We start from the raw sequence: 123063 nt of genomic DNA, 5'->3' as shown, positions 1-123063 counted from the left end.
CCACATGTTTACATTGCCAAGTTTAGAGAGCACAACTTGGAGACACATAATCTGTAAACTTCAAAGCGGCGTATGACTCAGTGAAACGCAACTAGTTGTGGCAGATTATGCTTGAACATGGTTTTCCAACTGATTAAACTGAGTCGTGCGACTCTTGACGGTTTCACATCTAGTGGGAGAAACTTCAGACGCGTTTGTGAAGTTAGATGGTTTCAAGCACGGGGACGGGCTCTCGAACGTGCTGTTCAACATATCCTTAGAAGGTCGATATTATCGATGTTAATCGTAGACCTGCAGAGGAGGCCTTTACGGCTTGCAGGAGAGAAGCAGCAAAAATTGAACCATGGTAGTAGACGGTGACTAACAGAAAGCGTGGTAGTCCTGAAGGCGTTGGTGCTGCGGTGTTAGTTGGTGGGTTTGTTTACCTTGATACACTAGGAACATGTGATAGCGAAGAGGTGAGCCGAAAGGTGAAAAAAAAGATTGCGGCAGTGAGCAGAATTTATTTTGTTTCGGCAGGATGCTAATCCATCCGGTGGCGCTCTACGCACATGAATCGTGGAAGCATGGACGTCGAAGAATGTTGCGAGGCTCTGTGTGCGCATTAATCTTTAACAATTTGTTCGTGTTATATTTTTTTTTAAAAATGAATCATAAAAAGCGTATTATATTGATTTTTGAGTACAAATTACGTATAATTTGAGCAAGAGAAGCTGGTAGTCGCAAGGTTACAAAGTGCGCCTTGATGAGTAGATGGTTGTGAGTTCGAATCTTAGACACGAATCACAGACTTCACTGCCAACTGTTTAGTGTATAGGAAAAATGCGGAGCTAGCACTACGGTTCTCTAATACCAACGGTCTCTCCCGAGCCGAGACTCGAACCAACGACGATGTGCTTATTATAACTTGGAGTTGAAAAAATATTATATGTAGAATTTTTAGGAAAATATTTCACTTCTGCGATTAAAAAAAACTAAAGTTGAACTTAAAGTAAGTGAATCAAACCAAACCGGCCGAAAATATATTCTGGAAAAGTTCGTGAGTTTCAATCGAAAACCGTCGAATCTGCGGACGAGAAAAATTTTTCTTTACTTTTGAATTGAATATTAAAAACTAATGGTGTTTGGTTAGGATCACCAACTCTAATCAAGCAACACTTCTCTTAATTGTATGTGAGCTTCAAGCTGCAATTGAATTTTTATTCTCAGTTAAGTCTAACAGATTTTAATTAAATGACTTACAAATTTGGTGTACTTCCCACGAAGTGGTACGGCCTGATATGATGGATTCTACACGTTACTTGTGATATTTATCTCCGTACTAATTTTAGAGTTAGAATAACTATTAAGTTAATTTTATCAATTAATCCGTACTTACTTTAGGTTCAATTTCAGATTTAAGAAAGGCACGGGTTGAAATTAAATTTTTAATGAAGAACTATTTGTGATGAAAACTTTTATAGCTTATAGAAATTAACTTTGATTTATAGCAAGATTAATTCAACACGTTTTAATTTAATCCTCGCTGCTCATTGTCTTCTCGTCTGTTCTCGCTCATGACGTGAAGCGTTGCTAACAATGAGGGTTCTCATCGTGACAAATGGGAACTTTTTTCTCTTTTCAGTACAGAAAAAATGTTCTTTATGCTCATAACACCTCCAAATAAAAAGATGAAAGGCAATGCACATTGCCTTTCGGCTTATTTAAAAAACATAACTCATCAATCAAACAACACAGTTTCGTTTTTCAATTTTCACAGTTTTATTGTCGTTTCTCGACATTTCCTTAGCCGAGAGGGGATACATTTTTAATATATATTTTCAGTATATTTATATATGGTTTAATAATAATAGAAATTTTAATTTACAATATTCTCTTAAATTATGTCCATTTTTGTTTTATTTTTTTTCTTTTTGTTTGACGCCTCCTTTCGACTCTAGTTTGAATTTTTTTGTAGTCGCGCATTACTTCAATCGTTCTGATCATTTTCGTATGTATATAAATTAATTCTATTAAATTAATATATTTTGGTTTACTGTCCCCATTCTTGCTTTTGTCTGGATTACCATTGCGGTTGAATAGTTGCTTAGTTAATACGTATCCCTTATGAAATAAATAAAATTTATCGTTTCCAATTTATACAAATATTCTCACTGAGTTCCCACCTGAACATTCTCCCCACGCTCTTCACCCGGTTAGTAGGTTTTCGTTTGATTTAAGTAACAATCCTAAAAGTGTACAGCATTTCAGATGTTTGACATGTTCAACGAGTAAATAGTCGCTCCGTACATGCGTAGAAACTGGAGCTGATTTGCAGTCGAATCTAAGTTTGATAGTCATTTAACAACTTTTGCTGGTTGTGAAGTGAAATGTTATTGGTTAATGTGTGCGAGATACAGAAGAGTGACAAGAAACGTCAAAGGGTTTTACTTGGTGAGAGCAATCCAATAATCATTCTTCTCACTTTCCTTTTCCGCAGTGTTTTCTCAACCGATTCTGCGAAATTATATCTCGTCAAGGTTCAGAAACTAAATTATCTACAATCAATAGGCCATTAGTTATCCGTATATTTTGAATGTTCTCTTCTTTATTACCAATGCATTTGGTTTCAGTTTTTTTTCTGTCAACTCCATAACAAGCATACATTCCTCCCTAGTTGTAATTCTAATGAAATCTTCGATAGAAATTAAGGTTAATAACAATAGAGCTATACATTCAAAGCGAAATGGGCGCCGCATCTGAAAAGTGCTGAAACAAGTTAGACTATGTTAAGTGGCGAATTTTATCTTAAACTTGAAAATAAAGCAAAACTTTGTGTCGTAACAATTTGCGAGAATCAACGGACGGATCCAAAATGCGCACAAATGTTTCCATTACAGAAGTAAGCAGTTTGTAAGGATTCTGATTTGTTAACAAATTGTTGTCAAATTAAATTTATTTGAGAAGCAATTATCAAACCTTCGTTGTTTTGATACACACACGAGAAGTCCAAACCAAACCACAATTTTTTTTAGTAATTAAAATACGCTCCTATTTTAAGCCTTCGATTGTCAAATGTCCAAAGTAAATACTTAATATGGTTCGTCTTCAATGTCATGTTTGATTGAAGTCAAAACGAGTTCCTTTTTTTATATCGTTGTGATATGATCTGTGCTGATACTGTAAATGTTACCGTGCAAGCTGTAACCGTGTGTTGAAAATCTGTCCAACAAAAAGTAATTTCCTGGCGATGCCCTGTCAATAATTTGTTCCATTTTAGAGTGAATCTTATTTCACTTTTCGTTATAATTTTCCTATTGACAACGCGATGACTGTGTTTCGTACAGAGTCCGCAAGTTTTGGTACAGAAAACGTCCACATTTCATCGAAACCCTTCTAGAGCGTATGCGCTGGTCGATAATAAAAGTTCTGTCTCAATTCCCAATAAGCTTTCGTTTAAGTAATTACTGAAATTATTGTTGATTACGTTTAAGTTGTGTTGCTATTTTTCAATTTATTTATGTAAATTAATCGTTAAAGATTTCTTATATTAAAGATATGGTTTTGGCTTGTGTTTTGTTTAAAGATAAATATTTTTACTTTAAAGTTGTTCGTTTTCGTCATTTGTGAAATGCCATTTCGCCCCCGATCGCAGTTCGATAAAGTTCCAGTTGTTGCTAGGATCTTGAGATGTGTCAAGGAGTTACTCGATCGAGATTCAAATTAATGTTTCAAGTGTAAATTAGATTGAATATATTTGAGAAAAAAATCATTTCAATGAGTTCAACTAGAAATCAACCTTTCGAAATTCATCAGAAGTATTTTTTAGATAGAAGCAATTTTGAAACTTGAAATTTAAATTTTTTTTCCTACTAAATTACTTTTTGAAGCATTTTGTTTCTATAATGCATAGAAACCTTCCAAGTGAAGGTCGATAACACAATGAAGTGAAAATCAAAACAAAGGTTTCGTGCATACTTGGTGAAAAGCTATGATGATTTTTTAGAATTAATCGTAGGATAAATCCCGAGGGTAAATACATTAGAGCATTCGTGTGTGATAAATTTAACCCAGTTTTTGCTTCTGACTACTCTGGCATTTCTCTCATACACTCTTCCCTAGAGATTTTATTTTAGTTTTTGGTAGGAGTCTAAGGCAAAAATCATGTGTATCGATTTTTCAATTTTGTTTTCCCCTCTTTTCGATAAATGAGTTAATGAGTGGTTTTGTTCTCTTTTTTTTTTTTTGTTGTTTGCTTTATTTGTTTTTCGTCTCTCATTTTGTTTGATTTGATCTATAGATATAAGTATTATTTACAGTTTTTTTTTCTCTTCTCGGTTAGCTGTCGTAATAGATTTACAAATTTGCTTGCTCATGAGTTTGCTTGCATCTTGTTCGTGAAAAAGTTCTGTTTTTTTTTCCTGTCCTATACCACCAGCTATACTTGATGGCTTTCGATTTTTCTTTTGCTTGAATTCTAGACTTATGAGATTAATGGGAAATAGGTAAGAGAAAATTACATGAAATGCGTGTTAATTTGGCGAAAATTATTTTTGAGTGAACGTATTTCTTTCGTTATATTTGTTTTGTTGGAACTTGAATAAAATGAGTAAGAATGACGTATTTGTAGGAGCATGTGCATTTACAATGTCAAGAGTTTTGTTTCAATAAATTGATTAATAATAATTAAACGTTCCTTGTTTCATAAATATAATGGAAGGCTTGATTATTTGTTTCATTTTTTACAAAGTAGTTGTGACTTTCCTTGTCGTGAAATTTCTGATGCTGCAAGTTAATTTATGAATTGTATCATTACTGCTTTATATATTATTTTTAATAAATTCACAGATTTGAGTTTCATTTTGCCTTAGATGTACGTTTTACTGATAAATACGCGAATCAGAATCTGAAAATTGCTCTCGCTCTTCGTTTTCCTGTGTGTGTGTCTGTGTTGGTTGATGATTTTTTTTGGTTTTTGTTTCTTTCCTTCACTGAATTTTTTTATAGTAATGTTTTACTCTAGTCTCCTATACTGGAACATTTTGCAGTTACGGTCTGTTGTTGGCTTCTTAGAACTAACTAACGCGGTTTGGAGTTTACTTAAAACAAGGATACGGATCTTGTAAACCAGAAAGTAGGTACGCCGATGAAAATCATTTTGAGGTTTTTCGAGGTTATTATTACTGGAATAAAATGGAGAAGGTAGCATATATTTTTGTTAGAATTTCTCCTCTGCTATGTGGTTAAATTCAAAGCAACTGGCAATTATCTCCGAACAAAGCGCAATACATACAGATTAACTCGGCAGAAATAATAGTTTTTAAAATGTTTTGTATTTTATTGAGTAAATAAAGAAGCGAAATTCCAAGCTAGCACAGCGATTTTTCAAATCTTGAAGCAAATTTCTAGCAGTTTACTTGATTAAGATGATTGAACGGAGCAACCGGGAAATTCAAAACATAAAATTCTGAAGTCCTGATTTAACTGTTGCTTATGCATTTTAGCACAGCCTTCATTCAAATTTGTTGAAAATGTTGTGTTTTTTTTCTGACATGTCGATGCTAACTACAATATGCTCTGCTTCAATTCTACTAATAAAAGATTGTTAGAATCGATGCTTACGAGGCAATATTTTAAACCAATTTTTCAAAAAAACCATTAGGAAACAAAAGTTCTAGCGCTCTATATTACAAGTTGATAATTGCCATCGTTTACTTTGAACAAACATTTACGAAAGAGCCAACGTTATCTAACTCTACAGAAAGCAGGAATGGATAGAATGAAAAATGTCTGCAGAATATAATTCATCAACTAATTCGTAATAATTACCGAAAATATAGCAACAAAAAGTGCAGCTAAAAGCCATTGAAGTTTGGGCAAACCAATTTTGCTAATACAATAATGAATAATATAAATATAATAACTATTACCATTTTGAAGAAAAATAAATCAGAACAGCAACAATGGAAATTAGATGAATATGTGGTATAGAAACATGCATACGAATATAACGTACCTATGGTCAACTAAAACACATTTAGTTTATTTGTTTAATCTCATTGCATTGCTCTAGCTCATTTTCGTTCTTGGAATGCCAAAAATAGTTCAACTATCTGATTAAATTACTCTAATCTATTTTTCTGTTGAAAATGGCAACTAAGATCAATTGGTTGTAACACAACTTCAATTCAAGATGAACTAAACAAACTATGGAACCGTAACTAATGGGGATTATTTTTGATTGTACAATATAATTACGATATAGTTACTACATACATAGTTACTATAGTTTGTCAAAATTAGCCTGTCGACGATATTCGCAATAACTGAAGAATGTTACGTGTTCGAAGTTCATGTTCACACATATTTTGATACCGCAAATATAGTATTTCCTCTTTATTATATAGGACCAAAAAATTGATAAAAAGTTAGATGTTAGGGAGCTTTCTACATTGGAAATAGCTAACCATCAAAAATTCCCTTACAGTAGAAAACCGATCTAAATCAGCTATTTTTTCTATATAAATCACAGTAACTAAAACTAGTTTGTCTAATAAAACAGTACGAAACTAAAGGATACGGTTCCGAAACTAAACGACAAAATGTGGAAGGAAAACGATACCGAAGGAGAAAAATAAACATAGTGATGTCAATGAGTTTTACAGCTTAAGTGAATCGAGTGATGCAATTGAGGATCGCCTAGATAGACCCAAACTAGGTGGTCCACTGACCAGTGATGTGGTTCCAAACAGTTTGTACCATCCGATGACTATGTGTGATAAGTTTAGGTTGTCCAGCATTATTTGAGCTACACCCATGAACACTTTTTTGCCCTCCATTCGCCCGTAGTCACCCCACACCGTCACCTGGAAATGCGAAGGAAAAGTTAGCTGACATTGTTCTACAGTTTAGGTTTACTTGCACTTACCTGTAGTATGCAGCCAGCAAATGGTTCTCTAAAAACTAATTGTTGTTGATATAATGGATCTAACGTTTTCCTAGCAGTCGTTGTTTTAGCTTTTTCTATACATTTTTTACCGGAAACTAAATACACTTTAACATAAGGCGCTGGAAGTACTTTTGAGCCAGGACGTGCCTAAAATTATACGGTTCTTGTAATCATCTGATTAAATACGGCTCGACCGGCAACCAACCTGCAATCCTCTCGCTCTTATCACTTCAACTTCTAAGGAACCCTTTTGATAGCACATAGAAAGTTGAATATCACCTAAGGCAGGAGCACCCAGTACCTGGCGTCCAACGAGTTGTCCTGGTCCCAAGCCCTCGATGAAGTCCGATAAAGGTCCCGTATCACCGGCCACCCGAAGCAATGGTGACCACCTTACATTGGCGAAGTATAAAATTGAAAACTGTTAGATAATCCCATCGCTACCACCATAGTTACTGTTGAACAATTAGAAACAACATTTAATCGAAGCGAAACGTGCATGCTTTATGTAGCATAGTGAACCATTCGGGTAGCATAATTATATCATACACATGTCTTAACTTCTACGTGATAACAATGAATATGATGCATCATCGGTGCTGTCTTAGAGTATGATTCAAAATTAACATTGAAATTGAAACACAAGCATTGGTGAAATGCAACATTAGCAAACAACGCAAATTTTGTTTATATACAGATTTCAATTATTCATGTACAATGTTGATTTACGAAATGACGATGAGAATGTAGAAACAAACATGTCTTAATTTTTTCTTGTCCTTTTCAAACGACTTGTTAACGATTTGTAGTTACTGTGGTATGCGATAAATACTATACAGAACTTCAATCAAATTTGGGCGACTTCGTCTAAAAGAATCAATTATGTATTGAATATTTACACTTTACATTGTTGCTTCAACGATGAAAATGAAAATCTAGATGCAGAAAATCTCACCAATTTCATTAAATGTTTGGGTTCTTGCAGAAAATAAACAATAGCGATTTTATATTCTAACAATCAGAAAGAAGGCAAGCATTACAAAAACCCCATGAATTATCATGGTTATCATGAAAGCGAAAAAGCGATGTTTGAAAAATGTATTTTGTGGGACAAAAGTTCATGCGAATCTTAGGTTTTTATTGTGAAAACACTGAAATTGCCGGTTGATTCAATTAAGAACATAACTGATGTATTACGATTTTTTTTAAATCTCAATGTTTGCAGCTCAGCTCATGTCAGTAGATCTCATGTTAGTAGAACATTAGTACGGCGCCAGGGTGGCCAGATCCCCGGATTTCTCGTGGATTTACGTAATTGTTTCACTTCTACGGATGTACAGTATACGGATCAATCCTAGAGATTCTCAGAGTCTCTGGAATCAAACGACACAGTTCGGGCATCTCTGCACCTTGCAGTTCAACCATTTTTGACAGTTCAGGAAGGTATGTTTACAAGGTGTTTGTATTTGAAACGCAGAATCGATTTTTTGTTCTTAAAAGGTTATATACCTTTTTGCTCGAGAAAAAAGAGCAAAGTTTGGAACTTTTCTTAAGCGTGTAGCATCTTTTTTTATTGCATAAATGTAGTAATTTTCTAAGAGTTCAGTTATTCAACGACAACAAAACGTGTTTGTTCATAAGAAATAACAATTATTTGGGGAGCAGTGGTCGTTTACCCGAAACGTTTTTTTTTTTTTTGGAGAGGTTTGCGGTGTTTACGATAGTGATAGTGCAGCCAGTGATGGAATAATCATGATAAAAAAAGCTCACTCACCGCTCAATGCAAAGAAAAATCGCCGGAGAACTTCGCACAAGAAGATCATCAATGATATTTGATCTAAATGTTTATGAAAATACCAAACGAGAATCAGTTTCAGCTGGAATCGTAGAGGATATTTTTTGTCTCCATCTCACATGCGAGCGAAACGCAATCGGGATACGAATCATTCGAGCATCGTATCGCCTTCGTGCTTTTTCTGCTTTGAGCGGGCAGCCTATATCAACGAGCGCACGAACTCATATTGATTTTGGTTTTAATATTTTTCGTTTCTCTCAACCGCTCGGGCGAGAATTTTGTTAGTAGGTAGGGGTAAGCGGGGTAAGGCCGCCCCCTTAAACAATTCTGTTTATAGAAAAAAAGTTACGGCTGCAATTTCATTTTTTACTTCGCTAAGAGGCTCTCCTATTCAATACCCGCATCTAAAAAATCAGAACTGAAATATTTTCGTTTATTTTCCAGCTTCTTTTTCGATTTCAAAAATGAATTGAAAATTTGCAGATCTCTTTCATGCGGGGTAAGCCCGCCCACCAGCGGGGTAAGATCGCCCACCATTTTTTTTGAGGATAACAAATATTTTTAGAACCAAAACGGTTGATTTTATCGGTATAGTGTCTTTGGCAAAGTTGTAGATGGTATTTTTTTTTTTAAATATACACTGTAAAATATCAGAAAAAAAAATTATTTTCTAAATTAATTTTTTTTTTCACTATCCAAGTTCAAATCAATGCTTAGATACCTTTTTGTGTTTTTCACAATAAATAGATTTTTCAGAAATGTGGATTTTCAAGATATTCAATTTATAATATATCTGCCTTTTAGCTAGAAATAAATACTCATTAAACGTGTCTTTGGGATTTTTTCGAAGAATTAGTATATATAGAGTAATAATAATAATTATGAATTTTTTTACTCATATTTTAATTTTTTTTTTTTGATTGTAGAACAAAATTGCTATCTGAAACTTTACTAACGACTCTATACTAATCAAACAAACCGGTCAAATAAAATCTTTATAAAATTCGAGCTATTAATTTTTTTTACTTCACGATCCACCATCAAGTTTAGTTTGTAGATATTTCAGGCAAAAACATGATTAGTTTGAATTGAATTTTCAAACATTTTATTTCTTATTCAATTTTTTGTTTTTTCATTGAAATTTTTTTTTACAGTGTATACTTTTTTCGGAAGGGCAAAAATATTATTTTCAACTTTGCCAAAGACGTCATACCGATCAAACAAACCGTCCTTGGAATAAAATCATTTCTGCTCATTAATACAATTTTTGCACAAGTTCACTTTTTTCAAAAATTAATCTTGTTAAAAAAATATTACTAGAAAAATCGTTTAACATCATTATTTTATGTGGCTTGAAATCGCTTTACTGATCCTGTCAATATTCCCTTTGTAGTGTCGCGGCATTTGGGTCTTGAAGTAAAACAACAAACAGTTGTATACGTGGCGGTTCTACCCCATGTATAGTGGGCGGCCTTACCCCCAGTGGAACATTTTCATATTTCACCGAAAAAGCAGCCAAAATTACAAGATTACTCACGGCTTTCAATATTTCCGAAAGAAGACAGATTCAGGCAACCGATTAAACGTATATTCACAAACAAAACAATAGACTTTCAGACAGAAAAGCCTTAAGTCCCGTTACCGCAAAACACTAGCGCATTGACCGGTTGCCTGCTGAAATGTTGTTTTTGATTATTTCCGTTCGCGAACTATCAAAGCAGAAAGCGGTGCAAAATATTATGTTTTTATATTGTAACATGTCTATTAAGGAAATTTTTCAATTATTATATAACATGGCAGTGAAACTACGGTGGGCGGTTTTACCCCGCTGGGCGGTCTTACCCTGTTTACCCCTAGTAGTTTGGAAGTCTTACAGACTCGAAGTGCATTGCTGGTTATGACCGCAATTGGATGTGAGCTTTTAAGCAATGCACAATTACCGAAACCAAAGTAAACGGTTTGCAATCGCAAAGCTGTAGAAAAGAACGATAACTCATCCCATCGAAATGCCGTGTGTAATTATGATTATGCGCAAAGCAATAAACTGGTATTTATTTACCATTTGGAATTTGACCTTAAATAAAACTCAAATATGGTTATTGGTGCTGTTGTTATAGCATTTGTCTGTGTTTATACACAGAAGGTCGAGATCCGAATCGGAATATAGCACCAAGGCTTTACTTTATTATAGCGTATGAATGCTTTACTATAAAAACACTGATCCTTTTATTTGTTCGATATATAAATAACCCTATCCCAGCAGAGATAAAAGACTTTCCAACTCTTATTACTCATAAACTTAGTTTTAACTGTTTTCTGCGACGACTACAAAGCCCTATATTAGAACCACCCATCAGCCCCTTCACTGCAGTTGTCGTCAATGAAATGTATACAATCAGTAATCTGGTTGAAGAGCGGGTAAAGATCGGGATATTTCGTCGAACAATATCACGAATCATTTCATGATATTTCATCTACGATATTTGCTCTGGGTATATCATTTGCGAATGTAATGTAAAGAGAAAGAGAGAGAGAGAGAACGATCTGATTCTTTTCATATCGTGGCATCGATGAGTTGCGCCGAAACAAGTTCATGATGTTTCATTTTTCTCGCACCTCGAAGTTCAATCGGGATAGTGATGTCCGATTTTTTCAACTAGTCGATTATTACCTAATCGATTATTGTCCCGGCAGCAGGTAATCGACATCGATTAATCGACATAAACTTAATCGATTAATCGAATTAATCATTTGAGTTGGCGCTTTCCAAAATTTGAGAACTTCGAAGCATTTAGGAATTCTTCGTAACGCGACGTGCACTTTGAATTATTAACACATTTCACAAAGGAGTGAAAAGCTTTAAGAATCAATAATGTTTCATCGATGCTGCTTCACAAAAATTTACGCGAATTGTAAACAGTTTGACGGTAAAAATAACGCTATGTATCATATTAACTTTTACAAGCTAAACCTACTTCGCGAAAAAGGTTCAAATCAGAATCGAAATAGAAATTCATTGAAGTTATTTTTAGTTTTATACATAACTAGCTTGGATTTGAAAGAGCTTCCACCTTGGATTTAAAAACGGCGTCTGGAGTCGATTCTAGTCGGCATCATTAAGTTAATTTTAGACTATATTCCGGTCAAATCAGTTCAAATATCTGTTTCATTCGTAATTTTATTTCCGACGTTGGATATTCATTAAATATCTAAATATACTAGATATGAATATAAGCCTCAGGAGGATAAGAGCGAGAAAAATTAGAGATAGTAAATTTAAAAAAAAAGTTTAATTTTAAATTAGATCATTAAGGTAAAATGCTTTTTAAACATCAAATATTTTCTGAGTGTTCTGAATGCCGGACTTTTCTATTTGAAAACAAACTTTCAGATAATTTCAAGATTTTGAGGGTTAGACGCCCTGACAATTTTTCCCTGACTATTAACTTTTTACTTGGTTTTTACTTCACAAATGGAGACCATTTCTTCTATTGCTAGTTGTAAGCAAACTCAGCTCTTCATCGGTTTTTTTCAGTGTTTAGCAAGGTTCATGAAAATTTTTACATGTGCAGTTTTCGTTTGTGGATATTAAAAGTCATTCAGAATACTAGAATGTATGCTATTTTCAAAATTTATGTAGACTTCGGAATTTTCGTGTATTCACGTAAATTTTGTAGCTCACGCGTCACGGTTTCTCTGCTTAGATTGTATTTGAGTCTAAGTTGATGAAACGTTTGAGTCAATGAAATTGAAAAGTAGTATCGTAACTACCTTGTACATTCACGACTTTCGCACATGTGTCGCATGTATGTTTGTGTCGGAAAAAACAGAAGGTCGTATTCAGGATTGAAATATAGTACCTGGGCTTCTCTTGGCTCTTATTGTTCTACTAGTTTTATTGCATAAATTCTTTCACCAATCGGACATTAATCGAGGTCATTTAATCGATTATCTAATAATCGGTGCTTCGCCTAATCGATTAAAAATTATTTGATTATTTCTACAGATAATCGATTAACTCGATTAATCGAGATGCAATCGGACCAGAGTTCGGAAAAAGTGACAGAACTGTGTGAAGGCGAATGATAAGAGCATTCAGAGTACAATATTTCCAGCTATTTCAATCTATTCTATCCCTCATACAGCATGCTCTGACAAAAACCGTGCCGATAGCGGTGTGAATCTCTCGTTCGTTCAAATATCAACTACTTTGCGCTTGCTTGATAGTGATTGATAGTGATTTTCCAATTCCTGTTGCTGGAATAACTTTTAGCCATTGCTTTCTTGTGAAATGGTTTTATAGTCACACTAATTTTAAGAATCATGCTTCATCCTGTAGAGCACCCAATGCTTGCTGTAGCCTGACGAAACTAAATAGGCGCTATAAGTTTGATATCATTCATTACTTTCTTGAACGAATGAATGGCAAAGCATGACTAAAAGTAACATCAGCCGAATCAGTAAAATGTAAAATTTGGGGTAAGGGTAACTAGATTCATCTCAGTATCACTGCAAAGGGTGAGAGTGAGTGTACAGTTAGCTTCATTTCAGGTGTATTCCAAGATTCAATGTGAGATTTCAGAGCTCTGAATCGGACATCACTAGATATATCAGAGTGTGAAACGAGCGACAGAAAGTTCGAAAGCGAAAACGTATCGCATTTGAAAATGATATTTCGCTGACAATTCCAAATCTGGATGCAGCAGATCAACTGAAATAAAAAATACTCATATTTTTTCATTAGTTTAGAAGTGTGCCGGGTATCTGAACGATCGTTTTTATTTTCTTTTTTCCCAAAAAAACATGTTTTGAGCGCTTAAAATTGCAATAAAGTTGTTTTTTCGGTAAAGTTAAACATCTTGTATCAAAAATCGGTCGTTCAACGATCGGCAAATTTAATCACGAATACTTAAAAAAAAGATGAAGACAATCGGTTCAGTGGTTTCACCGCAATCTTTAACACGACAGAGTCATTTTTTGAGAAACACCATTCCGAGATAAACGCGTATAAAGTTTCAAGTTTAGCTTATGCGACCGTGACGAGGCGCGCTTCAATAAACAAAACAATTGTACACTTTAGATGGATTGTACGTTGAAATATGGCGAATAAAAATGTGCTCTTTCACCAAGACCCCTTTGCTGCCCATTCTGCTCACGATACGACCGATAATTTCAGCAATAATCTATTTTGGCTGTGCGACGATTGTGCTAACAATTTCAACGAATGGTTGCAGCACCGAGCTACCGCTAGCCCCCGCACTACTGACTCATCGATGTTGTGCAAGGCTGTCGACAAATTAAACACGGTCGTCACAGATTTATCTTCTCGCATTAAAAAGCACTTTCCGATCGGCGCTGCAGCTCCGGCTAAAAATATTTTTTATTATCAGTGACAACGCGGAGAACAACCGACACCCAAACGGAGTCGTGAAGACAATGTTAAATTTCGCCCCGCTGCGGCGAGTGTTTGTGGTACAAGATTGGTTCAGTGCAAAATAAAAACCGTTGCTGATGAACGGCAGCCATTGTGGCTTTATTTAAGCCGGCTGGATCCGAGCCATACAGTTGATGATGTTGTCATTATGTCGCAAGAATGTCTCGGCATCAGTGAAACGCCAAATGTTGTAAGGCTGGTGAAAAAAGACGCTGAACTTTGTCTCTTTCCGGGTGGTAGTACCAAAAGCGTTAAGGGATACGGCTCTACGAACATCCACATGGCCCACTGGAGTTTTCGTTCGTGAGTTCGAGTTTGACCAAGTACGCCCGGAAAGATTTCGCCAACAGCACCTTGGCCCACTCAAATGCTGTGATATTGTCATGCGATAGTCAACCGACTCTCGCACAAGTTAAGTATCTTCCGTTTTATGCTCCTGACGACGAATACTCAAATTCAGAAAATTCAAATTTTGACTTTACTACCAGATTGCTTGCGGTATGAATTCCAACATCGAGGACTATCTACTAGCTTTTTCTGAGGGCTGCTACGAGCTGATTGCCCTCACGGATACTTGGCTGGATGATCGCACTCAATCATCGCATTTATTCGGCTCGGAGTACGAGGGCTTCCGCTGCGACCGTGGTCCCATTAACAGCCTAAAAAGGACCGGCGGAGGTGTGCTTATTGCTGTCCATCGTCGCTTAAAAGCTAACGTAATCCATGAGAACTCATGGAATGTTCTTGAGCAGGTATGGGTGTCCGTCCAACTATCTGGTCAGAAATTGTTTATTTGTGCCGTTTATTTCCCGCCGGATCGAACACGCGACAAGCAATTGATTGATATGCATATCCAGTCGATGTCAACGATAGTCTCCAGAGCCAAACCGTGTGACGAAATTGTTGTTATCGGGGACTTTAATTTACCTAGTCTGTTTTGGCGCCCCTCTCGGGATGGATTTCTTTATCCCGACCCGAATCAGTTAACATTCCATGCCTGCGCTCTGGATCTTTTAGATGGTTACAGTGTCGCGGGACTGCAGCAAATCAACGGTAATGCAAACGAGAATGGGCGCTGTCTAGATCTTTGTTTCGTCATCATTAAGGATACGGCACCGCTGCTAACTCTCGCACCTGATCCTCTTGTAAAAAACGTTGCTCACCGCCCGGCACTTGTTTTATCACTTGACGATCGATTAGGGAGCCTCCTACTCGGTCAAATTTTAATTTTCGGCGTGCCGACTTCGACGGTTTGTTAAACGCGCTGCTAACAGTTGACTGGATTGGCATTCTAAATCAGACGGATATCGATTCGGCTGTTAACGATTTTTCTTCCGTTTCAAACGGTCTAATAGATGCGTTTGTGCCAAAAACACGAAACCAATCGCATAAATATTGTCCCTGGCAATCACCGGCATTGCGTCGCTTAAAATCGTTAAAAAATTCCGCGTTAAGGAAGTTCTCAGCGACTGGCGTTTTTTTTCTTCGCGATCATTACCGACAGTTGAACTACGAGTACAAAAAACTTCGTCGGCGGTGCTACTTGAACTACAGACGTCATATAGAAGGCAAACTGCGAGCAGATCCGAAGAAATTCTGGAACTTTGTCAACGAACAACGATAGAAGTCAGGCTTACCATCCACGGTAGAATTGGCTGGTGTGAAAGTTGTTGTCGCTATTTGCCGAATGTTCGCTGTAAAATTTTCAAGCGTATTCAGCTACGAAACACTAACAGATGGTGAAATTTCTGATGCTGCTAATAACATCCCTTTCCCTGGGCACTCCATGGCTTCGAACAACATCGACGATAATGCAACCCTTGCCGCTGCTAGGAAATTGAAACACACGTACTCTCCTGGCCCGGATGGAATCCCAGCTACACTGCCAAAAAAATGCATTGCTGGATTGCTCACACCGCTTACCCACTTGTTTCGTTTGTCGCTTGCTACTGGTAGATTTCCTACAACCTGGAAATAGGCCTTCCTATTCCCGGTCCATAAAAAAGACGATCGCTCGAAGATAGATAACTATCGAAGCATTTCTGCATTGTGTGCAATTTCGAAGTTATTTGAGCTAGTCGTTCTTCAACCTATTTTGGCACATTGTCAAAGCACTATTCCGGACGATCAAACGGATTCCTTCCCGAGCGCTCCCGTGCTACAAACCTGCTATGCTTGATTAACTACGCGTTCAACAGTTTTGTTCACCGACATCAAACCGACGTTATTTACGGACCATTCGGCTGCCTAAGACAAAGTAAATCATAAAATCACCGTTGCCAAACTTGATGGATACGGGTTCAGCGGCAACTTGCTTGGCAGGTTAGAATCCTACTTACTGGGTCGAACTCTCAGAGTGAAAATCGGTGACGAAATTTCCGAACCATTTGTTGCTACTTTCGGAATTGCCCAAGGTAGTCATCTCGGCCCATTGGTGTTCCTGTTGTATTTTAATGATGTACATCACTCGTTAAAATGTCCTCGTCTTGCGTTCGCTGACGATTCGAAGCTGTTAAACGAAATCAAAAACGTGGAAGACGCCACTTATCTCCAACAACAACTCAACATATTCGCACGTTGGTGCAAGTTAAACTGCATGGTACTCAAGCCTAATAAATGCTCAGTAATAACGTTTACTAGAAAACACCGTCCGCTACACTTCGATTACAAGTTAGATGGGTCTTCAATACAGCGAGTCGATCACGTCAAGGATCTTGGAGTCTTCCTCGATACCAAACTGACATTTAAGCAACATATATCGTTTATTGTTGCTAAAGCCGCTAGACAACTGGGATTTCAGAAACATACAATGTATAACAACACTATATTGCTCGCTTGTTCGGTTCTCATTGGAATTTTGCTCTACTGTCTGGATTCCTCACTACAATAATGCAATCCACCGCATCGAAAGCAGCCAGCGCCGTTTCGTACGCTATTCTCTTAAAATGCTTCCCTGGCGGCAACCCATGCGCAACACCCGATACGATGATTGCTGCCAGCTTCTACAGCTCGATACTCTTCAGCTTCGCCGAGAAACAGCTCGCGCCATGGTAGTTTCAGATGTTTTGACTTCACGGATTGACTGCCCGGCCATTCTTCGCCTGATCAACCTAAACGCGCCATCCAGAACCCTGCGGAGGTCTTCTGCGTTGCAACTGCCTTTTCGTCGTACCAACTACAGCGCAAACAGTGCCACATTGGTATTCAACGAGCCTTCAACCGGGTGATATCTGCTTTCGACTTTCACTTATCGCATCAAGTTCTACGTTCAAAATTTATATCTCTGTTTCGTAATGTTTTATATGTTAATAACCATTAGGACTAGTCTTAAAATGTCTGTTGGTAGAGCTAATAAATAAAATAATAAATTGGAGATATTGCGCTACACAATCCCCATTCTTCGTGTTCGCTAGACTAAGGTCTAAGTGATTGAAAATGAGCATTCTGACAAGGGATTCCACTCCAGAGCAATTCTCGCTAAAACTAGGTCACTAGGTGCACAAGGTCTTTCAAATTGAATATAAATGCACATAGTTATTAGAAATCATTCTGTGCCGAACACGCATCAGTACTGGACGTGTTTGGTGATCGGTCCGATAGAGTATAAAACAAAAGACGTGTGAACAAGTGTTGGCATTGTTTGCCTGGTCGAGTGAAATAAATCCGGGTTCAAGGTCGTTCCTTTGTGCAACTGTTTCGCATCGTGACTGCCAGCTGGTGCGTAAGCCGATTTGGCTGCTGGCTGGATTGTGCTACAGCAGTGGACGAGACACAAACGAGGAAAAAGAAGAAGCCATCAGTGTCAGCGAGTCGTATCGCTGTGTGGAGTGATCTCACACCTGGCTCGCTGCTGGTGGCTGTTTGGTGCTGCTGTATTGGTGCTGCTGGCTGTAACGGCTGCTACTTCGAACGATCGGACAACCAACCTTACTGGAAGGGAGAAATAAAAAGGTACGTGTTCTTGTCAGCGCTAGTGCGCTAAACATAGCGCGATGGATGTAGATCCCTCGCCTCCCGCGCCACCATCCCCGAACCCCTCTGACCCTGACCCTTCTGTTACCCCCTCCCCCGTTCATTCTTCAGTCCTTCCTCGCCCCAGGCTTTACCCAGACGGAGCCCAGGGCAGCTATACTGTTTATTTTCGGCCAAAGGCAGGACCGAAATCGAAAAAGTTGAACCTCTTGCAGATTTCTAAAGACCTGACGAAGGAGTACAAGGGCGTGACCGAAATTTCCAAGGTCCGGCCTAACAAGCTCCGTGTCGTGGTCGGTAACCTGAAAGAGGCCAACGATATAGCTTGCTCTGAGCTCTTCACACGCGAGTATCGCGTTTACATACCCGCACGAGACGTGGAGATCGACGGTGTCATAACCGATTCGAGTCTGTCCGTCGAGTGTATACTGCAAAGTGCCAAAGGGTGCTTTAAGAACAAAACGTGTCCCGAAGTAAAGGTGCTCGACTGCAAGCAATTGCGGTCAGCATCGATCATCGGTGGCAAAACAGTATACACTCCGTCAGACTCGTTTCGAGTTACGTTCGCCGGGTCTGCACTACCAAGCCACGTCTCGATCCACCGGGTTCGTCTCCCTGTGAGGCTCTACGTGCCCCGCGTCATGAACTGCCTGAATTGTAAGCAGTTAGGCCATACAGCCGCCTACTGCTGCAATAAGGCACGTTGTGGCAAGTGTGGGGAGTCTCATGCGGAAGATTCTTGCAGTGTTAACGCTGAAAAGTGTATTCACTGCGGAGAAAATCTGCATGAGCTCTCGACATGTGCGGTGTACATGCAGCGCAGGGATAAAATAAAACGGTCTCTCAAAGAGCGTTCAAAGCGTTCCTACGCTGACATGCTGAAGAAGACCGTTACCACTTCTCCCGTTACTTCGAACCCCTTCGATCTGTTGCCCTCTGAGGAAACCGATTCTGACGATTCACCAGCGGGAGCATCTTACGCCAATCCTGGGGAGTCTAGAAAGAGGAAAAGTGTTTCCTCTCCTAAACTTCCCAGAAAAGGTCCTAAGATTTCTCAAAGTGAAATGAAGGTTACAAACAAACCAAACAGTGCTGCGGAAAAACCGAAGCAAACTCCTCCTGGGCTGGCAAATTTAAAGTCCCAGAAGGAGTTCCCAGCACTGCCAGGAACATCTAAAACCCCAGTTGCTCCTTTTACACTCCCAGTTGATGAAACAAACTCTGGATTAGTGAAATTTTCTGACATTGTGGACTGGATTTTTGAAACTTTCAATGTACCCGATCCAATTAAAATTTTTCTTACAGCATTCCTCCCAACAGTTAGATCATTTTTGAAGCAGTTGACTGCCCAATGGCCTCTCCTTGCAGCGATTGTATCCTTCGATGCCTAATTCAACTGCGTATATGAAGGATTCTATCTCTGTCTTACAGTGGAATTGTAGAAGTATTTTACCAAAAATTGATTCGTTTAAAGTTTTGATAAATAAAAACAAATGCGATGCATTTTCCCTTTGTGAAACTTGGCTTACTTCAAATATTGATCTCAACTTCCATGATTTTAATATTATTCGCCTTGATCGAGACACCCCATATGGAGGAGTACTTTTAGGGATTAAAAAGTGCTATTCTTTCTATCGTATTAACCTCCCCTCGATTCCAGGCATCGAAGTTGTCGCATGTCAAATGACAATACAAGGTAAAGAGCTTTGTATTGCCTCAATATATATTCCCCCCAGAGCACAGGTTGGGCAACGGCTGCTCTTTGATTTAATAGAACTTCTTCCCTCGCCACGTTTGATTTTGGGAGACTTCAACTCTCATGGCGTGGCTTGGGGTTCCCCATACAATGATAACCGCTCCTCTTTAATCTATAACCTTTGCGATGACTTCGACATGACTATTTTAAACAACGGTGAAATGACACGTATCCCGAAACCTCCAGCGCGCCCAAGCGCTTTGGATCTATCCTTATGTTCGACGTCGCTACGGTTGGATTGCACATGGAAGGTAATCCTAGATCCTCACGGTAGCGACCATCTGCCTATTCTTATTTCAATTACTAACGGGTCAACTCGCATGCGACCAGTTGACATTCCGTATGACCTCACACGAAATGTCGATTGGAAGTTATACGAGGAAATGATTTCAAAAGCGGTCGAGTCGATTCAACATCATTCACCACTTGAAGAATACAACCTCCTCGCGGGCTTGATTCTCGACGCCGCGTTGCAAGCCCAAACGAAGAAATATCCCGGCGTAACGATCAAAGAACGGCCTCCCACTCCGTGGTGGGACCAAGAGTGCTCCGATGTCTACACGCAAAGATCCGACGCGTTTAAGGCCTACCAGACGGGAGGTATACCTGGCGACTATTTACGGTATTCGGAGCTTGATACCAAGCTTAAAAGCTTGGCTAAAGCAAAGAAACGTGGATATTGGCGTCGGTTCGTGAACGAGACGTCGAGGGAGACATCGATGAGCACTCTTTGGAACACAGCCCGAAGAATGCGGAATCGCGTAACGGTCAACGAAAGCGAGGAGTCTTCAAGTAGGTGGATATTTGATTTTGCCAGGAAAGTATGTCCGGACTCTGTTCCTGAGCAAAATATTGTTCGCGATGCGTCTCCGGGCCACGACGCGATAGAATCACCTTTTACGATGGCAGAACTTTCAGTTGCCCTCCTGTCCTGTAACAATAACGCGCCTGGATTAGATAGAATCAAATTCAACTTGTTGAAGAATCTACCCGGCAATGCCAAGAGGCGCTTGTTGAACTTGTTCAATAAGTTCCTGGAGCAAAACATTGTACCGCAGGATTGGAGGCAAGTGAAGGTGATCGCCATCCAAAAACCAGGGAAACCAGCTTCTAATCACAACTCTTATAGGCCGATTGCAATGCTATCCTGTATCCGGAAATTGATGGAAAAAATGATACTCCGTCGTTTAGACCACTGGGTCGAATCAAATGGTCTACTATCAGAAACTCAATTTGGCTTCCGCCGTGCCAAAGGGACGAATGATTGTCTTGCGTTGCTTTCAACAGATATTCAGCTGGCGTATGCTCGTAAAGAACAAATGGCGTCTGCGTTCTTGGACATTAAGGGGGCTTTTGATTCCGTTTCTATTGACATTCTTTCGGGTAAACTTCACCGACAAGGATTTTCTCCAATTTTGAACAATTTTTTGCACAACTTGTTGTCCGAAAAGCACATGCATTTTACGCATGGCGATTTGGCAACTTTTCGCATTAGCTACATGGGTCTTCCCCAGGGCTCATGTTTAAGCCCCCTTCTTTACAACTTTTATGTAAATGACATCGACGAATGTCTGGCAAATTCATGCACGATAAGACAACTTGCAGACGACAGTGTAATCTCTGTTACAGGAGCCAAAGCTGCCGATTTGCAAGGACCATTGCAAGATACCTTGGACAATTTGTCTGCTTGGGCTTTACAGCTAGGTATCGAATTCTCTCCGGAGAAGACTGAGATAGTAGTTTTTTCTAGGAAGCATGAACCTGCTCAGCTTCAAACACAATTAATGGGTAAAACGATTTCTCAGGTTTTGGTACACAAATATCTTGGTGTCTGGTTCGACTCTAAAGGCACCTGGGGTTGTCACGTGAGGTATCTGATGAAAAAATGTCAACAAAGAGTGAATTTTCTTCGTACAATAACCGGACAATGGTGGGGAGCCCATCCAGGAGACCTTATAAGGCTTTACCAAACAACGATATTGCCTGTTATTGAATACGGGTGTTTCTGCTTCCGCTCCGCAGCAAACACACATTTGATCAAACTGGAGCGAATACAATATCGTTGTTTGCGTATCGCCTTAGGTTGCATGCAGTCGACCCATACGATGAGTTTGGAGGTTTTAGCTGGAGTACTACCATTGAAAAACCGCTTCTGGAGCCTGTCTTCTCGTATTCTAATCAAATGTGAGGTCTTGAACCGTCCCGTGATTGAAAATTTTGAAAGGTTAATCGAACTTAATTCTCAAACCCGTTTTATGACATTGTATTTCAATCACATGTCCCAAAATATTAACCCTTCTTCGAATATTCCAAATCGTGTCGACTTATCAAATACTTCTGATTCTACTGTGTTTTTCGATACATCCATGATAGAAGAAACTCGTGGAATCCCGGATCATTTACGCGTGCAGCAGATCCCTGAAATTTTTTCCAATAAATATCGAAACATCAACTGCGACAATATGTACTACACTGACGGATCACTTCTTGATGGGTCCACTGGCTTCGGTATCTTCAATAACAATTTAACCGTCTCCCATAAGCTCGATAATCCTGCTTCTGTTTACGTCGCAGAATTAGCTGCAATTCAGTACACCCTAGGGATTATCGAAAAAATGCCCACGGACCATTATTTCATCTTTACGGACAGTCTCAGTTCCATTGAGGCTCTCCGATCGATGAAAGATGTTAAGCACTCTCCGTATTTCCTGGGGAAAATACGGGAACATCTGAGTGCTTTATCCGAAAAATCTACTCAGATTACCTTAGCGTGGGTCCCTTCTCACTGCTCGATACCGGGTAATGAGAAAGCGGACTCTTTGGCTAAGGTGGGCGCAACAAACGGTGATATTTATGAAAGACCAATTGCCTTTAATGAATTTTTCGCACTTGTACGTCAGAATACGATCATCAGTTGGCAAAATGCTTGGACCAGAGGGGAATTGGGAAGGTGGTTACATTCCATAATCCCCAAAGTATCGACGAACCCGTGGTTCAAGGGGTTGGATGTAGGTCGGGATTTCATTTGCGTGATGTCCCGGCTTATGTCCAATCACTATAGATTTGCCGCGCATCTCCGTCGTGTTGGGCTCGGGGAAAGTGGTATCTGTGCCTGTGGTGAAGGTTATCACGACATAGAGCATGTGGTTTGGTCATGCCCTGTACACCGTGACGCCAGGTCTAAATTAATAGCTTCCCTGCAGGCCGAGGGTAGACAGCCGGCTGTTCCTGTTCGTGATGTCTTGGCGAGCCGTGACCTATCCTACATGTCCCTTATATACGTTTTCCTGAAATCCATCCACGCCCCAGTCTAGTCCCGTTCCCCTCCGTCTACACCCAACAAAACGACAAGAACACGTTTGAACCTTAAGCACAAAACCAGCAACCAGACCCCGCACAATAGAACCAGGACCCAAGGACTACGAGCCTCTGTCCCAACTCACGACATCGTGGCTCAACAGAACGAATCCATACATGCCATTCGACGATTATCAGACGACCATTGAACAACAAAACACTGATTGGAAATCCCATGCTAGTTTTAAGTTAGACTTAATTTCAGCTCGTAGTCGGCAGCGAGGATAAAAAATTTGCTTTAGTTTTTAAGTCATCAGATATAATTGGCGCCGTTAAACATTAAATTGTATTTGTGCCGTGTCAAATAAATGTTATGTGAAGAAAAAAAAAAAAAGTTATTAGAAATAGAGAAAAAATGATGATGCCATTTTTGTTTGATCGAATTTGTTGACCTCTTGGTCACCAAGGGCCGGAACAGTTTTCATAATAGTTGAAATTTTAGCAATTCTTGATGTATTATTTGAGCTATATCTCTAAAATTCGTTAAGTAAAGTACTACAAGTAGCACTCTTCTGTAAAAAAGAATGATAGGGCTTTCCTTTGAAGTGATTAAAATTCAGGCCGCCATCTTGGATTATATCAGAAAAATGCAATTTTGACCGTGTTCGCAACTACCGATTTTCGATATGAGACCAGCATTGGAAAGCTGAGAAAAAATGCTATATGATGCAAGAAAAAAGTTTGGTGAGCATAAGTTTTAACCCATCAATTGAAGCTATTTTCCAAACTGAGTTTCAAAATATTCATCGTACATCGCGCGATCAACGTAGTAACCTGTCTACTGAGACCAAGTGGATGCACATGTTATGTCCATATATGTCAATATATCATAATCGATTGATGCTACAACTAGTACGCCACTACTGTTTTTTTAAGTTTAGTGGAAATAATGAGTACAACACTAGCATGTGTGATACTAACAAAGCGATAGGTTTTTTAATCAAAAACCTAAATTAATCCACCTAGCGGTCAGACTCAGCCTTTCTCATTCAAACTTTTATTTGTAAAAATAGATTTACATGAACGCTTCAATCCAATAAATGTATATTCATTCTTTAGGTTCTAGAATATTGATGTTGCAATCTATACATATAAAAATGCCGTCCGGTCTGTGTGTCTGTCTGATCCATATAGGCTCGGAAACTACCGAACCGATCGACGTGAAAATTCGTATGTAGAGGTTTTTGGTGCCGATAGAGGTTCCTAAGATAGTTTGAGACCCCTCCCTCTTCTGGAAGGGAGGGGTCCCATACAAATGAAACATAAATTTCTGCACAACTCAAGAACAAACCAAGCAAATTAAACCGAATTTGGCATGTGGATGTTTAAAGAGGTAACAAATATGTCCATAATAGTTGAACGCCCCTCCCTTTTTTAGAGAGGAGAAGTTCCATACAAATGAAACACAAATTTCTGCACATCTCTGCACATCGAGAACTAATCAATTAAATGGAACCAAATTTGGCAGGTGAATGTTTTTAGAGGTAACAAATATGTTCCATAATCGACCTCAGGCAACATTTTGGTTTGTACGATGACAACTTCCGGTTTCTGGAAAACAGCCGAAACTGGCCGATATCCACCCAATATAACAATATCCGGATCTAGAATGATACACAGGAGCTAAAATCGACCACAGATACCATTTTGAATTCTAAGATGGCGACTTCCGGTATTGGGTGTTATTCGATCATTTTCGGCTGTTTCACAGGAACATGTGCTTCCAGAAGAGGGAGGGGCCTCTTAAAACATTCAACCAGAATGACGCTCAGAGGCCAGAAATTATCTTGAATACCATTTTTAAAACAAAGATGGCGACTTCCGGTTTGTAAAAAACAGCCTAAAATAACCAAATACCATCCAATATGAGTATCTCTGGAACCAAAATGATGCAATGAGCTAACAATTGACCTCAGGCACCATTTTGAATTGCTAAATGGCAACTTTAGGAAACAGTCGAAAATGACCGAATAATACTCAATATGGATATTTCCGTAATCGAGATGATGCATAGAAACCAAACATTGACCCTGGACACCATTTTGAATTTAAATTCGACCACTTTTAGTTTCTGGAAAACAACCAAAATAACAAAATACCTCCCAATATGGGTATTTCCGGTGTCAGATTGATGCCAGAAAATCTGCTGAAAATGACCGAATACCACTCAATATGAATATATATTCAGAATTAAGGCGATGTACAGAAGCCAAAAGTAGAGGATGTTGTCATTTTGATAAAACCAACCATTTCAAACGATTTGTTATTTGACTTTGATAATATCCTATGGCCGATTCGTCGTGCATTGTCTGACTTTAAACACATCGCAAAGAATCAATGAATTTGGAACATTCAAATAGTACGATAACAAACAATATCGCACGCTTAGCCTTGGGGCTAATAGCGGTCTCGATCAACTAGATTATAGTTGAGAGAATTCGTTATCGATATTGTTTTTGGCACATTTTGCATGTGTAGGATAAGTACAACGATACACCGTGCCCCAGTGCTGAGTCGAGAAAATTTCCAGCTCGAAAAGTTCCTTGACTCGATCGGGAATCGAACCCGACATCACAACCGTGTGGGAGAGCTAGCCGACCGACATCGCTAACCACAGAGCCACGGGGACCACAACAAATAGTACGATACCACATTTAAATTATGTTATGGCCACATATATCGATCAAAGCAGGTATAGTTTTAAATAGTCTTTGAATTTCTATTTTTTTCCATATCTTTTGAGCCACATATCAAATTGTTATGAAATTTGTTATTTGTAAGTTCGAGAGATGACTCGTTCGTATGACACTAGTAATGTTCCGATAAGTCATGTAATCTTTGAGATAGTAGACTTCCGTTGTTTCATTAAAAATTTAATACATAACGGTGCCTTAGTTTAATTATAATCAAATGAAATGAGAACGTATGAGCAGCCAAACTTTGAAACGACGTGTTGACTCATAATTCATCAGTTAACCCTTAACTAGCCCGCTCATCTGTTAATAATATTGATCAAATCGGTTGTGTAGTTTCTGAGATAATGAAGTTTCGTGATTTTCACATTTTGGTACTTTATAGACGAAGTTACAGTCCGATTACAGTAAAATTCAATAGGGTGTTACGAGGCAACTAGACATATTAGTTGACACTAACTTTGTGGAAATCGGGTCAGCCATCTCTGAGAAAAGTGAGTGAGTTCAAGTAGTCTTCAGAATATGTTCCTTTTCATAGCTGGATTTCACATTTTTGAACATAACAGGCAAAGTAATAATCTGATTGCAAAACAAATCAATAGGGTCCTATGGGGCAACTAGACCTTCCATTTGACACTGATTTTATGAAAATCGGGCCAGCCATCTCTGAGAAACATGAGTGAGATTAAGTAGTCTTCAAAACACGTTTCTTGCCATAACTTTTGAACCACAAGTTCAATCTTTATGAAATTCAAAAGTTAAGGGTATTTCAGGTAGCCCCTTCAGTTGAAATCAATTTTGTTCTAATCGGTTGTGTAGTTTTCGAGATAATGATGTTACATGATTTTTACATTTTGATACATAACCTCTAAACTAAAAATCCGATTACAATAAAATTGAATAGGGTCTTAAGGGACACCAAGACCTTTCATTTGCAATTAATTTCATGAAAATCGGTCCAGCCATCTCTGAGAAAAATGAGTGAAAATAGAAATCTGCACATACATACACACGCACACACACACACACATACACACCCACACCCACACCCACACCCACACCCACACCCACACACACCCACACCCACACCCACACCCACACACACACACACACACACACACACACACACACACACATACACACACGCACACAGACACGCACAAACACACACACACACACACTCACACTCACACTCACACACACAGACACACACACACAAAAAATGCTCAGCTCGTCGAGCTGAGTCAAGTGATATATGCCATTCGGCCCTTTGGAGCACTTTTATACTTTCGGTTTTGCAAGTGATTGCAATACCTTTCTAGGAGAAAGGCAAATATATCGGTAATAAAAAACCTATCGCTTTGTTAGTATCATGCTAGTGTTGTACTCATTATTTTCACTAAACTTTGAAAAACAGTAGTGGCGAACTAGTTGTAGCATCAATCGATTATGATATATGGACATATATGGACATAACATGTGCATTCACTTGGTCCCAGTAGACAGGTTACTACGTTGATCGCGCGATGTACGATGAATATTTTGAAACCCAGCTTGGAAAATAGCTTCAATTGATGGGTTAACACTGATGCTCATCAATTTTTTTTTTCTTGCATCTTATAGCATTTTTTCTCAGCTTTCCAATGTGGTCTCATATCGAGAATCGGTAGTTGCGAACACGGTCAAAATTGCATTTTTCTGATATAATCCAAGATAGCGGTCAAATTCAAGATGGCGGTCTAAATTATGATCACTTCAAATGGAAGCCCTATCATTCCTCTTTACAGAAAAGTGCTACTTGTAGTACTCTACATTACGAATTCTAGAGATATAGCTCAAATAATACATCAAGAATTGCTAAAATTTCAACTTTCCTGAAAACTGTTTCGCCCCTTGGTGACAAAGGGGTCAACAAATTCGATCAAACAAAACTGGCATTATCATTTCTTCTCTATTTCTAATAACTATGTGCATTTACATCAAATTCGAAAGACCTTGTGCACCTAGTGGCCTAGTTTCAGCGAGAATTGCTCTCCAATAAAGAGGCAGCATTACAAAATTTACATCGAAATGACAAAGGACTGCTACAATACGTTATTCTAGATTGAGAACATGTTCAAGAATAAAACAGTTTTTTGATATCGTTTTTTCATTAGTAGACCAAAGTCAACCCAAGTAGTACTTTCACTGTTGAGATTACTTCTTCAACCCCTGACGATTGTATTATGTCTTATCGAACTAAAATGTTACATTCCATGTTTCTTAGGCAACCAACTTAATAATAATATGATGTTCATTATTGCGTCAGAATGCATTTGATTGATTCTAATAACTGACTACTTTGATGATATAATCTACAAAATAACATTTAGCTTAAGTGTGAATTTCATAAGAAACACATTAAAAGTGACAGCAGTGCGATTCAGAAATTCATCCTATGACACTACAATTTACAAAACATGCACATTTAACGTACGGTGGTGATCGTAAACCTAAGGCTTAATGGAGATAAATGTTGAACGAAAATGACAAAATGTATTGCAAGGAATTGCACGTTGACCTGGTGCAGGGGTTTCCATCCCAGAGAGAGGAATAACAGTTAGATAGGTAGCTGGAAATCGCCAGCGAAAACGCGGATTACATGATCCTCAGCGGATCGGACACTTACAGATTGTTTATGTTTCGTTTTTTACAGCCCATTTATCAAGACAGTAGAACCAAGATTATACTTAACATTTCGTACACACTAGTTTTGTAACAGACATGGTGCACTACTTTGGTAGTAGAATATTCACTTAGATGCATTAGTCTGGAAGTTACAAAGAAACTCTTGTTCGATTTCTTCAAGCTATTCTCAAAAGTTTGGATTACAGGGAGAAATAGACAGATTGATTGTTCGAGAGATTCGTTTAAGTCAATCTAATATGCGGTACTACAGATTAGCTATTAAGCATGCAGAGAGAGTAAGAGAGATAGTTCATAGTAAACTACGGTGAAGAGATTGTAAATAAAGCAGCAATTTGCACTAAAATATGATACCAATGACATAAAATAATACTAGACCATATCGAGAAGAGACCGCACATTGTTATAAGAGTACAATCATTCATCGATGTACTAAATGATACCACAATAGGCTGACAAAGCTGATTTTTAATTCCGAAGAAAATGCTGACATTAATGAACAAATGAACTTTAGTCAAGTTTGTTCAGAACTAGTTGACATTGACGTTGCATGAGAACTGAATGAACAACCTGCGTCTAAAACAGAGCGCTTTTAATAAAAATATGCAAGTTAAAAAATAAAACTATGAAGATCACTATGGTATGCTATAGTAAAAAGTCAAGCTTAAAGATTGTTTTTAGTTTCGCAAAAGAAACTAGCATTGAATATAATTTTGTAAGAATATATATAACGACTGACCCTAATCTATTTTATTTTCAATTCTTTCCTCAGAAACAAAATGAAAAATGAAAAAGCAATAAGGCAGTTGGTATAGGCTTGAACAGGAAAATTTCTCAGTGACAAAATTGAAACTGTAAATTCAGACAATTGCAGATGAAAATTTCAGCGTATAGTGTCGTAAACTCCTTTCTGTTTAGTTTGCCATAATAATATGATTGCGGCACTAGGAAATAACATGAGCTTACGGCAGTATTTCGCGAAATTCACTGGAAGCGAGATTCACACAGAAAGATTTTGCAACAACACATTTTCAGGAAACTTCAAACTTCGAAACAGAGTTTTGATGAGGTAAGTGGATGCGAAGAGTGAACCACAAGATACAACATACAAAATAGGGAACACACATCGCGTGAGTCGATGAACAGAGGAAACGATAAAAAAATAGAAGGCAACACTGATTTAGAGCACCACGATAGCAGCGGAAACTTACGAGGAGCCCTCGGAGCTAGAGATTGAATGTAAACTTCCGGCGCCATAGGCCGACGACTGTGATGGAATCGGTGTCACCTCGACCGATCGTTGGATCGAGCCGGCTGAAGACCGCTTGCGTTGTGATGTGGACGACGAGGATGATGGCGATATTCCTTGGTCTGTGAGTGATCAGGCGGTGTATTTACAGGTTTGCGAAAGCAATGATACGAATGTTTTTTTTTTTTTATATCTGTTTGTATGGATCATTATATTACCAATTATCGGATCAGAAATTAACCATTGAGTTCACCAATTATCGGAAGTTAATCATTAAGCGTCATTGGATTTTCGCGAAGGAAATTTACTTTGCAAATAATGTTTATTTCAAAACAGCAGTGCTAAGTGTTATTTCATAATGTGCCACAAAAAAATAATTTACTGATTTTCTGAATACATATACTTCAAGATCAAATTAGAGGTTTTTTTAAATAAATACATCGAACATATTTTGTTATTTCACTCGTTTAATTAATGGCTTTACAAATTTGTATTTGTTTAGCAGTACACTGAACCTTCCATTTACGGTGATTTATTTTGGATGTGGATTTTAGTACGCGTACCGTAAATATGAAGCAAATTTCGAAAAACTAGATCTTTTCGAAAAATCTTCTGCGCAGGAAATGGTGGATTGTTTGGGGTCTTTTAATTAAAAATATTGACTATTTTAAATTGTTCAGATTCGTTGCATTGCTAATAAAAACTAGAGGACGTGTGCTCTGCAAATAAATTCGAGTATGGTAGGCCATCTAAAACTTCCTAGGATTTGAGCACATCATAAAACACCACAAAAAAACATAAACTCAATTCCGATTTAACAATGAAGACGAAAATCTATTTTCAAGTACTCAACGTAGTTCAAAATCGTGTATCCTCGCGTCTTAGGCGAGTTGTCATTTTGTATTTTATAACGATGTCAGAAGTCCATTGCAGATCTTTACTTGTCTATCTAAATATAAAATTATCCATGATACTCTCCCGCTTTTCGGGAATAATATGGACCTTTCAAATGCTCTTTATTATCTTCTCTTTGTTAAAATATCAGCTGGCGATCTTTTTATGTCAGGACTAATAATTATTCAGGTAAACAGCGGTGCCTATAATGCTCGGAATCGATTTAAAATGTTGAATAAGTTCATAAATTAAGGTTTCAGTATACAAAAACTTAATACGGAGACATAGTAACAACTTTTTGCCAAACGCCCGCGACACTTTTGTTTACATGTTATCGCAAATGAAACAGTTCAAACTACTACTCGTCACTAAACAATGGAGACTCAGAAGTTTAAATAGAGGAAAACATAAGTTTACTCAGTAAAAATCTGAGAAATAGCACATGAGAGGAAGAATAAGTTGAGAATATCCGATGAGACAGTTTCGCCAAAAGATCACTTGCAAAAAGTAGCCGTCATGGATATTTAACCAATTTAATCTCGTGATACAATTAATGGAACAAGAAAGGATAGAATGTTATTGAGACTTAGGAAAGCAGACAGATGAAAACAATAATGTAATAGACAAAGTAACACTATTTCAATTCCAACCATGAAAACCATTCGCAACTATGAAGCACCCTGAGCAAAATTACATTTCGTATGTTTTCAGTTAATTGAATGTTCGTTCTTAAGCTCTATATCTCCCCGTAAATCATCGTTACACAATCAAACGTGTATACCTTCGAACGTCAGCAAATCATTCTATCTCTGAGACCGACGAAAAGCTATAGGAATGATACGAAAATAAATTTTCAATTGAAGTAGTAATATGTATGAGAAAACCAAAGCAACGAACTGATGAAACTCTACTGGTCCGACTACAGCAACAGTACAATACGAAGACTTGAACACAAAATCTATCTCTAGTGCACACTGAACGGTGGTATCGCTAAGTAAATGTCGAACAGAGCAAACTAAATGACGACGGAAATAAATTAGCTAAATTAAAAAAGATAGTGGCTTGAGCGAACCTGTCGCCATCAGCGCTTCCTTCACCATCGCTAGACGCTGAAGAGCCGCGCGAAAGACCTCCGCGAACTTCCCCCGGTAACACCTCTTCGCTTCGATGCACGGTGAAGGAGTTTTTGCCTCGCTTACCAAACCCCATTCGACGCTTGCGACCTTTTTCATATGTTGGATGAAATTGATTATCAAAATATGATCAGTTCTAAAGGTTTCATGATGGGATTCTGGTACATCGATGCGACACATGAAACTACTTTTTTCACTTTCTCAGGTTACCCAAAACTTGTTAGTACATAACTATACACGTAGTTGTTCCAGCCGATTATTAAAAACCAAAAATGGTCAATCTCATGCTCTATTACCTCACCATGCGCGAGACGCGCTCATTCTCACATGATATATTAAATCAAACTTAAGAAAATAATAACAAAATACGATTCCATCACGAGAAAAAATACTTTTGAGCAAGTTACCTGTTGCCGACAATTGCGAAGTGGAGTTACTTTTCTTTCCCATACCGGCTCCAAAGCGTTCGCGGTCCCTCGTTGGGGTTTCACTCTTGGGCGATCGTTGATCCAGTTTGCGCCGCGAGTCCAGACTCTGTATCACGGCTGTATCACTTAGGCTACCGTCTGCGGAATAGTTGGCGAAATCTGGTGAATCGATTATGACGCGTGTCACGGATACAAGCCTACCTATTTTATCCTCGGGTGTACCCTCATTGTTAGAAAGACTTCGATCCAAATCGGTACGCTCCCGGGTTTCGCGTTGTTCTCGGTCACTCAGATCACGGTCCCGCTCATGATCACTACTGTTACGATCGCGATCACGCCGTCGATACGCATCTCGTCCTCCGTTGTGCCCGTATCGACCTCGATCTCTCACATCATAATCACTGTTACCGGGGTCATTAGTTTGTAAGGATTTCGTTGAGGACGACGTATCAGCCGGGCGATGTTTCAACGAAGTCCGTTTTGGTTCGGTTTGCAGCAAGGCAATGCCATTAGAGGATGTGGAAATAGCAGATGTGTTATTAGCGTTAATACTACTACTAGATCGGGATTGTGAAGATGAAGGGGATTTGCTATATTCGAAATATTCAGGCTTTTCGTTAATACTAACTGAGCTGTGCCTAGTGGTATCACAATTATCATGTTGCTTATCGGACAGAAAATGATTAACATCTTCTAAGCTGCTAGCATACCGGCTATGCAACCGAGATCTACCCATACCGTGTTTTTTCTCGTCGAATGATGAATTTTTTCTTCTGGAAAATGAACTTTCGAACACGTCATTATCGGAGGCTTCGTCTTCGAAGTCAGTACAATACGTATCTCTGCAATGCGTCAACTTTGAACCGCGCCCGAGTCGATGATCAGAAGAATAGAAGTCTCTTTTACGAGCAACATCATCCCTTCTCCTACCACGAGGTCGTTCGTTACTCGCCTCTTCTTTTTCATAGCTATCCATTCTGTGCATTGATGGGTGTTGTCTAAAACTCTCATTTCTATAATTCTTTTCACCCAAACGATTCAACTCTCCATCACTAGACGAACGGCTTCGAGTTAAAACCGTGGTTGGACTTTCGTCACCTAAATATCGCCGGTTTGTTGGCCTACCCAAAAGATCCTGGCGAACTTCTTCAATGATTGATTTGATTGATTCGTTACTGCTATATAAAACACTACTTTCAGTTTTCATTTTATTCACAACCGTTTTTCCGGGCTTCGACTCGTCACTAGCTGAATCAACATCTTTAGATTTGAGCTTCTCACTTCTCGCATTCCTGCTCTTTCCAGGTACTGATTTTTCACTACTTTGGTTGGACTTGCTCACATGAGAGTTATTAGAATGTTTCTTGTTTCTGATATGTGCGAACTGTTCGTACTCTGTATCACTCATTTCGTCCAAATTTTTAACAATATCCAATGTCATATTGCATTTGTCCAGGCTGGATTTTGAGCCAAACGCAGTATAGTTACAGTCCCGGTGATCATCGAAGTTCATTGATTTGGTTCTTTTACGATAACCTTTCTCAGCTGCTCTGCTCGTGATTACATTCTTGAGCACACTTCGAGTCTTGTACCCAGTGTCCGAGTCATAATCAATATCGATAATATGATCCCTCGTAACCAACGAGTGCGATCGTCCCAGTCTGTGTTTCGTTCTTGACGGTGAACTACCAGGGTATGGATCCTTGAAACCTATTTCGGTTCGCCCGTAAAAGGGAGGCTCACTAGGCGACTTCAATATCTCTGCTGGGTTCTTCAATATCATTTCAGGATCGGTTTCCAATTCGCTAACGTCGTACTCGTCGATAATTGGTTCAACCAAGCTCGGTGCCAACATGGAAACCAACGTAGAACTTGGAAAAAGAGATTTGAAGTCAGTTGGATTTCCAATTGACGATCGGAACTGCATATCTGGTGCCGCAATTTCGCACACTGTACCGGTCTGTGAACTGGCATAGAGAATATTGCTTTCACCCAAGTTTTCCGTGCTGCTTCGAATACATGTGATCGCCGCATTCGGACCATAAACATTGGAAATGCAAACATTACCGGGTTGAGAGTTGTTCTGCTCGTAAGTTATGCTGCCTGGTACATTATAATCTGAGAACGCAGACTTGAGCACAATTTGACTAGTGGAAGAAGGATTGATGTTGTTCTCGTGTGGTATCGAACGATTGGATATAGAAATTGATTGATTTCGTATTTTGTTTCTATGCATTTGACGCACTGCATCTATCGTAGTGAGACATGGCTCCGAAGTATTTGATCGTGCGATCCGCTGTGGACGCCGGAATCTGGTTTGTTCGTGTAAAGTTGGACTATCATAGAACGCATCCTCTTGTAAGGATGTAGACATTTGATTGTCAAAGTATGGAACCGATTGTGTTTTGAATCCAAGTGACGGAGCTTCGAGTGCTGAAGTGTTCGAAAGGTTTAAGGACGTTGTCATGGCGTTGGTACTACCGGGTTTTTTTACGAAGCTTTGAATAGTACTCGGCTCGGGTTGAATTGTGATACATTGTTCGCTAAAGTATTTAGTTTTTAGGATTTCAGGAAGGGATTTGATAGTTTTGAGAGAAGGGCTGAATGTGTTTTCGTTTTTAGCAACCTTGGGAATACAAGAAGCTGAATCACTTGATAATGATATATTAGCACTGGAAACTACATCGGGTTTTGGAAGCATAACTTTAGACTGAGGAAGTTCAGGAAGTTTAGAGGTAAATTGCTTCTTGCTTTCAGTTGGTTCCAACGGGCTTTCACTTGGAAGTGCACACAAAGAAGTGGTTGCCCAACCCGGCGGAAGATTTCGATACTGACGACGCCTATCACGGAAACTCCTTACGTTTCGAAATATTCAATGTTAAAGATTAAATGTTCTATTGTTAGCAAGTTTTTGTAGTTATACCTTAACCCTTTTGATCCACGTGGTCGTTCCGATTGAGTTGAAAAAGCACTTGAAGAAACACTAACTACCGACTCCATGTCGGAGTCGCCAAAATCACCCATGAAATCTTTATCCGGAGATAACGAGTTTCTAGGTCTAATTCTACTTTCTAATGAGTGTGTCGTTAGATCGCTGTCAGAAAGTCCTGAATAATGACGCTCCCATCCTAGAGAAAAAACAACAGTTACGATTACAGTCTGCATAATTAGGACAACAAACCTTACCTCCCATTCCCGTACTTCTGTAAGTTGGTTGATGGTGGCCCTGACGACCCCGGTGCCGAGCATAACGTCCCCCACTGCGCTCCTCAAAGTCCTGTATAAATCGCTCTCGCATTGCCGCATTTCGTGACACGTGAGGTACTTGTGGTAATTGTCGTTTCTTCGGGGAACCAGTTGGTGTCGCTGTAGCAGACCGCGATTGAAATCTTGGCGCATACTGGTGTAATGGAAGAACTGGATATTCGGTATATCTATCATCTTGTGGTGATAGCGAACCCCGACGATCGTCCCGATAGTTTTCGCTTGGTGCCGCAGACTGACTCCGTTGATTCAGTGCCATCGTCCCGTTCCGCCGGTAGGAAGATGATGTCTGATAAAGGAAAATGAAGGTTCTCGTTACAAACAAGACAATAGACTCAAAAAATATATGACAAGAGTGCCTGCAGAAACGTCTCCCTTTGTTTATTAAGTGAAGTTTTGGCCAGATTTGACAAACTGCCACTGCAGTTGAGAGTTTAGTCAACAGGGTCGATTACATTGAAAAAGACCTCAATCTTCTTCATTGCCTGCAGTTCCGCTCAATCGAAAATATTGGGCTATTATCGTGTGAAAGTTCAAGATTTGAGATATGAAGAGCTCGTGAATTAAAATGACTAACAAAGCGTCCAAGCTTCGATGGAGATTATCCGAAGGAAGGTACGAACATTTATTAAAACTTTAACGGATTATTTTTTTTTCAATATTTTTCTTCTGAAAAGAATAATAATTTATTTGCATTTTCATGCAAAACCATTTTTTGTGCCTTCAACGAATCCTGGAATACAATGGTATTAGGACTTCGGAATGTAAATGAATCAAGCTGTATACATTTATTCACAAAGTTGTTAACAGGAAAAACGCGTCTAATACGTTATAGCTTCCAAAATCAGTAATATAAAGAAATATCGTATTGGCTATTCAACACAGACTTCGCTACCAGCAGTTAGTGTACCAGACAATTATGGAGCTAGCGTTATAATCTTACTGATAATGTTCTCCTTACTGATAAATAAAGTCACTTCCTACCCGGGACCCCTTGGAGGATTCAAGAAAACGACGACTGGATTGTCAGCAGCATCCTACTTCGAAACCAGATGGGAGGATCTTCATAAAACTTTACTAATAATTTTCAACCTAAACGGTCTGTCAATAAATACACTCTTCTGTTCTTCAGAACCTTTGAACGCGGTTTTTCGAAGATACAATTTTCAATATGATTCAGGATTTCTAGCTTTGTTGTTACATATAAAAAGCACGCGCGTGAAATCTTAATCAAAAACTCCATCAGTTTTTTATTTCATCATTTCATTTCAGTCAAGTTTTTGTGAAAAAAAGTTACAAAACCGTTATTTTTAAAAATGGGAGGCGGAAAATCGGGAATGGGCCGCGCTCCAAACGTATCCGCCCATGGCGGTTTACTATAGTGCGAGATAATAGATATCCGTAAATTCCATAGCGGCCCTGAAGATGATTCCCAGAACTCTAGAGGGTTTATCGATGGCAAACGCAAATTGAGGCTAGAAAGTGAGCTGGGAATCCAAATTTACTCTCGAATCTTTAATTTGGTTTTATTCAAATGTATAGTCTGTTTTTCCGTCTGTTACATTTACATGGAATCACATTTATACGGTTCCGACAGCAACAATCGGCAAAAATATCTACCCTACGTTGGAGGAAGTGACAGTCTTCAGATGTGTAAACTTGAAGATAAAGTTCGAGATCATCCGCGTAAAAGAGCACTGGTCCTCTAATAACTATGTTCACGGTTAAACTAGAGCAGGTAGAAAAGCGGTCCTAAGTGACTTCCATGCGGTATTCCTGACTTAGCGTCAAAATCCTAATGGCAATCCCTCATAGCAACAGTTAGATGGCGACCTGTAAGGTACGATTGAAACCATTGTAAAAGATTCGTGTCACTTTTACTCCTATTCCAACCTCCACGAGGTGCTGACCGGGATACAAGTTACCTAAGCGGAGATCGAGTATCCAACCCCTGGTGAGAAATTTGGTCATATGCTGATTAGGAAGCGGGTCATCCACGGCTGTCTCTTCATGTTAAGTGCGGTAGACAACAGCATCTGATCTGGAGCGAAAGGCTTAATCATAAAATGGGTGCCTCGCCAGTAATCGCAGGCGCCACTATCGGTTCTTGGTCCTTATCATCCTGCCCTTGGAGTCACTGTGGAACTACTGCACTCGACAGTATTTGAAGACATCGTTTACTTACAAAGCTTGGACTTCAACCGCGCTGACTTCGCAACACTGAGTGAAACAATTCTTGGTATTGAATGGCGATCCCTTGAAATGGCTGCCTTTGTGGATGAGGTAGTCAACTTTTTTAATGAAGGAGTCAATCAGGCGATTGTTAGGTGTGTTCCTTCTTGCCGACCTGTCCCAAAGCCGCCGGGGTCAAAGATCTCATGCTCTACGAAATTACCGTCCCGTTGTCTTACGTTGAAGCGCGTGTTCAGTCTTGAGAGTAACCGTTATCAGCTTTATAACCGTGTTTATTTTGTATGATTTGGACCACTGCGACCATTTGCTTTGATCTTTTTTTTTTCTCTGTGTGGACTCATCACTGCGACCAGAGACATTTTGATCTATTGTGATATTGCTCAGGTGTTTTCTGTACTCCGCACTTCATATTATTGGCAATATCACTATTGAAGTGAATGATACGCTTTTTTTTTATTTATATCCGTGCTTGTGTGTGAGAGTTTATTGCTCTACTATACCGAGCCTCTTTTCTATCCTACCAATATCGCCAAATTACAATTGCCTGAACCGAGGCTACACCTAACGTTTCTCTCTGGCCAGGTTTATTCTAAGAGGGACTTATTATGTTAAGAGGAAGGAGTCTTATCGAAACCTCGTTCCTCGTGCCAATATCGCCAATTACAATTCCTTGTAGAGGGTAAATATTTCTGAAATCAGTTTTAATATGAGAAGGACTTATTTTGTCAAGAGGAAGGAGTCTTATCGAACCTCGTTCCTCCTACCAACACCGCGTCACAATCACAATTCCCTGAAGAGGCACTTAATGCTTCACCTCTGGTCAGGTTTATTATAAGTAGGACTTATATTTTTGTCAAGAGGAAGGAGTCGTATCGAAAAACCTCGTTCCTCCAGCCAAGACCGCGTCATAATTACAATTCCCTGAATAGAACTATTATACGTTACTCAGAACAGTTTTATTATAAGAGGGACTTTTTTGTTAGGATGAAAGCCGGCAAGGGTACTAAAGAATTCAGCTTGAAGGAAGGGTATGTAGTAGAGAGCCTGAGAATGAACCCATGTTAAAGTCCTTTGACAACCAAATGGCCTGATTCTACTAAGATTCGAGCCCACGACCACTCGCTTATCAAAGCGGACTCTGTAAACTTGCGGCTACGAAGCTCTCTTTGCTTTGATCTTTTGTGGCATGTCTCTTCTTTAGTCTAGGTACTCGTGGCAGACATATCACTATTAATAAAGGTCATTATCCTTGTCATATCTCCCAATTTGGCACTGAATTTCGTATGAAATGTTTTACCTCATTCAGATTTGCAGACCAGACCTCAAAAGGCTCCATAGTTCCTTTTCCAAAGGCTCTTATTCTACGCTGTGCTAATGTTCTGCAGTTTCACATTCGAGCCCGCAGAGGCGACAAATTTCGTCATCTGACTGACCAATTTGTTTTAGGTGATGCTTACTTGGACAATGTCCAGTGAACAGATCTGTGATTGTACTTAATTTCTTTTTGTTTAAACTAAGCAGCTGCTGGCTTTTTTTCACGATTGGTGTTAAAAAGCGTTTCGACTGGCCCTTCAGAGCATGTCCAATTCTCTAGTATTGTCCGATGTTCCCAGGTTGTCAATTCTACTTTCAAGGCGCTTGATGACACCCCGCAGAATGGTTCTGGGACTATGAAATCGGAACATGACCCCTTTCTGGCTAACGTATCGGCTTTTTCATGACCTTCCACTCCACAGTGACCCGGAACTCAGTATAACTTGACATGGGGGCTTATTACGAGAGTCACTTCACGGTGAGATGACAACCGTAATAGGCACGGTGAAAGTGATTCCCATTTGATTTGCACGCGTCTTTTTTCACCGTGAGATTTTTTCACTTCGTTCTCACCGTGAGGTGACATCCGTAATAAGCCCCATGGTCTGCCAGTTGTTTTAGTGAGAGGATGCACGCCCATACTAGCTTAGGGGTACATGTGAAGGCTTTCAATGCGTTTAGTGCTGCTTGGCTATCGGAGAAAATGCATATACTGCTTATACTTCCTAGCCAAACAGATTTGTGCCCATGCAAAAATTGCAAATATTACAACCTGAAACACTGTACGCCAACGACCCATTGGTATCGAAATACTTATTCCTGGATCATTTATACCTGCTCCCGCTTGACCTCCTTATTCCCAAATTTCCCGTTTGGTCACTTTAATTTTAAAAGGTGTTTCCAAGTTCGATTTAGTTTCCATCCAATCTTCGTTGCCTAGTATAAGTTTTCTCAGCAGAAAATCGTCAAAGATTGCTAGCTTGCTTCTCTGAACTCCTTCAGATACTTCTTAGAAACGATACAGGGTAAATGTGACCTCTTTGTGGAACACTTAAAAGCTGCTTTCAACAACTCAGTGGCATTTCACTCGCAAATAGCAGATGCTCTCGTAGGTACTCCGAGGGATGTCGTCGAGTTCAGTATCTTTGAAATCTTAACGAACCAAATTTTTTGTTCCTGTATGGACTTCCTCACTGCGACCAGAATCGTAGATCTATTGTGAGATATGCCCGGGTGTCTGCTGTATCCCGCACTTCTGTTAATGGCAATACCGCTATTGAGAAGTGGCATGCTCATTATTATTGTTCATCAGTGCTTGTGTGTAATGTGATACTCTTCCTTACACGCTTACTGTTTCTACTATACCGATACTCGTTCCTCTTACCAAATATCACCAATTATAATTCCCTGGAGAAGTTTCGTCGTGCGTCCTTCTGGCCAGTTTTATTGATAAGAGGGACTTATTTTTTGTTAAGAGAAAATCACGCAAAGGTATTGTAGATTTTAGCGTAAAGCAAGGATAACTGGTGGGGAGCCTGAGAATAAACCCATGCTTAAGTCCTTTTTGACATCGGATGGCCTGGTTCTACTAAGATTCGAACCCACGACCATCCGCTTCCCGAGCAGGAGAAATATCATTATAATATCACAACCAGATATTGGAAATTCACCTCATTTTGATCTTAATATGGTTTACATAGTTGGTAAAATAACAAAAAATTATACCAAAATATTATTCCTTCAAGACTATATGAATAACAATGCTTGGCATTTCAATAACAAACCAATAATTTGCTTTAAAAATCATGAAAATGACCGATTCAGATATTTTCAACTTATTGAACACTAAATGCATAACTGATATATTATAAATAATCAATAACGAATAATTTTTACTTAAAAACTTACTTTTCATGAGATATTTTAAAATCAACTCAAATATCTCATTGAAGGCACAGCGAGATATGATATCAAAATTTTATGATATTTTCATATGCATGTTTGAAACGTGAATATCTTTCGAATAACACAATAAGTCCCCATAGTTAAATATGTTATTGATGAGTTATGATGTTGTTATGCTCTCCTGCCCGGGTTGACAAAGCGGACTCTGTAACCTTGCGGCTACGCAGCTCCCCTATAACGAACCAAGTTAAAGCAGCCATCGATAAACTAAAATCTTCCTGTTCGGTTGGACCAGATGATATTTGTGCATGTGTTCTTAAAAAATGTAGTGATGCTCTGATCCATCCATTGACAGTTTGCCAGCAGCCAACGCTACAGTTCCACTGATCAAAATGGATTCTTTCCGAAGCGGTCTGTTTCTACCAACCGTGTTCAATTCCTTTCCACGTGCTTGATTTCTCAGACATTTTCCAATTCTTCTGGAGTGCCCCAAGGAAGCAATCTTGGACCAGTGCTGTTTGTACTTTTTATCAACGAAATCGATACAAAGCTTCCATCTGGCTGCCGAATGTTTCACGCGGATCAAGGGCTTTGCAGACTGTGTCGAAGTTCAGAGGATGGTAAACTGTTTTGTGGAATGGTGTTCCCGTAATTACATGACTGTCAGCATTTCCAAATGCAGCATTATTTCCTTCCAACGTAAAATGTATTTGACTATCGCAGGACAGCCTTTGCAGCGTGGAACTCAAGATCGAGACCTGGGTGTAATGCTAGATAGTGTTCTTACACTTCAAACGCACTATTGTGAACTAATCTTGAAGGCGAATAGACAGCTAGGACTTATTTTCAAAATTTCTGCTGAGCTCATGGATCCGATCCCTGTTTTGCTCGTTGGCTCAATATATCCTCGAATCAAGTGTTGTCGCCAGGTGTCCATACTAAGTGGACTGCTAGGTTCAAGCAGTTCAGAGAAAATTTGTTCGCTACGCTCTCCTTACCCTTCCATGAAACAATCCTTCCGAACCCACGTTATGAAGATCTTTTGGATTATCAGACTTGAAACACTTGAACGACGGCGCTTTATCACATAGGTAGTTTCTGTGTCAAAACTACTAGAAGGCGAAATCGATACCCAAACATTCTCACCGAAATTCATTTTGACGCTCCTGAAAGAAATATACGCCAACGGGTCTTCTTGTGTTTAAGATCGCAGAGCACAGAATATGCGCAACATGAACCGATTAGATTGATGTGTAGTAGGACAGCAGGACAGGAAAATGCCGAAAGCGACAAATAGCATGCAGACATGCAGAAGCGCAGATACTAGGTTTTCAATCTGCGTTTTAAGACACGTCGATGGAATCCCTTGAGGTCCCGGGTTTAGGCTCAAGGATTGAGTTTGCAGCAGGCTCTAGAAATAACCGTCGCGTTTAAATAAAGGGGGTTCAAAGTTTGGCCGACCGTTGGGGTATTACTGGCGGCACGTTTTACGTGATGATCGTGTCCGTGTCCTGGGTGCTCACAAAGCAGAGATAAGGCTGAGCTATGAATATCCAAAAGTAATGTAACGTTAAGATGGATACTCGAATCCGGGGAAAACTGGAATCACCGAACACCATAACTTCGACTATTGCTTTTACAATTTCCATCTTTGAGAAGGTCGTCTAATGGGCAACAGCAATTCATGCTCGACCCGGAGGTATGTACTGAGTGCAGAGAAACATCGTACGATCACCCCATTCGATCCTTGTCCAAACCTGTTCAATGCTTAACAAGCGTCATCCAAAATATCATAACTGGGTACTTAAGTTTTACACGGTTCTCTGATTTATGTGCGCCAGCTGAAAGAGTGTAATTTTCTAAGCAAAACGTAATTTTTAAAAAATGCTTATGTTTATAAAATAAAGATTAAAAAAACTGCTCGAAATGTGTGAAATGGCAGTCCACTCATATACTTTAGCAAACTGTCATTTGATCCCTTTCGAGCAGTTTTTTATTCTATATTCACAAATCGAAGAAAAATGATGAACTTTTTTTAAAAATCAAGTTTTGTTCATTGAAAAATCCTTTTCACGTTTTGACACGAGTTTCTGCTCCTGAATGACTGACACGATTGCCTTTATTGACTTTGTTTTAAATGGCTTCTGTGAGGCTTTTTTTAACACTAAACTGCCCATACAGGCAATGTTTCGTTTTCACTACGACTAATGACTTTTTGCAACCTCGCGTCAGTATGATCAACGAAGGAAGCAATAATGAAACCAAGGATACAATATGTGCATATTTAGCTGCAAAACGCAGATTTTTAGAGTCCCTGCGCAAATTTTCATTGTCTTGCAGATGTTTGCAGGTTTTCCGTAGTTTCTGCAGATATTTGTTAGAGACTCCTCATATTTACGCAGAATTTCCAGATATTAAACTGATTTTCTCTGGGTTTTCGATCAGAGTTGCCAGATTAACTCTGAATGAAACAGTAAAATAAGCATGACGATGACGATTTGACTGGAATTTGTTGGTTTGTTTTTTTTTTTTAATATTTTGGCTTTTATCATCACGGATATTTTGACAATAACATAGGGGTTTGTGGGTCGAAACCATGCCTATGACATCGCGCCATGTTTCAAGGACTACCGCCACTTTTCATACATCTTTATCTGACAGCTGACAACTGACAGCGCTGCCGCTATTCGCATAACAGTCCTATGTAAAATTTGAATGTTTATTTGATTTTTTTTGTGAGAATGGGTTTATTCTGGCATGCTCTTCAAGACTAGCCATTGAAAAAGTAAGTTTTGATTCTCACAACCTCGTTTTTGGTGGCAGTTCTTGAAGAGCATGCCAAAATGGACCCATTCCCGCAAAAAAAAGAAAACACAAAATTTTACATAGGACTGTTATTCGAATAGCGGCAGAGCGGGCACAAATGAGTTTAAGCCCAGACATGAGTTCATCGTCATTCACTGTAACTCGGTATAGGGATGTCAATGGCTCGGGTAAAACGCACTAGTCAACGAAAGCATTGTTTATTCTAAATGTATAAATGTAATAATTTGGAAAACTCACCAATCCACAGTGGTTCCATTTTCTAAGAAGGGCGGTCATAAATGTTGTTTTCCTATGTCTTGTATTCAAAACGTCAATCTAAGTGTATTTTTCGATGCTGAATTCAAAAACTACATCTATTTTGATGTATTTTCTATAGTTTCGCGGTCAACGGTCATTTAAAAGTACTGGTATATATTACCAACTTTGTTTTCACTACTTTTTCTTAACTATGCAAGTTCTCAAATTTTCATTGTTCGTTGCCAGAAATTTCATTAGTGTATACACATAAAAGAAATGTGTTTCTCGATTTGTATTTGAAAATTAGGGAAATGTTTTGTTCATAACATTATTTGATATGGCACAATACATATCAAGAAAACTACAATAAACAAAATAATATAATTCACAAAATGTCATAAAAAGTGACGAAATAAAAATCTCTTTGTGTTCTTCTCAGGCTGACAACGAAAAGAAACTGTTTTCTCCATGATGGTGTTATCATAGTTCGACCTCATTCAATTAGTTCTTTTTATGCAGTTGCTCTTTGTTCTCTTAGATTATTTCAAATCAACTGATAATCGGGTGCAAATGTAATGTATTCGACCTTGCTATAGTCATCTAGCTTCAAGTTAACATAATCTCATACCGATGATCTAAAACATTTTGTATCTTCTCATGAATCCTACCAGATTTTCCAGCTCAAATTTTAAAAATATGCATTTTGGAAAATCTACATCTGAGCAATAAACCTAGAAATATGTTGACGCCAAACTGTATTCGTCGAAAAGGGGTTGCAAAATATTTCCACAGAAGAAAACACCAAAGAACAACACAAAAACAAAAAAAAAACATCCTAAAAAAGACCGATTTGTATTCACTTCTCACAAACCGGTCGGCAGGTCTCGGCAGCCAACTTGTGTTTTGGACATATAAACGATGCCTAACGAACATTTTGATATATTGCACTTACGTAAATTCGCTTAAGAACATTGTTGAATCGACATTTGAAAATACATTGGTGATATCAGTTTTTATCAAAATGTACCTATTTGACCATTTGCTTAGTTGTTACCACCACAATACAACTTTCTTAAAACCTTTAGAAAAGGCTCAACATTCCTTGTTTTTTTGACCTCCATATCAAAAAACCACTTTGGAATACTTAAATTCACTGAAAAGGGGTGAAATTGCACTTAACCTGATGACTTACTTTTTACACCTGTTTAAAAGTGGAAACTATGCGCACTTCCAAGCCTCACAGTGACCCATTTTCTCGTAATTCAATACAACAGTTGATGCCATTGTAAGCTTCAGACCACGAAAGATGCTGAGAAGTGACGAAATACCAAAATAATGAAATTTGATTTTTGGATATATGACCTATGGGGGAACCACAGTGCAATCGAGACAAAATGCACCCTTGCTGGGGTAAAATCCAGAAAAAATGTTTACAAAGATTCTTTTTGCTACGGAAAGCGTTATGCCCCGAACGTAACAATGTTTCTGGTGACATAACGGTAATGCTCATTGAAACTTTTTTTGTGTTTATTTACATTTTCCGACGTTGCAGTGCTGCCAAATTGACAGGGTGACTATAAAAAAAATACAAATATTCAAATAATAGAATTATTATTTTGTTATTCAAAAGTTTCTTCATTGTGAATCGGAGGAAGTGTATCTCAACGGTGCCCATTACCCTAGGTCAGCGGTTCTCAACCTGGGGTACGCGTACCCCTGGGGGTACTCGAAAGACTTCAGGAAGTACGCGAAGAAAAATCAGTAATGGCGGACAAAGCAATTTTTCTCTATAATACTTCATTTGTTGGTCAATCTAGCCCCTAAAACATGACTGTAGCAATCAAACAAGCTACAGTTTAATTTGAAACCTTAACTAGACTACCACAATATGATCTACCATTACTCTCTCCCACTCGGCAAGAACATTCCAAGCCAGGGGGTACAATCGATATGAAAAATATCGCCAAGGGGTACGCGGACAAAAAAAGGTTCAGAACCGCTGCCCTAGCTTACTCTATGAGAGTTCGCGTAGGTGCGAATAGCCTTCAAAAACCCTTTACCTTGTGCCGTCACCAATAGAATGTTCGTTTTAACGTTGAGCGAAAAGAGTGTGGCAATACATTGAAGCTACACGACCTCGATTGAAAGTGAAGTTCTGGTGGTTCATTTTGCGCATAAATTTTTCACATTTAACTGAAAATGTTTGGCCCTAGTTGAAAAATTCTTCGCGCTCTCGGTTGGAACAAACATTCCTTCGAGCCTTATGGGTTTCTCACTGTTTTCTTTTCACCTTTTTCATTGCACATGTTGACGCGAGAATGCAAAACATCATCGGTTGATTAAAAGATTGTCTTTTCGAGTCGTTTTCCCTTAAACGAAAACTTCACGAATAGCAATCAAAATAAAGTCAAGGAAAGGAAATCACCATACAGTGTCGAAAATTTGTACCTCCGATCAGAACATCTCTATTAATAAAATGAAGGCACGTGAATGAAAAGGTATTGAAGACTGATTAGTGCATCAGTAGTAGTGAGGCTGTGACGTGTTAGCCGTGCAAGAAGCATGGAGTTGCGTAGAAATTTATCGAAATTGGTTTATTTTTGTTCTGTTTTAGTTTAATGTTGGTAGGTACATATTTGTTCATAATTGTGCACAAAGAAATCCTATCTAGGGTTTCTTTCTCATCAAAACCTAGGGTCGTTTAGAGTGGATGAGGATGAGTAGACATAAACTGAATCCCCCAGAAACTGTCACTAATTTTCATTACATTACATTATTTTTTAAAAAGAATTCAATAAAGTTTCGGTAAGTTTTAAGCCCATACCTTTTTCTGAGAATTGAAATAAAGTGTAGATTCCGGTCTAGAAGCTTCTCCCACTGCCTATGAAACAACGGTACAAACACATTATCTTAATAATTTACCTATTGCACAGTAATTAAAACCTTCGTCCGTTCTTTTTATCCGTAAAATTGGTATCTTTATTAGTCTCTAGATGTCTCTGGATGTTTCGTCAGAGTTTTTTGCAGAGTTTTCCATCTTTAATGGTTTACTAGACTTATCACTGGAATACTATCGAGCAAATAGTAGCAAAGCACGCAATATTGGCAGCAAAAAAAAATTTTCGAAATTATTTTTAGTAAATATACTGCAAACATGAACCTTTTAAGCCATGTTTTTGATTCGATTGAAAATGTTACGATCGGTCATAATTTAATAATTTTGTTCAACCAATTTGGTGTAAAGTTGTGCAATTTTAATATTCAATATTGTTCTGGACGATTTATCTATTGATTTTCATATCTGGCAGGCAAGCAATAATCGAGACGGAGTATATATAATTCAAACAGCAAAGTAAGTCCATTAATTACCTCATTACTCATTTGATTGTGAAAACCTTGTCCGACACCGGACACTGTTCGATAATCCTTTGCTACCATACCAGCCGCACGCTTTCGGCCTTGTGGCGACATATCACGGCGTGACCTTCGCTCCTGTAGATCGACCTGCAATCAAGCGAGAAGCCGGATGTTTGCTCATTAATCTGTAACCTTTCTTAAGCAGCTTAAAAGTTCGTTTACTGTCACAGCTTGTTTACTAAGGTATTCATATACTTGGATAGTACTTGGATGCTGTAGCTACTATTTAAAACGATAGGAAAAACAAAACGTTACTGGTGATTAAAAAAGCTTAGCTGTAAGAAACTTTAACTTTAATGTAAATAGTAACTCTAGTGTTGAAGTATGGGGAAACCTAAATAACTGAAGCATGTTATTAGAGGATAACAATCAAAAAGCTCTTAGGTATGTATATATATTGGCTGCGATATTATAAGCATTTATCTAAAGAAATAAACCTGCGTTCTTGCGTCATATACAACTCCGTTCACCGTTTCAAGACAAAGTATTTTCAGTTTGACTTTTGAATTTTGTTTTTGTTAAGCATAACAAAATACTTATAAAGAAAATCAGAGATATTGAAATTTACTAAATTAATATCACTTTTCTCAGGCTCAGTGAGCTACTAAAAATATGTAGCGCCCTTTTATAGCATTTCTGCTAGTTTATTTTAGTTCATAAAAATCGAATATGATTCTGTTACAGCACAAGCGTCTGTACGGGTCGAAAACTGGAAAATACAATAGTGTTATTTGGATTCACCAAAAAAAATTACACGATTATAAACTAAATCGAGGTGTTGTCTGGTGCATGTGTAATGGAAAAAATAAATGTGTAGTGAGTTTTTATGTGTATTGTTACACTAAATAACTTCCTATTTGTAGAAAATGTTTATTATCAGTAAGTTGTTCCTTTCAATGTGATATGGATACGGGGGGGAAAAAGATGGATGACCAATTTTACCTCTGGTGGAGGACTTGATGAACTTCCTAGTGATGATACGCTAGCGCCGTCACGTCCAGTCATCAGACCATCTATATCGCATTCGGAAGTCGTGTCTGAGTCACTCAACCTTGAAGTGGTGCTCGGTGGCGATAAATGATCGGTCGGGGTTAAAATCATATCCAATTCGTTGCCTGGTTCTCTATCGTCTCTACGCAACTACGGATAGATTACGAAAAAATGTATGATTGGCATTCTTAGAAATGATACTCATGTAGTTAATACATCTGGAAAATTATCGGAAAGAACAGTTATTTATGATCGACAGGATAACATCAAGGGAACGGGAAACCGATAAATGGTTGTATAACGTTAACAATCTGTCAAAACTTCTGATAAAATCTTTTGAAGGATTTTGATAAGCACTTGCAGGTTTACCGGATGATTTTATTGCTCTTACAAAATGATTCGTAAAATATTTGCCGAGATATGAAATTAAAAATTGAACTACTAAGCTAACCTCTACAACAAATAATAAGGCGAGAATAAGCAGCGGTTATGCTACAAACAACTTTTTTTATCAGAACGTTCATCAAACAAAAGAAAACAAGATCTGGCAGAAAAAAAAGTTTGACTAAGAAAAATATTGCCTGCAAAATCGAGATACATTTTATTTTCATTTAAATTTTTAAGTAATGTCCTCGAAGAGCAAAACGAAACCGCACGTCACTGAATAAATGAAGAGATAACCTACTTCATCCGATTAAAACTTATGTTTGTCACATGGCGTTCTCGTTGTCAGTACTAAATCAGTCCCGAAAATGTCACTAAATCTTGATTGCTAAGTCTGATGACACAAGTAAATGTTACTTAAACTTGTTCGTCAAGTTTGATAGAACGGCCGATAGTAATAAAACGTAGCAAAAATATTTTAATCCCTGTTATCAAATTACGTAAATAGCCTAAAGTTTACATTAATTATTGTCGGGCACCGAAACTTTTAAAGTGGTTGTTTTCAATGGTTATAATCCAAAAGTCAAATCATGTCACTCTTATGAAGTATGCTATTGAGAATGTAGAAAATATAAAACGTAACTATAAATTCAGCTATGATGAAGAAATGAATAAGTGTACGGCAACGAGTAAATCGTGACGAGAGCTAACAGCATACGAGCACGAAAGATTTACTCACAAAAAAACGAGTACGAGTACTGCTAATATTATTACCGAAAAGGAAAGTCCGAAATCTTTAAGAAACGATATTAAGGCACTAGCTCTCTACGAATGGTTTATAGGCTTGGGTAAAAATTGTGTTACGCGTCAGACAGATTGAAATAGTGACGCAATACTTACAGTTTCTCGTATGGACTCCTGGTGCGGCTGCAGTATGTACCATTCTGGTTCATCGTCCAACGGATGCGTGGCCAAATCGATTATCACTTCTCCCAAAAAGTCATTTGCCCCGTAACGGACGTAGTCCCATAATGTAACCTGTAACGCAGTGAGCATTCCATAAGCTGTCCAACCTGATTAACACAAGACGCAACTAGTGGATACGTACCTCGAAAAGACGATTCTGAAGATCAGCTCTTCGCAAGCCTTCGTACACGAAAGTTTGGCCCCAGCGAGGATCGTTTGTTAAAGCTAGTGTTTTCGTTCGCCGTTTGGATTTCTCACTTCGATCAGGAAGCAAGCAAATCTGCAAATAAAAATCGAATCAATTATTATAATTTACCATAATTCGGTTATTTCCAACATTATCGTAATCAATATTCTTGTGCAGAAGACTTAATATGATAAAATCATTAACTAATTTCGAACGTCGAAATCGAATTGTTGTATATACTCAGCCATTACGATAAGTATTAAAATTTTTATGGGTGTTCTCAAATGGAGAGACCTCCTTGGTAATTAAAAACATTGATAGGCTTATTAAACTTTCGTCTCTAATCCATTTCATACCTGAGCCTGAGACTTTCAATCACATGTTTCAAAGTATAAACCCTTTGTCATACATACATCTCCAATCCGATTCTACTGCATTTTTCGATTACCATGATGGTAACTGACGGATCATTTCTCGATAGGTCCACAGCATTCAGTATTTTGAATGAAAATTAGAAGCATTTGATTAATTCCACTTCTGTTTGCGTCGCAACATTACCTGGAATTCTGTTTCCGCTAAGAATTATCAAAACAATACCCACCAAACCTACTTTATCTTTACCAACAGTCCCAGTTCTGTTGAGGCTCTCCGATTGATGGAGGGTATACTTTATCCGTTCCATTCTGGGTAATCAGAAAGCAGACACTTTGGCTAAGGTGTTCGCAACAAATCATGTTGTTCACGATAGGCTATAGTCAATTACGAACAATTATCATTGCCTCTTTGGATTGGAGTATCGCAACATTGAACAAGTAGTTCGTGTGTACTGAGTTCTGTGACACGATCTCAATTTTTGAGGGTACTCACACATTACCTACATAATGTCATGTATTAAAGGGTGATTTTTATATACATTTTCATAGTTTGCTGCACTGGTATGTAATAGCGTCCAAGCGTCATCTGTCACAACTGATCAGTATACCATGTTATCGACTCGCAACAGTTTGTTGTGGTTTATGGGCTGGTAGAATAATTGGGTCGTTACCGTCAACGGCGAACGATATCGACCCACCTTTTGTGGCATTATCCGAACTTTTTGCCACCTGCACTTTTTTCCTTTTTGCTCTTTGTCACTAGTTGAGAAGTAAGCTGCTACGTGTTGTGGTGCTTGCCTTCCGCTAAACATACACACAAAAGTTGAATGTTGCGAAACCACATCAATGTTGTGCAGAATTAGCACAACTGATGATTAAGATTGAAACCTGTACAACGAATGTTAGTTGGACATGACACATTTTGAGCTCTAGCGAATTGGACTTTCGCAAACCAAGTTCAGCAGGCTAATATCGTTGAAACAGTGCAGCCGACAATCTATATTGATAAGTTGGGTACTGACTAAATGAAAGAAAATTATAACTGATTGATACACGCAAAAGTTATAGTGTGGATAACCAGATCATTTATGAGCTTTCTTAGAGCATTTAATGATCTATCTTGGAACCAGTACAACGCATGTGCGTTGGGCATAACGCATTTGATGCTCTAGCGTATTTTGAATGTATTTGACAGCTCCGAACCACTTCGCTTAGAACGATTTAATTGGTGTTGGTATCGTCATAATGATTTGTAGTGGTATTGGTAACGTTTTTCAGGAGCCTGCTCTAGTTGATGCAGTGTATACTGCATTGGTTGCTGATAATAGAGGTACTTTTAAGTTAAATATCACCTGATTGATTCATTTTCAAGAACCAGATCATTCAAAAACAACATTTAAGCAATAATAATAAGAGAAGACATTGGATATGTTAAATTTTGCATTTAACTATGATGTTACTGTTTATTTTTTTGTCGACTGTGTAGCGGTTAATTCTGAAGGTTTATCGGCTTACTGTTTATGCTGATACCAATGCAGATAAATTAAGTGAAACATGTATCAAAACATTTGTTTTGGTTTTCGTTCCACGTGTCAGGTAAAATTTTTTTCAGCACATTTGCGAGATGGACATATGAAATGGAAACGAGACAAAATGATGATGGCGTTAATGACCAAAACAAAACGTAGTAGTCCGGAAAAGTGTAGTTACACCGCGAAAACGAATTCGACATGAGAGGACACAGTGGCTGCGTTAGACTCGAAATTTTGCGTGTAGACTTTCATGAACCCGGCCATTTGAAAACATCAATAAACAATAGATTTGTTCAAAACATTTGCATTTAACTATGACTCTAGCTTTATTCATACGCAAGGATTAAGGACTTACGAACTTTTCAGTTGCGCCAATGGAACGTAAGGGAGAAACATAACCTTCGAATTTCGTTTAGCGGTAGAGCTCAAACGTTCGTCGTCTAGTCAAATTTTCTCATACAAAATTTCGGCTCAGTCGGAGTTGTAAAAATGGCGCCTCAAAGCGGCCAAAGTGTTACTTTTTCGAGCGATGACGAAAGGTATAGGTATAGTTCATGCAGTTGTCAATATCCAAAAATCTGACCAAAAATAGTTTTTTGGCGAAAACTTTTGTCTGGAGCGTTTTTTTTTCGAGTACCGGCCCTAATTCAAACATTAAGTCTCACTGCCATTTGATATGCCCACTTGAAAGTGTACTAGACATACAACGTTCTGTAGAAAAAAATAGTCAAAATAAACTATTTTCTGTCAACATATGGTCATTACAATTCATGATGCTCTACACGCTCGGCCGTTTTTACTCTAAATTGGGTAAATTTCGACTCAATTTCGTTAAAAGTGGATCTACCCTAAACAGAGTAACCATGTAGTTACTCATTTTTGAGAAGCATAGATAAATGTCAAAAACTGAGTACTACTTACTCATTTAAAAAAAGCATGAATTAGCCAAACTGAGAAGCTGTTACTCAGTTTCGTTAATTTGACTTCTGTACGCAAAAGAAAACATTAGGAAATTCGGAAATTAAAATTTGAAAACAACATAAGTAAAATCGTTAATATGTTGTAGATTTATTTCCCATCAAGTTATCTAATTATTAATATTTTATATTATTACCATCTTTCGGATTGCTTCGCGTAAAAAAACTACAACTCGGTACAAGTATCATGGAGACAAAGCCCAGAACTAGGGAGAGCCCAAATGTGGATAAATCAGCGCTGTGTTTATTGTCCGGTGTTAGAGAGGTACCCACATATTTAACTTCAAGATTGCTTCCATCCGAGCTTCCATCGTACAAGGAACGAATTCCTTTTGGTATTATGACTGTGAGGGCTGTTCCCACCAACAACCTAGCACCAAACATATACACATTTTTAGTTTTTCCTCTAACAGCATCACGATTAAAAGTATACTTCCAGCTATACAGGAACCAACTAGTATTACAAAAAGAATTAGCATTACCGTCTCATCCATGATTTAAGAATATGGATCTGACCATTCAAATAGCTTGATCAATATGTTACAAAATCAATGTAACAAAAACAGAAGTTATTTGAACAAGCGGACGTGTCCGATGTTTTTATGCACTCATTCTTCGCGTTTCGTCCCCTCACAACTGCAGCACACACTTATTTGACTTGTGGCTCATATATCAAAGAGCGGATTATTATTTTATTGTAAACTATTCGTTGCAGTACTTTCAAAACTAAATCCATGTACGAATAAGCGAAACAAACAGGGAACTGGTAAATGCTTAACTTTTGTTTACAGCAAACTGATATAAAATGAACGGTTACCCAAAAGTGAGCAAAACAAAAAAATACGAAAACTGGGTGAAAGTTACTCAGTTTCGTTAATCAATATTACTCAATTTTTGACATTTTGAATCAAAATACGAAAGTGAGTACTTTCTAACCAATTTAGAGTAAAATTGAACGAGCGTGTAGAGACTCAAAATTTTATTACACTTATACCATTCATACCTGCTCGCGGTGAAGAATGATTCCGGTCTCTCTTGTCCTCATACAAAACCAAGAAGCAAAAAAACTATGCGACCTCTCGTCGCTCTTTCGTCGAGAGAATTCTTTGTTCTCTCCGGTAGAGTGCCTATAATTATATATATATATATATATATATATATATATATATATATATATATATATATATATATATATATATATATATATATATATATATATATAGAGTGGCGACCCTGTCAAAATTGGAATAAACATTATCTGTCAGTGTCATTCCAATTGAACAAAAAAGCTATTAAACTCGTGCGGGGAAAAGAGAAAGGATGTTCAGTGTTACCTGAGTTACCAGCGTTACTTTGGGTGACACGGCGCCACTCTAGTTATTATATAGGCACTCTACTCTCCGGTACTGGTATAACGAGAGTGCCTTTTCATGATGATCGTACAGTACCACCCGCATACGTGCAAGGTTTTTTTGTACATATATTTTTTAATGAATTTCATTGTGGCCCGAGTTGAAAACCGAATATCTTGACTAACGACAATTGTTTTTTTTTTACATTGCACCTAATGTCGCAAGCAGTACAGTGTATGGCGCGTCTGATATGCATTATTCGCAATATTAGATATAGTAAACGGAAAAAAAATTATTGTCTAACAACAATAACCCGAGAAACGCGGTTTCCAACTCTAACCAAAATATTAAAGTGATTCTACTAACTGGTTAAAACGGTTTCAACAGTCGCGCGGTGTACGATCCAAGAAAATTAATTAAGCAATGTTTGAATAGTTGAAGGATTTTCAGTCAAATTTTTTCTATCAATGTTGATTGTGAATTGTTACTAAATTTCTGCTTAAAAAATCTCTTGAATGCGGTCCTGTCTTAACTTGATTTTGATAGATTTAAGATCACCTTTTTGTCCGGTCATTGAAGAAAAAAAGAATAGATTTTTATGCATATTTAAACTGTTGGAGCGAACTGTTTAAACGATGCACTGTAAAATCAATGTAGGATAGAATAGCAAGAAATGAATGCGAAAGTGTGGGCTAGGATTCGCAGCAGAGTTTTGTTCGAAGTTCCATAACGTGTGAGGAAAAAAATCCGAATAACTTTTGAATTGGTCTACGATTTTGAAGTGCTGCACAAATCGAAAAATCCTTTTCCACAAAATGAAGATCCACTTTTGTATAACTGGTAACACGACTCGTCGATTCTGTCAAGTGACGATTAGTTGGGAAAAAGGCGTGGTCGGTAGAAGATCGTCGTAAATTGATTTGCATTTTTTGTGAGCTAAATAAAGAGAAATCTAAAAGTGAAGCGTTCCACTGTACTAAAGATCTTGGATATAGATAAAAACAGTTGTATACATTATTGACAAACTTTTCGAGAATGAAAATACCTTCAAATAAAAATCTGGTTCCGGACGAAAATGCACTTTGCAAGAGTGCAAAGTTCGAGCGAAATTAAGGACGGAAACGACTGGTCGGTCGGCGTAATCATATCGTGCGCTGGGCAATAAATATTCGATTGATTCAAAAACGGTGAACAAGTATCTGCATGAAATAGGTTTAAAACTTTAAATATAAGTAGCATAAAAATTACAAAGTAGTGTTTTGGCCAGACCTTGCATTGTCAACTTATTTTAATGCAACTTTAGCGCATTTGCGGCAAGGCAATATCGGGTTTATTTCGAAAGAATACAATCCTCAAAATGTGCCACAGCTGCAGTGTTTCGGAACTTTCCGAGCAAATTTGAAGCGAATGGTCTACCATAAAGGTTACAGAGCAAAAAATGTCGGTTGTTTGATAGAAAAATCGTGAAGGAGCCAAAACAATTGAAACATACGGAATTCAGGAATCTATAAAGCAAGTACCCCAGAGGATCAGGAAATCAGCGCGATGTGGAGCTGAGCTTTTCCTATGAGGTTTGTAAATGAGTTACATTCCTTGAATAAACAAACAAGTATAGAAAAATAAGTTGCGCAAGATTTTAATTTGGAATTGAAAGTTTGTTCGGATTTTTTTCCTCATACGTTATCGGTTCTGTGCCGCATATCTAGAGATTTCGCGTCGATTCCTTCTATGTGGTCGTATTTTCTACAGATAGGTTATATAGGATAGGCTGGGATAAACCAATGGTAAATAGGTTTCGATAATTGCACAATGACTTCATAAGATGAGGTCCGAATACTCTCCGAGTCTGCCACAATTGAGCCATAGGTCTGGGATCCTTGCGTGCGCTATATTTTTGCGGTGTTACATCATCCAACAGAATAAGTTCGGGTCTCGTCGTGCTTATCGTAGAAGATATAACAAACTTGTACCCGTGATATTTGTTATTTTGAACCCGGTACTCGAACTCAGCGCAAAGCAAAGCCTTGATGCTACATTCCGTATCGGAACTCGACCTTCTGTTTATTATACACAGATTTCGCACTGTACAGGACAATTGCGGGGCTAGCGCTACGATTCTACTGACACTAACAGTTTCTTCCGAGCCGAGACTAAAACCTACGACGACTGGCTTGTTAGGCCAGCATCGTACTTCGAGACCAGCTGGGAGAGTCAGCGCATCGCTCACCAAAATGGACTCTGCTGCAGGGTTTTTTTCTGCAACCTTCCAGTGATTTCTCGTGGAAGTGTATAGGTGTTCTCGGCTCCAATAAAGCGGGTATCACGTCAACATATTTCTAAACACACTCCTTGAGATACTGAGATACTTCAAACCACCATACAGGTTGTTATTAGCCATGCAACATGGAGGTTTTCCATTACAACACCGTTTTTCGTTATTAGTACAACATTAGTCACTAGTCTCTAGTTGTTTAGGTTATCTACTCGCAAAATTTCTACTTGTTACGTTAAAGCCATAACAAAAAGTTATCCTTTTTGTAACAAATTTGTTTCTTAAAAAGCAATAAGATTTATCTCCAGTTAAGCTACAACACATATTGTCGTATGTTTTACGCGTGTCATCTGGTGTACACAAACGGAATGACAAAAAAATGAACCAGGTACATTTTTTCTCCAAATGTTCATGATTTCAAAGCCTCCATATATATTATCAGGTGAACAAATTAAACACCGCCGTTTTTTATTATATTGAAAAATTTTATTTTATCGTGAAAATATTGCTCATTGCTGACGCAATTATCCCCCATCTTTCTGATGGCATATGTATATCGTGTCGAATAAACTGCACGTTTTTTAACGCTATCCGTCCAATTTTTCATTCTTTAGAAGAAGCGGAGGTGCTGGTCAGTCAGACCATGCGTCCTTGATCGAAGAGCTGGTAATCGAATGGAGCAATGTCAAGAAAATACGGCTGGTGAGTTAAGATGTTTTAGTATTGACGACGATAGGAACATGCGGCTGAGCGTTGTCGTGCAAAAAATCACCCTATGGTATCTTTCTTTGTATTGTTGCCGGTTTCATTTTAACATAGGCTCATACGCATTGTCATCAGGAAAAGAGCTTTAGTGATGGTCGCCAAATTTCAAATGTATATAATACCGAGCTGGTCCTACGAAATACACAACATGACCTTTGGCTTTGTTGGCGATGTTGATACATGGCTCCCATGATCTTTTCCGCTTAGGATTGTTATAATGAATTTACTTTTTGTTACCGATCACAAATTGAAAAACGCCGTTCGACGTCTCGTGATTTTAACTGATGTGGCGTTAAACGTGCCTCGGCTAAAGATTTTTTCAAATTAAAAGTAAAAGCACTCTAGATAAGATGTTTTTGATATGACCTGGTGCCACAAAGAAAAAACTGAGTGTTTCCATTTGTACACCTGTTAAAACTCTCTGTCATGTTAGTTATGTGTAATAACTTTGTCATTAAATAGTAAAATTATTATAGCTTCCGGGTTTATAGCTAGTTTATCCCAAAATGATTCATTCTGGAAAAACAAATTGGAGAGTTTTGACAATTTACAAAATAACATTTTCTTGTATTGGTAAATATAGGAGCCTGAATGGCGAAAGAAATGCTATAGTCAATGTAAGAGATCGAAGTAAATTGCGTGAGTTCTTCAACTTCCGCATTTAAATACTACTAGTTTTGATAGATAATATCAAATGTTGTTAAGAGAAAACCTAAGGCACTGTTTTGTTATATAATTTGACTGAATGAAATGAAATTTTACTCTCAACATCTTTGCACTTCAGTCAAACGCTTCATTCTCCGAACTATTGTTAAATGACATACCGTCGTGCGGGGCTGATTTCGAAACTTTTTCCAAGTTTTTCAACTTAGTGTTGTTTTAATCCATGTTGTGGTAAATAGAATTCAACGATTTTTACATATATTTAACGCGGATATGCAACATTCATGAATTATTTGAGTTGAATTCATCGATAAGTCAGAAAAAAGTTTGCATTACGATAAACAAAATTTTTGTTGGTTTCGCCTGGGGGTTACTATTGACCGTTCGAAAATCAATAGAATTCTGTATAAGTATAAGTATAGTATACAGTAAAGTCTTTTTTACACGGTTTTTTACACGTTTTTTACGACGATTTTCCAAATAACGCGATTTTTTTACGTCGTTTTCTCAAATAACGCGGTTTTTTACATTTTTTTTGCACCATTTTTCGTCTCCGCGTAAAATTGAAACAATAAGTAACAGCAACGATGATAGACTATAGTAGGCTGTTTTTTACACAATTTCATTTTTACACGATCTTTTTACACGATTTTTTTCCAAATAATGCGGTTTTTTGTACGACGTTTTTCCGAATAACGCGGTTTTTTTTTGCACGGTACGTAGAATCGTGTAAAAAAGAACTTTACTGTAGTAATGGCTAAACATCGCAGCAGTACAAATAATCTAACCTTTAAAAATGGAATACTTACTTTGGCGTATGGATTTCGTGCCGCGCCATTCAGCCTGGATACTAGTCCAGCGGCGCACACAATGGTCACGATCAGCTGCAAGGAACTCGGTTCGAAGCCTAATTTTATCTGAACCCGCCCACCGACGCTGTTTTCCTGTGGTACAACTGTCGCTGCCGGTGTCAATCTGTTCGGATAGCGAATATTGGTGGAATAATTTCGAACGCTATGCAAATCCGGTGAGCCCGGTGACGTTACTAGAACGCTCGGTTTATCACGGCGCTCGTAGCTCTCTGTGAAATAAAGAGCGGCGATTAATAGTGAATAAACTAAATATTTCGTGGCAACCAGAAACACAGACAGCTTTACAAAAATCTGAACAAAATAAAAATTTATTTTCTTCTTAGATCCCTAATTTTGAATACAGGTTTACAGTTTGTTGTTAGCACAGTAGAAGAAAGGTTACTATAGTTCAACTTCATTGCTATTATAGCATACTGCATAAACCAAATTATGCAGTTTTGACGAGTAATCAAGGTTTTTTTTTTAATAATTTTAACACACTGTTAGTGACACCGTTTGTAATACGAATTGCCAATCGAGTTTGCTTCTGGTGGAGAGACCCCAATGGTTGCTAAAAGCTACGACTATAAGGAACACCCAATCTCATCACACCCTGTTGATTCTGGGGTAATTGCTCCTGAATATAAGTGTAAATACTGGCAATACTTCAAACGTTCGCCTCCTACTAGTCATCAATTAAACAATTGGTTATTACCTGGCCTAATGTGTCCTTCCTGATCTGCAATCGAACCGCGCTGTACTTGTTCAACGATCGTTGCGTCGTTCGGTAGTACCTGACCACCTCGTACTTTGAGTCCTAAAACGTCTTCGCCGTCAATATTTCTTTGCAGTACCATATGACTAGTCATACGACTGCCATCTGCTGACACTTGCCAACTAACTGGATTCTGCGTAGAATTTTAAATTCGAATTTGTTTTGTTCATTTAAAGGTTCAATGGTAGGTATACTCTTTTGTTACTGAAGGAAATCAACTACAGGGAATTTCAAACCAACATATCGATAACCAGAAACAATTTCGTTCAGTAAAACGCAGATTCTAACGTTTTTAAAAGTGATTGTTTGCCTATCGTATGAACTGAAAAAATATGTAGACATGGAAGTTACTACCATAGACACATTGCAGGAGAAGTGGAAAAACGAAAAGACGTGTTTAGTATATCCAATTTGAAACCTTGAAAAACCATACGATGTATAAGAGGAAACAATAAGAGGATAGGCATGTGACTAAGGTGCATCATCAACACGCGTCGACAAAGAATGAAGAAAGTAGGACAGAACTTAAGTACAGTTTGCTGCATATAAACTCCGGCATATAGTGCCTGCAGGAAAAATTGATTTGGTGTATTTACAGCAAAAGTGGCGAAAAATCGATTTGTTCGAATTTAACTTAATCACGAAGAGAAGAATTTCAAAAACCCTTCACTGCGACGAACACAAGAGGGAGCAGAAGGCAAGCTTGCTCTGACAGGCAGAGTTGTAGAGAAAACGTTGATCATACAGTTGTATATGATGCATTGAGAAGAAGACAGCATCATTCAAGCAACGAATGGAATATATTGTATGGACGGCTAAACCTATCGCAAGCGCTATATTTAAGCAGCGAAACAATCGATTGATATATATATATATATATATATATCGCATATATATATATATATATATATATATATATATATATATATATATATATATATATATATATATATATATATATATATAATGGCTTTGAATGTAAGTCCATCGCAGCGGATTGTTTGCTATTTATTTCATGCATTATCAGCAAGCAATATCGCACGGACCACGGGCCATGCACAGCACACGGAGCTAAAGCATGCTAAAAGCCTTTCACGTTGAATAAAATAAATGGTATCAATCAAATGCAGAGATCTCAACATATCTTGGGAGTTTTTCGTGATTCTATCCAATCCGGTTCCAATTATGTAATCAGTTTCATGATTGTTAGATGAAATCAGTTTGGGGTTCACGGACGATTTTTGCTGGCAATTTCTGATAGATTATAAGTTTTTATCCTCTCCCTCTTTTTTAGTATATTTGAGGTTGAGGTTATCTTAAAATAAACTTTCCATCGCGATGCGAATGCTTAATCAGCGTGAACCACAAAATTGGTAAATAGTGTAAATTTGGCACAAACACATACTATATAGGCTTCACAGAATATTTCGCGGTTGATTAAGTAGAAAGAGCTTTTGAAACCATGACCGCTTCTCTATTTATGAACTTGATATTCAGAAATTAGCTGATAAATAAAAGCTGATAAATAAAATAAAATAATTTCTGCCTTCACTTACTCAACAGAATATTGCATTCATTCGATTTCATTCGATCACTCATTCTGATAAAATCTAACAGCAACTGTGAAAAATTGTACCGAAAAGAGCATCTCTCGCATTTGATTATTTTTTCAAGAGCTGATACAATACGCTTGAGGTGTGCCGGCAATAAAAGAATGAAGTCTTTAAACACGACGCCACCACAAGACATACTTGAAAATATATCTGTTTCAGCACATAATTAACAGATCTTGCAAGAAAATTCACAATTTTTTGCGGTAAGAAAGCTAGAAATAAAACTATTCTGAGCATTGAGAATATCACATTTTATTCAAAACTTTTCAGTATTTAACTCGGATGGTATTATTTTGTGAATTAGTTCGTATAATTTTCAACATTATTTTAATTGTTTTCAATGCGTTGCTCAAAATCGGATTTCAAAAATATTAACTTTAAAATATTTACGAGCTTGCGAGCTTGGGTTGTGTGCAGTGATGCCAGATTGGAAGACATGTCTTCAAATTGACGACCTTTACAGTGCGGTAAAGACATCCTTGTTTGTGAAGACAAAAGGAAGACATTAAATAATATGTGATTACGACCCGCATTTTGCAAAGGTGGTGACCTTTTTTTTGTTCAACAGTTTGCTGGCATTTTTTTTCAGCTCTCGGTTGGTTTTTAACGAGCCATCTCGGGTTTGGAAGACATGTTGTATATGAACCTTTCAGTTAAATTCGATAAACCTTCGTAAAACAATGCCTGGGCGTTTCACTTTGAAAAATTAGCGTTACGATACTATCGATACTAAAAATTGTTCTCTAAAAAAGTTTTCAACATATATCTGAAATGTCATCGCAAAATTATGTTGACTTTTTGAAGGCTTTTAAAATTCAAAACAATTCGTAAATTTCTTCACCGATGTTATACTACTTAAATTTCCAGGTTCATGAGGAGCGACCCGAGAGGCCATTTTGTTACTTCAGAGCCGGATTTGACGAAATTGATCTTAAAAGAAACAGATCAGCAAAAGGCTCAATAAATAAATACAATAAAAAGATATTATGGAAATAAGTTTTACTGATATTGGTCTCGAAGTTATTCTGACTCACTATAGCATTATTTTCATAGTTTTTTGGATAAAGGAAACATATAAGTCTATTTAATTTCATTCTTATCGGAAAAATAGACTCTGGAGTATCTGAAATCAATTGTACCGCATATTTTGAATTTTTCTGCAAAATTTGACAATTCAAAAAGTAATTCAAGATAAACCTTACTGATTCTATAGCCTATTTGTTCAACAGTTTTTCGTTATTATTAGGTATGCCTTATAACGGGCGACAACTGAAAATTTGGAATTCTTTAGAGGCTCTCGTACACCACAACAAACACGATCAGAGAGAAATGACAGTATGTATATTTAAATTACACAGTGCAACAATTTTTTTTTTGCCTTGGCTTCTATGTACAGTCGAATCCCTCTATTACGACAGTCTAGAAAGTTCGACATCCCTTCTGGAGTTCCATAGGGAAGTGTACTGGGACCGCTGATTTTCGTGCTTGTCATTAACGACTTGTGTCAACGAATTTCTTCTGCAAAGCTACTTTTCGCCGATGACCTGAAAATTTTCCTAATAATTAAGTCCATGTTGGATTGTATTTGCTTACAAAAAGGCATCGATATCCTTTCACGTTGGTGCAAAGAGAACGGGATGCGTGTGAACATCAACAAATGCAAGGTGATCACTTTCAGTCGCTGTCATAATTTGATTAGCCATCAGTACAACATCGACACAAGTCCACTGGACCGTGTGCAGTCTATCCGTGACTTGGGTGTAATTATCGATTCCAAGCTCCGCTTCAACCAACACATCTCCGCCATTACCGCTAAAGCTTTTTCGATCCTCGGATTCATTCGCCGCAATGCTTCACAGTTTACTGACGTGTACGCGCTTAAGGCACTATACTGTGCTTTAGTACGCAGTGTTCTGGAGTACGCTGCTCCCATATGGGCCCCGTACCACACCTCTCAAGTTATTCGCATTGAGCGAGTTCAAAAATGTTTTTTACGTTTTGCTCTTCGTCACCTACCGTGGAATGACCCTGTACATCTGCCCGACTACTCGCAACGATGTCGTTTGATTGACCTGGAATTGCTGTCAACAAGACGAATAAAACTTCAACAGTTGTTTGTTTTCGACGTCCTAACGAACAATATTGACTGCTCGGACCTTCTCCTGCTAATCCAAATAAATGTTCCTCAGCGCCAGTTGCGATACTGGACAATAATCTCCATACCCGGGCACAGGACAAGCTATGGTTATAACAATCCGCTCAGTTCCTGCCTAAGAGGATTCAATGACGTCAGTGATTTATTTTACTTTAACTTGACCAAAAATAGTTTTAAAAATAGAATTAAAAATATAGCATAAGACAAACCAGTCTGTACGATGTGATCGAAGACGATGAACAAATAAATCCAAATATAGCGACAAATCTCTCTATAGTGACATTTTCAATGGTCCCTTCTGCTTTATATTCATAAAAATTCTTCGTTTTATTGTGACAACTCTCTATAACGACGGTCCCTTGCGATGTCACTATAAAGCGATTCAACTGTATGATTTTTTGATGAAGTTTGATGCAAAACCAAATTTCCCCGATTTTGAACATATTCCAACTTAAGGGGCAACAATGGCGCATTTTAAAGTTTCGAGAAATCGGAGATTTTCGTTGTTTTTTCGATGCATTTTGTTTCAACACCAAATACACAAATTCTAAGAGTTAGTCCACATATTAGCATTCTTCTACCCATCTTTAGAAAAAACAGATCTTAAATCGGATAAAAACTTAGCTCAAAACGATGATTCTACGAAACCGGTTTTGGCATGGTTATAGTATATTTCACAACGCAAAATAATATCGAGTATGTCTGAGCATTAATGGTAATGCGCTAATATCTAAACTCGTAGTCAAATTATATCTTGAATTGAGTAAAAAAGTCTCAGAAATTGATTGGTAGGTGTCTGATCTACGCAAAATGTCAGCAACATGTCGATTTTGCTCCAAATCCCCTACAATACTGAAATAGGTTTATCTCGACGTTAAATTACCTTTTTGCCTTTCTCCTAGAAAGGTATAGCAATCACTGGAAAAATCAAAGGTATAAAAGTGGTCCCAATGGCCGAATGTCATATACCACTCGACTTCTTTCGACGAACTGAGCATTTTCTGTATGTATGTATGTGTGTGTGTATGTGTGTGCGTTTGTGCAACTTTTTTTTTCACTTTTCTCAGAGATGGCTGGACCGATTTTCATAAAATTAATTGCAAATGAAAGGTCTAGTTGCGCCATAGGTTGCTATTGAATTTCATTGTAATCGGATTTTTAGTTTAGAGGTTATGTATCAAAATGTAAAAATCACGAAACATCAATATCTGGGAAACCACAGAACCGATTTCAATAAAACTGGTTTCAAACGATTGGGCTGTCTCCAGAACCCTTAACTTTTAAATTTCGTTATGATTGAACATATGGTTCAAAAGTTATGTAAAGAAAAGTTATCCTGAGGTTGTTTAAACTCACTCATTTTTCTCAGAGATGGCTGAACCGATTTCCACAAAATTAGTGTCAAATGAAAGGTCTAGTTGCCCCATATTGCTATTGAATTTCATTGTAATCGGATTGTAACTTTGTCCGTTGTTCATAAAAATGTGAAATCACATAATGAAAGTAAACATATTGACTTTCTCCGAACGATCACTGGCTAATTAAAAGGTAGAAAAGTGATCCAAATGGCTGAATATCATATACTACTCGACTCAGTTCGACAAATCGAGCATTTTCTGCATGTATGCATGTATAGGTGTATATGTTTGTGTGTGGGTGTGTACGTGTGTATGTGCACCTTTTTTTCGCACTCACTTTTCTCAGAGATGGTCTGTCAAATGAAGGATCTATTTGCTGCTTATGTTGCTATTGAATTTCATTGTAATCAAACTTTTAGTTTTTCGCTGCGTCAGAATGTGAAAATCGCTTTTATATCTCAGAAGCTATGAACATAGTTGAATTCAAATTAATGAGCTTTTGAACTCTTAAACAATGAATTTCATAATGTTTGAATATGTGGTTTGAAAGTTATAAAAAGAAACGTAATCCGCAGACTGTTTAAAACTATAGCTACGATCAAAATATGTGGCCTCAACATCATTTAAATTTGATATTGTACTATTTCAATGTTTGCGGCCTTGCTCGGGATTGAAGTTGAAATTAAAAGTCATTTCTATCATTTCACTTTTTTTTTAAGTCATTTCAGTCATTTCACTTTTTCAAAAGGGCCAAATGTCGTATATCACTCAACTCAGTTCGACGAGCTGGGCATTTTCTGTATGTGTGTGTGTAACGCTCTCATAATCTCACTCGATTTTCTCATAAATGGCTGAACCGATTTCAATATTAATAATTGCAAATGAAAGGTCTAGTTGCCGCACAAGACCCTATTGAATTTTATTGTGATCTGATTTTTAGTTTAGAGGTTATGTATCAAAATGTAAAAATCACGAAACATCAATATCACAGAAACTACACAACCGATTTGAACAAAATTAATTTTAAATGAACGAGCTACCTAAAAAACCGTTAACTTTCGAATTTTATGAAGATTGAACATGTGGTTCAAAAGTTATGGAAAGAAACGTGTTCTGGAGATTATTTAATCTCACTCATGTTTCTCAGAGATGGCTGGACCGATTCTCATAAAATCAGTGTCATATGGAAGGTCTTGTTGCCTCATGATTTCTTCTGCAAACGGATTATAAATCTATTTTTACAAATAATAAGTTTGAATGGGAAAGGCTGAGTCTGACCGCTAGGTGGATTAATTTAGGTTTTTGAAATCTGTTTAACGTAACATCAAGAGTGTAAGCGATACTCAAACAATACTAAACAATAACAATTTGTCTTCACATAATTCTCTCCTTTTTGCGGGAAGAGGGTCACCGTTTTGAACTCAGTTTTTCTCCGATTTAAGATCTGTTTTTTTCTTTTTTTTCAAAAGATGGGTAGGAAACTCTTAGAATTTGGGTATTTGATGAAAATTTGATGAAAATTTCCGATTTCTCAAAAATTCCAAATGGCGCCATTGTTGCCCCTTAAGTTGAAATATGATCAAACTCGGGGAAATTTGGTTTTGCATCAAAATACACAAAAAAAATATATATTGAAACCAAGGCAGAAAAAACCACTCTTTCCTCTTTATGTCAGTATTTTTCATTTTGCTCAAGCATACCCAGTTCTGTTCAAAATGGCGTCGAAACCAAAAGCTTTCCGCATGCTCATTGTATTGTTCGCTATTAACTGCACAACAATTTTGGCAAAAAGTTCACGGTAAACCGCTTTGAAAGCGAAAATCTTCCGGTTTCAACTGTGTATAGATTCCTGCAAACCTCAACAATTATCCACCAGGAAGGAAGAACTGGAAGACCGGCCAGAGTGTTGGTCAAAAAAAGGTTGTTCATTTTTGTCTAAATTATGGTTCAAGCCAAAAGACTTGGCTATCAATCGAAATGTATAATGTATACCAAAATGAATGTTTGAATCAAAACATGATTCTGTTTTTTTTTTTTCCAAAACATCATACCGATGAAAAGTATGTGTTTTGGCCACATAAAATATCATCACATTACGTCAAAAAAACACAAACTTTCCTCGACTCCATTCGTAACTCAACGAATCTGCCTCAGTGTCGTCCAATTTCTTTGGGATTTTGAGTTCCTTCGGTTCAAAAATAATTGGAGATCAACGAACGGCAAACAGTTGATTGGTAGAATCAAGAAATGCATTCGAAAAGTCGACGTGAAAGCCGTACAACGCTCTTTTCCCGGCATTGTTAAAATGCTTCGTCAAAAGGCCGGTAACGGACCATTCTCAAATGATCAATATTTTAAATTAGTTTATAATAAATGTATAATCATGAGAAATGAATCAGTTTATCTTTAAGTTCATGCACCTTTTTTGGAAGCAGTAGAAAAATTCTTAATTTTCAGTTGTCACCCGTTATCTATGACTTAAAAAATATCCATATTTTGAAATATTTTTTTTTTTTTCATTCAATTCACATCATTTAGAATTAGTTGCCAAAAAATCGAACATATTATCAACGAACATACAATCAAACTTAACAATCAGTATTATTTCGAGCGTTAAAAACGTTATGGCCAAACGGTGTTAAGATAAACAGCCGATTTCGGGCCCCCACTACGAATTTTCAAAGGCACAAGACTCGGTAATAGTTAATGCCTCACTTATGAAAACGCCATTTCATGTTTGCTGTGGTTAAGCAATTATGAAATAGCGTTTTCACAAAAAACGCATTAAATATTTCCGGGTCTTGTGCTTTCGAAAATTCGAAGTGGTGGCTTGAAGTCGGCCAATTGTGGCTTCAACTCAGTTTTACCTTAACATGAATCCCTATTATTAAATAGTTGTGTCGGCAAAAACGAAGCTTTATCGTCTTACGAAAAACTGCACATTCACACTATTCAACGTGGGATTCATTAACTAGGGTACCGGGGGTATTTAGGCTCACCCGGAAATACTCTACACATTCTATTTGATAAATTCAATGAATATTAGAAAAGTATGCACCATTAAAATAACATACCTAAGAATCATACCTTACTTTACAGGAAATTGTTTCTTAATTTATTACATTTAACGATATAGAAGTGGATGTCAATGCCTGCCAAACTGCTATAAGCCCATTTTTTCCTTTTTCATGTGCTTAAAATTGCGAAAAGTTCACGGCAGATTGATTTCTTCCTAAATCCACTATTTTAATTCTAAAAAGATAGATGATATTCTAAAATATGATTAGATCGGAATATTTTAGACACACAGTTTCTAATATAGAGGTAGGCCAGAATGTAGACTGAGTGGTTTAAAATATATTTTTACCACTTCGTAGGAATTTTGATATTTCTAAGATTTTTTCCAATAAATTTCATTGTTAAATGACGTATGTCAAAATAGACTTTTGGCTCTTAAAAATGGTATGATAGAGAAGGCATTCATGACAAAAAATCGAGTTTTTTTTTTTTCAATAAACTGTGTAATTATTTCACAATACGGTCCAAAATACGGCCATTACCCTATAACACGTTTCATTTGTGCAATGTTAAATGAATTAATATAACTGGTATAACTTTGCAACCTTCCACAATGTTACAATGATATTTCTCGGTGTAAACCGTTTTTTGTGTGTGCTCTTTAAATCATGTTCGTAAGGAAGCTTTGAAATATCCATTTTAACTAACTGCGCAACAAGCTTGTGATTGGACAAAAATTAAATTTATAGCGGGATTACCTTAATATTCTCCGAAATTCAATCGTTAAATTGTTACTGTGGCACACACACCAAATGCACAGATTCATTAGCTTTCGTTATTGTACGGCATAACTCGGGTATACCCCAAAAAAAAAACCGATGACAGCAGAACCAATCCCGAATAGCGAACAAACCGCCCGTAAACAAAGTCCCAAACTAAAATCTTTCGAAAGCTGTCAAGAAATATTGTGATCTCGATACGTCAGCAGCGCGGACTGCAATTGTTAACACCACGGTAAGTTATTATTATTCATCACGAAACGAGGCCATTTGGGTTACACTGTTGCAAAGAAGTCACGGAAGCTCATGCAAAAGCAGTAGGTACCATACATGCAAGATAGACCTTCAAAATTAAAACAAAATCAGTGGCTAATAGGAATGTATTAAAAGACAAAGGAACTTGAAAAGAAACAAATTGGATTAAATGGTCTGTATATAGTGTATAATAGGAACAAAAGTTAATCTTTAGTGTATTCAGTTATAGAATGTGAATGTTTCTAATCGTTAGAAGGTACCTTGGGACCATCGCCTCGGTTTGAGTCTTCACTACTAGTGAATGTGCTGCTAGTGTCGATTCCAGAGTCCTTAGTGGCTGAATCCTGGCTGCCCTGACGTTCCGATTCCCATCGTCCCCAATCATCGGATTCTTGCCCATCGAACCTCACCGTTTTCTTTCTTCGCTCGGTAAACCGTCTGCTATCGGCCGGATCATCCCAATATGGGTCCGGCTGGTCACTGCCAGCAGTGCTAGCGTTATACCGACTGTTCTGTTGTATATACTGATATTGGCTATTATGAACTTGATTGGTTTGCGGCACTGGCTGGTGAGTATGGTGATGATGACTACTACTGTGGTGGTGATTATTGTTATCGTACGCCGAAGAAGTAATGGTGCTATCGGCAACCACTACCTGCGGTAGCGGCTGCTGACTATGCAAGTGCGTCTGCTGGCTTTGGTACCGATTGTGGTTGGTTCGATTATAGTTATTTCTTTGTTGGACATCCAGCTTTCTCGTTCGATAATCAGTTAGGCTTGGGTTCAGTCGAGAGTGATTATCAAAATACTGTCTTTGATGCCCGGCTGCAAGAAGGGTTCAAAGCGAACAACGCTCAACATCGCAAGTAATAATCAAGTTTTTATTTTCGGTAATCATCTAGTGTTCTAACACATCATTGGAACGGAAAAAAAGTAACCTACTAGAAACAGGAATCAACAGCGATACAGATGAAGCTGTGTGTCAACAAAATCGGAAGCAAAATAATAATAAGTAACAATCCCTAATTTTACCTTTCTTTAATCAATTCAATGTGAACAAACCGGATTGGTTTTTTTCTTCTTCGAAAGTAAACAATAACAGGAATTTCCAGTCAACATTTCTCTGTGGAGACATTTTTTCGTGAAGCGTGAAGACATGTGAACAAATAACCTGGTGGAGCCGGATTTAGGAGGGGGCGTCTTCTAAGCTCCCACATTTTCAGGGCCCCACAAATCAAGTAAATCACCCGACCGAGATTCGAATATTGAACGATTGGCTTGTTAGAACAGCATCTCGAAGCCAACTGGAAAGTTACTATTGTATGTAATTCCTTAATATACATGATAATGTTCAAAAAACGTTTCAATACAAAATGACGCAATCGGTCTCTCGGATTGTTACTGTACAAAAGCAGGGTGATGACCATTTTATTCAATATTTAGTGCGTAGAAACGTTCATTTATATGGCTCCAAAAAATTTATTTTACTCAGTCCAAAATAAATTGACCCGGTTCAATAAAATTATTTCGTTACTTTTATATCTTTTTGGTTCAGATAGGGATATATTTTATGAATTAGTTTGGATAAAAATGCATTGAAAATGAGATAAACCCCTCTAAACCTATTTCAACAGTTCAGAAGATATTTAGGAGCACCGGGGTGAAACTTCTGTATTTGAATAACAATCCGCTGCTTCAATGTTTCGCAGCAACATCCTTTTAGTTTCCATAAAAACGTTCTCCACAAACGAATTTGAAAATAAAATCTTGTCTAATATCATAGAACTCTTTTGGTCTTAGCAAGTGGTCATAAATTTGAACTATTACAAGCCAATTAGATCAATGTTGCCCCGTTTCATGACACTCAAACAAATACGTTCACAGTTATGGAAAATGAATTAGGATTTTTGACTTGCACATGATTGTAAAATGCAGTTTAACGATTTGATCAAAACGTAGGCGTTATAAGAGGTGTTTGTTAACATATACACTACTCATAATGAGTTCGAAATCGCTTCACGAAGTTTTGTAACACCCTGTGTGAATATTGTAGTTTCTCATCGCCTAAAATTGGCATATCTCGTGATTACGACAACCTAGAGAGTTGAGATCTTCAGCTAAGTTGTTCAGGAGGTCATGGACTTGTGGTTAGCGGATAGCATGATTCGAAATTCAGCCGCAACGTGGCAGTGTGCACTAGTGTGCCCGTTCTGAGTATTTTGAACTTAATCTATCTCGAGAATCTCTCGAAGTGAATGCGGTCTTCAACAACATTGTTAAAGGCCAGGGACTTAAAGTTTGTGCAAATTTTGATTCAACATTCGATCACAACCGAGCACTCGTGTGAATGTAGTTTTTAGTATTTCAAACTCTATTTTTTTCGTCAATCCGATCACTTAGAAAGCTGCCGACTTTAGCAAAGTTTTTTATGAGGTCAAGAACTTTTATTTGGTGCGCGGTTATTTTCGTAATTTGGCCGCAACTCGGCTTAAATGTGCATATATTTTATGTATTTTAAATGTAATTTATCTCGTGAAACCAATCACTAAGAAAGTTATGGGGCTCAGCAAAGTTAATCAGGAGCACAGGGGCTTTAATTTGGTGCGATTTTGATTCGAGATTTGGCCGCAACTCGGTGCTAGTGTGCTATTTTGGAATATAATTTATCTCGCGAATTCAACCATTTGAAAAGTTGTGGATTTTAGCAAAGTTGTTCAGGAGAACAAGAGCTTTTAGTTGGTATATTGTTTGGTATGAAATTCAGCAGCTTCGTGACGTGTTGATTTCAACTGTGTGTTCAAAAATGGAATCTTCGATTCCTCAAATTTGGAGCAAATGAAAAGTATATTTGCTTTAATTATTGTGCAAATCCTGGATGGTTATTAACATTTCAGTGAGTGCAATTCAAAGCCCCGCTATCTCAAACTCCTCGTGATGCTAGCTCGGAAACGAAAAACTTTAGAAAAGATCGAGTACCAAACTTAGCATGCGACCGAGCACGCATCTGTTTTTTTTTTTATATTGGGCGGCGTATAACAGCGTCTGATCCGGAGCGGACGGCTGATCTATGAAACGCGGTCGCACGCCAAGTATATCAAAAACCGTGGCCCCGTCGCGAGACTCGGCATCGTATCCCTTGTTAAGCAGTATACTATGATTTTTTTACACGGGGCAGCGTTCCAACATTGGGACCACGTAAAAAACAGACTTTTTTGTCGTCGGAAACACGAGATATTCCAGATTATACTAAGCTTTTTGCGAATTCTGCAATTTATAAACTGGGTTTCGTAATACTCAATGAAGCGATTCTAAACTTATGACGGGTGGTATACATACAGGAAAAGGGGGCCCTAGGGGCTTTGTAAAGCGATATGATGTTTTGCGAAAGTTGTGAGCCCATTGATTATTGTATTTGTAAGCAATGCACATTAATAATTTGTTCGAAAAAGAATGAAAGGAGGATTTCTTTATAGCGGTACCCGTCTATTCTTGCAGTTTCTTCCAAATAAAGCGGATTTAACTCCAAGTTGCTCGACGCAATTTTACTTAAAATTCAGTGACCCTAGATTATATAGCGATATTGTTATATTTTCGGTAGAAGAAATCTTTTTCCATGTGAAATCTGACGATATGATGTTTGCGTACAGCAAGCGATATACATTTTATCGTGTATGAATATACCTCGGAATAATCTCGGTAGCAAATACTTCTTTGGTCAGAACCATCATAACCATCACGTATCATAAACAAACAGAAAAAGAATCAAAATATAACAAGACAAAAACTTCGTTTGACGAGACAAAAAAATCAAATATTCTGCACGAGAATCCAAAAATATCCACATTTACAGCGAATTTTACGAAGAAAACTTAAAAGGAGTTATTTACTTCATCAAATCAAATAAAAAACATACAGTATAAACACACACCATATCATCAGATTCCACTTGAAAAAAAAAACATTGATCAGAAAGAATGTACTATTTTAAAGAGGTATCCAGAATTTTTGTATTTTTATCAAAAAAGTAGGAAAAAATAGACATCATTCTTTTGTTAAAAAAATTGAGCGTATTAGTACAAAATTTGTGGAAAAAAATTGGTTCACATAGGTTAAAAAAGTATGATGTCGACACCTAACAATTGAACATTGATTTCAGTTTGATAAAAAAAAAACTTTGAACAAAAAACGGTTAGGTACGGATTGATAAAATATCGATAATTCACACATGCAGTTTGCGCAAATTGTTCCTGTAGCTGGTGAGTGTTGAGAACAATATCAATGAAAAACCCGCGAAAAACTTGTTAAAGAACAATACAAGTCAGATAAAGACTAGTCTAAGTGGAAACACCCAAAACTCTTTCATTCATCATATGCACTGAGCTCATTTAATACCAAATTTAAACAATCCCTTCGCTATAACAAATAACAAATAATCATTTCATTGCATAGCAGTAAAATTTGATAAATTATTTCAAGGACAAGTTTTCGCGAAATCACAATTTAAAGTGATTAAATTAAATAATTGATAATTTCAAAAACACGGTTGTTCAATAATAGCCGAATAAACCATAATTATGTTTGGAAGCATAATTAGTTATGGATTATGAATTTAGTTTTATTTGCACCACATTATACGGGAAGCTTTGAGCCCATTTTAATTTACAAACTATCTAGATTAGACAACCGCAATTTTCCTCATCACTTATGTTGAACTTTTGAGAAAATTTGGAGGATAATTTTAAGCGTGTTTTCTTCATAGACAGAAATAGATGCTCGTTTATTGTCGCCAATGATGAGCACGCATCAGCAATAATAGTAATAATGCTTAGTTAATCAAACTTTAATTTTGGGCTCAATGGTTTAAAAAAATGAATGTACTGTTCCGCAACACTTAACTTTTCAGAAGGAACGTGCAGGTATAATAATATCTACAGCCTTGTAAAACGTTATTCATCACCACAAAGCATTCGAACCAATTTATTTTCTGTGTCATATAGACATAATGACAAAAAATGAAATTCACCTCACAAACAAAAACAGTTAAGTTTTTAGCAATCTACACTATGACAATTGTTCAAATCAAATAAACGAGAAAATATATTTTACCTGTTTCATCTATTGCCTAAACAACCTCTACAGGCTGACATAACACAAAAATAGTAAAACTTTTATTTACAAAAAAACTTGCTTGAACAACGAAAAAATCGGGCAATCGGGTTTTAAATGTTTTTGAAATACTGTCAACAATCCTGAAAAGGGAAACGGTTTACTACAGCTTGAGAACAAGAGATGAATGAGTTGTAGAAATGTTTACGTACACTGAAATTGAGAGTGTGCAACGGTTGAATGTTCTAGATACGGATACGAGTAAAGGGGGAAAGACAATATAAGAGTTAAATGATAGAGAGAAAGTAAAAAGAACCTTCAGAGGAAGAAAGATATACAGCGCATAGTAAAATTAGTACTTTGGTAAAAATTTTTACTCGGTAAAACCTCATGCCAATATGAAGAGATGAAGAAAGATTTCAGAGAAAGAGAGAGAGAGGCTTAACACTACAGGTACAGCCAAACAACGACTTGATTTATACGTGTATCTATACTAATCAGAACAGAAAAAATAGTTAATGTACTTGATAGAAATCTGATTTGATCAATGAAAAACAGCGCGCAGCTACTACACAATATTTATGTTTACTTCCAAAGCTTTGATCGTCAGGTTCGAAAGTACAAATGACAGCAATAAAAGAGAATAAAAACTATAACAACGTGAAAAATACGACGGCACACACAGCATCTCAGACAAATTGGGAAACATTTTTAAAACTAGGTGCAGAAACATAAGTCAAATCAAAACAAAAGATAGACAATCTCTGATTATTTGAACAAGATGAGCTACTGTTGAGAAACTGTTTCTGTCTTAACCGGTGGCGATCAAATTATTACTCTTCTTCCCATGTGTAGTTCCAAATATTTTTAAAATGAATCTTCTTTGCTGTATTTTCGAAAGCATGTTATCCGTTCATTTACCTTTGCCAATTAAAATGCGTTAGCAGAAAATTGTCGATAATATATGTACTAGTGATGCAATATGGGCACTGCATGTAACCGATTCCGGCACACTGAAGCAGTGTTGACATAATAGAATGTCTTTCGGTTGGGCCTATTTGACCATGAGGAAGATAATGCGAAACAGGTAACCTAGAAACTTAGATATAAGGTGGAACGCTCGCGTGTTGCAGCAAGCACTATCTATACAAGTAAGAACTAGTACAACTGGCGTAGCGAAAGCTCTATATTGATGGTAACCCTTATGGATGCCAAGCGAATGTTGGCTCAAGCCGTTTGGTTGCACGAAAGATGGACACAAGGGCCGAAGTCAGAAAAAAACATACAAGTGCCTGTTATTTTTATCAGTATCCATTGCCGCAAATTGCCGACTGCTGTTGAGTTCCTTTCTGATAAAGATCAGCGAATACAGATCTAGTTAATTGGATTATGATGCTTAATAACATCTAAAATGTCAGCCTTTAACTAGACTTGGAAAAAAAGACTTGCAAAAAAAATGTTTGGCTTCAATTTGCCTGCTTAAAAAGATAGACTTTATCGATATTTTTTACTTTTTCCTTCCTTTTTCCCTATTTTGTTCCACATCCCGCACTTTCACATAAAATTTTTTTTATTATTATTCAAGCTACCAAGTTAAACACCTAAATTAGACTAATATCTGACATTATTAATCAGCTTCTACTATGTGAAAGCTTATGTTCCGATAGAAATTGTTTTGTTCGATAATCAGTCTTCAAAATACAGACAAAACCTACACCCTAAGTTAACCGACTGTGACCTGAAATCAATTAGTTTCACCGTAACCAGAGTTAAAACTATTGACAGCATCTGCTTGACACAGCAGAATACTTAAAAGTACAACTTTGAGGCACCCAAATTAAGAGGGTTGCAGGGGAGGATCGCTCTAAACGTGCGGATTAAACGTCGACTATAATCACGCAGTCAACGTCAATATTGAAGAATTGAATCAAAACTCACGCACAAATAGAAATAATTCTGAAGCGGTAGCCGAAGATATCTAGAGAAGCTTGAGCCACAATCATACAAAAATAATAAGAGCTCAACTTGTAGGCTAACAGTCTTTTTACAAACTTTAATGTGGTGTACGATTCCGTTAGGCGAGTTGATAAGCGTTTGGGTAGCGGGTGAGATGTTAAATTCCTTTATTGGGCTAGATTGCCTGAAGCGGTGTAATGGGGTCTCGAGTTGATAGCTTTGCTTCACGTCGGAATGGCAAGCACAAGAAGTCACCAACCATTTTATACTAAGTACTTACACATGAACTGTGATACCTAATATTTAGCTATACATATGAATTCAGTGCAGTTTTTAATGTTCTGTATATGTTAAAAAAGTGGTAATTTGGTAAATCTGGTTAGGGTATCTCTACCTTCTCGTGGTGCCAACAGAGGTACGAATAACCACGGATGGAAACTTTGATAAAATGCTACTTGAAAAGAACCCATATCGGGTGACGTATAACAGCGTCTGATTTGGAGCGTGCGGCAGTGGTAGTATGCGAAGCTACCCCATAACGACCAATTTGAAACTAATTTTTTTGCGAAATAATTGGTACAGATACAGGCGAACAATAAGAGATATTAATTAGAATAACGTTACTTGGAGTGCCAGAACTCGACTCGAACCAGTATGTAGTCGGTTTCGTCATACAACTGAAAAAAATTAAACGGCCCATCTGACGCTCTATGTGTGTTGAATCTCAAGGCCTTCAATCAAAACGCGGGGCCGATGACATCAAGAAGGAATTCTATGAACTCATCGAAAAAACTTACGTATGTCCACTTAAAAATGAGAATCGTTCCAATGCTTTTCTATAAGGACAATATTATTCGCAGAAAAATATCACCTTAGGTGAATGAATCCATACTCCCTTCAAAAATTGTCACACACTCTTCTATTTGACTCTAACATGCCGTCGAAACAAGAGGAACTGCGCGCCCGCATTGTACCATTCTTCTAAGCAAACGAAGGTCATGCAAAAAGTATACAGTGGACTATTCCTTATTTATTACCCCCGTTCAACGGATATAATAGAGAAAAAAGAATTCCGCTTCTTAGACAACATGTTCAAAACAAGGATTCGGTAAGTCAGCAGAAAGCAGCCAGCAAAAATTCCATTGTTCGAAGACATACTCCTGTAATACTTCTGTAGAAATAAAACCAGGTGTCTAGAGTACAGTGACGATCAAATCCAAAGCGTGAGATCTACTGGATGATTCGAAAGTACGGCGGAAAGTTGAAGACAAATCCACATCTACTCTGAAAGTGATGTACAAGTTCAAGCACAAGTTTGAATCGAAGATTATATGTTACATTGCAAGCAATTTCGAAGCTGTGGTTCAAACCAAGCGGTGCACCAGAAATAGTGTTTGTAGGAAATACTGATTCCATTCATTCGAAAACATCACTCGGATGGAGAATACATGTTTTGACCGGACAAAGCATCATCGCACTACGCCAAGAAAACGCTAATATTTCTGGAGAGTCAGAATGTACCTAAAAACCAAAACCCGATAATTCTGCCACAGTGTCGTCCTGGCGTAATTTTTTTTCGTTATTAAGCTCCATGATGTACAAGGATGCATCCGGAAAATCGATGCAGCTTCCGTTCAACGGTCATGTTCCAATGTCAATGTCACGTGCTACTCGGCGAATCACAGACCATAAGGCAGCGTTCATTTACCGCGTTTTGAAGACTTCAGTTAACCCTTCATATTAAATAAATCATTTCATTCTAATTTTCTAGGGTTACAGATTACCATCGAAGTCACGAATACGAAAGTCGCCTGTCAGGGCGTCTGTTTTCCATGGCAGGCAACTTGTCCGAGCGTGTGTTCTCCATGTTAGGAGCGGCTCAAACAGTGACTGATCCGCAGCGGACGACTGAATTATATATGAAATGCTGTGTCTTGCCAGCTGGAGACGTACATCAGACTGAAGGCTTAAGCACTAAACGCATTGAAGACTAAGTTCATGAGAGGAAGAGATTCCAGAGAAGACCGTAGAAACCTCCCACAACGAATTCATATTAGCGGTGATGAATTCGAGGTGGTAGACGACTTTGTGTACCTGGACTCACTGGTAACTGATGACAAAGATACCAGCAGAGAAATTCGTCGACGCCTTATGGCAGGAAATCGTGCTTACTTTGGACTCCGGAGAACGCTCCGCTCGAATAAAATCTGCCGATGCACGAAGTTGGCCATCTAGAAAACACTGATCAGACCGGTAACCCTCTACGGCCACGGAACCTGGACCATGCTCGTAGAGGACCAACGCGCCTTTAGTGTTTTCGAACGAAGGTGCTGCGTAGCATCTGTGGTGGAGCGCAGATGGAAGATGGATCATGGCAGAGGCGGAGGCGGATGAACCACGAGTTGCATCAGCTGCTGGGGGAATCACACATCGTTCAAACGGTGAAACTCGGGAGACTATGGTGGGCTAGGCATGTCGTAAGTATGTAAGGACGTAAGGACGACAACCCTGTGATAATCCAGGCAAGGCAAGGCGGCTCGATCAAGTGCAAGACGACCTACGGGACCTCCGAAGACGACATGACTGGCAAGCTGCAGCCATGAACCGAATTGAATGGAGACGACTTCTTAGATCAGCAAGGGACACTTCGGCCTGGAGCTGACTGGCGCCAGCTGCACCTAAGACGGCAGCCCCGTCGAGAGACATCGTTGCCCTAGTAAGGCAGTATGCCGAAATAGCCTACTACGAACAATCCAGAAAGTAATAAGAATCAGAACAATCGGTATCGACCCAGGGGAACAAAGAGGGGCAATGATTGAAAACTCGGTACTTGTAACGTCAGAACTCTACTCAAACTGAATATTGAGAATAGGTTATGTTTCCATTTAATTCTACTACCAAAAGATCGAATACCCTCTTATACCGTAAATGGAAACATAGCCTATTCTCAACATTCAATTACATTCTACTAAGACGCTAAAGCAGAAATTTATTTGTTTTCCACTCAAACTGGCCTGTGCGGGCATCTTACCGAGGGAGCTGCGAAAAGTAAAGGTGGAAGTCATTCAGGAAGTACGGTGGCCGAAGCGGGTTTACATGAGTTCCGAGTGGTAGATCCTATCGCGAGAACGGCTTTTAAAAGCCACATCCACTCAGTGGTGGCGACAGAGATGAACGAAGCGTCCGTTTCGTAATACAAGGAAAACAGAACAAGCGGGTCATTAGGTGGAGGCCCATCTGTAACCGTATATGCGTGTTGAGAATCAAAGGCAGATTCTTCAATTACAGTCTGATCAATGTAAACGCTACGCACCGACAAACAATAAACCCGATGATGTGAAGGAGGAATTCTATGAGCTCCTCGATAAGACATATGGATCGGGTACGCAAACGCGCAGGTTGGACGGGAGCAGTTCTTCCATGGAAACAGCCTCCATGCTACCAATAATGAGAATGACCTGAAGTTGGTGGACTTCGCCGCAGTCAGAGAAATGGCAATCTGTAGTAGGAAACACACATGGCAACACCCCAGAGCGAAGCCTGCTCCTAAATCGACCATATTCTGGTTGAGAATCGTCATTTCTCAGATGTGATCAATGTGCGGTCCTTCCGAGGACCAAATGTCGACTTAGACCACCATCTTGTAGTTGGAATGATTCGCGCCCGACTGGCCAACGTATAAAAGATGAGCACATCGAGGAGGACACGGTTGAACATCCAGAGGTTGTAAGCTGACGGAGTTGCTGCTGAGCATACTCGGAATGTTGATGAACGAATTGGTGAACCGGTTGGAGAACTGAAAAAACAATGGAGGCACATCCGCTATACAGTCAGCAATACAGCACGAGAGATGTTGGGCACGACCGCAGAAACCACACGCAACAGGTGGTTCGATGCGGAGTATCGAGAGGTGACGGACGAGAAAAACCGGACAAATCATGTGACTCGTCAGATGAGGGAGACTTATCAAGAGGCTAGAGCGACCGAAAAGTCCAGATATGCACCCCCATACTAAGTCCAGATATGTGTAGGGACGAGAAGGGGAACCTGATCACAAGCGAGCACGAGGTGATCGACAGGAGGAAGTAGTTTTTCGATAAACATCACAATATCGGAGCAATGGAAGGAGACGGAAAGAAAAGGTAACCTTGAAGTGCCTCACTGCCGACATCCTGGAGATCAAACGGGAAATTGGGTCTCTAAAGAACAATAGAGCCGCAGGGGAAGACATACTACCACCAGAGCTATATAAACACGGCAAAAGGCACTAGCAATGGCAGTCCACTGTGTTATATCCAGAATTTGAAAGGAACAGAGACTACCGGAGGAATGGATAGAAGTTGTTGTATGGCCCATCTATAAAAAGGCCGATCGGCTGCAATGCATTAACGTCGCCTACAAAGTCCTCTCCCAAATTGTGCTCCGACATCTTTCCCCTCTAGCAAAAGGATTCGTAGGGCAGTACCAAGCGGGCTACGAATTATGGTAGATTATGCTTTAACACGGTTTCCCAACAAAACTGATTAAGCTGATTCGTGCCACCCTTGACGGATTTTTATCATGCGTCAGAACAGCGGGCGTTATCTTCGAACCCTGTTGTTCAACATTGCCTTGAAGGATGCAGTACGGAGAGCTAGCGTGAAAAGAAGCGGTACTATTATCTCGAAGTCTCATATGCTCCTTGGGTTTGCGGATAATATTGATCATCGGTATTAACTGCAGAGCAGTGGAAGAGGCATTCGTGTTTTTCAAGAGAGAAGCAGCGAGAATTGGACTTACCATCAACTCTACCTAAACAAACTGCATGGTGGCTGATGAAGAACGTTGAAGTTCGTCGAGTCTTGGTACTTAGATTATGATAGAAGGGAGTATCTTCGAAGTAGTCGACGAATTTGTGTACTTTGGTACTCTTGTAACGTGTGACAACGAAGCCGTGAAGTGAAGCGACTGATAACAGCCGCAAATAGAACCTTTCACGGTCTACGAACCCAGCTGAGATCCCGCAGCATGCATGTCCGCACTAAGTTTCGCTGATTCTCCCGGTGGTACTCCACGGCCACGAGCGTTGGTCGGTGAAGGAAGCCAATACTTAGCGGAAAACTGGAGAATGGAGTGTGGCGCAGGTGCATAAACCAGGAGGCGTGCCGAGCATAGCAACATGTTGATATCATCAAGCTGGTAAAATACAGCAGGCTACTGTAGGCTGGCCACGTGGCACGAATGTCAGAGGAGCGACCAACGAACATCATGTTCAGCAGAGAGCCAGAGGTCGGCGACTCCGTGGTAGACCCCGTACTCTCGGCGGGTGTAATGGGCGATTGGAGAAGACTAACCGAAGATCGAGTGATGTGGAAACGTTTTCTGAATTCAGTGGGTCGTTAATAACCTGTCGCCATTAAAGTGTAATAAAGTGAGTATTGATATTATTAGTGTAGAGGCATTCGTGCCTTTTTAGAGCGAATCAGAGAGAAATCTACCAAAACGAAGTAGCCAGCTAAAACATCGTTTGATATTTGGCAGAAAATTGAAGAATGAAATATGGCACAATTCCATAAACCTTGTGTACCAAGCTTAACAACATGCGTATATTTTCAAGCTAATAAATCTGAGCTGACCACGTGGCACCGTCTGTCGTGATGGTGATCAGTGAAGATAATCAGAATCAAACAGAGGTCGGCAACTCTGTGGTAGACTCCGTACTTGTTGGTTATATGATGTGGATAAAGAAGCCCCATCGGCAGGTGTTAGAAGAGATCACGAGTTGGCTGCATAATTAAACGTTTTGCAATCGTAACTATCAATTTGTCTTCATTCATATATTAGGTTGCGGAATTACCTAAATGAGGAAGTCCTTGGATGTTTCTGAATCATTTTAGTTTAGAAAAAATGACATCGAAAGAGTGAGGAAGCTATTATATCATCATAATTGTATTGATAAGCACAAAGATTAACCAGAGAAGAAATTTTAACAGTTGTTTTATATTAAAGGTTAACCCAAATAATCACGCGTAGTGAGAGAACCATATGTTTCCTAATAGCGAAACTCTAAATATTTCATATTTATTTCCGGCCCAATAAACAATAAAAAATTTATATTGTCTAACTGTTCTAAATATTTGCTTGAATTTCAATCCTCAAAATTAACCGTGTTTTTATAATATTAGTTTCAATATTAAAAATATCAATCAGTTGATTAAAGACATTTTAGACAAGTGTTGTGGATTTTCAAGAACAACTTGAATTTAATTTCACTGACGGCAACTTTCCCCCTCTCGATACCATTTTCATTGCACCATTCTAGCAATAGCTTCCACACTAGCCCCCCCAAAATAAACTTATTATTTGAAAAATCTACACCAAAATAACAAAACTATGAACGCACTAAAAGCGGTATCCTACTTGAGAGTTTATCTAGACAAATGGAAAACTGGCTTTACGTCATCTAACTAAAAGAAAGAAAGTTTTTCCAAACTCACATTAGCGTAAATAGGATCACTACCGACATCGTTATCCAAAGCTGCAAAAAATTAATCGCACTATCCACTTGGATCTAATCACTGGGCGAGTGCCTCGACGAAGGTAATTGCGTTGAAAGATGAAACCGCATTAATTGTTGGTGATTGCTTTGTTCCTGGCAAACGGGGTGTTCGCGGACCGTTCTGACAACATAAGAAAACGGACCAAACCGGTACAAACGAATATAGTAAATCAATAAACAACACTTGTAAGTTACGTTCTGCCCGTTTCATATGATGTCGAGGCTATTTTTAGCACACTCAGTACACTCACACTGCCGTACGCAAAGTTTCCGCAGTTAAATATAGATTGAGAGTATCCTGTCCTCGAAAGAGAACAGAGAGAAATTGGCGGTTCAGGACCACCGATATAAAAATTTCACACTAAATTGTGCCAAACGCACTAACAAGGATCACACTGGCTGCCGCATTATTTCGAAGTTTTCTTCTGTGTATGTTTTCAACTGGCCACATCGACAGATTATTTTACATATCCTGATATCCTTACCAAGCGAATGCAAACGAATCACTAATTGGTTTCAAAACATCTACCGCACTATTGGAATGTGAAAAATCGAAACAACGCCCGGTGTTTACGTGTCCAAAATGGATGGAAAAAAGTTAATTTCGCTGACGCAGTAGGTAACCGAACGAACTGCTCCGACTAAGGATACACAACGAACACTTGGCTTTCGTGCTTATTGCACCCACTAAGACTTGATTTAACAGCAAAAATAATTGCATTAACAGCCTATCGTTACTCCTAATGCGACTGTAGTTAGTAATCCGTTTTCTTTGCACAATCTTCAGTATTCAACGATTGGTCGGAAGATTCCCTACTTTGTGATAACCGTTTCGTTTGACAGACAGGAGCTAACTAAATATGCGAGGAAAATTTACATGAACTGCCCTTTTCTCTGTCCTAGCCAGCAGGATATCCACTGCATTCCGTAGAGGTTTTTCACTCGCGCTCTCTGTCCTTCCATGCCAATTTCTCTCCGTATAGTTTACCTATCGCGGTAGCCTAAAGGCGTTCTGCAGTTTCTCGCATCTGCGTCCCATGCCGGGCATATCTGGTGGAAAATTCAAGAACTCACACCCGTGCACGTACACGTGAGACACTCACGTGCCGCGGATGAAGCAAAAAAGCATCATGTACCAAATCACGCTGCCCGCGCTCATTCTCTGTTTGTCCATCTTCAGCAGTCAAACTGGTGAATATGACAACTCAGGAAATTCACATGATCAACGCTCATGTTATTAACAGACCATTTGAGATGCAGTGATATAAAATTATTGATTATAAAAAAATCGAATTTTGATAAAAATTTTAAATTCCATTTAAAGAGTTTTCTATTTCAATACAATGAACTAAGCGTTCCCATTGTTGTAGAAATGATGGAAACGCGTGATGGCACACGCAACCAATGAATCAAACTCGATTCTTCCAGCAGTCCCTCTTTTCGTATGTGCAAATACCTTCAGTCGTCACTCACGAGATCCCGATATAAACACTAAACAAAAGGTTTCACCGTTTCGGTGTTGCACTCTTCTCCTCGCCATCATCTGTCACACCAAATGTAACGTTTTGCTTTTACGCATGCAATTGAAATTAAACAGTTAGTTCAAATGTTGAAAATTTTTGCCTGTACAAGCTGTCAATATCGAAATAATAAAAAAAATCCGAAGAGCGCACCCCCACTCACTAGGAGAAAATTGGCTCTCTCGCGCATTGATTTCAGCATCCCTTATCCAAGGTCATTGTTAAACATTCATTAGCCTTGTGCTCTGTATGTAAAGGCACCACACCAACACCGATGTTGCTTGGTGGGAAATGATTTGTCAATGAGCTAGTTTCCCAGCGTTCCGTTTATGGATCATCTTCGTTCTCTCTCTGGCGACTGACTGATGAAAACGAACATATTTTGATCGTGGACATAGTTAGGCATACAGCTCGGATTTATTTAACCTCGGCCACAAATTACCGTGCGCTCCCACTTATCCCAAACGCCCGAATGTGCTAGCATAGCAATCGTTCGACTGCAACGTGTATTCATGTCTTTCTTTTGTGTTAAGCCATGTAAAACATAAAAGAGAACTAGTCTGCGATAACAGCGAACTGATCTGGGGGGACGATAAAAATGTACCCGACAGCAGCATGCTATTCGGTGCACCGACAAAAGTAGCCCCGATTCATGCCAGAGTGGTTGATGAAAATAATAACGTCATTGCTGAAATTTATAACGAAACATAATTTATGAACCATTTTCGGATATTGCGGCATGATAAAAGTTGTTTCGTCTATGTGAATGCAGCAGTGAGGTCAGAAAGAAAAAAAATCATCTCAAGGTTATCCGTGAATGTAAATTAGGTGCTGCCCCAACAGGGAATGTGATGCGGTTGTGGCTGGTTAACAAAAATACATATGAGAGGCACTGCCTATTTTGCTAAAAAAAAACAGCGGTTATTACTGAAAGCTCGATAACCAAACGACACCGTGTTGAAAGAACATTATTCTCTAACAGACTTTTGTGTTCGAGTTTAACTAGAAAAACGAATCAATTAAAAAGTTTTTGTGTTACTATTTGTGTACAGGTATGAATTTATAGTGTATGCGTTGTATTTAAAAAAATCAAATAACTTTTTTTTAATTTCCTTTGTAACTTTTAATTTCCTTTGTAACTTTTAATTTCCTTTGTTGTTTTTTCCTTCAATAACTTTGGTCGAATTAGGTCAATTGGTTTGTTTCCTAAATTAGTGGTCAATGATGGATGTGGTATCAGTAACATTAACTTTTAATATGTTTAGTGAATCTTACTAATACTGAACAACTGTCACTTTGTCTATCTTTCTGATGTCTGTATTAGGGAGAGTTAGTTGTTCATTGTGCCAGCAGTATTTTCATCAAAAGTTTAAAATCATTTCATCTACCTTGTTGATGTCTGTAGTTGACCTTGAAACATTCCTTCAATTTTTACCAAGTAACAAGGAGATAGTGCTAATAATGATTATATAATGAAAATCCTGGTTGGATCCACATTCTCATTGATTATGATATTCTATTAATTTGTCTGAACGATTTAGTATTTTCACAGAATGTATCACAATGTAGTGAAGAAAGACTTAGTCTACGCCAAAATTACGTAATCTGTACTCCAGATTTTAGGCGGCTGCAACAAAAAAATATGAATTTCCTGAGGGTATACAAGAACACTAAACAGCCCGTCAGCTTTCCAACTCATTCCGCTATGTAAAGCCCTTCTCGGACATCTTTGGAATTACGTCCGTAATAATACTTGAAATAAAATATAGGTAATAATTTAACAAACAAAATAAAGGATCTTTCATATCCCATCATAATCGATAAAAACATTGTTTTCAAAACAACCAGTAACCTGATTTCCGATTTATCAACTTTTTTAGTGTCTAGATTTTGTGGTGGCGAACCAGCCTGTGGCTGAAAGCCACCTTAATAAAGTAATAAAAAAAAGTGTCTAGATTTACACTATGATAACCACTAGCAATACAATTCGATAAACAATAAAACTTCCGTGGAATGAATCCCCTTGCTTTGACAGACTTTCACAGACCAAATAATATTATGATACGAAAAACCACGTGTTTTACTCAAAGAAAGCTGCACTTAGACAAATCTAACCAGTTCAGAAAGCATGATGCAGCACAAAACTATCTTTTATATTTATTATCAAAGTTAAATTGAAAACAAATCTCAAAAAATATTCAAAAAGCTTATAACGCAAAGTAAATTTCGTCAAAACTCCATTTTGATCAGGTTACAACGCCTACACAGCCATAAACCATCAGACGGATAACATAGATCACTCCTTCGTTTGCCCCGACCTATAACAATGTTCGGAAGCAAACCTCCGGTCGTTTTTCGATTCAGGTAAAATTAGGGATTAAGAATTGAAACTTGAAAAATCAGAGATTAGTGAAGTGAAATACTAAAGGTAACGAAAAAAAAACAAACTAATAGCAGTGGTACAGTAGGGCCAAACAAACATCAAACAGCGCACTAACCTTCGTACTCCGGTGTTGATCGGATGTCTTCATCGGAACTGCTGAAAGATCGCTGCTGTGGAAGGTAGGGTCCACCCATTGGGCGTTTGTGCTTTTTTATGGGCTCAGCCGACAGCACAATACCGCTGCTGCTTCCGCTACCGTAGCTCGGAGCCGCAGACTGCATCGACTCAGCATAGTGCTGCTGCTGTCTAGGATGCACCAAGTGTGGATGGGCCCGCATAAGGTCTTCGATTTCACCCTGATTGACACACGACACATTAGTTTTTTTTGACTAGGGGTCTCACTAGGATTTAACTTACCTGGTAATAACTTGGATCGTCTTGGCCATACCCACCTATTCCTACATTGCCGGTGGAACGCGTGGTATGTAATTGGGTATTCATGTGCGCCTGGGGCCGTCCGTACGGTGTCGTTTGTACCGGTGGTTGCGGAAGACCCGGATGTTGTGCATACTGACCGTACGGACTTTGCTGTTGCATAGCCTGAGAATGCATACGCGGTATGGGTAATCTTGTTTGATGTGGCCCGGTTGAAATATCCACCCCACTGTCGGACTGAGACATCCGCCTTGGAGGTACATCTTGTTGCGAATACTGACGACGGAGTTGCCCTCCCGTACGCATCATCGGATCGTTCTCCTTCTCTGCTGCACTTCGTGCGCGCTCTAGTTTTGGTCGTTTGTCCGATGGGTCGTGCGGATCCAGCGTTGTATGGGAAAGACTCTGAAAGAGTTGCGAAACATTAGCATTTCAAAAAGCGTTGTAGGGTTTGCTGTGTATACCCTTGGGTCTCCCTCGATCCGACGAGCAACGCCATCTGGGCTGGTGCTCTTGTTTATCCATTGGCCGGTTTTGGACAACAATTCCTGCTTCTTTCGGCACACAATACACACCCATATCACCTGTTTGAAAAAAATAATTTAAATTTGATCATTACTTGTAGACAGAGGTACCAAATTTTTTGACATATTCTTTTAATGTTTTTAAAATGTCTGTATAAGTCTGCAACTATTTTGCATATTTCCATTCAGAGAGTTTGAATATTACAGATATTCCGGACAAACTCCTAAGTTTCGCATAGATTCCGTAGGTTTCATCAGATTGGAATTATGAGCGTCCTCGAAAGTAATGCTGAAAAACGAATCTTCAAGACTGCTTTGCCTGCGGAGATAGGAGTCATGTATGAGAATCCTGTAATAAGAATCCATCGGATTCGAAACCTTTCACATTAAAGGATTTGAAGAATTGGAATCGATCAGATTCGCTTTATCAGTCTAGAACCAGTCGCGGAGACTTTGAAGGACACTACTCTAACTAACACACAGAGAATCCTGAGTGTGAATTTTCAGAATAGAGATTAATAAGATAGTTTTCCATGTGCGAGTCACACAAATTCTGCTTGTATAACGGAAACGATTCCTCTCACGATTCGGTAGGCGATTTAAAGATGTTCTGAAAAATTTTCCTCAGGATTCTTTGTATGTTATTTAAGGTAGTCTGAAGCGTGTAGATGACATCAATCAAAATAATTTGTGCGTAATTCAACCTGTTTCCACAACAGCAGATCTTTGAGAGATTTTTAGTAGTAATAAAGCCGCAACCTATCTGGTTTATGTAATTGTATATCATTATACTGGTCGAGAAAAGCGATAAAAAATTTGCACTAGGAAACTGGAAGAATGAAATATTATAGGTTTTGGCCGTTCATAAAAATTCAAATGCCTCCTGCCACGATAGTGCCGTGAGCAAACGGAAAAATTACGAGCCCGGCGAAAAATTATGGTTGAAAAGTTGTAAGCTTTCTTTATTCCAGTTTAAGCTCTAAGGTGAAACCTGTGTTGACCAGTGTTATTTGAGCCGTTGAGAGCAAAAGTGGTACATGTGCCATTTTTACACTTTTTGGGTTCTTGCATAAATTGATGCAGAACGCAATAATGTACTATAATATCCAAGAAAAACCGAGATCTGATAACCTAAACCAAAGTTATAGCCATCACAATTTTTGGTAATTAACATAATCACCATTTCGTTGAGAGCAAAAGTGGTACATGTCCAGCCTGTGCATGTTAGATGAATTGTAAGTCGAGGATCTTAGGATATAAAACAATTACGTCTTCAGCAAAGTCGGTCAAGTGATTGAGTACATTCAGATGAAGATCTGTCTGGTCTGGTGCTAGTGTACCCGTGACTATTTTGTAACAGAAACCATTTTACCTATTTCAGTATCAACTCGTGTGCTGTTACCAAATACATATGCACTAGCGCCACGGAGAGACATAATTCCTTAACAAACAGATCATCATTCTATACAGTGCGAGAAAGAATTATACCGTACAAAACTATCATGTATTATTACAATAATGCACAATGTTATATCTATCAACTTTTTATGGTGTTCGGTACAGCAGTGTATTGCGCGAATAACAAACAATAGCAATGTTTGTTTACATGTTTGTACTTGGTGAATTTTAAGGTGAATTGAAACAATTTTAATTTGTAGTAGGAAATAAATATACCGTACATGTGCCTTAATCATCTTTAACCCATACAAAGTATAAAAGTTAGTATGTTTGCATGGTATATAATGATAGCCGTCTTTAAAATTAATTTTTCTCATCTATGGGAAATAGTTTTCATAAATTCCTGTATCGCTGTTTGTTTTATTTGCTGGAAATGCCTAGAGGAAAATCATTATCTTTGGAAGAGCGAGCGAAAATCATGGCTTTCAGAGTATGTGGACTAACTATTCGCAAAATAGCTCAGGAATTGAACCGTGATAAAGGTACCATAGTAAATTTTCTCAAGGATCCTGAAAACTATGGTGTCAACAAACGATCCGGGCGTCCATCTACTACGAATCTTCGCGATAAAAGACAAATATCTCGCCTGACTGTTGATAAAAACTTGAGTACAGGCCAGATTAAGGCTCCAATGTCTTTTCAGTGTCTAAGAGAAGAATACTACAGATTTTGAAAGAAAATACTCACATTCAATACCAGCAACGTTTGAAAACACCGAAGCTTCTACCTCGACACAGAACTGCGAGATTTGAGTTTGCGGAACGGGATATGTTTTGGGAGGATGAGTGGAAATCCGTCATCTTCTTCGATGAGAAGAAGTTCAACCTGGGTGGTCCTGATGGTTGCCAAATGAATTGGAGGGATATTCGCCGAGGACCCGAAACTCGTCATTTCAGAAACTTTCAGGGAGGTTCAGTTATGGCGTGGGCCGCATTCGGGCATTTCGGAAAGACACCAATTTGTTTTATTTCTCATAAAATGAATTCGGAGAAGCATGCTGATCTGCTAAACAACGTTTTGATCAATTTTGGTGATAGTTTGTGGGGTGAAAATTGGATTTTCCAGCAGTACAACGCGGCGATCCACTGTTCAAAACTTACAACATCATCTCTAACATCACGAAACATAACTGTTTTGAAATGGTCTGCTATAAGCCACGATTTAAACCCGATCGAGAATCTTTGGGGGATCTTGTCACAGTGAGCTTATGCACATGGACGTCAGTTTGAATCACTTGGACAATTGAAGACTGCTATTCAAGAAGAATGGACAGTATCTATATTACTACTCTTCAATCATTGATTGTTTCTATACCACGACGTTCGGCAGATGTTGTTGATGTCAGAGGTGGCCGTACAAAATATTAACGCTTGTTTCACGAACGAGTAGTAGAGGAAACGCAATCAATTTGAATTGTACGGTTTATTTATTTCGTATGGATTGATTACGAAAAGTTCAAATTAAATAGCATAATGAAATTGGAATAAAATAAAATAATTTTCTGTGCTTGTATTTTAGTGTGGAGAACCGCTTTCATATTATGTTTTGTATGATTTTACTCCAACAGTAAAAATATTTAAAATTTTCGCATGTACGGTATATTTATTTCGAGGACTGTAGTACTCAATCACTTGAACAACTCTGCTGAAGACATGAATGTTCTATGTCCTAAGATTAGAGAGCTATAATGCATCCTTCATGCTCACACTGGACATGTACCACTTTTGCTCTCAACGTTTTCTGGTTGTCATTATTTTTCCCATAGAACAAAAGTGGTACATGTTTTTCCATTGAAGTTTGTGTAAGTTTCTCAACCAGAACTCGTTATGCTTTCATGTACTGTCTTCTGAAACCTTTCCAGCAATGATTTAGTGCAGTTATGTTGGAAAAAATTGTTGAAAACAATTTACTATTTGAGTGTTTTCGTTTATCGCGTCTTCTGAAAAATTTACTTAATGGCACATGTACCACTTTTGCTCTCAACGGCTCATTTAACTCATAAGACTCTCGTTACTACCGCTCAAGAAACTTTCTCATTGAAATTAGGAAAAACAAATTACCAATTGCAGTCTTGTAAAATATATTCCAGAAATGATAAAGTTTTCCATCAATTTTCGCCTTGAATTCAAGAATGCCATTAATAAAATAAATATTTCAGTTCCATCTGTCTGTCTGTCTGTCTGTCTGTCTGTCTGTTTTTGGGGCCGGTTTTAAAAGACTCCCTCTTTTTTGAAAGAGAAAGGTCTCATATAGATGAAATACAAATTTCTGCGTAACTCGAGAACTAATCAAGCAAATGGAATCAAATTTGACATGTGGAGGTTTTCGGAGCAAGAAATTAGTTAGTACTAAAATTTAACAAGGCAACAACAGTAAAAAGTAATAATAATAGAATGTATTACTAGAATACAATAATTCAACGTATTAAGTAAATATATCGTCATTTAAAGTATTTTTTTTTGCGGCTCTGTTACTTATTAACAAGCACGCTCAGAGAGAAATGAGAGTATTTATACGTAAGTTCTCTCTTTCTCCCTCTCTCTCTTTCCCTTTTTATACCAGTATTTTTTGTTTTTTGTCTCGTCAAAAAATTCCGGTTACCATTTTGAAAGCTAAAATCTTCCTGCTTCGACTGTGCATATAACCAGCAAACCTCAGCCTCCTTGTCTAAATCAAGCTTCAAGCCCAGTGGTATAGCTATCAAATAAGATGTGTACTAGAACGAATGCTTGCAGAAATTTTATAGGTATGTGTTTTGGTCAGATAAAGCATCATCACATTACGCAAAAAAAACACATACGTTCCTGAACAACCACTCAACCCTGATTGTATCCAAAATGCGCATCCCACTGAGTCTGCCTCAGTGTCTCAGTGGCCTGATCAAAGATTTTTTTAGAAATTTTGAGTTTCTGGTGTACAAAGATAACTGGAGAGCAACAGCACACAGTTGATTGGAGTAATCAAGAGATTCATTTGAAAAGTCGACGTGGAGGCCGTACACCGCTCTTGTTCCGGTATCATGCTAATTGCGGACCATTCTTGAATGATCCTTATATTTTTTTTATTAATAATAAATCTATGTTCATGAGAAATAAATCAGTCTTTCTTGAGGTACAACAATCTTTTTTTATGAGCAGTAGAAATAATCTCAAGTTTTTATATAGAAGTCACCCGTTATAACGTATGATCAGTTACGCTATAGCGCCTTATTAATCAATCATTAATGTGGCAAATCAGTGCGTCTTGAACTGTCCTACAGATCAGACGTTTTTTCGGTTGCTTGTGGACTGGTCTTTGACTGCCTATAGCTTCAAAGTTTGTGTTTTGTCAGTGTGTCTTTTAAAGACTACCTGAAAGTTATTTCCCATCAGTCTTTCTCAAGACTACCTACTTTTGAATTTAACATTTGTTTTAACTTTTTTCGTACCACCTGAAATGGCTGGACGGAAAAAGAAACCTCGCATCGCTGCGGGGAGGAAAAGAGAGGCATCTCTTTCTGACACTTCGAGTGTCTGTAGTGACAATCCTTTTGATATTTTGCCTGAGCAAGAAGCTGGTGAAATGGAAGTTATTAATAATGAAACTATACAAAATATAAAATCTTTAAAAAAGGAGAAAGTTCCACCTATTGTGGTAACTATTTCTTCTGAATTTAATATATTCAAAAAGGAACTTTCAACGTTTGTTTCTGACGTTAAAGTTACCTATCAAATTGGCCGTAGAGGTGAATGCCGCTTATTAGCCGACTCAGTAAAGGGTCGTGATCGTCTTGTTCAGTATTTAACTGACAAGATGTACAAATTTTTTACATATGAAACCAAGAACGCCAAGCCGTTCAAGGTTGTCTTGAAAGGTCTCACCAACGATCAAACCGTTGATGAGATCAAACTTACTTTAACAGAATTACTTGGCATAGCCCCTACCCAAGTAATTCTAATGAAACAAAAATCACGAGGCGAAAACAGTCAGAGAACTGAAATTTCCCTTGTTAATTATTTAATTCATTTTAATCGCAATGAGGTTAACAACTTAAAATTTTTTGAAAAAGCACATGCTTTGTATAATGTGCGTGTAAAGTGGGAAATTTATAGGAAGTATGGCGGAGGTGAAAAGCATATCACCCAATGCCGTACTTGCCAACGTTATGGCCATGGTTCCAAATTCTGTATCGTTTGAAAAATGTCTGCAGACGTCAATATCAACGTTCTCGTGACCCTGTTTTTAAAACTATTTATAAAGATTTACAGAAAGAGATTAAACATAGATTTACTCTTCTGAGAAATCAAAATTTTGAGACTAAAGTTGAAAAATTGAATCCATATTCAAAACCATTTTGGAAGCTGTCGAAGATTCTTAAGAAACCTTCAAAGCCTATTCCAGTTTTAAAAGATGGTGAACGTTTTCTTGTATCCAATGAACAAAAGGCTCAAAGACTTGCTCAGCAGTTTGAGAGTGTTCATAACTCAAATTTGAATTTTGTGAGTCCAATTGAAAATGAAGTCACACGTCAATTTGATTTAATTTCTTCCCAGAATTTTTTACCTGCAGAAATAATTGAAACTAACTTGAATGAGATTAAATCAATTATTAAAAATTTCAAAAATATGAAAGCACCTGGTGACGATGGAATCTTTAATATACTAATCAAACATCTCCCTGAGAGCACATTGGAATTTTTAGTGAAAATTTTCAATTGCTGCTTCAAAATTGCATATTTTCCCAAATTATGGAAAAATGCAAAAATTACTCCCATTTTAAAACCGGATAAGAACCCAGCTGAAGTTTCAAGTTATCGACCAATCAGTTTGCTTTCTTGAATAAGTAAACTGTTTGAGAGAATTATTCTTAATAGAATGATAACACATATTAATGAGAACTCAATTTTTGCAAATGAACAGTTTGGATTTCGCCATGGGCATTCCACAACTCATCAATTGCTCAGAGTTACTAAGATGATACGAGCTAACGAATCTGAAGGTTATTCCACTGGAGCTGCTCTTTTAGACATAAAAAAAGCATTCGACAGTGTTTGGCATAAAGGTTTGATTGCGAAATTGCAAACTTTTAATTTTCCAATTTTCCTAATCAAAATTTTAAAAAATTATCTTACTGATCGAACTCTGCAGGTTGTCTATCAGAATTCAAAATCTGATAGATTTCCTGTCAGAGCAGGTGTACCTCAAGGTTCAGTCTTGGGTCCAGTCCTGTACAACATATTCACTTCAGATATTCCTGATTTGCCTCCAGGATGCACAAAGTCATTGTTCTGCGATGACACAAGCATTTCCGTAAAAGGAAAAAGTCTTCGTGTCATATGCAGTCGATTGCAGAAAAGTTTAGATATTTTTTCTTCCTACTTGCAAAAGTGGAAAATCTCTCCCAATGCTTCTAAAACTCAAATGATAATTTTTCCGCATAAGCCTAGGGCTTCTTTCCTCAAGCCAAACAATAATCACGTTGTCAAGATGAATGGGGTTATTTTAAGTTGGTCCGACAAGGTTAAGTACTTGGGACTAATTTATGATAAAAAACTTATTTTCAAAGAGCACATTGAGAGTATACAAGCCAAGTGCATCAAATATACGAGATATTTATATCCTCTCATTAACAGGAATTCTAAACTTTGTTTAAAGAACAAACTTTTGATTTACAAACAAATTTTTAGACCAGCAATGCTTTATGCTGTACCGATCTGGTCAAGTTGCTGTTCAACAAGAAAGAAAACGCTCCAAAGGATTCAGAATAAAATTTTGAAAATGATTTTGAAGCGTCCTCCTTGGTTTGGTACACTCGAATTACATAGACTTACTGGTGTTGAACCATTAGAAGCTATGTCAAATAAAATTATTAACAATTTTCGACAAAAATCGTTGCAATCCTCAATTGCTACGATAAGCTCTCTTTATAGCCAATAAGTTAGCAATTAAGTTAGTTGTAAGTTTACTTCCCCTTTTCTGACAAGCAGGTTTAAATCCCTACGAATGATAAGTCCTAATTGCGAAAGCAAACAAATCCTAACAAATCAAATTACAAATTTCTAACAGTGTTGAGAAGTCACCATTTGTGATTGGACACACATACTCATTTTTTACTAATATTTATCATAAATACTTAAGCTACTAACAAATCCCCCCTTAAAAAAAAAAAAATGTGGCAAATCGACTCATACATTGCATTGTCTGTATACTAAACCCATGATTTAAAAAACGCAGGAAAATCTGGCAAGACGTGACAAAGCTGGTTAATACTGTCATAGGATATCAGTCACTAACTAAGCAACGAAATAAAAATGAAAAAAAAAATCCTGCATAGAGTATGTAGCAGCGGCCTAAAACTGACTAGAATTATTTTTTCATCTATTTTTTTTAGTGCTGAATTCAAACGTGTTCAGCCTCCAATTGTAGTCAAATTTGTCTGACGAAGGCGCCCAGACTTCTGGTGCCTGGCCTACATAGAGTTCATGCAAGCCAGACGAACAACGATGACACAAACCCACCATCATCTGCGGTTATAGAGGATTTCGAGTGTTTTGATTTTTCATTTACGCCTTCACCGTCCAGACGATAAATGTCAAACAGTTTGCAAAAGCTATTTTTCCATCAGCGTTTACAACCTGTTACTCACCTTGTTGTTGCGCAGCGTGACTTTGCCTCCACATTTGGCACAGCAACGTATGTTGCAATAATTGCAGATGTGCCCGATGCCATCCGCAAACTTTGTTTTGAGGCAAATATGACAGGTCGCTTCCAGCTCGACGCCTGCCTTCTTCTGCTGCTCAGATTTCTGTCTAATCGAGTCAACGAGCGTCGCCACCTCGTCTTGTTTCCTCCTGTGCGGAGAGAATATGAATGAGAAGGAAAATTAGTAAGATGTTCTGAGTGAAAGGAAAGCGTGTTCTATATTATAAGAACATGTAATAATAGCTGCTTTGAGTTATAGTTTTATAAATAAGTACATTAGAAGCCAGGGAAAGAGATCGAAACTTTTAACTGTGCAAAGGATGATGTCCATTTATTTACTATTTCGATCAGGCCTAACGCTTATTTAAAATTGCTGGTAAAACTGAAAATAAGCTCAACTTTTTTTTCTAAAGTATAACCTATTGTTTGTCTTTTCTTTACACACAGGATAACAGAATCTGACACGCAAGTTGCTGTATCTAACTAGAATCAGGAAATTTAGTGTCAATCATAAATTTATTCTAAGATTCCTGTGAACACACCCCTCACGACAGATTCCACAAATCCCCGGTAACATCCCCCTTACAAAATAATTCGCTCCCGTAATTTCTAGTCCTAAGACTCCTAAGTAGTAAATTATCACGGGCATTACTGGCAGGGAGAACGAGTTAGAATCACTAGCATGCAGGTGAGTATCGTTAACTGCGAAAACATCTGCCCTCCACTGCCGCTTTTGCCTAACGAGAAAAACGAATCGTGTGTATCTGATGAGCTTGCAATAAACCACCGTAGTGATAAATCACAAACTTTAATGAGCTCTTAGCGGGAAAATCTTTCTCAGTAGTTGAATCGGCGAAAACATCAGGCCGGAGATATCGGAGATTGCTGGTTCGAGTCCCGCCTGGAAGAGAATTTGTTTTAACTTTGAGTCACACCTTTTGTTCTCGGCCATTTTTCACATTCTCGTAAAACTACATACATTGTCCGCTTTACTAAATTCAAAATATAGTTATAAGACAAAACAAAACTTAATTAGTTCGTAAAGTACACAAAAGAACCTACGGCAGAACTTTTTTCAGTGGGTCGCTTAGTTTTAATCAAATGAGTGAATGATGGTAGAAGTGTAGATTACGTTGTTTGTGTCGGTTGAGTTTGCTCTTTGAATACTCTACTAGACAAGTCTAATGTAGAGCACATTTTTAGTTTAGCCTTCTCTACAAATTCGTTTTAAATTACATTGGTTGGCTTGGTATTTTCCTCAATATGTGAGAAGAACAAAGTTGATATTGGCCCTTTACTTCTTGTCCAGCATGAGCCTTACACTTTTTTCTCCTTTGTGCGGTGTTTCTGCTGCTCGCGGAAAAACTAACACACTTGCTACTTACACCATAGCTGGGCGAAACAAGAGTGGTGAATGACTCTAGGGAGAATACACGGGAGTACACCGCGGTGTGCACTGCTGAGATAAATTCGATAGCATTCGAAGAGCAGACATGCGTGACTGGCGGCTGGTTTTTTTTTCAGCTCCGAGATGCAATGCAAACAACGCTGCTTTTCTACTTGGATGCTTTCCTCATTTTATATATGCTTAAGAGGCACACAATAAAAGCAGCGAACTCTGTTGTGTAGTTATTGAGCGTGTTGTCCTTTCGCGTAGAAAAGCTCACACCAATTTATTATCTCTCTGGAGAGATATTTCAGATTCCACCGCCATGTTTTTTGCGTGCTTTCAGATAGACACGATTCGCTGCTCTCTTTAAGCAAGTGCGTCTGACGGTTGAGAATTCAAATAAATATACATTCCATGTTTGATGAAATTAGTCTCCAAGCAGAGTTTGATACCGTTATGGATTGATGTAGCTTGAACTGCATGCTTGTCCATCCTGAAAAATGCTTCATTATTATCTTCGCCCGCATTCATCGACCTGCCATGTTGTACCGAAATCTAACGTGTTAACCATTATGGGGATCTCAGCACTAACTTGAATAGGCTGTTATCGTTCAAACGACATGTTTTCTGCATTACGAATAATGTATACAAAAGTTTGAGAATTCATCGCAACGCAACTAGGGTGCATTACCTCATAGAATCAGATCAGATGTAGAAAACTGAGATTATTGAATTTTTGACAAAGATTATAAGCCCAGCGTCAGCAGTAGGATCGTGAATAAATAGAGCTTGGAGAACTGATCCATGCCAATTATACGTGGAAGTTCTATGAGAAAGTTGACTAATCCCAAAGTGGTTATGTGCAAGCCGACACATGTGTAATGAGCACTTGACTAGCGACACAAGAAGTAAGAACGGAAATAGAATTGTCCTAGGTGAGTCAGCAGTAGATGACCGGATAGCAGCCCCCGACGTTCAGCAAATGCAGCAGATGATTCGATTTTGTGAGTATAACGTGTCCACGTATCATACCTTCATCGATTTCAAGGCAGCGTACGATACAAGGGGGTCGATAAACTAAAGAGACTAATCAAAGCTACTATTAATCGAGTTATGTACCTTACTTTACCAGTCAGCTCCAGACAGAAGTGTCCTTTGCTGTACGAAGAAGTCGTCTCCATTGAATTCGGTACACGGCAGCAGCTCCGTCTGCGGAGACCCTGCAGGCTGCAGATCATCTTTTACTTGATCGAGCCACCCTGTTCGCTGCGCACCACGTTGTCTTCTTCCAATAGGGTCGTTAACAAGAACCATTTTCACTGGACTATCGTCTGACATGCTTATTACATACCCAACCCACCGTCGCCCCCCAATTTTCGTCGTTTGGATGAGTGGTTCTAGGCAGCTGATGCAACTCGTGGTTTATTCGCCTCCGCCACGATCAATTTTCCATCTACACTCCTCCGGAGATGATACACAGCAAATCCCAAACCTTCGGTCCTGCAAGAGCATGGCCCAAATACCATAGACATAGAAGACTACCGGTCAGATCAATGTTTTGTAGATGGTCAATTCCATGCGGCGGTGAAATTTTTTGAACGGAGCATCCTTCGGAGTCCAAAGTAGGCACAACTCACTGCCATAAGGTGTCAGCAGTCACGCAGGTACACGAACTCGTCTACAACCTCGACGTCATCACAACTAATCTGGAACCTGGAATCTTAAATCACTTTCTCTCATATACTTTTTTTTTGTGTGAACCCCACTGCGACCAGTAGTTGTTTGATCTATTGTGGCATTGTCCGGACGTTTTTGCTGTTTGCACATTCTGTTTTTTTTTTTTACCATTTTGCAGTGCTACTTATTGAGAAGTAACCTGCTCCGTGTTATAGTGCTTTTTGTCTTCTCCTTCAGACTTAGTAACCTACTACCTTCTTAGTGAGCGCTCATCTTCCAAGCCGAACAGACGCGTTTTTTGTTACCGCTCCGTGGAAGTCGAACACAAACTATATTTTCTCAGTGAAGGCTGTGTTTTTTTTCTCTTCTGCTCATCGCCGAGCCGTTTCCGTGTCTTTCGCGTCTTAACGACTCCGCGATGGGCCGCCGAGAAAATACTTTTCGCATAGACTTTGCGAACATACCAAAAAAACCGGACAATGCAAAAGTGCATAATTTCTGTGCGACCGTGCTGGGTCTGAAACAAGATGAAGTGCTACGAATCCAGAACAGCAGAACCCTCGGGGTTTCGTTCGTGAAGGTCAACGATTTGGCGTTGGCGCAACGAATCTGCGAGGAACATGACAACAAACACAAAATTTCAGTTGACGGCCAAAGTTATCCACCAAGGATCACGCTTGAGGATGGAGCTGTGGAGGTGAAGCTATACGATCTGTCCGAAGATGTGTCGGACCAAAAAATCGCTGACTTCCTAGGGAAGTATGGTGATGTTTACGCAATACGCGAACAACGTAATGGTGCTGACGTAAATTTTCCCGGTATCCCAACTGGTGTACGTATAGCGAAAATGATCGTGAAACGAAACATCGAGTCATGGGTCACCATCGATGGTGAGGTAACGCAAGTGACATACTACGGACAACATCAAACTTGCCGACACTGCCGAGAATTCATCCACATAGGGGCAACGTGCGTGCAGAATAAAAAACTGCTTGTACAGAAGTCATATGCCGATGCCACAAAGCAGACACTGTCGCAACGAACGTCCCAGATCGACAGCACTCCAATGCCCACCAACTCCAACAAGAACCATGCTACCGTAGCTAGGCCAAAAACCTATTCTGCACAAGCGATCATGCCGCCGCCGACAAAAATACTTTCCCGGCCACAACAACAACTTTTACCACCACCATCTGTAAGCGAGCAAAACTATCCTTCGTTAGCTTCTACCTCAGGCACGATTCAACCCCTGGGCAGTGGGCCGTTGACCCCCTCTACAGGTCAACAGCCTCCTACTAACAGCGGAGCTACACGCAAAGCCGCTAGTGGAAAGACCGACGGCCACGAAACAGACTCGTCTATCAACTCAAATTCCTCCCAAAAAGTTCGAAAGCCTCACAACCGTAAATGCAAGAAGGCGCGTGTGGATGAGATCGACAGCAACGACGAAGACGAGACGATGCTGGATGAGAGTAGCCGACCGTCCTAATGACTGAGTTCTCCAGCTACAACCTTGCATCTATCAACATCAACAACATCACCAATGCCACGAAACTGGACTCTCTTCGGACTTTTCTACGAACGCTACAACTTGACATTGTTTTTCTCCAAGAGGTGGAGAACGAACAACTCTCCCTCCCCGGCTATAACGTGGTTTGCAATGTGGACCAGGCAAGACGGGGAACGGCAATCGCGCTGAAGGACCACATACACTTCTCACACGTGGAGAAGAGCCTAGACGGCCGCCTCACTGCTCTGCGGGTGCAGAATACGACTCTCTGCAACGTATACGCTCCATCTGGTACAGCTGTCCGTGCGGAAAGGGAGAGATTCTTCAACGGCACGATCGCTTACTACCTTCGTCACAACACGCAACACGTCATCCTCGCCGGCGACTTCAACTGTGTGCTCCGGTCGAGCGATTCTACGAGTGTAAACACAAGCCCCGCTCTCCAAGCAACCGTACAGCAGCTCCAGTTGCATGATGTGTGGCTGAAACTGCACCTCGCAACACCCGCACCTACTTACGTCACGCACAATGCAGCATCCAGACTTGACCGCATGTATGTGAGCACTGGTTTGATCGAGCAGCTGCGCACTGCGGCCACGCATGTATGCTCTTTTACAGACCACAAAGCCCTCACAGCGCGCATCTGTCTTCCCCATCTCGGTCGTGAACAAGGGCGAGGCTTTTGGTCACTCCGTCCCCACCTTTTGACAGCCGAAAACATCGGCGATTTGCAAACCCGATGGCAGTTTTGGACTCGGCAACGGAGAAATTTCCCCAGCTGGCTGACGTGGTGGATATCATACGCGAAGCCAAAAATAAAATCTTTCTTTCGATGGAAATCCAGTGAAGCATTCAGTGCATTTAATGCTGAACACCAACGGCTCTACGTCCAACTAAGGCACGCTTACGATGACTACTTCCAAAATCCAAACATGATAGTAACCATAAATCGTATAAAAGCGCAAATGCTCACGCTACAGCGTAGTTTTGCGCAAAACTTCATGCGAATTAATGAAACTTTTGTTGCCGGCGAGAGTATTTCCACCTTCCAGCTAGGGGATAGACATCGGAAAAAAACCACCATCACACAGCTGCAAAATGAACGTGGTGAGCAAATCCACGGATCCCAGAATATCGAACAGCACATGCACCAATATTTCCGAGAGCTGTATGCGGCTGGTGAGGCAAGACCGGCTGGAGCGGAAAATTTTGATTCCGACAGAGCAATACCCGAGGACGACGAAGACAACGCTGCCCTAATGGCAGAGATCACCATCGACGAGTTAAAAATGCAATTCGAACGTCGCAAAAACGCAAGTCACCGGGCATCGATGGGTTACCGGTAGAATTCTACTTAAGAACGTTTGACGTCATCTACCGTGAGCTCTATTTCGTCATTAATGAGGCTATGACGAATGAGCTGCCGCCCGAATTCGCTGATGGTACAATCGTGTTGGTTAAAAAGCGTGGTGGTGATGAGACAGCGAGAGCGTACCGACCGATAAGCCTGCTCAACGTGGACTACAAGATTCTCGCCCGTGTGATGAAGACCCGATTGGAACACATTCTCCAAACACACCGAGTGCTGAGCGACGCGCAGAAGTGTGCAAACACCGACTGCTCCATATTCCAAGCGACGCTTTCTATCAAGGATCGCATGGCCCAGCTGATCGCGAGAAAGCAAAGAGGAAAGATGATCTCATTCGATCTCGACCACGCTTTCGATCGGGTCTCGCATGAGTTCCTGCACCGAACCCTTCTCTCCCTGGGATTCAACCAGGGTCTCGTCGGATGGCTCTCCCGCATTGCTGCTGCTTCATCCTCTCGCCTGCTAGTCAACGGGCACTTGTCACCACCCTTTCGAATCGAACGCTCCGTACGGCAGGGAGATCCGTTATCAATGCTCCTGTTTCTCCTATATCTCCATCCATTACTCACACGATTGGAGCGTGTCTGTGGTGGAGACCTCTGCGTTGCGTATGCTGATGACATCACTGTGATCGCCACATCCACAGAGACAATCGATCGACTATATCAGCTGTTTGATAATTTCGAGATCGCAGCTGGGGCAAAATTGAATAGGCAAAAAACAGTGGCAATCGACATTGGTTTCATCAATGGGAACCCACTGACGGCACCAGGACTGCAGGATGAAAGTGCTGGGTATATTTTTCACCAACTCAGTGCGAAGTATGGTGAAACTCAACTGGGATGCCTTAGTATCCAAAATATCGCAGCTCGTATGGATGCATAGCATGCGTTCTCTAAATTTGCAGCAGAAAATTATTCTGCTGAACACCTTCATCACGTCGAAGGTATGGTATATTTCGCAAGTGATTCCACCACAATGTGCGCACACAGCAAAGCTGACAGCGAGAATGGGAACTTTCTTATTTCGTGGGCTGCCAGCACGAGTTCCTATGCATCAGTTGGCGCGCGACAGAGAGCAGGGTGGTTTGAAACTTCAGCTACCGGCAATCAAATGTAAAGCGCTGCTGATCAACCGTCACCTGAGAGAAATCGGTTCCCTTCCCTTCTATAATACCCTACTGACTCAAAATATCCCTCCTCCGGCGGACCTGCCGTGCCTCAAAATAATTGCTCAACAAGTTCCGTTGCTTCCACAGCAGATCCAACAAAACCCCTCCAGCGATGAAATTCATCGCTTCTACCTGGATCAAACCGGATTACCAAGGGTTGAACAAAATCAACCAAACATAAACTGGAGGAAAATATGGACAAATATCTCTTCAAGAAGACTCAACTCTCACTACCGAAGCGACCTATATTTGCTGATCAATGAAAAAACAGAACATCGCCGTCTGATGCATATAATCGGTCGGGCCAACGATCCTAACTGTCAGCACTGCACGGTAGGCATAGAATCGATTCAACACAAATTCTCCGAGTGCACCCGAGTGGCTGAAGCGTGGGCGTATATACAACGGAGAATGGCGACGATGCTGGGAGGATGGTATAGGCCGTCCTTCGATGATTTACTTCGCCCAACTCTGGAAAACTTACCGATGACCACAAGAAACGGAATATTAGAAGCTTTAGTTAAATACATCAACTTTATTAATACTGTTAATAAAAGAATCGATGTAAGCGAACTAGAATTCATATTAAATTTAACTATTTAATTGTTTTACAATATTTGATGTAATATTTACAAACAAGGATAAATAAACCATATTTTATAAAAAAAAAAACCTTCCTTATCGACCTTATCATATCCTCCTGCAGGCTATCACTCTAAAAGCATATAACGTGCTATAGTCTATGATATTATTGAAGCTTTAGATCAGTGGTTTTTAAGTCTGGAGGGAAGTTATAGTACTTTTTTTTTGTCTTCTCATTCAGATTTAGTAACCAACTTTCTTCCTTATCGATTCTATCATATCCTCCTGCAAGCTATCACTCTAAAAGCATATAACGTGCTATAGTCTATGATATTATCGAAGCTTTAGACGAGAGGTTATTAAATCTGGAGAAAAGATTTTGTGTGGTAGAGCCTGAGAATAAACCCATACCTAAAGTCCTTTTTGCGAACGAATGGTTTGGTTCTACTAAGATTCGAATCTATCACCATTCGCTTGTCAAAGCGGACTCTGTAACCTTGCGGCTACGAAGCTCGACCTCATATACTTAGTCTTCGAAACGTTTATGGCCAGTCCAATTCGTCCGGCTTCAGCATTAAATCTGATGTAGGTCTCCGTCACCTTCTCAAGGGCTCGTGCTATTATGGCGATGTCATCGGCGAAGCCAAAGAGCTGAATATCGAGCCACTCGTATCGATACCCACCCTTCATTTTACACCTTCCAAAACGATAGTCCATCACATTGCTGTAACCTTCTACGAGATTTTAAAGGACTCGGATGTGTCCCCGACGTCGAACAATCACGGAATACGGGATAGCCTAAGACCGTTGCAGAAAGCCTTTGTTGATTAATACCAGTACGGGTTACGAATGGATCAATCTACAACGGACCAGATGTTCAACTTAAGACAGATCCTCGATAACACATTATCTGTTTCTAGAGTTCATGGTGGCGTACGATTCAGTGGAATGCAACGAGTTGTGGCAGATTATACTTGAATATGGTTTCTCAAAGAAACTGGTTCACCTTATATGTCTCTTGACGGTTTTATATCAAGCGTCAGGATAGCGGGTGAAATTTTGGACGCATCTGTGACGTTAGATGGAAGCGAGCGGCTCTATTATTACAAAGTCTCACATGCTTTTAGATTTTGTGGATGACATCGATATCATCAGTATTAATCGTAGAGCTGTAAAGGATGCGTTTAAGGCTCTCATAGGCAAAACTACTGAATTAGACTCACCATAAATACTGTTGAAACGAAATACATGGTTGCTGATAAAAGAGAATTCTTTCGAAGTAGACAATGACGAAGATAAATTTTTTAGCATGGTACTTGTAACGTGTGACAACAAGGTGAGCCGCGAGATAAAGAGACGAATTGCGGAAGCGAGTAGGCCGCATTACGGATTGTGTAGCCAGGTTTTTTCCCTTATAGAAGACTGAACCACTTTGATCTATTGTATATAATGTGTAGCCAGGTTAGGTCATGCAGTCTACAGATCCACACGAAATTTGCGCTCTACAGGACGCTGATCCACCTGGTGGCGCTTCTTGGATATGAACCGTAGGTGTGGAGGAAGACCGATCGGCGTGCACTTGGGGCTTTCGAGCATAGAATCCTAAATTTTCAGTGGGCCGGACACGTCGCAAGAATGCCGGTTGACAACTGCTTATTGAGATTGTTTTCGACAATCCTTCTGGCACCAGAAATAAAGAACTACAGCGTGTACGATGACTTGATAAAAACTAAGGCGATTTGCGAGTACTGAGACGCCTGGAATACTAGCGACAAACAGCCCACACCCAAGTAAAACGGCAACGACTTTTTGAAACGTCACGGGTCACACTGGCTCTCAGCAGATTAAATGAATAAGCCACAGCTAATCGTTGAAAACAATATCTTAATGTTATATTTTACAGTAAAAAAATAGAGTTATTGCACTAATCCACTTGGAGGAAAAAACGAAATGCGGCCATAAAACTAGCTTCCCATCAGACTTTTTCTAAAGTGAGAACCAACAGCTTAATCGGTTGGGTGATACAGAGAGTGTTATTCGTAGAGGTATCGTATGCGAACTAGGCGGAAGTATTGATATGCCCTATATAAAGGCCTAAAAACCTTTAGGCAGCATACGAATCAGTTACGCACAGCGATTTACAACAGATTGTGCTCGAGCGAGTTTGGGCTTTACAATTATTATATTTATTATTCTTACTAAACAGTACAAATTACACCAACCGAAGTTGTTGCTGTACAGAGTGTTACTGTGAAAGTGATACACATATTTGAGTGCTTCTTTCCCGCATCGGGAGGGCTACCCTGTTAATCAGCTGTGTTTGTTTTGATTGCGACAAAGTAGTTCACTTGTAAGTGATAAAGACAGTGTTTCACTTTTTCAGAGAAAAATTGCAATGGATTCAAGTGAAGAACATATCAAAATGTATCTTGCTGGTAAGAGTACCTGACACATCTGAATTTGAATAAATCATTCGTATTTAGGGCCATCAAATGTTTCGAGAAAACTGACACAGAGAAAAACGGACTACAGTGGTGATCAAAGCGTTTGAAGAACGTATTCGGCAAAATCCTGCCCGGTCGGCAAGAAAAATGGCTCCTGAAATGGACATGAGTCATAACACTACGCATAAATCATCACAAATTACCTTGGATATCAAGCTTACAAGAAACGAAAAATTCACGGAACATCTCGCAGAAATCTTGCCAACAGAGTTGCCAGATCTCGATTATCACTGAAGACGCACGCTGCTCACAACATAGTGTTTTCAGATGAAAAATTGTTTACGTTAGAGGTTGTTTTGAACAAGCAGAATGATAGTGAGTACGGAGCATGTCTTCATGATATTTCAGCCGATAGAATAGGAGTGGAACGATTCCAAAATGCTTCAACTGTTAGCTTTTGGGAAACAATATCCAACAGAGGAAAATTGCCATATTAATAGAGTACCGGCTCGCACTTCTCCAAATTTGAATCCATCGGACTTCAGCTTTCAGCATGTTAGGAGAGCTGGGCGAATTGAAACACATGACTTTGGGCACTTTAGGGAATCGTTTGGTGGAAACATGGAATGAAATGCCGAAAAGTCGTGCGTGCGGCTTGTTATAATTTTGAGAAGCATTTTCGGGCAGTAATCAAATGCAAAGGCGAAAGGTTTTAAGCGAACTGATTCAAGTGTAATTTTACTACTCTACGATGATAATGAAAATGAACCAGAGAAGAAATATTCATCTGTTTTAATTTTATGGCATAAATAAAAAAAACCTTCAACTATTATTTGACACTTCAAGATCCCTTGCAATTTTGAATCATCCCAAAGTATCCCATTTTGTTTCTCATGATGACTAGCGAAAGTGAAAGTGTTCTTCGAAAAATAGTACGAATACGGTCTAAAAGTATTAAACTCACCGCATGATCTCGTTCTCCCGCTCCTCCTCCTGTCGCTGCCGGAGCATAACATTTTCGATTATCGCTCGTTCCTCCTGTGTCAGATGAGATAAATCAGGCATATCGGCCATTTTGGTAATGTCCTAGTTGTTGAACCGAAATACGATATCTAGCGTATTTCACAGTTTGGGTATCTTATTCGTAGTTATCACTGTGTAAGTTTAAATCAGCTGGTTTGTGTTGTCAATTAAATTATCACCTAGCTCTCACTATGCGCTGTTGGGTATGGACTACTTCGCAAAACATTAATGAAGCACTATTTTTTAACTATTACTTATGATCTATTTCGTTATTATTCCGCAAATGCTCGGCTGGTACTATCTCGACCAGATCCTCTCAGTTTCGCACTATGTACACACTAAATGCGACTACGCCTATTTCCGGTTCAGAAAACTATCGTTATAGGAAATATCTACGGTTGTTTGCGCTATTGTTCACTCTGTTCCTACCGTCATTGATCTCGCTTACCACCGATGGGAATTCATCGGAGTATGTCACTTTGTATTTTTTCAGTTTTGTTTCACATTTTGAAAATTGGTATTCGCTGCTAGCGTTGTCATTGTCTTCACCGTTAGCTACACTTGAGAAACGAATATCGCGGTTGGTTTTAGTGAACATTTTTACTGTTTCCCCGAATAGGTGCATTCGATTGTACTTCCTCATTTATGTATTCTCCTCGTCACTGGCACAGCGGTGCAACAGCATACTGGTAACACCAGTAAGGTGGCCTGTAAACGATATAGAGAACAGAAAATTTGAATTATCAAGCTGGAAAACTCTATGTTTTTGAAGACTTTAGTTATTACGTTTACTGTTTTAAATGATTCAAAAAAAAAAACATGTGGCTTTCGTTCGTCGTGGATTTCATGATATTCAAAGAAGAAAAAGCCGAACGTAAATTTCGAAAAAATAACACCCGAAAAAAAAGTCCACAACTAATGTTCTGGGAGTTCTGGAGGCAATCTACTTGACGGTCGATTCCGAAATGCGATACGTTAATATCGGCTTGGCTGTTCGCTGCAAGCAGGTACCTAGTTTCCACTTCATTGTGCTACAAGAAGAAATTACTCATGACAATGTGCTCACTTTTCATCCATTCAAACTATCGCGAGTCCCGCATGATGGTGAAGGACGCTCCGTGAGGATCTCCCCAAAGAAGTTTTTTGTTTCGCTTTCCTCACTGTATCTTGCTTACGTTCGCTGTCTGTCAACTTTGGCCGAAACAGCTCGTGGACGGGAAAATACATCGCTCGTGTTTTTCCGGCGCATGCGCTCTTTTAGCGAACGAAAATTATCAGACGAACCGATTGAGTATTTATTCCCGCAAGTTACGAACCGATTGAGTATTTATTCCCGCAAGTTACTGTTCTTCCCTGCTCCTTCAGTTTGTTCCCGATAAATAATGTTAGATTTTTTTATTTTCTTGCAAACCGATTGCCGATGGCACAGATAGCTAACTAAATCAAACATTCAAGTAGATTAGAACTCGATGAGATTTGGGAAATTTAAAATTGATTCTCAACAAATTATTGTACAGTTTAGTTTGAATGTTTCTAAAAAGATAAGATTTCATCTCTCTGATATTAAAATATCACACAATTTCGAGCTGAATAAACTCAGGTTGTGAAGCGAAATCAGAATTTGATGGATTGTCTTTTAGAACAGTTATATTTTGGGGCTCTATCCCGTACAAACAATTTTCTTTGATTCTTCCATGTTGTTTCCAGGATGTACCTACTTCTGAGATAATACAACAGTGTCGAAGCAAAAAGTCTTCGTAACCAATTACTAAAATACTTGAAAATAAACCCTGCCTTTAAGCATAAGTGCTACATGAGTTGAAAATGTGGAAGTAAAATTCTATCAATCCTTCACCAGTCACACCAAATTATTCATTATTTCTTACATACTGAGAGCTTTTGTACTCAAACTTATAATCTAAAAAAATGAATACCGTCCCAGAAAACAATGACACATTCCCTCCCTACTGGTCTCGAGGTTCGATGTTGCCTTCACAAGCCAGTCGTCGTAGGTTCGAGTCATGGCTCGAGAGACTGTTGGTGTCAGTAGGATCGTAGCGCTAGCTCTGCAATTGTCCTGTACACCAAAACAGTAAGCGACGAAGTCTGTGTATAATATTAACCAAATATCGTGTTCACTCAATCCAAGTTTCCATTTAAAATGTTTTTCGAAGTGAATACTGAAACTAGTGTGTTTCTTATGCAGGCAGTAAGGCGTTTGAATATGTAATAAATTTGAGATGTGTTGACGTCAAAACACACACTCAATAAAAAAAAACGTTGGAGTCCCCATATCACCGTTTCAACGACACTGTAGGAATTGATATCTCAATATCAATTACGACAACGGAATTTTCGCTTGTGTTCTTGTTGGTGATCTCCCCACATTTTTCATGCATTTGCTTATTATATTGAGTAAGGTATTCCAGGATACATTAAGAAAGTGCTACTTCTGTAGACGCGATTCCGTTGATCATGAAACTTCTTGAAGCGTCGTTTTATGCTTTTACAGCAGGTGTTTCTTTGTTTACAATTCGTAAAATGGCTTCTGTTGAACAGAATCCATCGGATTCCATACTTATTGTTCCGTGAGATCATCTGTATCACCTTTCAAGGTTGGTTCACTTCAAACAGACAAACGTCGAAGGCATGCCATGCGTATAATGTGGTAGCAGTGGAAAGTCTGAATCTCAATGTCTCAGTGTCTAATCACATGAATCCTGAATAACAATGGTAAACACAGGTTTTTCCCTAGAGCTTGAACTGGAAAAAAAGAAAGGGTACATCCATATATGACGTAGGTTTTTTTTAGGTTTTTTGACCCCTTCCTCCCCCATCGTAGCGTTTCGTCACAAAGTCAGACCTCCTTTGGATAATTACGTAGCTTTATAACAGCCCCTCGAATGCTACGTCATCTATGGATGTTCCCAAAGATTATAGCTTTTCAACCATTCCTGTGAATTCAGAGACTTGAATGAGTTTTCCCGTAGCCAACTTAGAAGCGACGAACCCGATTAGCACTTACAGTGCGGCATTTCGACGCACTTTTGCATGCACCAGAGACTCCAAATTTTACAGAAATGATTGAAAAATCATTATGTTTTGGGGCAGCAATTTTGAGCTTATGACAATATTTTTTTGCTTTTGTTAACTCATGTAAAAATAAACTGTAATAAGATGACCTTGAATGACTAAAATATGTTTTAAATAATGAAGCTGTTTCCTTTTTGGATCATTCTAAATCTTTATGAATAAGTTGGAAAATCAAAACAGTTTCAGCTCTTTGTAGTTTCCGAATAATGTACAGCATAATCGATTGTCGACCTGCAACATTTACTAGATCTCTGGGTCTTCATTTCTTTCTAATCTCATCTTTGTTTAGCAACACGTAATTACATACCAAGTTTCATATCGCTGCTTTCGATCGGGCGGAAATTCGTTCACGTAAACACAGCATTTTGGGTGATGCCATTACTGGTCAAATGAGGATTAAAAGATTAGGCAAAAGTATCGAAAAACAATTGCAAATAGCTTTATGCAAAAGTAGGGGTCAACTTAAAGTTCATGCGCTTGCATGAAATCGATAAATTTATTGAAAACAATCGAGGAAATGCACATAAGCATTATCAACAGCTCAATGAATCTTGAAATTACCTTATTTAATAACCGCTCTCCACTAATTCAAAGTGTGTAATTACTTTCTAGGACGGTCTTTTATCTCAATATTATGTTAATTAACGTTTGCGGTAAAAAATGGACAAAAATTGCTGATTTTTCATGGGTTTACCTTTAATCGCACAGACGAAACTACTCATGCATCATCGATCATAATAACCCATGAGTTAGCAAAAAAAAAATTGACAGCCCTATCAGTTAAACTCTAACTGTGATGGCGAAAAAAGTGAAGCTACTCCGTTCAAAAGTGTTCGAGTTCAAAAAACGGTACTCCGCCACGTCAAGAAAGGGTATCGTGTGGCACTTTGTGGACGCCGGCTATGCACGTTCCGGCATCTACAACATCTTGACACTTTTGGACAACGATCAGAGCATCGAAAGAAACCCCGGTTCCGGACGGCCAACGACCCTGAGCGACAAGAAGCTTGAAAGGATGTTGAAGAGGAAGACCGAGGGAAAGTGGCTAAATCGACGGGGTGCACATGACCAGGAGGTTGGTGCATGCGGTAAAACAGTGAAAAAGTATCTGAAGAACATGAACATACATGTCAGGAAGCGACAGTCCCATCCACTGGTCTCGGAGCTGCAGGCAATGACGCAGCGACAGCGGTTGAATAAGATGGTCAAGTCAATTTTCCCGGCGAATCGGGACGTGGCAGTGATGATGGGCGACGAGACCTATCTCACCCTGGATGGCAACGACTGGCAGTGTACTTCGTATTTCACTTCTCCCACGAAGGAAGTGAGCTCCGAGGTGAAATTTATTTCACACACCAAGATCCCCAAGGAGGTGCTGCTCCGGCTGACAATCAGCGATAAGGGGATGTCAAAGCCGCTCTTCTTCTGCTCCGGGCTGGCCGTGAACGGGGAAATTCATAGTACGAAGTGCCTTCCAGAAGTTGCGTCGTTCATCAAGAAATACCATAAGAAAGAAGATACGGAGTTCTGGCCAGAATTGGCGTCGGCCCACTACTCGAAGCGATCGTTGGAGGAGATGGAGCGGCTGATTATCGATGTGGTACCGAGACGGCGAATCCACCCAACGTCCCCCAGCTGCGTTCCATCGAGAATTTCTGGGCAAACTTGAAGCGCAAGATCTATTCCAACAATTTTGTCGCGAAAACGTAGGAGGGATTAATAAAAAAACGAAGAAAGAGCATGAAAACATGCCTACACGCATGTTTCGTCCACCATGGCGAATGTTAACTGCCGGAAGGCCGCACGCAAGGACGTAATATTCCGCTTTGATAAGCCATAGGTCGTGGGTTCGAATCTTAGTAGAATCAGGCCATTTGGTTGTCAAAGGACTTTAACATGGGTTCATTCTCAGGCTCTCCACTGCATACCCTTTCATCAAGCTGAATTCTATAGTACCCTTGCTGACTTTCATCCTAACAAAAAAGTCCCTCTTATGATAAAGAAGATCTAATTCTCTTCGGGGAATTGTAATTATGACGCGGTCTTGGTTAAAGGAACGAGGTTTCGATAAGACTTCTTTCTCTTGAAAAAATATAAGTCCTACTTCTAATAAACCTGACCAGAGGTGAAGGGAATTGTGATTGTGACGCGGTGTTGGTAGGAGGAACGAGGTTCAATAAGACTCCTTCCTCTTGACATAATAAGTCCCTCTTAGAATAAACCTGGCCAGAGAGGAACGTTAGGTGTAGCCTCAATTCAGGGAATTGTAATTTGGCGATATTGGTAGGATAGAAAAGAGGCTCGGTATAGTAGAGCAGTAAGCTTGAAATGAAAGGGTAAACTCTCACATACAAGCACGGATATAAAAAAGCGTATCATTCACTTCAATAGTTATACCGCCAATAATATGAAGTGCGGAGTACAGAAAACTCCTGGGCAACATCACAATAGATCAAAATGTCTCAGGTCGCAGTGATGAGTCCACTCAGAGGAAAATAAACATGATTGCTTTCCATGGGAAATTTATCCAACGCAATTAGGCGTCATACACAAATTACGTAACGCATGAAGGGGGGAGGGGGGTTAAGTCTGCGTTACTTATTGTTACATAGGGGGGCGAACGGGGGGGGGGGGGAGTAGTTGAGCCCGTTACGTAACTGAGATGTTTGCTCAAAACTGCAAATTTGGAGGAGGGGACAGGTTGTCCAGCGTTACGTAATTTAAGGGGGGGGGGGAGTCATATCTAATGTTACTTATCGTTACACAGGGGGGAGGGGGTCTGAAATCTAGGTTTTTAGCGTTACGTAATTTGTGTACGACGCCTGTCTTATTTTTTTTTCATCACCATCTGAAAAAAGTCCATTTATTTTCAGCAAACGTTAGAAGCCAAAGTTTGATGCAAATGTGGATCAATTACAGTATTTCAATTTCTCAAAAAGTTACAAAGGCCATGGATAGGTAAAATTTTACTCTGTACTCAATCGTTTCAACGTTTAAAGAAAACCATATTATTGAAGAAATCTCTATTAGAACAGTTGCAAAACGGTAGAAGATAATCGTGACTTATAGAAAGCACTAACGCGTAAAAGCATAAGCGATCCAAGCGAAGTTGTTAAGAGTTTGCCAATGCTTCCAGAGAGTAAAACAAATAACATGTTCGTCGTCGGAATAATATGTTTGTTTCAAAATTTTATGAATTCCTGATAAACATTTATTAAAAATTTAATTGCAAGCAAATGATTCTATCGAATCACCAAGTTTCTTGAAAAATGTTATTTTGAAACACGCCAACAACACTATTTATTATTCTGCATGCAGAATAATAAATCAGACGAACAACACGATAGCAAGCTGCAGAGAATTTAAACTAAACAATTAGGTATGTGTAGACTTTCATCCTTTAAAAGGGGTCTAGCTTTCGAAAACGTTGGATGAGATGTCAAATCGCAAGGAATTTCAATCGTTCAAATTATGAATTTAGATGCAAAAGGCTGTCGAACTAATGGAGTGTAAAATGTCTGAAAGGCCTTTCAGACCAAACGTTTATGGGTATAAGATTCAGAAAATGTGATGTATAATAATGAATAGTGACACGAGCAGGTTACAATTCATGTCATTATTCGTGAAGACAATAATACTAATAATTCACTGATTTATTATTGGATTGGATTAGATTATTAGCACTTCGTCTGAAAAATTGGGGACTCACGCTTTCAACTCTATAGAATCATACGGGTTGCAAGTATTGTGAAATATCATTTATAACACACACATCATCTGCGACTATCTTGTAAAATCCGTTTTCTTTCCAAAACTCCTGGGACTTCCGTTTTTCTGTTAGTCTTTGTTTCAGCCAATGAGTCATTTATACTACAATTCATTCTCTTCCAACTAGATTTGGATTTCAAGTTTTATCACACAGCACGCAAGTTATCGTCATCAATTAATAACTGTAATACGCTGATAACATCCTGTTTCACTTGCAACCACCATCAACCTGAACTTCAGAGTGTATATGACATTTCCGGCCCCAACCGTAGTGCATGACAATCACAGCGGGTGAAGTAGGAAACTAAATAGACAATAAAGGAGGTCACAGCTGTTACTGACTGGTTCGTCCAAAACGGGGGCACCTATGCCTGCTGCTGCTGCTGGCCTTTGGATAACCTTAAGCTAATGTCGCTAGTAGTTTCCTAGGAATCCCAATCCCCTTTCTTCAACAATAATATCCAAACCAAGAGATAACAGTATTAATAATAATTATCTTCCATTTTCAACATATTGATTTTTCACTTGAGTTTTCCTCGTTACCCCTCCAATCTATTCGGATGGTGAAGTTCACTTACTTTCGTATATTCTCTCACCAAGGCAAAGTAGCAGCCTTTCATTTTTTCTAGTATCGAATTTTTTTTTTCTCTGTGACATCGAGAAAAGAAAGCCCCAATCCTATTATCAACGAAAAGATAGTAAATGAATAAAATTTACCATTGTATGCTATGGTGGATAAAGCTTCGATATCAGTTCCATTTCACAGCTGGTTTTTGATTCATGATTCAATTCCGATAAGGTTGTCAAACGCATCTTCCATGCTTAAATATGTACGCTGAACGGCAACCTGAACCAATTGTATATTTTTCACCATTATTTTATTCATTTTTCAACGAAAAAAAAACACATGCAGATTGATTCTTTCCTCTACTCTCCATCTTTTTTCTTCGTCGACACTTGAAGATCGACCTTCTTCGAGCTTTTAACAATTTTCCTGCTGCCGAATTTCACTTTTTTCATTCGCAAAAGATACAGCACACGTTAATCCGGAATGTTTCGGTAAAATTTGTACACTTTTCAAATTTTTCCTGCCAAAAAAGCCAATTTATCGGGACACACATTTGGATTCCGCTTCCAGTATGTTGGTGAAAAACCGAGAAAATTTTCACGGGCTGCACACAAAAGCTTTTCTCTGCCCCACCAGCCGACACATTGACACTCACACATTCCACCACGCTACACACTACCACACGTCTTCATTCCGCGGATCCATCAGCAGAGCAGCGCGTCGTAATCGAATGCGAATTGCGAGTTCGCCAAACTTTTCGACATTTTTCTATCCTCAGTGATGTTCGAAGTTAATCTGTGATAAAAATCTTCAACCAATTTCGTCACTTGTGCCTATCCTATAACACTAATCACACGATAGTCACGAAAATCCTGACGATAACACGTATTCAAACTATTTTTCTGCAGAGACCACACGACTGGTCTCTGCCTTTCCCGCAGATGTACGATCCTTTTCTGCAATTTCGTCCCAACTCATCGAAGGAATGCTGGCAGAAGGACCAGCAGCAAAAATCCTACTAGAAAGAGACAGACATCGAAGAAACTGTATTAGATGAGCCTTCTGCTATGGAGCTGCTGCTGTTGCTCGACTAGCGAGGGGGTGGTGGGTTGCTATCGTGCATGCGGTATCTATGCCAAAGCCACCCTTTTTGAAGCAAAGCACACAATCACAAACGCGAGGCGAGCTCCCGCACACACATCGACTCCTGGTTTAGTGAGAAACGAGTTCACCAGGCAATATAGCACAACGACGACGACGACGATGACGATGACGACGGCAGATCGACGAAGAGTAACATTAATGTCAAATAATTAACTGTCGTTATCACACGTTCAAATTAACGTAATACTCTAGCCTAACCTAGGGATATCACCATCGCCACCACAAACACTAACAACGCGGTCAGCGAAAAGACACGACCTGTGCGTAGGAATTCGGTAGGGTGCCAATGACAGTGGGTGAGTCTGGCAGAAAATTGGGCTAATTCTATTTCTGTTTGAATTAATTGCACATTAGTTGAAATGTTTTTGCTGGAACATTGGACTGAGAATGCTTCTCTAGATCACGATTTATTGCTTTTGTACATTTACTTATACCATATTTAACTTCTTTTAGAATATTTCAATCGGTTTAGACGGTATTTAAAGATTTGCCTTAGAGTAGTTCAATAAGACTATCATAAAACTCCTGGCTATCAACACACTTCGAGATCTGTTCCAGTTCAATTGATTGACTCTATGAAGAAGCAGAATCTACACCCGGCGTAATCCAATAGCTAAAGAGCAACCTGATCGCTTGCATTGAAGAAGTTGAGTCTTTCCTGGACGACTTCATTATCGTCACTGCAACAGAAGCGGACCGCGATCAAACACAAAACGCTCTCCTTAACCGCCTCTTAAGTTCTAACGTTTTCAGATCCAATCTCAGCCGTTGCCGAAAATAGCAGGTCCTTGAAAATAATTTCATTTGTCATCGTCAATTGTTTCAGCAAGTAGCAAGAAATCTTCCAACATTATTTATCAATGCGCCATGTCGATTCTTGAGAGACTTCGCATGATTTGGAAAACCTAAGACAATGGTTAGGCATATGCAAGCAATTTCAAGAGACATCTGGAATCATTCACATTCAAACTGCCTCCTACCATAGTCAAACGAGCTGGCGAAACGATTTGTAGACACCATCAAGCTGACACTGCGGAAAGTCACAGACGAAGAGAACGTACCTTCAACTGTCTCGCTATCCTAACGCTTGATGTGGAGTGGCTCGTATCAGGCTAATCAGTTTTATTGAGAAAACACGTTCGAGAAAAATCCACCATAACTCATTTCTCTTAACTGAATCGTACGCTACCCCGAAGTTTATGAATATATGATCTGTCAAATTGAATCGAGAATTTTTTGTAAGGTGAACATTTGGTCCGTAGTGGTGCGCCCCCCTCTAAAACCACATAGGTATTCGCCTACGGTCTGCCTCGAAGTCATCGGTTCTCTGCTAAATATTATCATTGCCAGTCGCTCATCCGCCATCCGTGCTACGTGGCCAGCCCAATGTAACCTGCCGTGTTTCATCAGCTTGGCAATATCAGCGTGTTTATAAACTTCGTACAGCTCGTGATTCATGCGCCTGTGCCACACCGCAGTAGTATTGACCGCAGAAATTCACGCTGGAAGACCCTAAGCGCTCGTCGATCGGCCTCCTTCCACGATCTCGATTCATGTCCGTAGAGCACCACCGGGAGGATCAGAGTCCTATAGAGCGCAAATTTTGTACGGATTTGTAGGCTAGGGGATCAAAGCCAACTACGCAATCCGTAATAAGCCCTATTCGCTGCCGCAATCCGTCTCTTCACCTCGCGACTCACCTCGTTGTCACATGTCACGAGAGTACCAAGATAAACAAATTCGTCGACCACTTCGAAAGCATCTCCACCGCAGCACCAACAACCGCAGAGCTACCACGCTTTTCGTTTTGGCAGTGTTAATGGTGAGTCAAGTTCTCGCAGCTTCCCTTTTGAGAGCCGTAAAGGCCTCCTCAACTGCTTTACGGTTAACACCAATTCTATCAATGTCATCCGCGAAGCCCAGAAGCACGTGAGACTTTGTGATGATGGTTCACCCGCTATCCTGACGCATGATGTGAAACCGTTTTTATTTTATTAATTATTTGCCACAGCTGGTTGTGTTTCACTGTATCGTACTTCGCCTTGAAGTCAATAACCAGATGATGTGTCTGCAAGTTGTGTTCTCGAAACTTGTCGAGGATCTGTCTCAAGGTAAACATCTGGTCCGTTGTAGATCGCCCCACTCGGAAACCGCATTGGTATTCTCCAACAAAGGCTTCTTGCAACGGCCTCAGTCGCTGGAAGAGGATACGGGAGAGAATTTGTAAGCGGAATTGAGGAGAGTTATGCCTCGATAATTACTACAGTCTAGTCTACGTCCCTTCTTGTAGATAGGGCATTTGAATCCTTCCAACCAGTCCGTAGATAGTTGTTTCTTAGACCATACCCTTAGGATAATCTAGTGAACTGCACTACACAGCCGCTCGCTCCCGACTATGAAAAGTTCGGCCGGTAAGCCGTCCTTCCAGCGGCTTTGTGGGTCCACAGCTTGAACGTCCTCCAATTTCTATCCTGTTCCCCTCGACGACTCTCCTACTTTCCTCACCGTTCAACACCACTTCAAAGCTACAGTCCAGTAAATCGGGCATATGAGACCTTCCAACCAGTCCGGGAGCAATTCTTCATCAGATCACACTCTCAACATGCTCCGATGTATGGCACGATACAGCTGTTCGCTCCCGGCTTTGAAAAGGTTGGCGGGAAAGTCATCTTCCCCAGTTGCCTTGCAGTTTCTAAGCTCTGCTTTCTTCATCTCGTCCATGGACCCACCACAGCTTGTCCATCATTCTCAATATTCATCCTGCTCCTTCCGATACCTCTGTTTACCTCGCCGCTTAACGCCACACTTGAATGTTTATCGGTAATCAGGTTCCCCTCCCTCTCGTTGAACACGACAGGGGCTGACCCGCTTCGATTCCTGATTCCGTTAATCTTCTTGTAAAAGCACTTCGTATCGTACCCTGGGTCCCACCTCCGCAAGAACACACTCCCAATGCTGACGGTTCTTCCGACGATAGACTCCTTCCACTCTGACCTGTCACAGCCGTAGCCAACATGTGGACTCTGGTACGGTTCTTCCGTCCCTCGCTGGCACTCAGCGTCAAACCACTTGGTCGTAGATGTCGCAGTTGTATCCAACACTTCTCGCGCCGTGGTACTGATTATACTGTGGATATTTTTCCTCCGTTCGTTCAGGTCCCTTTCAATTCGCTAATTAACTTTCTGCAAGTACTCTGCAGCCACTCCTTCAGTTGATAACCGCTAGATGTTCTTCTACTAGAACACGGTCGATCTGATAGCAAGCAACCCAATTAGCTTGGGCTTACGAATATTCTGGCGTGCGAAATAAGTGTTAGACAGCCACACCTCTGGCTGCAGTAATATTGATGCTTCAGGACATTATCATTCGTAGTAGAACAGAAACTTTCTCTACCAATTGCAGGGCGAAAGAAATCTTCCTGCCCAGCCTGCGCATTTGCATCTCCGATGACGATCTTGATGTCATGTCCTGGGCACTCACTGTACGTCTTTTCAAAGAGCTCATAAAATTCTTTTTACTAGTCATCGGGTTATCATTGGTCGATGCGTACACATCTGGTGGTACCTAATTGTAAAAATTGCCTTTAGTTCTTAACACGCATATACGGTCACTTATCCAATAACTTGTTTATCTGTTTGTAGCATCGACTTCTCGTTCTGCTTTAACTGCAGTAGGTGTGTTATGAAGTAACGGTCGAACTTCTAAAAGCGGAAAGCGAGCGGCTGTACTATGCGATCTACCTGATCATACTGAGGATCTGGGTGGATGAACAAATTCCAAACGACTGGTTGGAAGGCGTCGTATGCCTTATCTACAAGAAGGGCTTTCGACTGGATTGTTGCAACTATCGAGGTAATACGTTGCTTAACTCCGCAAACAAAATGCTCTCCCGTATCCTGTTCTCCAGATTAAGACCGTTAGCGGAATCCTTCGTCGGCGAATACCAGGATGGTTTTCGACAGGGGCGTTCCTCAAAGGATCAAATGATCAAATGTTCATCATGCGACAGATCTTTGATAAGCTCCGGGAGTATAACTTTCAGACTCATCATCTGTTTGTAGATTTCAGGGGGACGTATGACTCAGTGAAAAGAAACGCGATGTCCCGACAAAACTAATAAAGTTGAGCCGTATGGCGCAGAAGGGATCAGAATCATGTGGGCGGATAGCTGGCGAGACATAAGTTGCGTTACGTTATATCGAGGTAAAACTTACGTTATATCGAGTTACGAGGTTGCCTTATATCGAGTAGCTTTTAGGGAGCGTGAGAATTCCGGTGGTGTATGTGCTGAAGTGGTGAAACGACGAATTACAGCTGGCCTCCTACGGACTACGTAGCCTAAGGGCCCGTAGTTTGCAAACTTTCATACACCTAGTGCTGTATAAGATGCTGATCCACCCGGTAGCCCTTTACAGACATTAAGCATGGGCTTTTGAGCGTAAAAGCTACGATCAATAGGCCTCGCAATCGGTGGAAGAAGATACATGATCTGCTGGTATACGAGGTGACTAGAGAACGGCTGCTCAAGACAAGAGAAGTTAGACATCACTAATTCTTTCGGCCCTAGACAGGCAAACGGTCCATCGGCCGACAAAGTAAAGTAGAGTAAGTACTTAAATGAAGTATCCTCAATAGGAGTTTACGTTCTTCCGTTTTTGGCGGTGGACGAAAGCTAATCACACTGTTCTTGATCATCATTTTGAGCGAAATGATCTTTCATACCAGTGCGAATGCAAAAAGTTGGAACTAATTCGTAAGAGAGTTGCTGATATTTTGTATATGTATTTTTACAACTATTTAACGATTTTATACGGGATATCTGAACGAACTAGGAAAACTCTTGCAAATTTGGCTACCTGTTCTATTTGTTTCGAAGGTCGCACACAATCGTACCAGTTAATGGACAAACGCCGAGTGACAATAATTGCATTGCGAAAGTCGTTTTATTCTATTTTCATTGCCAATGAATATGGATATTAGCATTTGAAATCTTCCCCGCTTGACATAACATGCTCATATTATTTCTTACAACATGAATTTAAACATAATAATAATAATCGAAGTCCTTGGTCAAATCTTCAAATTAAATTTCCAATGTGTTCAGCATGGTAAAACCCACAGTACATTTTTGTGGTCCAATGGAAATGTTTCGATGAATTCGAAACAAACTTATTCGAAACTTATCGTGAAGTCAAAATGTGAGATTAAAAATTTACTAGAAAATCATAAACTTTGGCTACATAACCTTCTACATATTTAAAACATTATTAATATTTTTGACATGGCTCGAACACATTGTTCCTATTTCATTACGATCGAGAATTATCAGCCACCCATCAGCAGCATCATCTATATCTACTACTGCAGTCTATACCGTAAACGAAACGTTCCGATGGAAGTGTCAAAAGGGCCAAACAATTTTCTCCCATTATGTGCACTTCACATTATTCAATTTCCCCCGCAAGGTTTTAAGAGGGTCCATCCGGTATGCGTTTCTCTTACATTGCCCAGCACGTCTTTTCTCTGATAGTATTCTCCATTTCGCCACATCAGTGCCACAGTTGCTACGGTTCTATCTAGATAACACCCTAGCTATCTATCGGAGCAACTTCGAATTAGAAAAAAAATGCATCACTACTCTCAGTTAGTGGTACGCAATGCCTACGTACTTGCAACAATCCCGTTAACCCTACGGTAATGATGTTCGCAGATTCCGCTTGTCTATGGTCGGTAAATGCAGCTTAATATCAGATTGACGTCATGGTTGCCCTCACGGAACATTGGCTGTTTTGATGGAACGAGCGTAGTTAGTGATAAAAAATATTGCATATTCGACTCCTCTGTATTGATTTTTGTTAAATTTTCTACCCTCGCATAGATGATAATACATAGCTGTATCGCTTTTTATCTGTCTAATTGTGGTAAGTATGGCATAAGCATGGCCTGGAATGGTTTATCCTGCAGTATGAAAGTTACTTACTCTACGGTGATGACGGTCTACTAAATAGGAATTTTTTTTTATTCATACTCTTTTTGAATAATATCAATCTTATCCTAAAACATTATTATTTTACGCAATTGGGTCTTTAGCTATACCAGTTTTTAAATATCATTTGAAAAAGCTGCATTTTCTTATCAAAACGTGATTTATCAGAAATTGGTATCGTTGTCCTATAATTTTTGAATCATGAATTAAAATTGTTCGAAATCCATTGAACGACATTTCACCCATGTACCAGCTGTCATTCAACAGATTTCGGGAGAGTTTTATTTTTCATTAAGAAAATCGAAGAACAACGATAAAGGTACATGTTCAAAAATCACATTTTACTCTCAAAATAACATTCTTTTAGCTGATTTATGTAAATCAGAAAACCATGTAGGATAAGGGACCCATAATTCGCCTGACCCCATAATTCGCCCACCCACTAATTAACAAATTGTTTACGGAGTTTGTTATTGAATTATGCCAAATAATAATTTATTTTCAATCTTAGCTGTTTGTTTTTTATGTTTAAACACGGTTCTAAGAGTTGACACTATATTGCGAACAATAAAAAAGATGGGCGAATTTTGGGTACTCGGATAAAGTTGGCGAATTATGGGGTCGTTACCCTATAGCTAAATAACCCAATTGGAAAAAAATGTTTCTAAATATCTCAGAATCATCAAACATTTTTTGCGGCATCAAATATTTTTTGCGATTCGACTTCAAATGCCTATATTTTTTACGGAGTCACATGATCATATCTCGTTAGATTATGCTTTTTTATGTTCTCGCGACCAGATTTGTTATTCTATTCAATATGTGTACAGAGCAGAGTGAATATTCACCGCTCACTTCTTCCCCAACAGAAGCGCTGTTTATAGCATTTTTTTGCACCACACTTCTTCTTCTACTTTGTACTGTGTTTCTGCCGCTCGTAGAAGAATTTATACAGTGAGGTCTTTTCTACACGAGGGATGCGTTCTAAATTTGTATTAGATCGCGTAAAATAGTAGAAGGGTGGTATTCAAGACACGACCGCATGACGTTAACTACCGTATTCTTATATTACATTTAAACAAATAGTAGAGGGAATTGCAACGCTTCTTTTACAAAACTTCGAGGCACCAAAAGGTGCCAGTTGCTGATTATATTCCTGTTTGCTGGTTAGTCCGTCCAGAATTCCAACCATTTTAATATTTTGCAGTAGCCATGTTCTACTAACAGCCACCAGCATTACGGGTGAAACCGGCACGAGATGACCGGTACTCTTTTGTCTTTCCTCCTTTCAGCTGCTAACACCTAGCGTCCGTATGTAATCGGTATGGTTTAGTAATGAAACTGATGGGGTGAAATGTTCCTTTTATACCAAGGCTTCGTCATTTAGTTGGAAAGAAGGAGGGGCTAAGTAGATGATGAAATGACAAGGAACGCAAATAAGCATCGGAAACAGAAAGTGACAACAACAATAACAACAAAGTCAGATTGATTGTATCCGTTAGTGTCGACTGTGCCTGGGAAGAGAGGTAGTGATTGGCTGCGCAGTATGATTTAAACAATCGATATTAATTACCAGTTTTTCAATAGTGTATTTTAAACAATAGTTTGTTTTTGTTACATAAATTTAACCGTAAAAGAATTTCTGATCGATTGGTGCCAAAACCTCGAAAACCTGATTATAAATGACTGAAAAATAAGCGCTCAAAACCTGACCACTTTTCCCTGGTTTTCCCTGGTTGAATTACTAGATTTTCAAATTCAGGTGCCTAACTTCGAAATCAAAAATACTTTTTTGAGTTGCAAAAATAACGAATAAAATCGTCTTAAAATGTTTGAACCTCGTTGGAATATGATACTGATCAATCTGAAGACCAAACTTTAACATTTTAAATTTTCAGTATTTACACCAAAAATTGTGATTTTTTTTGAAAACTGATATATAATTACCTTTTGCCTAAAACGGAAAAGGTG

At 39.0% G+C, this 123063-nt stretch overlaps 1 protein-coding gene across 13 annotated transcripts; it reads right to left on the bottom strand.

Moving 5' to 3' along the window:
* Nucleotides 1-1737: 1737 nt before the first annotated feature.
* On the bottom strand, nucleotides 1738-114935 carry LOC129732766 (regulating synaptic membrane exocytosis protein 2). Of its 13 annotated transcripts, none has more exons than XM_055693970.1 (22): nucleotides 114092-114935; nucleotides 106455-107221; nucleotides 95292-95496; nucleotides 87150-87269; nucleotides 86668-87090; nucleotides 86366-86606; nucleotides 69007-69572; nucleotides 59509-59701; nucleotides 58752-59023; nucleotides 49963-50100; nucleotides 49755-49892; nucleotides 48423-48620; nucleotides 47433-47567; nucleotides 35511-35877; nucleotides 35248-35452; nucleotides 32526-35179; nucleotides 32304-32483; nucleotides 29832-29991; nucleotides 7134-7320; nucleotides 6908-7075; nucleotides 6643-6845; nucleotides 1738-5162 (listed from the first exon to the last, which is right to left on the bottom strand). In XM_055693970.1, exons 2-22 carry the CDS (start codon nucleotides 106562-106564, stop codon nucleotides 4994-4996), a joined length of 7032 nt encoding a protein of 2343 aa, XP_055549945.1. In that variant the 5' UTR covers nucleotides 106565-107221; nucleotides 114092-114935; the 3' UTR covers nucleotides 1738-4993. The 13 variants fall into 13 exon arrangements, 10 of the variants coding, with proteins under 10 accessions (XP_055549945.1, XP_055549949.1, XP_055549950.1 ...); XM_055693974.1 differs by lacking the exon at nucleotides 29832-29991 and adding an exon at nucleotides 31836-31995 and having other exon boundaries at nucleotides 32304-32462; nucleotides 114092-114933; XM_055693975.1 differs by lacking the exon at nucleotides 29832-29991 and adding an exon at nucleotides 31836-31986 and having other exon boundaries at nucleotides 32304-32462; nucleotides 114092-114933.
* Between the last annotated feature and the right edge of the window lie 8128 nt (nucleotides 114936-123063).

The sequence above is a fragment of the Wyeomyia smithii genome, chromosome 3, assembly GCF_029784165.1.
Source record: "Wyeomyia smithii strain HCP4-BCI-WySm-NY-G18 chromosome 3, ASM2978416v1, whole genome shotgun sequence".
Lineage (NCBI taxonomy): Eukaryota > Metazoa > Arthropoda > Insecta > Diptera > Culicidae > Wyeomyia > Wyeomyia smithii.
The sequence above is the reverse complement of the archived record's forward strand: the minus strand, read 5'-3'. Positions and strand labels throughout refer to the sequence as shown.

Excerpts from the sequence above, each read along its gene's own strand:
- LOC129732766 (XM_055693970.1), bottom strand. The coding sequence starts at position 106,564 with ATGGCCGATATGCCTGATTTATCTCATCTGACACAGGAGGAACGAGCG. Across the intron at positions 59,024-59,508 it reads GGAAGGACACATTAGGCCAG|AGAGCTACGAGCGCCGTGAT; the intron begins GTAATAACCAAT and ends TTTATTTCACAG. Across the intron at positions 6,846-6,907 it reads TTGCTGGCTGCATACTACAG|GTGACGGTGTGGGGTGACTA; the intron begins GTAAGTGCAAGT and ends TCGCATTTCCAG.